The following is a 142309-nucleotide window of genomic DNA, read 5'->3' as shown; positions in this document are numbered from 1 at the left end:
AAGGCCAGAAAATAAAAAAGTTTGATGTTTGGCTCAGTTTTCACAGAGCTAAGGAAACAAAGGTAAATATTAACAGTGATTACAGGCAGGTAGACAGAAATGCCAACGGGAAAGGAAAAAAAAGTCCCAGCCATGGCTCAGGCCAAGTTCTTTCTTTGATGCCTGGCTCCAGTAATACAAGAAGCACCACGGGAGCAATGTCATTCTGCACACACAGCAGCGACCACCTCTGAGCTTACAGCAAGCCACGAAAGAGGCAGGGAAGTGCAAGAGCTGATGCTACAGCAACACCCCGACTTTGTGTCTTAAGGCCACAGGTAGTCACCTGCAGGCTGAACCCCTTGGAATCAGGGAATACTTCCACCATCCTGCTCCACAGGAGGGTACCCCGCTTCCCCATAGAGAGCTCTGTTGGAGGGAGGCAGTGTGCAAACACAGCTATGGGGGTGAAGTCACAGCAGTCTGGAGAGCAGCTCTCCTTCCAAAAACCTTTCTTTTTTTCCCTCAGATGAGCGTTAAGTGGAGCAGTGCACTCCCAACTCAGCAGCCGTTCATTGCTGCCAACTGGGAGTGAATCTCAGTGACTTTGAAAAGAGGAATGGCAAAGGACTTTCAGTGAAATTAAAAATGTAAATGTATTTCTGATGTTGGTTTCAGATTCCCTCCCCCACCGCACTTCCTGAACATTAGTGTGCAAGCCTCTGCCACCAGATTTCCAAGATAGCTTCCTGCAATACGACTGGAGGCATATGCCATCAGCACCTGAATATCACTTTGTTGTTAGGGCCCAGCCATATGTTTCCTATTTAAAAAAATTACTTTATATCACAGGAAGCCACTTTTTCTTGCAACAATAGTGGAGGTTCATGTAACCGTTTCACCCATACAGGGAAAAAGAAGGACTAACCACCAGCAGCTTCACCAAAGTGTAGCCCTTTTTTATTTCCCCACATGCAACAAATCTTACGTTCTGATTAATTTATTCAGTGAAATGGTGCTATTGCAACAGCAGCCAGTGGAAAGGAGAAGGCTTTAGGATGTGAACAAAGTGCTGGGATGGTGGAACGGTTCCTGAGTCCTCCGGCCTCAAAATTAAACTCAGCTTTACACAGGGATGGGAAAACACCCCTCCACCATGAAAATGGAGAGAGAGTCGACTGCCTGACACACAACCTCTAACATTCCCTGACACTGAGTGCCCAAAGTTCTATTAAAAATAGCTCCTAACGCTGCACAAAACCACAACATGGAGCAGGCAGAAGGGCAGGCAGACGGGACTGTGCCAAAATGGTATTTTTTATTTGAAAATGAAAGTCTCTTTCAAATGTTATCCTCAGTGACTGATTACTTTTCCCCCTGAAGAGCATCCCGACTGACAGCCCAGTGCTGCCCTGTGGGACAGGGGCCAAGTATCTCCCACAGAAGGAGAGAGAACCAGCATTGGAATTACAGTCCATGAAACACCCCAGCGTCCTCATTTTGGAACATACATCATTTAGGTTTTCAGCTGCAATATTTTGTGTTTCATTTCTAGCAGGAACAAAATAAACGTCTTCCTTAGAAGCTTTTCTGGAAAAACTCCACATCCCTTTCCCCTGTGGCAGCAGAAGCACAGCCCTGTGGTTACTGCTCTCTGACACTGAGGCAGAACTTTGCTGTGCCTCAGACTGAAAGAGAAGGTGTAAAAAGTTGTGAGGAAAAATGAAGACAACGGGGAAAGCTTCCTGGAGATGGAGGGTTCAATATTCCCATCTTTTCAAGGTATTCCAATAGTGACGGGTGTAGCTTCACAAAGAGGAAGGGATCAGAGTCACAAACTCTGCTGTGTGAGAAGCAAACCTGTTGCTCAATTAGAGCTGGGAGTTGTCAGAGCATCCCCAGGCTGACACAGCCGAGTGCCGGCGGTGGTTCGTCATCAAACTGAGGCTGTCAAAACACAGAGCTGAATTGGAGTTGAAACTCACAGGATATTTTGGGGGGGAGGGGGGACGAAAATACGTGACAAACTCTGCCTTGTTCTGAATGTAAGCGCTGCAGGTTTTATACCCCAGCCTAAATGTCTTCCTGAGCAACAGAGTGCTGCTCAGAGGATAAAAGTCAGACACACGTGGTCTGCAATCCCACCCCGCACCTCTGAATCCCCACAGGTTTGGAGCAGACGCAGGACAGCCTCCCAGCAGAGCTCTGGCCGAGCTCCTCTCAAGATATTTTGATGTTTCCACTCCCAGCTGAAACCACACAACTCCCAAACGTGTGAAAATCAGCAAAACAAACAGAGAGGGTTAAAAGCACTCGCAGTCATCTGCCAAGTGGATGTTTTGTATGAGGGTTCTGGTCGGCGCTGGGTGTGCACGAGCGGCTCGAGCTGCCATCTGCATGGGAGATGGTAATGGGATGTGATGGGAGCGCAGCCACCGCACGCGAGGAGCCTCTCCTGCACCACTGCTATTGTCCCCCAGCCTCTGGGAGCTCTGCCTGCATCTGGCAGAGAAGTTGATCAACTTGGGGTAGCTAATCAGGCTGCTGCAATTTCCGGCCCTTTCTTTCCCAGATTCCTCAGATCAAAGTTCAAGTCCCAGAATTATTATTCCCCGAATGCTTAATGAGCTCCAACCGAGGGACACCAAAGGCAAAGCTAAAACATTGACCGTGCACTTCACTGAGTTTGGCCAATGCAGCTAAAAACAAGAAGGTGGGATCCATAGCATGCAAAATCACAACGTGCACGTTTGTATTTTAATCCAATTAAGATTCCTACGTGTGAGCAAAGCGCTTCAGACGCTTTGTAAAGAGACGCCTGCTTTCCCCACATTAAAATCGTGCAAAGGTGGAATTGGCCCCATTGTCAATCATCTGCAAAGAACTCTTTGGGGAGAACAGCAGAGCCCCACAAGCACAAAAGCTTCCTTGAAGACTAAAGTTCAGGATGTTGAAATGCAAAAGTCAGCTTTTGCCAGCAGGCACAGTTTCTGAAGCCAGATGATTCCACCTCAGATTAAGTTATTGAAGATCTTTACATGCAGAAACATTTCTTTGTTCTGGCAAACACTCCTCGCGTTTTCTATTCACAAACGTGACCCCTAGGAAAGCCAGCCAAGATTCCTTCGTGTTATCAGGTCAGAATGTTCAGGGCCCAATTATTTTAATAGTTATTAAAAATAAAAAAGAAAAAGCCCTGACAATGGCTCAGTACACCAGTGAGAACAGTATTCAGGGACTTAACAAGTCACTCTAACATCTGGCATGCTCTTTCGAGAAGACTAAACACATGGAGAGCCTTGCTGCAAAAGTCAATGGAAAGGAATGATAATTGCTCATTAGAATGCCTCCTCCACAGGTTATTTTTAACTTCCTCTACTCTTTCTAATCATGGTGCATGCATCAGATGATGCTGAAAAGGGTCAGTGCATAGGTTTCTCTTCTCCAAAAACACTCTTCCAGCAAAGCCTTTTCACAAGGCTGGGATTCTCAAGGCATGCTGATGGCACCTGTTTTGTTATTATGCTGCAGGCAGGGGCCCAAAGCAAATGCTCCCTGAGAGCTGTGCCTTGCTCAGCAACCAACCCATACTGCAGGGCAAAGAGACTGAGCCTAAAAACCAGGGGCTTTCTTCTGGTCTATGAAGAAGGCAATCCTTCTCCTTTCCCTCAGCCTTAAGAATACCACGCATGGGAAGAATGAGAGATACCCAACCAAATGTACTGGAAGATATTAGACAGGGAGAACAAGGACAGAGCCTGATGTCAGCAAAGCAATAAAGCTGAAGCCACTAAGTGTCACATGAAACAGAACAGCTATTCATCTGCTTCTGAAGGAAGAAGAGTCCACAGTAGTTTCACCTCACTTTTCACCTCCAGACTGAGATCTGGAGGTTCCTCACATTCACCAAATCACAGATCACCAAAGAACATCACGAGTGTGCAGAGAAGACAGCAAGCTGGCAAGTGCTGCACAGCATCCCTGAGAAGTCGGACTGCATTACCCAGCAGGGCAGGGATGCCTTCATAGCCCCAGCTGCACATCCTCTGCCTTTCAGGCAGTGCAATGCTAAGGCGGCCCAGCTCAGCCCTGGATAAATGGGTTCAGATCTTTTCGCTGAACCCATCACCGTAGCATCTGGGCCTTTGTAAGTGACACAAAAACTATTTGCATGGGTCACCCCACTTCCTCTCAGCACAGTTACATAAAACTGCTTTTTTTTTTTTTTTTTCCTTAATGGGGTTCAGCGGAGCATTAGGTAAGAGGGGAGATTCTTTGTGGCACAACATCAAAGACTGCACACAAGGAATCTCGTTCTGAAGCCTCTCACCAGGAAAAGCCAAACGAATGAAAAGCTCCCATCAGCCAGACAGCAGACAGCAAAGGCAGCGGACCTAGAGGCACAGGGAAAGCCTAAATCCAATAGTTTGCAGCCAAGACTCAGGAGGCTGTGTTCTTATTTAAAGCTTTTTTAAAACAGCATCAAGCTGTTTGAAGAGGAACCGAAGGACGTGCTCAAAACGGGGCTGTAATTTGTTTGTTTATCTGTCTGTTTTTAATAAAGGAACCGCAGAGCCTACTGGAGAATGAGTTTCACTTCTGTCACTGTCCCAGCCATTCTCTTTAAAGCAGTGAGACCACATCAATAGCAGCCAGAGCTCCCCAGGAATGGGCCCTGGAGTGTGGCTGTGAGCCCTGAGCCCCTGGGGAGGCAGCGGCCGGAGCTGCTGGAATGCAAATCCCCATCAGCAGCCAGACACGACCCCGTGCAGGCAGCCCTCCTGCACCAACCTGCCCAGACCACCCTGGAAGGATACTCTGCAGGCTGAGGAGCTGCTAGCAGGCGCAGGGGACTTTTCAGCCCCAGTAAGCGGAGTGGAGCTGTGATGAGCAGGCACCGGTGTGCAGCCAGGCTGCTGGCACCCCTGCCCAGCTGGCACCTCCACCCAACTGGCTGCATGGGGAAAGCCTGCAGCTCCCAAGGTGGTTCTGACCAACCATCCCATCAGGGTGCCAGCACCCAGCTCTGCACTGCTCCCATCCGGCAGCTCTTCTTCCCCGCTGGCTCAAAATCTCCTTCCAGGAACAAATTCCTCATTAGCACAGGGCTTCGCGGAACGCAGAGGTAAAGCGGGCAGCAAAGCATGCAGAAGTGCCCACGACGAATTAACCCTTCTCTCTGGGTCAAGTTTTCCTCCAAGGCCGTGCCGCCTTCTTGCAGCCATTTGCACAGTGCAACACTGACCTCGTGTGGCTGCTGCTCCTCAGGCACGACCCGAGCTGAGCAGGAGCATCTCCTGCCCTCACCGAGCGACTATTTGGGTTTCCTGGGCAAAAGGGGCTGAAAAACCCCACGCTGTGCGCAGCCCTCTGCTTTGGCTTTGCGTTCTGCGTGCGGGAGGATGGAGGAAAGCCTGTACAGCTCCTGGCATCAGTCCCACACCAAAACCTACCTTCAGGAGATAAAGCTGGTCCTCCACAGAGACGCAGTCATGTCTTTCCCAAAACAAGCTTTGCATTGTCCAGCACTCATCTATAAATGGATGGAATCCACTCAGAGTTTAGTGGGAAAAAATGAAATGGAAACGGCACCTTGTGTCAGAGGGGGTGTAAGGAAGCAGGGATGTCCAGTCATTCCCACTGGTACCACTCCTCTAAGCAGCAGAGTAGGAAGACAGCATTTGGATTTTTTTTGTGGCTGTCACAGTTTGCAAGAGCTGAAACAACTTCCATTCTGCGTTTACCCTTCCTGCAAACCTGTGCTCTTTCTCCACAGGCAATCTGAAAATCCCCTCTGGGGTCAAACGCTGACTGGCCACGAATTTTCACCCTAAAATCACACTGACCGGCTGTGAAGCTCAGAACTCCCAGAAGCAATCAAGCAGCAAACTGGAATGATTTAAAAGATGACCATGGTAGAGACTCCCAGAACTCAAATCCTACTCAAAAACCATTGGGTGATGCAGCCTCGGCCACCTGTCAGGTACTGCCCTGAATGCTCAGCACCCCTGGGAGCCACACTCACCCCAAGAAGCACAGTGTGACTGTGCACAGAATCTCCTGTCTCCAGATATCACAAAAAGCCTTTTGGTCCTGCTGTTCCTATTCAAACATTTGAGGATTCTCTCTTAAAAAAAAAAGCCTGGCATTAGAAGACTTAATACTGAATGGTAGCAACTCATCACCTGTAAAGACAAACAGTTGTGCCTGAGATGCCAATGGGAAACCAGCAGGGGCTGTGCTTCAGAGAGCAAAGTTAAAGCTGTTTGATTGCTTTAGGTAACCCCAAAACCTGATGGGGTACTGCAGATCAGAGTCGGAGCTGGGCAGAGGTACACTTGGCTGACAGTGGTGGCTTGCCATAGCAAAAGGCCACTTCTGCTGTGCCAGTGAGAAGCAAGAGGAACCAAGGGCTGCTGCCCTTGCCAGAAGCTGTTAATCAGATGGTTTTTTGCCCCTGCACAAAACAGTGGCTCCTGCTGAGCTGAGAATTACAAACCTACATTTCCACTCCCTGCCCGTCCCCAGCCTGCCCCTTATTTTGAACACGAGGTTTTAAATGATGCATAACCCTTCTGGGCCTTCTGCCTGGGCACAGAAACTTTCCCACACCGGGGGAATTCAAAACTAGGTTAAACATGCGTGTCACTCCAGAAAGTTCCTTAAAGCAGATGCAAGAGACTTTTTTGGTTACTTCTCATTAAAGCTCGGTGCCAAGATGCCCTGCGAAGGCTGGAGGTGTGAGATTGCAGCTGAAACGCAGTGGCAATGGTGGGCCATCCTCCTCCATGTGTTTCATGGGCTGGGTCCCCACCAGCTGTCAGCCCTTCCAGAATATGAAGCCACTGAAGTCATGTAGGACATTAAACTGGCAATCCCTGAATGCTGGATCCTTCACTGAGCTCAATGTAGGTCCATCACCCCAGAAAAAAGCAATGGCAATACCAACATCCAGATATGAAGCAACCCAAAGCACGAAAGATCATGTTGCCACATGGGGCATCTGCTCTGCCAACTCCACGTCATTTAAAGGCAAGGTAGAAGCACTCAGATTCTTCCTGAAAGCCCTCTTCCCAACACACGGTATACATGTCATCGATACACAATTAACTGCATGTGTGCAGTGACGGAGACATTGGCAGAAGAAATGTACATCTAAAGGAAAAGAAAAGCAAAGAGACATGCCGTGACATGTTATCATTAGGGAGTCATAATTTCCTTCCTGTAGTCATACAACAGCTGTCACTAACATCTTGAACACAGACCATGTATTAAAATACCATAGCAAATGCCTTTTCAGGCAAAAGAAAGAGAGGGCATGTTAACTGGGTGAATAGCAGGAAGAATATTTTGACAGCTTGAATGCATTAACCTCCCTGTAGAACGCCCACAACTTTTGCTAGAACTTCACTTGGTAGACATCTTTGGTGTGCTGGGTGAGCAGACTGGGACTCGACAGCTCCAGAGGCCCCAGGGCTGCTGTTGGGAGGCAGGGAACATGCATGGCCCTTGGGCACCTTTGGGAGCATCAGTCCAGCTCCATGCTCCCAGCTGGACGCTTCAAGCTGGGATGCACAAGGACCAAAGTGGAGGCCTGAGACTGCCCGAGTGTCCTAGCATGTGGATAGAGGGAATGGTGCCACAGGCTGACCTTGGATATGAGGACATCTCCTGCAGCCTTGCCTTCAGAAGCAAGGAAGGCATTCCCTCGCCTCCCAGATAGCAGCTGTATCCAACACAGAAGTCCCACCAAAGATGCTACAGTTGGTGTTTCAAAACAGAAGGAACTCAACTTAAGCAATTGGATTTGTGGTGGTTTCTGTCTCATTCCCGCACCTTCTTAGCAAGCTGCACATCACCAGCTTCACCAGAAATCCATCTTATCTTAGCAGTAACATCATTCAACACATTTTAAGAGCACATTTTCCTCACACAGATGAGGTCTCCAAATGTTAAGGGACGTGTTGGAGGTTTGCCATCAGTGTTTTCTCCAAGGCACTGGTTATTAAAGCCTTCAGAGCAGCTTTTGCAGGAACGTTAGTCCTCCTTACAAGGCAGACTGCAACAATTCATCAATCTCGGGCAAAAGATAATTAATCAACACCCAGAGCCATTTCTGCAAATATAAAGCCTAGATGGAACCAACCAAAGTAAGAAAAATAAAAATAATTAAAAAAAAAAAAAAAGCCATGACAGAGCTGTTGGCACTTGCCAACTCCTCTTGATTAAACTTATTTTCACCTCCAGGTGCACACACAGGATGAGTTTTGTTAATTAAACCTGTCAGTCAACTCATTATGCATTCAATTAAAAAGCCCAATGCCTTGATTTTATGCAGCTGGCGGCTGTGTGGTGACAGACTCACAGGCCTGTGTTGTTAGAGTGCATAAGTTCGAATGGGAAAGGGAGAAGAGAAGCTCCAAAATATGGCTAAGTGCGATATTTGCTAATTGGGCATCCTCGTGGTGTTTATTCTCTTTTATTTTTCTCTGAGGCTGTTACGGATGGGCTGTTTATCAGACACAAAGCCTGGTTGTGCTCAGCAAAACTCAATGCAGAAAGTGGAAGAGCGCGTTCATCTCATTTGGAAACCCAGATAGATGCTCAGAATATTCATGATAGATGCTGGCAAGGTTAAGAGACGACGAGAGTGGCACCTAGATGCCATGGTGATGAATGCTGTGTGAATAGATTAGACAGAGGCCCTGAAGCTTTTATAAAATGGTGGGGTTTTAATTTAGATGAAAGATAGCCTTTCTTCTTAAGGCATCACGCTGAGCCGCGGGTGTGGATGCCGGCCCTGGCTCTGCCTCACGCTCCTTGCACGACCTTGAATCAATCCCAGAGGTCTGCCCTTTCAAGGTGCCTACAGACGGATCTTCCATAAGCAGCCCTCACCCCTCTGCTCCTCATCCCTCCGCTCACAACCAAAGGCTCTCACTGCTCTCCAGCTATCTGCATTCACCTCCCGGAGAACACGCGATATTGCTTGTTATGTACTGCAAGCAAACCTGTTACGATGGATCTTCCCAGATGGAATGAAAGCCTCTAACGTTTGTGACAGAAGAATTTGAGGCTGTGTGCAACACTTCTGCAGTTGCCTCACACTGACATTTGTAAGTCTGCTTCACGCTGGCCACAAATATGAGAAATGACCCACAACAGAGGTGACCCATCTGTTGTGCTCTGCAGCAGAGAATTCATTTCCTTTCCAGTTTCTGTTGTTTCCTTCAAGTCTGTGGGCTTTCAGCAGAGCTTCTTGCACAGACAAGAGGCGGTCAGTTTGCTTGTGTTACATGCATCCAAAAAGTGGGATATCTGGCTTGTGTTCCCAGACAGAAGCCAGGAGATTATTTCTGCTCATGTACACCACCTAAGCTGGCTCCTGGGGGGACATGGGATTTCTGAAGCACCAGCATCCAAGGAGAGCTAAAGACAAGGTGCAGGCACGTGGAGATCCTGCTCTCAGGCTGCCTGCCATTTTCAGCCCAAGGAAGAGTTTTCTACACAGGTCAGGGAATTTCAGCCAGGTTGGTTTCACCCTCTGTCTCAGAGCATGCTCCAGTTCTTGTGATAATCTGGGAAATTTAATTAGGGTGTACATCATCAATGCCCAGAGAGGTGGTGGGTGCCCCATCCTTGGAGACATTGAGGGTCAGGCAGGACGGGGCTCTGAGCACCTGATGGAGCTTTGGGTGTCCCTGTTCATTGCAAGGGGTGGGACCAGATGGCCCTTAAGGGTCCTTTCCAACCCAAACCATTCTGTGATTCTGTAACAGGCTTCAGGACACCTGTAATACAACTGCTTTCCTCTGCTGGTTTTTTTGTGCAGTGCTTTATGGCCATGGCTTTCCATGCCTTCACTGCAGCTCTGCAGCTTGTTACTGGATATTCTGCAACCGAAGGGGAATGAACCAGATGTTCCATGGAGCCCTCTGACTGCACCTCAGTCCTTGAGTTGACTGTGAATGTGAGGAACTGAACTTTGACCAGAGAGGTCCCGCGAGTCTTGTATGTTTTATCAGACTATGAAACTGAGAGGGCTTTGTTATTACTATTGTGAGCTGCTTTGCTATCTGGTTTCATGCTCCCTGCAACTGCTGGAAGCAACGGCTCAGATTCACAAGGATGTCTCAGGATACAAAGATGCACCAAATACTTGGCGAATCCCCACAGATATCTGTAGTGACTTAAATCCCATTGTCCACCAACATATGAGAATTGGTCTGAATCCAGAATGACTTTCCCTGGCTCCAGCTCGATGCAAATCAACTCTCAAGCCTCTGTTCCCTTGCTGGATTTTGCTGTTAGCATCTGTGTCCCTCGCAAAACTAGCAAGCAATTAGTGGTTGGCAGTCGCTATTGCAGCTGGCCTGAATTTTTTATTTCAACTTTCATTGAGATACAGTAGCTTGTGAGAAGGAAAAACAAATTGTGAAGGTTGTTGGGTCAGCGTGGACCATAGTCTCAGAGAGACACTGAAGCCTATCTAGCCAAATACCTTTGGGATTGAGCCTCCTATTTGGAAAATGTCATGCTTGGGTTCGAATCTCTTGTCTGACTCAGACTGGAACCTTCCAGATGGCAGATGAGAGTCTTCCCTGTCAGGTCAGCAGCTGCTCTGCCCAAGGAGTCTCATTTCCCTACAAAGCTTTTCTAAAAATCACGGCTCAGCCTCACACCTGGATGGAAGAAAGTGATAAAACTCCAGCTTTTTTAAGCAACCTGTCATTCTTGACTTCCAGCCAACCCTGGATGTTTATTATCTTCTCCGGTAGATGATGGTTTGCAATTCCACCCACATGTGAACAGTTTATAAACACATCCTAAAAACACAGCAAGCCAGCAGCTGCTGCTTAAGCAATACAGTATCAAAATTCCAGTGCAGGAAGGTAGCTGGGTTGGTATGGAGGCTATTTGGAGTATCTCTTATCAAAGAGTTGCTGCCCTTGACTGGACTTACAGTATTGCCAGAATGATTTGCTTGGTCCCTTCCCAAAAACAAAATGCTCTTGCCAGCTCAAAGAAAATCCAGAATTAATATAAAATAAAAAATAACAGGCCAAGAGAAGCTGGAAGGCCTTTTTCCATCCCATCAGTGTAATTACTGCTGTCTTCTAATCACATTCATTTGCAGGATAAAATAGAAAAAGAAAATTACTGGTCTACAACTAATTGCTTTCTTCCTCTGACCTAGAAAATAATAATAATAGTTTGCATTGCTACAGCTCCTTCTATCTGGAGTTCTCACAGCACTGTAAGTCGTTTGTTAATCGCTGCTCTCACACTCCTGCAAGTTCAGTAACCAAAGTACAGTTCCTTTGACATGCCTAGAGATGCACCCACCCCACATGGGACATTCAGGTAAGGAAGAAATCTGACAGAGTCCCTCTCACCATCCACACTCTCAAATGGAAACAGCCCCACTGAGTGCAGCAGCACAGCAGAGGTTTGTCCCCTGTCCACACTGGAGAATCTGCACAGTCCATGTCCAGTATTGCAAGGCTGCTTTGCAAGGGTCCTTGTAAAACACAGCTCATCCTGCCTTTGCTGTCTGCTCTATGACCAGAAAGATGTTTGCAGCACATGTTTTGTGTCACTGCTGCAATGAACGGCCTGCACTCTGGTTCCACACTCAGTGTGTTACATGCCCAAGAAGGCAGCCTTTAGGGAGCTGAAAACTGAGGAAAGGATCAGAAAAGGGAAGAGCAGGACGTGGCCAGGGCCTGCGTGTAAATTCTTCTCATCCTCTAAAGACCTAATACTGTTATTTCAGTTCCTTGCTCCTTTAGGTAATGATTGAAAATGCCATCCTTACTGTGGGTCATTGTCAGCAAATTACTGCTTCCTAAAGATGAGGAGGCAATGACTTAAGAAGCAAGGGAAGATTATCATAACCAGAACAAATTCTGAGTTACTGCACTTTGTAATGCTAAGCCCTCATTTCTCTAGCTCCTTCCTTCTTCTATCACCCTCCTGGTGAATCACATCCAATACTTAACCAGATTTAAAGCATGCCTGAAAGCAGACAATCTGTTTTAGCATATTAGAGTAAATCAAATAATAATTGTTCCCTTCTTACCACGCTGACTTTGTATCCAAGAATTACAACAATGTTTTACAGGTATTACATTAAGACTCAGTCTCTGTGAGGTAGGAATATTCCCACTTGGTGGAATCAGGAGACAAAGGGCGAAGGACAAACACTGCCTGCACTGCTGGGTAGGAAACGTGCCCCATCTGCAAAGTGCTGCCGGTGTCAGCTGAACCAGGAGCTTCAGTTCAGCTCTCAGAAGATCTCCAGGCCTTGCAGTTCATGTTACCTTAACACATTTTTGGAAGCAAAGTTGTGCCTCTGTTGGCTGTCTCTATGGCAGTCCCACCCTCAGCTGTTCAGCTTCAAGTCAGACAGTTCGTAGCACAAACTGAGCTCTGGCCCAGCAGCTAAATGCATTAACAGCATTTCTTGCAAGAAATATCCTTCTCCCTCAAGAGGTCTGAGAATGATTCTCCCTCCTGGCAGATGGCACATCCTGGCACCGCTGCAGCTTGGCTCTGCCAGAGGTTTTCTGGAGCTCAGGACCATTGTGAGCCTCACAGAGAAGTTTGGCAGCAGTCAGCGACACTGAAAGATGGGAAAGAGCCTCCAAGTCTTGGGTGTCAGTTCTGTAATGGTGATGGGAAAAACAAAACAAAACAAAAGGATTTGGAGATCAGATGGGAGATTGCAGACGTTATATTCACTTCCAGCATCACTAAGGAAGCCGGGTTAACTTTGTGCCAGCACTTTAATACGAGTAGTGCTCATAAACAGCCAGGAGGCAAACTTCAAACCGGGCATTGGGAACTGCGTTAGGTGAGCAGGACTCTGGAATTAAACTATTAGCACGGAATCCAGACTCAATACACCGTGTACCCACTAGATGGGGCAAAAAGCTCTGTTCTGCCTCCAACAAACAGATCTCTGCAGGCTCTGCTTTCCCTGCTGCACTTCACTGGCCGCTGCGACCAGGGAGAATGGCAGGGCAAGCGCTTGGGTGCTAACCCAGGACAGAAAGGACAGGACAAACCTGATTTATAACTTCTCTAGAAGTCATATTTCTCCCTCTTCGGTATCAGGACTATGTCTGAAGTTCACCTTCCACAGGACGAGCACCAAATCCTAACCAGAGTGATTTCAGGTACACCAGCATCAGCAAAGTGCCAAAGCCAGCCACGTCCTCCTGCTTTCACACTGCTAAGATGCAGGAATTGACACCCAGTGATGTTAGCAAACCAGACACTGGGGAGGCCAAAAGCACAGAATCCAAAGTCCATTAAAAATGAATAAGAGTTATGGGAAAGCTTCCACCGATCTGCCATGTGCTATTCAGAAAGCCAATGAAGGTTCCCTGCACGCTGGGAGGGTCTCCTCCAAGATCTCTCCTGGAAAGGCTTGCAGGATGAAGTCCAGGAATAAGGCACCTCGCAGGCTCACAGCTGAAATGCCAGCTGCTCTCACACTGCAGCTGCAGCCCAGCAGTTTGCTCAGCACCCACAGGCACACTCCATCCTTATCTCTCCACCTGGCAAGTCCTGCAACAACCTGAGCAGCCATCAGCAACACAACGATGTCAGCGTCTGCTGCAAGCACCCACCAGCAGCCCTGATGGCCAGTCTCCTCTCCAAAGGAAATGCCATCGGCCTACACCCAGAGCTAACAGCTCATCAATGACACTTTCCCACCACCTCAGAAGGCCTCCTTTCATCTTTGTGCTTTAATTTACAAGAAATAAAACTGCACTTGACAAATCTGCAGGAGTAAAAGAAAAGAAAAAGAAAAAAACAACAACAAAGCAAAGTACAGCAAAACAAACCTCAGTTTGCACTACTGCATTCTTCCACCCCAAAGCCAGGATGATCTGATTCACCAAAGCCATCGCTGTGTCCCTGTGGCTGCTTGCACAGAACAGCCCCAGCCTGCAGGGAGCGACTGCCCACTCCTGGCTACATCTGAGCAGGGCCTGTGCTGCAGCTCATGCATCACAGCCTTCACCTCGCTCAGTGCCCTCACATCATGTCTGAGGACCTCATCTCCTGTTGGCCTGCAGAAGCTTGGTTCATGTTTTTTCACACCTGTTTTGTAACGAATAATTTTGTAATGAACTACCAGGTGTTCACGGAGGGGAACGGATGGAAACGAGGCATCGGAGGCTGCATTGCAATCAGCCACTCATCTCTACCTGACCTGCTGGAAACTTCCTCTTCAGCCTTGCTTCACATCAATAGCACAGTGCACACCAAGCAGCACCGAGCCATTGTGAGAACCTCTGAGCTGCTTCCTATGGGAACAACAGAAAGCGAGTCCACCTGTAAATGCTCCAGCAGAACTTTTGGCCAGCAGGTAACTGTATCTCCCCATGGAGACAAATAAACTTCAGCAGAGCAACTCTCAGCAGAGTGATGATACAATTAGGAGATATTTCTGTACAGTATTCAGTGCTGGAAGTCTCCTTCAGCATAGTAACATCAGGGAAGCTGATGGTAACTCCTATGTGTGCCTTCCCTATGGTGTCAGATCCAGAGCTGAGGAGGAAGGCATACAATCTGCCTGTGTGTGTTATGAGGATGCCTCATCTTGTGCTCCCCATCTGCTGCAACTGTGTGTTTCAGTTGTTGGGTTTTTCGGATTTGTCAAAAGAGTATTCAAATATTGTGCAGAATGCAGTGAAATCATTCAGAAATAAAGCAGAAATAAAGCATATGTGCCACCCTTTCAAAATATCTCTACGGGCATATTGGCAGGGCTGAGGTGAACCTCTGAGCTAAGACTGGGAAAAAAAGCATCAGTCCCACTGACACCAAGCATCTCTGCCCTTCTCGTCCATCCTGGTGAGAAATAGTTTGCTGTATTCGCTGTGGTTTTGGGGTTTTTGCTGCCACGTGACTGTTCTTTAAAGCAAAAAGTTAGAAAAACCCGCTGGAACACAACTGCTGATGGAAAACCTCATCACTTCCACCTCTTGCCTGCAATAAGCAGGGGGGACGCAAGCACACTTCAGCCTGAAAGCTCCAGGACCAAACTCTGGCTCTGCAGTATTGCCTATGGGCTGCTCAGCTCCCCAGGGCAAAAGGACAGGTGGATCTCTGCCTCCTGGAGGAATCAGCTCTCACGTGGACACTGATTTCAGAAGAAAGACAAAATGTCTCTGTCTCGGGCAACTTCTCTTCCTGTGGCCTCAGCCATATGGTATGCAAGCTGGTCAGCATCCTATTGCTGTACTCAGAGGATGAAAATAGGGCTCCTGCCTTGAGAAAAAAAATGAACACCAGAGGGAAGTGCAGCACCAAAATGCAGCCTGCTATGAGCAACGCTCAGCTCAAAGGCCTGTGCTGTAAAAGAGGATCTTCCCACGGCTGTGCCTTTTCCCCTTCCCCTTGCACAGATGCCCAGACCCATGGAAGGTCTCACTGCCTTTCTGCGGCTTCAAGGCTGTTTTTTCAGTGGACACGAGGCACCTGGGCAGCCACAGCCTCCAACAACTTCAGCAAATGCTCCCGTTGAGGCCCTCAGTTAAATGCAATTGGGCCACGCAGTTTTTCAGAAGTACAGTTGTAATTATCCATACCTTTCCTTGCCTAAATGCAAGGAATAATCTAATATCTCTTGTCAGGATGCCCATAAAGGGGCAAAAGAATTGGAATCAGCATCCAGTAGCTTAGGATCCCAGCAGGATTAATAGAGATAAGCTCTTAGAGTGTGCTTTGAACAACACTCCTCCTTCTTTGTGATGGTAGAGAATGATCCAGAACCCTCTGGTTAAACAAAACTTTGTAATTTTGGGGTCATTTTTTGATTGTAAAGAGGATTTCTGCACCAGCAGCCATCCTCAGTGCCTGGGGTGGGAGCCACTCACAGCCAGGGATCCTGATGGGAAGTAGGAAGCTCAAAGCCTACGTCCAGACTTCGTGTTGGTTAAAATGAGATGTATACAGTGGAGAAATGTTCCCTGGAGTCAAACAGAATGAGAAACAGATGGGAAATTATTTGCAAACAGGAACTCTTTTCTTCCCTTGTTTGCCTGCTTTGTTTTGTTTATCCCCCAAAATCCTAACAAGAAACACAAGTAGGATAACACCGCTACTTCCCACCAGCAGGGCTGGAGGAACAAGCGCACAGAGCCCCGACAGGGCAGCACGTTCCTCCTGGTGTGATGTGGAGGAAGGCATCGGGCTCCTGACTGCAAGGAGTTCCACACAGAGCCATGCAGGGCATAATGCGATGTACAGAGAATAGCCCCTGTCTTTTAACCAGTCCCTAATGAAGATTTAAATATGAAAGCAGTTGCAAACGCTTGCAGCCAAAGCAAGATGTTGGATTACGTTCCCTCACATTGAAATTACACCTTCAAGACCCTCTCAAAGCACAGAAACGTGTCAATAGTGGACATACACAAACATGTACAACAATCTTCTTCTGCCATACAAACACATGCGCTATTAAGGGGCGGTTTGCCAGATAAAATTCTTACCAGAGGCATTAAAAACTGCCCTCATCTGTTCCTTAGCATTTCTGAGCACTGCATTACAAACACCTTCTTCAAATTCTCCTTATTTCCACCATCCCTGCTTTATCACCCTCTTTTTCCCATTTCAAGGACCTTCATGGAATCTGATCAGCCGTTTTCATGTTTGCTTGTATGCACTTCCATCCTCCACTCAAAGACCATTGCAATGCCCAAAGAGAGGAAGGCTAAGACCAAAAATAAGAAAAAAAATGAGAAAAGAAACTGTAATGATCCATAGAGTCACTCCTCCACCTCTTTTGGATTATTGCTATCCATGAGACAAACCAAACCACCAACTTTGTATCTTTTCCAGTAATTAGAATTAGGAAGATTTCAAGTGATCATAAGCACTCCCTTCCTTTCCTTGCCAATATCAAATCAAACAAACACGTTTTTTTTTGCTCGAAGTAATCTGACAAAATCCCCTTTAATTACACAGGAATGCAGCTAAGCAAATCACGACCAAATTAATAATTACACCAAAGGAAGAGTCAAACAGAAAGGCCTTTTCAGAAACGCTGCAGATTCTGTACAACCTCCAGCACGTCGGCATACTTTACTGTGTGTGGGAGTTGGGGAAATCCCAGCAGCTTTCTATTGTATCTCCTTATTTCTTGGCTTATACCCAAGCAAGTAAATAATCACCACAATAAACTACATTCATACAAGTGTAGCAGAAACAGACATGAAATCCAACGGATAAGATAGTTCAAGATGTTTCTTGGACGTGGGCAAGTGAGAAGCTCAGAGCTCATCAGTGTTTTGTTTGCTCAACATCTCTTCTACTAACGGAGGCCAGGATTGCACAGGGCAGACCACGAGCTGACCATGATGCCCAGTGGGTTTTGTACCACTATGGCAGTGTATTGGTGGCTTTAGGTCCCTCTGAAATCCCACCTGTGTTAATGCAGAGCTCCTGAGAGCTTCTTGCACAGCACCACATACATCACTTCCCCATCTGCAAGTCATCAGGGGGAATTGAAAGGAAGATTTGCTGCACGCAGCCATTTGCTCAACCTATGGAAGAACTCAATGGGTAAACTTTGAATTTGCAAGGCCTCAGCTGCTCACTGCCCATCCAGCAGTGCAACCCATGGAAGTCCATCATGCCAAAGGAAGCTGCTGTCCCCCCCTGCACCCCCAGCACCATCACTGCACAGGACCATAGAGGCAGGGGGAGGCTGGGCACACACCCAGCCTGGGGGCCCTTCCTCATGCTGAACCCCCTGTTGCATTCTAACTACAAATAGCTCCACGTGTTTCAAAATACACGCTATTGTATCTTCCTTATGAGTGAGAACAGGGCTGGGAAGTGGGGCTCCATGTCACCCCTGCCCTCTGCCCTCCAGTTGAGCATCCCAAGAACGCCTTGCCTCTTGGCTTCACCGCACAGTCCAGCTTGACTCCGCAACTCCATGCACAAAAGAAGGGATTATGGTGAAACCCAAGTGGATTTTATTTGTAATGAGGAAAATACACCCCAAACTTGATGAAAATCCAAGCTGGAAAAGCCAATTCTCCATTCCCTGTGGGCAGCTTGGCTCCTGCAGGCCAAAGGCCCAGCTGCTCTCTGCTGAAGCCAGCAGTGCTGGGACCCCCCAGGGCCCAACGCATCCCCACACCTCCACCCCCACCCATTCCCTGTGCAGATGGATGCTTAGCAAAGCGAGGGGACCACCCCTGTGGGACAGAGCTGAAGCTACGAGCAGCTCCATTAGTGGAGGCAGAACACCTGGGGAAAGGTGTTTTAAGCTTTAAGACTGATCTGCTCTCAGGAATGTGGCCCTCTGGGACACAAAGCCCAGCAGTCACCAGCGCTGCCGCAGAGCAACTGTGAACTGCAGAGGAAATGGGCTGAAGTTTGCTGCAGCGTCTCAACTCGGTCAGAAATCTGACTAATAATTTTGCCTCAGTTTTCATGCTGTTTTGAATCAAGGGTAAGGCAGCTGTTCACTTTTCTCAGTGATAAATCACTGTTTCTCGACATTTGGGAACGCCAGAGACAAAATAAGAGGGGAAAAAGTGCTTGGGGCAGACTCAATTTTTAATTATTTAATGCTTTCAGATGCTCGGCCCCAAAAGCTGACACAGATAACACAGGGGGTGCCAAAGCAAGATAAGGGGGGAGGCTGTCACCCTCCTGCAGCTGCAGATGGGCCATGGGGACAATCCGTGTGTGTGAAACGACTTCAGCATGCAAATAACTGCCAGAGCAGGCTGAAGGCTGGGGAGCGGTGATCTTGCTGCGCCCTGCTCTGTGCAGCTTTTACTCGGTGTTTCTCTTCTCCAGGGACAGGCAGGGGGGAGGCACAGCCATTCCTTGCTGCTTCTCCCTTCTGCCCCAGTGCAGCTGGGAGATGTCGGCAGCTCAGCCCTGGGTCAGGGCTCTCTGATGGCATTGAGCTCCTGGGAGGGAAGCTGAGAAGGAAAGCAAAGCCTCTGCTCTGCTTCCTGCTGTTGTGCTGTTTATTTCAGAGTATTCCCGTTGTTGGGGAATGGACCCTTTGCTGTGTGCTCACAAGGAGGCTGCATCAGGCTGGAGAGACAGCGAAATTTGGCTCAGATTCCTTAGGGCCTGATCGCCTCCTATGGAAGCACACAGCAGCACTCCCACTCACTGTCCATCGTGGTATTCCTACACCCCCTCCAATTAATGCTGTGTTGTCTTTTTTTTCCCAGCATTGAAGGAAGTGATGTAAAACATCCCCCAAGAATGCATCTTCCTGGAGTTGGAGGGAACATGTGTGAGTTTCACAGAGGAACTCCTAAAGCAGAGCCCAGGCAGCAGCACCCACAAGGTGGGACAATGATGATCAGCACCGAGTTCTGCACACACATGGAGAGCTGTGTTTGTGCCAGGTGAAAGACAAGAGAAAGGCCTCACATGAAAACCTGACAGCATCTTAACATGAAGTGTGTATCCCCAGTTTGCTCAACACACAATTTCTTTACCTGTACCCATTTTTTCATTCATTTGGGGACTGAAACACAATTTTCCGGGTGTTTTGCTTTTTCTGTTTGCTTTCCTTTCGTTTTTCTTTCCCCTTTCCTATTTGATCATTGAAACACTTTCACTTTCAGCTTTCAATCACACACACACACACAAAAGTATTATTTCAAGGAACGCATTCTAATGCAAAAAGCCTCACCTTGATCCAATGCAGAGGCACTCACCGAAGTTGCAAAGACCTGAGGCTGTTTCAGCAGGCCTGAAAAGCCATTCCAATCAGCTATGCAGCCACTTGAACCGACGGCTTATGAATTTCAACACTGTATTATGTGATTTCTTAATTGATTGGATGAATCTGGAGCAGCCAGAGGGAAGGGATTCTCATCTGGGCAAAGTCCCTGGAAGCCACATCCATAACAAACTGCATTTTTATTGTTACTTCCTGACTGAGTAATACAGACAGAGCAAAAAAGCACGCAGAAATGAGGCACATCGAGTTAAGCCAAAACACAGCAACGCTCTCCTCCCTCATAGGTTCTGCTGGTGTGAATTCCTGGATATTGATTGGATTCTGGAAGGTTCTGGGGAGGTGTGAAGGCTGGGTCGGTACCTCACCTCTGCAGGAAAGAGGGTGTTTCACCAATGCCTCATTGATGCTACAAACCAGCTGTGATAGGGATAGGACTGTCACTGCCAACACTGCTTCCTTTCCCAGCATAAACTGTTGCACTTTATAGAACAGCATCTTCACTGTTTTTATTTATGTGCAGGGCTCCGCTCTCACATCGCTCCCTGCGTTCCTGGGTGCCCAGCAGGGTGGACCCGGCTGCCTTCAGATGAGGAACTGGGGCAGGAGGGGATGTGGGAGAAAGGCAAAGGAGAGGTGAGAGGAAGGAGAGAAAGAGGATAACTCTTGACCGGAGGTGCAAAGTCCTCCAGGGGGGAACTCCGAGGCCACATACTGCATGTAATGGCCCGGAGAGGGCTGCAAAGGTTGCAGAAACCGAGGATGGAGGTGAAAAAATCGGAGCGCAACTCTGCTGCCTCTCACTAGACCCGCTTCAAAGCTCCGTGTTCCCGCAGTTCACCCAGCGGCACCGAGCCCTGGAGCCACACAGCACCACAGCCCCAGAGTTCCATCCTCCCCCCTCCGCCGCCTCTCCTGCGCGCTCAGGGCAGCATCGCGCAGAGCTCTTTCCTCCGGGAAAATAAATAAATAAGCAAACAAAAATAACAGCGCGCACCTTCCCCGCTTTCCACAAGGCTGCGTGCGCTCTTCCAGCAGAAAGAGAACCCCCCCTCCGTCCCCCCCCCCCCCCCCCCCCTCCTCTCCTCTCCTCTCCCATCCCCGAGCGGAGCCCGCGGCGCCGGGCGGCGGCTTTAAGAGCGGGGGCGGGCTGCGCGGGGCCGCGGCGCGGGCGTTCGGCTCCCGGAGCTTCGGAGCGGCCGCCGGGCGCGCACGTGTGGCCCCGGGGCCGCGGAGCAGCGCGGAGCGGAGGCGCGGAGGAGGGCGCAGCCCCTCGGCTCTGCCCCGGCCGCGGCCCCTGGCGGGGCGCTGCGGTGTGCATGGCCCTGCGCGGCCGGCGATGGCTGCGTGATGGCCCAGCGCGGGCAGCCCGCACCGCACGCCATGGCTGCCAAAGAGGAGCTGTACAGCAAAGTCATCCCCCGGCGGAACCGGCAGCACCGCGCGGGGACCATCAAACACGGCTCGTCTCTGGAAATCCTGCTGTCAATGGGCTTCCCCAAAGCTCGGGCGTAAGTCTCCGCGCGGCCCCTTCCTCCCCCCCACCCCCTTTTCGTTTTTCCCCGCCGCGGTGATGTGCGCTCGGAGCCGGGCTGGGGGCTGCGCCGCTCTCCGGGCCGCCCGGGCGGGGATGCTGCGGCCGAGCGGAGCCGTGGGGCCGCTGCGGGTCCCGGGCGCAGGTGGGCTCCGCTGGGGGCAGAGCCGCTGGAAGCTCGGGGTCACCGCGGAGCGATGCTTCGGTTCCCCCTGGCTGAAAGCGGAGCCCGTTCCTGCGCTCTGAGCGCTGCCTGAGCGCTGGCGTTACACACAAGAAAGGAAAGAGAAGATGTCAGTAGTGCGAAGCGGTAGGGTTTTCTCGTCTAATTTAGCGATGCCCCGCTCTAATTTTCCTGCTCGTGCTTTGAATGAATGAGGCGGCACCTAATGATAGCTTAATGATTCTCCCGGTTTAAATAGAGTGACTCCTAAAGTGGGACTGTGCGTTAGGATGGAAACGAGTCCTGGGGGGATTTGGACGTTTCCTTGATCTGCTTAAGTTTCCCTGTTGTTGTTGATGCCAGTCAGAACTCGTTGGTTTTTTCAGACATCCCTGTGCGGTTTTTGTCCATAAATACAGAGATGCACACATGCAGTCCTAAGGACAAATGTCAGGCTGCTGTGAACCGGCTGGCACAGCCATCAAGTCCCGTGTGCTTTCCATTGTCCTACTTACTCTCCTTATGCCTGTCAGTGATCTGTAGTCATGTACAGAAACCAACGTACAGCACTTACAGACAATGCCTGCAAATGAAGATAGTACAAAACCGGTGACTTCATGCTCTGCGCTTGTTGGAAAAAACAGATGTGCAGCTTCCAGAGTAGCTGGAGAGAGAAGCAGGTTGAGTGTGAATGAAAGTGGCTGTTACCTGTGCAACAGTGCCGTCAAAGCTGGCAGGCAGCCCTGCTTGCACCTCGCCATGTGCTGAGGAGCTGTGCTGTGGTTTATATTCCTGCCTAAGAAAACTCCAACGTTTGATAAAAACGAAACCAGAGCTTCACGTGTATAGGATAGAAAAGTTTAAACACGGAATGCAAAGCAGAGAGAGGGGCGAAATATCCCCTGCTGCAAGGAATGCTCACTGGAAATGCCACCAGGCAGCAGGGTAAACCGTCTGGATACGAAATCCAGGATACTGTGCTGTAACCCTGCTGGACAACGTGTCTGTCTGTTGGAACGGGTCTGCTTTCCCCATCGGAAGGAGCTCGTAGTGCCCTGTTCCAGCCTGCTGGAAATCCTGCAAATAGTTCATCTCTGAAGTTCACATAAGTAGCAAAACAGAAATAACAGCAGACAACTAGGCTCTGCCACCGAGGGTGTGCTCAGAAGCGTGAGACGGGCAGTGAGGCAGCAGGACCTGCCCCAAAGGGCTCTGCTGCCTTCTAACTCCTGCCACATTGCTGTGCTGTGTAAATGAAGGAGATTGGCAAGTTGCTGAAGAGGCAAAACACCATCCCCCCCAGAGTCACTGTGGCACAACAGCCTTAGCAGAGAGCCCCGGTGAGTCTTGGCCCAAAGTTCTCCCAGCCATTCTGCATCTCAAAGCCAGGGTAACGGCAGGCAGTGGGAGCCAGGTGAAGCGGGGCTGCAGCTCTGTGCTGGGCAGAAGGCAGGCTGACACTGCAAAGGGGCGACCATCTGCTCCAAAGCCTTGTGACAGCAGAGCTCCGAGCTGTCAGACTCGTCTGCCAGGCGTGATGCTGAGGGCCATCGCTGCTGGCACCTCCCTGGGCTGCATGGCACAGCTGGGCCAGGGGAGGTGCCTGGAGATGGCATGAGTGCTGCTTTCAGGTGACACCTGGTACTGAAAGCATGCTGAGACACTGCCCAGCACCCACAGTGCCTAACCTTTAGTTTCCAATTCCAGCAATTTCAGGTAATTCCTACCACAGGTCAGAATGAGACCCCGAGGTTTCTCTTCTCTGTTGGTCTCTTTTCCTCTTTCCCAGCAACAGCCGCAGTTCAGCTGAGCTGCTGTGAGCTGTGTGCAGTGCTGTGAAAACTGGGGACATCACCTCTGGATGGCAGTTGCTGAAACCACAGCACTATGCCAGCGTTTCGGGCTGTTACTGTGAGAAGTATTTGTTGGGCTTTTCCTCTGAGCACAGGTTCATTATTTTTTTATTTTGTAATTAGCCCATTGCATTACGTACTGTCTAGTCACAAAGGAGACTGTCCTGATCCCAAATAGTTTCTGACTTAAACCAGGAAGGAGGGCAGAGGCGATGCTATCATCGCCATTTTGCAATTTGGGCACTCAGACAAACATTCTACCCAAGGTCACACACCATCCAAGCAGATCCTCAGCGTCTCAAGACCCTCAATGCAACAACATCTTCCTTTAGAAAGAGATTTCATACATTTCCCAACAGTCCTGTGATGTTGCACTCATTTGTTATGGGTCTGCTGCCAGTGCTCGCACCCACAGACCTGGCCTGGCATCCCATTGCTGCATGTTAGTCCTCTTATACGTGCTGATAGCCTTCCTGAGAGCAAGCACAAGGGAAGCACTACGTAGTTTACAGGCCATTGAAACCACAGGGGAACGACCAAAACTATCACACATGTATGCATAATTAAAAAAAAAAATCTATTGCATATTTCATATCTCTGTATAATGCTGAGTATGGGAAAATCTAAGAGGTGGATGGCCGCTTCTGCAGGCTGAAATCCTCTGTCCTGCACAGCACAGAGATCAGTGCTGCCAGGAGCTGGGAGCTCGGCCGTAGTTGTGGCAGTTTCGTGTCACAGCTGAAGCTCCTCCAAGCCATCCTCAGGAACAGAAAGTCAGAAATGTAATATGAGGAGAAATCCTGCCTTCTGCATCTTAGTGCGTCGTGTATATATAAACATGTAACATTTAGAATGTTACTTGTGGTTCTGAATTCAAGCCACAACCCCACGTGCTGTTTCAGAAGAGAACTGGATGTGGAGAAATGGAGATAAGTGTCAGGCCCCTGTCATTACTCAAGCTAGGTAAATCACCATCCACAAACAGAACGCTGAAATTGCAGCCCTCGTGCTGTTTTGGTTGCCAGGCTGTGTGATAAGCGTAAGAGATAAGTGACACAAGTGACAACACTTTGCAGAACTGAGCTGATGCTCCTTCCCATCATCTCAGCCCGAAGCACCGCAGCCATCCCTGCGGACAGGCTGCCCATAGCTGCGGCTCACAGCACAGTGGGCAGATCTGAGGCGCTGGGCATGACTGCAAACACTTCTCGCTCACAAAGCTCACACAGCCAGGAATGTGACAGAGCTACCAGGGAACCAATTTCACCACTTCCCTCTGTTACATATTTCCTTCCTCCTCCCTCTCACAGAACATCACCTGGGTGTAACTCCACACCCACATGCATGAGAGGCATCAGCTCACCGAGCTGCACCGCATCTTCTTGAGACCCGAGCAGAACAGAGCCAGTCTGATTTACTTCCCAGTAACTACAAGAATTTAGGGGTATCAATTTCATTATTCTCAAAGAAAAGAAGTTCAAGTCCAGTTTACAAACGCTAATATCTTCTCCTGTGTTTTGAAAATGTTTTCTCTGCTGCTCAAACATGTTTTGCCTAGTAACAGGCTTAGCAACATAGCAGTATTGCAGCACGGAAAGGCTGTGAAATCCCTCGCTCCTCCAGGGTTTGTGCTGGATTTGGGAAAATACTGCACACGCAAACAAGTGCTGCAGATAATCTTTGGATTTTGAAGTGGTTTCTGTTCCTTCTGTTCCTTCAGGGTGTTATTCTGCAAATACTCTTGGCTGAAATTCATCTTACTACAAAGGGCCAGCCCAAAACACTGGCATCACACAGGCCCCAGTTAAGCCCAACCTTGGCATTTTCATGATTCATAGTGACCTGTGTTGGCCCGGGAGATGGAGGGGAACTCCATCTCACATGAAGAAATGGACACAGAAACACACTGCTATGAAGGCTGCACTAAAAGTGCATTTCCAAGCTTGTTAACAGCGCTGGAAGAAATCTTCAGCTTCCAAACAGAAGATTTGGGCATTGTTGCCCCAGGGGCTGAGGAAGAAGCTTTCTCCAATGCCCTCTGTGCTCATCTTTCACAGGGCAGTGGCTTTGGGTTGAGCCACTGGGCCACACACCATTGAATCGCAAGGCTTCTATTTGTAGTGCTGCAGATCAGCCATCAGAGCAGTGGAAATGCTTCACAGGCAGCATTTGTGAACTCTGTACCACGTACAGTGGAAGACTGCTCAGAGGAGACCTCCTTTCCTTGCTGCCACCCTCCTGCTCTTTGTGCTTGCTGAAATCTTCCAGAGGAGCTGGGAACCCACAGCTCTGCCCACGCCAGGGTTTAACGGATGAGATTCTGCACTGTAACTTGAGCAACAGTTTGAGCAATTAAGTGCTCTCGTTGTGTATCGCAGTTCTTTGGGTCAGCACTGAGGTCTCTGAACAATCGTACATCTGTGCTGGAAGGGGTCCAACAGGTCTGCAGCACACCGAGGACAGGAATGGAGTTAGCAGCTGCCAGGAAGGTGTGCTGGAGGAGAGTTCGAGCACACGCGTTTGGGACCAGGTCCTGTGGCTGCTCTACATATGGATTTTTTTCATTGGCTTTATTGTAGATTTCTGCTGTGGGACTGAGAGAATATTTCTGCAGAGTTTGGGCTGCTATGCACTCCATGTGTTTGGTGCAGGGAGATCTCCATCAGATTGCTCATTTCTTTAAAGATATTAAGTGATAAAACATAGAGGACTCCTGATGTTTGCTGTTCCTCTGGAAGCTGAGTTAAGCTGGAAACCATAGTGAGACTGGCACTTGCACCTCAGTCTGCACAGTTTCTGTCTATTAGCTTAACCAGAAGGCTTGGGTATCTGGTCTCAATATAACATCTATTTCCATGACATTGTATAAAGTTTTCATATGGAGAGAGATCTTCTCTTACCAGTGGCTGAAGAAGTCATTTCACAATCAGGTCTCAATCTAAAAAGGTACTGGCAGCAGCAGTGCTCCACAGCACCTCAGTCATTTGGGATCCATGACTGCCATTAATCATATCTGACAGCTGGGAGAGCAGAACAGTCAGATATTCAGGGCTGATATCATCAAAGAAATGCTCCTGCCACAACACTAAGAGCTGCTCAGGAGCAGAGCATCCCTGGACACAGACTGCTCATGATGCAGCCAAGGTCAGCACAGCACTGCAGTGCCTGCTGCATCAACACTCACTGCACAGAAGGCAAACTTGCATGCGTTCAAGAGGAGAAACAAGAACTCTACAGTGCCTTCAGCCACACATCTAAGTAGCATCACTGTATGCATTGAGTTCCTGGTTCCATGGCAGGTCAGCCTGGGGACAGCTATCCCCATGTTCTGTGCTTCTCCAGGTTGCCTAACTTCAGACAGAGTTGTTAGAAACCTTCCTGGGCCCCGAGTACATCCTTGGTTTTGGTATTAAAATACAAAACACTTTGCATGTTGACATGGCTCTGTGATGACACCGCATCCCAGACCCAGCCCTGCCCAAGAGAGGACAGGAGCTGCAGATCCCCAGGTCATGGACAGGGCACAGAGTCACCTTCAGCTCACAGAATCAAAACCCATTGCGTTAATAACTCCATCCTTAGATGCAGTTCCCTTTCAAGCTGCATATCAGCTGCAGGGTGACATAAAGATATTGCTGTTACCTTTTCCCTTTCTGTCCCTTTCTCTCCCACTCTCACACTCAATGTCACTGTCAGGAGACCACACAAACTTACTGCTGAGATTCTCAAGACAGAAGCTCGCTAGAGAAACTCGCGATTTCAGACACCCAACACGAGGGATTTGAATGAAGCCCTGCTTGCATAAAATGCTGATTATTCCTCCCCTGGGAGGCACGGTGACAGTGGCAGGTTGGGCTGTTCTTGCAGAACTCTGCAGTACTTCCTGATAAAGCCGTGTGGAAGTTTACCCTTCCATTTCTCCTGGTGTTTGCAATGTGAGAGCCATGCTCCATTGGCACAGCCAGCTGCTGCACAGACACACTGACAGACATCAGGGAAATTCCATCCTCTGAGAGGTTTTGAGCAAAAGTTTCAAAACCAAAATTGAATGCTTCTGAATGCTGCTAACCCTGCTGGATTCTCTGAGGCTTGTGTTTTCAAGGCACCTCTGATGGTAAACCGGCCTCCCAGTTCCTGTGTGTGCTTGCAAATGTTGCCCTAGGTTTAACTGGTGCTCATAGTGGATGCACAGCGTGTGTTCTGTGACTGCAACAAGAATAGAGACATCCGTGTGTGTGTCTGTAATGCACCAGCCTAATTATCCTCAACAAGCAGAGTCATCAAAAGAGCTGTAGTTCAGCAGCTGACAGCGTTTTGGATTCCATCACCAAGACTCTCTGCAGGCTTTGTGCATTACAATGGGGTGCACCATGGTGCTTGTGTTTTACTCACCACTGTATAAACAGACCTGAAAAGAATAGGCCTTGGCTTCCCTGGGCATTATTTTGTCCCTGCCATCTCCTGCACAAAGGCTGAATTTAGAGAGAGGTGTAAACTGGAAGGGAAAAAAAAGGAACTGCAAGAAATAATAGGATAGGTTGGGGGAATTGCTGAAAGCAACAGAACCACTGACAAGCTCCAAAAACAGTATTTAGATGTTTTGTACCTCTTCTGTTTGCTCATGAGACACAGGTGCTGCTCTGCCCATGCATTTCTCCCGTATTTCTCCTGAAGCCTTGATATGTCCCAGCTGCAAAAGGCACTTTTTAAGGTCTCCCCCCATGACTCATGGTAAGCAGCCAAGTGATGCTCACCCTCACACCCGGAGCCATTGCTCCTCCGCTCCCCAGGAAGCTTCAGCCTTTTCCCTAAAAATTCCCAAAGGAACCAAGATGAGCACAGTCAGCAGAGCTGGGCGCAGAGATGTGGCAGCATCCAGCCGGGACCTGAGAACTTTCTGGTTCAAATAGAAAGAAAGCAATTGCACACTGGAGCTATGAGAGGAGATGTTGCCAGAGAGGAGCATGGGGAGAGGAAGAGGAGAGCACCATCCTCACCTCCTGCTGCCAGGCACTCGCCTCAGCATGGCCCCCAGTTCTGTTACTCCTGGTTGTTACCCCTGGTTACAGCGAGTTAGACTGATGGGCGACATTCACAGCTGTGTAAGAATGCCAGTGCTGTGAACAGCTGCTCTGAAACAAGCATCGTTCCTACTCTACAGACAGCAGAATTGAAAACGAGACCATATAGCCTGAAGCCAGAGAAGGCACCTTAATGAATGCTTGCCATCCACTCAAGACAAAGGGTGCTCCAGAACTGCAGACTAAATGGTGTCAATGATGTCCCGCTCCCTTGTTCCACTACGATATTGAATTTATTCGTTGCAATCGATATTTCTTTCTGAGAGCAGCTGCCAACTCTTAGCAAGTGTCAAATCACAATGCATTACCCACGGATAAGTTGCAGTCAGTTCTCCCAGGCGCAGTTCAAAGAAATCTCAAACTAAACAAGAATTGGATCAGGTTCATATTTACTCTGGTCCACAGACAACACAAGCAAGCCTTGGGATAAATGTGATTACAGCTGCACCTTATGAGACACATTTATATTCCCTTCATAGCCTCTTCAACCCCCCACAGAGGAGCTGCGTCATAAATGCATTCACATTCTAAAGGGCAAAGCCTTCCAGTAGCATCAGTCAGCCCAGCAGCATTGACTTTGTTGGAGCAATGCTTACATACCAACTGAGGGTTGCACCCAGCCATAACCTGACTTCCATTCCTACAAAAGCTTCCTTTAGGGAGACACTGCCTTAACACCTTTCAGATGGAGCCTGTGTGCAAGTAAGAATCACTGTCAAGGCCTCTGGGAGAAAAACAGAAATTTTGGGTTCCCTTCACTTCTATATTGGGGCTACAGGGGTAGGCTGGGCCACAGAGCTCCATCACACAGACTGAGCTGAAGTGGCACAGGAGAGCTAATGGCATTCAAAGTCTCACTTTGGTTTGATAAAGGCAGTGCCATTACACAAAAGGAAAATCAAACACACACACATACACACACATACTATTTTCTTTCTTCTCCCTGAAGTAAAATGTTCTGCTTGCCAAGGGAAATGTCAGCACTTATACAAATTCTCCATCTCGTCATCCAGCGTCCCACACAGGTCCATCAGATGCCACTTCGGATACAGGAACTCACCTCCCATGGAGACCCTCTTTGTGGTCAGTGTCTCTTTCTGACTCCCACCACTTCCTGCCCCAAAGCTGCTGATGCTCATCTGAAGCACCTTTTACAGAATGCAGCCTCAGAATACAGAAGTGAGAAGAGGGGCACTAAAAATGAGTTCAGTAATAGCCATGAAATGTTGTGATACCGTAGGTTGAGTGTAAGTAATGGCAAGGGAAGAATTCTTGTAGCATGCTGCTTTATCTTTCACTTACTTGTAACCCATTAGTTTGGAGTGTCGGGGATATGCAGTCAGTTTATTTGTGGAATATCTTTCTAATGACAAAAGCATTCGAAGCAGTTGAGCAATTTAGTTGACATTATGCAAATGGCATTGAGTGTTGTGACTAGATAATTGTTCCTTTGCTTCAAGGTACGCGTCAAAGCAGAGACAAGTTTTCAGTTGGAATAAAAACTCCCGAAAAATACTTCTTTTTCACTCCTTTGCTATCGTTATTGATGGTCTGGGTGAGAAGTGGTGAATTCCAGGAGCATCCAGGCAGCCCTGGGCACATTTGTTACTGCTGCTGGAGGAGGGTTGGGGGTTTTAATTGTTATCACCCAGTGCATGGCTGGCTCAGGGGCTTTGCAGCCATTCTGATTTTGAGTGCTGTGACACAGGGCAGATTTGTGCAGCCATTCCTTCGCTGCTGTTGTTAAGGTAGCTAAATGCCATTCCACCTTACAAGTGCTCAGTTGGGCTATCCGGATTGGCGTCTCCCTGATTTCATTTCCTCTTGGTATTTTAATGCGTATGCGTGCATCCCGTTAGTTCTGAGATGTGCAGTGCCGTGATTTGGCTCTAGCTGCTGTGCCCAGTCCTGCCCCAGAAGGGCTCAACCATCACTGCCTGCTGGGGCTCAGCAGTTCTCTCAGCACCATCTCAGCACGTCTGTGCAGCACCTGCCTGCTGCAGCTCAAATTAGCCCCTCATACCTGTGGTTCTACCGCATCCATGCAGAGCTTAATAGAAAGAAGAGGCTCACACTGTACCCACTCAGGTTAACCTTTCTTTTTGCTTTTCTAAGCACGCAGAGGCAAGGGGATCTCACATCTAAACGAGGAGCTTTCTTTCAAGATGTAGATTGCATTGTAGGACATAAGAAGCAATAATCAAAGGAAGTTCTTCGTTCTCATTATCAGTTCTCACCGTCTCACTTCTCACAGTAGAGTACTTCTGTGTGTGACGCACAGCCCCTCTCAATTCCCTTCATTAGAGACCGAAGCCGGTTTGCCTCTCATCATTGCAGACTTTGCACAGCCTCCAATCACTTCCCCAACTCAGCGTGGATTCTGCCTTTACTTTGCAACAAGTCATTTTCCAACCTGGCGAAAGGCACGGCTCCTTTCCCTCAAAAATCAATTGCTGTCAAAGCTCTCCTTTGTCCTGCCTCATTCAGAGAGTATTGACTTGAAGAGGAATCATTCCCTTGGATTCAGTAGACTTTGAATTGGATTGTAAGCATCGATTTTCCTCCCTCACTCATGTGCTGCTGATATCCAAGTAATCTATAAACCAGCTTCAGCCAGGAAATGTGATCAGCCTGCCAGAGTGTGCCAGGTCAGAACTCCAGGCTGAGACATGTCAGTGTTGGCAATGGTGGGTGACAGTTTGTGCTGATGGCTGAATGGGTTCTGTTAAGACATGCAGAGGACACTGGCTTCCCATTCAAGAAAGCCCTAAGCAGATGATTACACCCCATTGGTCCTAATAGATGGGATGGACAGAGGTACAGAAAGGTTTTGCTCTCTCTGCAGGCTAAGCAGAGCGGTCAGCCTGTCAGAGCAATATTTTCCCCTGCTTTGTGTCTGCTTAAAATGGCTGCATGAAGGAAATGACAGTGGGAAATCCAACCCTCTGGTTTTCAGAAAGCAATGAGCTGTACCAATTCTGCTTATACTCTTCAGACAGTACCCCAGCAACTAGAAGCTTTGCCAGAGAAGGGTTCTGAGTCACGCTGAGCACTCACCTCTATGCCATTTTTGCCCCCTGAGCTTCCCATGCCAGCTAGCATTTCTGCAGAGGTTTGTCTCTGTGAGCAGACAGACGTGGCCATGGCGACCTCTCTCCCTGCAAAGGTCACTTTAATTAGTGCAAACGTGCAGCGAGACTTTCCTCCCACTGCCCTACCTTAGGTGAAAAGAAATGTTGAAATACGGAATTTTAATGTCTTCCTCTCCCCTGCTATGTATGATGCATTCAAAGGTGAGGAATAATAACTTCCCTTCCCAAAAGTCTGCAAGATTTAAACCTGTTATGACTTTCTCTAAGTCCTATTCTTATGGTGTCTCACCAAGACCAGGGCACCCCTCCTTTTACCATTTCCATAACCTTCACAGGCCTTACTGGGAGCACAAAGCATCCAGGAGACAGAGGCCCCTTGCTCCACCCAAACGCTGCTCTGCCTTCCCTGGGGCACTGTTCTGTTTCCTGTACCAGAGGTATTTCTGAATCTGGGAAACAAAGGAAAGGGCTTCTTCCATTTCTGTAACCCTACTGCAGCTCTCCAGGTTACACATCTTAGCCCAACTGCAGACCTACTAAAGACCCCCTAGAATTTTAGGGCTAATAGTAAGAATATATGGCAAGAAATATGCCTACTTACACACACACCTACTATATAAGTATATACACACCTATGCACACATTTATGTATGCATACACAAGCATGCACTCCTACAATGTATACAGTGAACAACACAGGATATGTACACTTGACATTGTGCAGCAATATGTGGTCAACGCGTGGTTTTCTTTCTCCTTTTTTTTTTCTTTTTCTTTCCTTTCCCCTATAACACAAACCAAACCATCAGAATTAGCAGCAGAAGCCAGGAGAGCTTGTTGGTTCACAGAGGAACCTGTAGGATGGCCTGAGCCTTACAGCAGCTGAGCTGCATGTTGCTGCAGGACTAGCGGGCGAGTCCAGCTGCTGCACGTGCAAACCTGTCCCATGACAGCTTCTCTGAGTGGGTATGTCCTCCTGGACACAGCCACAGCAAGGCGATGCCTGGCAAATAACGTCTTGTGTTTGCACAGTGTCTTACATTTGTTACACTCATGCTTTGCAAATTGTGGCCTGGATTAAGAGCGAGCTGTTGTGGGCATGAAAGCTCACAAAGCTGAGCAAATCATCCTCAGTCCCTTATGGAGAAGAACAGAGCTTTGGGAAAGTGGTGTGCACACACGGCCCTGCAAGGCCCGTTTCTGTGGTTTCACTTAAAAGATGCACACCACTGCGTGGCTGAACATGTACAGGATGTGAGCCAGTGGTTTCAGGAAATGAATGGGCTTAATTCTGATCGCATTTGCACAGTGATAAATGAGCAGTCCCAGGCCCTGCAGCCAGCAGGGCTCTGCCACCGTTATCACCCTGTGCTCAGCGACCAGCCCTGGCCTGCTATGATACGAATGGGATGCCAGAAGTCATTCTTCCACACTGCAAGAAGTAACAGCTTGCCCTTCCTTTAATGCACGCACATAAATAAAAGCATCAGGCTTGCACAGCCCATTAAATGAAATGTTTCTCTGGCTTAATATGCCACTAAAAAGCTCTTCCTCTTCTTTTCCTACTCTGTGCCAAGCAGTGACTCGGAGATTCAGTGAGCCAAACTTTGCATTTGGCCCCTGATGCTTGATGGCCATCACCAAGCCAATCCTAATTCATATTTCATCTTCTTAAACTATTTACACTTTGGCCTCCACCACTCCACAACACGTTGTCCTAAAAGTACCTCAGTTTGTTTGCTTATTTTTTCAAGCACAAATAGCCTTACAATCATAGAGTCATAAAGGTTGGAAAAGACTTCTCAGATCATCTTGTCGAACCGTTCACCTACCATCAATACTGCCCACTGAATCTTGTTCCTTAGTGCCACATCCACGGATTTCTTGAACACCTCCAGGAATGGTGACTGCACCACTTCCCTGGGCAGCCTGTGCTCTTGACTTCAAAGCTCAGGTCTTGGGTTCCCTACATAAACATCTCAAGCAACTCCAGAGAGTGCCTCAGGTTCCTAAGCTTTTATTTTAGGCATATCCCCAGTTATGTGAGAAGCATCCTGAGTTTAGAAACACAGTTCAGCAGAGAGGACTTTGAATTTTGAAAGGCTAATGTCTGCTCACCCAAAAAGACACCTAAGCCACAAAGGTGGGTCTATTTAAAAGACTGACAGATCGTGGAAACAGCACAGGCTTGGCACACTCTTAGTTGTTTTAAACACTTTTGGCAAAGCTTTAGCTATTACTTTTAGCTCAGGTTTTGACAAAATAGGAGGTACAGAGTCAGATATGTTTTGATCATAGCCTTAATGGATGTTAACAATTCCATAGCTGATGTGCTTGCCGTAACCCCACCAAATCCTACAGCAAGGCCACTAGCAGGTTTGGAGAGGTCTCAAAGGCAGTGCCACAAAGCCACATAAAAATCAATGGGAGCACAGTTATGACTTGTAATCAAATCACAGCTAATACAGTATGGATGAGCCTGGTCTTATTGATTTTTTGAAGGAAATTGAGAGACCCTGAGGATGTAAGTTACCGCAAGAGTCCAGACAAATGGACATTGGTGGCTATTAAAGCTGTGTTTTCTTGTACTGGGAAGCAAAAAAGCATCCCATGGAAGTGGTCAGTTAAAAGCCCAGAAATCTGTGAGCAAGACCAGGAGTGAGCCATTAGCAAGCCAAGCAGCCATGTGTTTCTTCACTGAGCAGCTCTGGGATGAACAGAGTTATAAACCCGTTCATGTAAGGGTGTGATATAAGCAGATCCTGGCACCTAATTTCATTGATTCACAGCTGAGTTTATTGTTAGGGGGATGACTGAGCTTCGGGGAAAGCCACGCAGGAATTGCTGGAAGCAAAGACTGAGCAAGAAACTGGAAGGACCTCAGAATCTGCCCCAAAGTTAACGCAATCTGCATTTGGAACACGAGCCAAATTGTGCAATCGCCAGGATCGTTGCCATTAAATTTCCTTAGACCTGTGTACAAAGGTCACGGCCTCTCCATTGTAAAAGTGACTGCCTGTAATAAGCAGCTTTTGATGGCAGAAGAAGGTGTCACTGTATTCACTGTGACAGTGGGAAACTCCTTATTTCTCCTAATTTATGGCTTTCTTCTATCCATTCAGCCCAGGCACCCTGTACCAGGGATTGCTGTAAAAGCCATGCTCAAGCAAAGCCCCCTGTCTCCAGAACCTCACTTGAACTGCAAGAGGGCTTTCCTTCCATCTGCAAGAAAAAGTTGACCCTGGGCAGAATGTGTAGGAGAGGCCGAAAGGCTGGGGGCCACCAGGACAAGGACTCCCAGATGAGTTTGGGCGGAAGCACTTGGACAGTGAAGACTGAAAGCTGCCCATATAGTATGAATGAATCTCTATTCTACAACCGAATGCAGGCCAGATGCTGCGATTAAAGCTGGAACTTCTCCCTGTGGCCCTGGGAAGGCAGAAGATGATCTAAACATGGGTCAGGTCAAAGCTCAGCAGTATTTGGAAGCTGCTTCGCTGTGATCTCCGGTGATTTTCCTCTTAGCAGCAAAAAAAACCTTCAGTTTTGGAGGTAAGCTCAAAATCCTGTGAGCACCCAGTTTTGGACAGTCTGTAACCACCACCTCCTCCACTGCAAGCCACCCAACCTTTCCTTTGATGCCAGGGACCACGTGTACTCCACTCTCCCGTTTTCTGTTTAAGCTGCACATGTCAGGGCAGGGCTTGCACCTCATCCTTTGAACAAACAGCTCCAGGCTTGAAGGAAGTCACAGCATCTCTCAGCCTGCATATCTCAGCATGCCTGAAGTGCTCTGCAGGACAGCACTCCAGGTTCAGCTCTGCAACTAACAATGCTTGAGAAGGGAGAAAGTATAGTAAACAAGGCAGGGCTATCACCATTTGTTCAGTAAGAGCTTCTTTGAGATGTAGGTGGTTTGGTCTTTTTTTTATTATTCTTTTCAGTCAAACCGTAGTTTCTTGGCTGTTGGGCTGTGCCGTGTTAGAGTGAGAATTGATGGTTTGTTCCTGTGGAAATAGATGGAGCATTGGAAGAAACAGCACCCTATTAGTTATAGGCAGATTTAACACCTCTGCAAAGCTACCATCTGCCACCAAGGAAGGGAAATTAAAGCAAGATGCTTGAGATGCAGACGGCTGCCAGGGTTTGGCAACATCCTTGCTTTCTGCTCTCCCACTAAGCAGTGATTTGCTCTAGGAAAGCATCAGGGGGGAAAAGAAATCCAACGAGTGGTCCAGGTATTGTGCCATTAAAAGAGCATTTCTTTAGCTCCTTGAAAAGGAGTAGATGTTGGGTTTGTTTGGGGGTTTGTGTTTATCATCGGTAATTGTCAGCCTTGGGGTTATAATTAGCTTTTCTGTACCATGTATTTAAGCAGGGGAAAACTGTGCTTTAAAGATCATGAGCTTTCCTCTGTTAAGAAAATGGTCGTGCCACATGCTGCCTGCTCTTTGCTGAGTCTTCCAGGGCTCAGATGAATGCAGAGCTAGCAGAACCGCTCGTCTCACCCCATCAATGGAACAGGAAGTGGTTCTCCAATATTTTCCTAGCCAACTCAGCAAGGCAGGGCTCATGAAGCATCCCACAGTGCCCAGACCAAAGGGCCAGGGGGGAATTAAGTCCGTGTGGGAATACCCACGATAGACAGAGTATTTTCTCGGCCTACAAACAAGAGCAGCACTTATTCTTGCATAATAGTCTTAATCTAAGTGTGGAGCTTAAGCAAACAGGTCAGGACTTGGTTTCACAGCTCTCCTGCACAGTGAGAGGCCTTTGCAAGGTGAAAAAGGCTGAGAACCCATAAACTCATCCAGTAGTTTTCTCGCTCTGATAAGATGCAAATTAATCTCCACAAATGTACTGTTTTGCTGATATGCCTAATGCATGACATCAGAATTTCCTGCAAGCATCTGGACCAAAGCGATCGCTATCAAGGTGATGCTCTTTACAGAAAGGACAGGCAATGCCAGAGACATGAACTATTTACCATTATTTTTAAAGTTGAGAACATGACTCAGTCGGATGTTTTCATCTCTAATGAGCTTGGATAATGTTTTCATCTCTAATGAGTTTAGATAACTCCAACATGAAGTGTTACTGCAGATGCTTCACTTCATTTTCTTTCCTTTATAAGTGATGCCCCCCATCACCCTGCCCCTGCCACATTCCTGCTTGTATTTTTGCCCCTTGAGCCCCTGAAATATTATTACCTATGGGAAGACATCGCAGACTAATTGCACAGAAAGACTGCACAGACTAATTGTGAAGATGATTCGAAAAACAAAATGCAGCAAACAAAAGGAGTGAATGGGAGCTGAGAAAGATTTTTTGCTTCTAATGTTCAGCAAGCAGGATGGGAGGATTCCCTTTTTCCTTGTTCTCCTACTGAATCTGATGTGTTCTAAGTTCATCTACTAACCCTGCTCAGGCCGTGCCTTTCTCTCCATTAATGAGGGCAGTGACTGCCTGAGATGGCAGTGCAAAGCTTAATCTGACATTCCTAGAGAAGAGCAACATTTACCTCCGAATTATGGAAAAACCCAACATCTTCCTAAGTGGAGCACTCTCCCTTTAAGTCATTAAATATGTAACTGCAATATAGGCACAAATAAATTATTTAAAGTTATTTCTAGTTGTGTGTGGGAGGTGGGTGGGAGTTGAAGTTGATAGTTGGTGGTTAGAGCAGCCTTTAGCCTTTACATTTCTCCCTGGTTTCACACAAGCACTTTCATTTTCCTTTTTAATTCCTGTGTCGGATACAGACTTTGATCAAACTTCTGGGGGGTTGCAAGAGTTTCTTCTGACTGGAGGGTTTTCTCAGGCCCACCCTGAGAAAGGCCTTTGTTCTGCTGAAGGATGTACAGCAGATAGCTACTCATAAAGCATGGAAACTGAGTAAAAAGCTGCCGTGAATGAATGGAAGGAATCAAACCTTGGCTGGCTGAGTGACAAATACGGAGCTCGTGGTCACACCTGGCAAAACAGTTGGTGTGTAGGACTGGCAGCCCTGTGCTGTACCGGGCAGTGGATGTGCTCCCATGCTGTGGCTGCCAAAGCTCTGTGCTCCATCTCTGAGGTCCCTGGCTTCCATCCATGTGAAAAATGTCCTTCCCTAAGCAGTCAGAAGGGAATGCAATTAAGGTTGCCTCGTGCGGTTCATAAAAGCTAATGCATGAAAATAAGCAAAGACAAATTGCAGCAGAATATTAGGCAGAGCATTGCTAATTGTAAGGTCCGCTGGCCTCGTTCCTTGAGCCTCTGAATGCTGAGCTGAAGGAAGCATAGGAGACTGGAGTGCTGGGAACAGTTGTGCGCTGCCTGGGAGATGGGCAGGATGAGTAATATGGAAACGCCTTTTCTACAAGATAATGCACTTTTTCAGTTCTTCTCAAGAAATCCAGGCACAGTTTCTGGCATTTTATTTATGAACCTGTGCTCATGAGAAATGAAAACCTTGTTTTTGTTGTTTTTGCAGAGCCATTTTCTCTCTCCTCTCTGGCATGTCTCCTTAGCACAGACAGGATGTTAGCACGAGCTTTATCAATGCAGAATGAAATATCTCCTGTTCCTAAACTCCCAGTCACTGCTGAAATTGTTCTCCGATTCTTGCTAACACATTTGGCTCTTCTCTTTGGTTTGTTTTCAGCTTGGCTGTGACTTCATCTTGAATTACAAAAATACCACATGCACACACTGAAAAAAAACACACTACTGTTCTCAATGTTTCCTGCCATGAAGAGCCAGCTACTCTGCCTGCTCCGGCCTTCCTTCCAGTCAGACCGTGTAGGCTTGCATGGCTTCTGCAGTTTAATTCCATGAGGGAAGCCAACACCTCCAGTCTTTCACTGCTAAGATCATCCACTGGATTCTTATTAGAGGGAACAACGTGGCTCTGATCCTGGGTGGGCTCCAGAAAAGTCTTTCTTTTTGTCTATTACCTCCATACCTGTTTTGCAATCTACTGAATGGGAACATCCCATCTGTCACCCAGCCACTGAAAAGCAGCACGGCTTTTTGTGAGAGCACAAATGGGGGAATGAGCCTATCTGCCAGAAACCAACCAGTGATTGTAACTGTTTCAGGGTTCATTCACTTCTAAACAGGGAATGTGATGTGAATATGAATATACATGTCCATTTTTACTCTGTATCTCATATCTTCCAAGACAGCTGCAGGGGGCTGGGGGTAGCAGGACAGATACTAGCATTATTCTGGAGGAGTGTGTGAGCATATCTCACACACTTGTGTACCAGGAAAAGATCATGAGACGGTGGCTAAATAAGTCTTTGTGTAATTTTTATGTATGATTTTCCACTATGAGTCACCACAGTTTTCATGTTATCTAACACTGAGAGTCCCGAGCTGATACTACGTTCTTAGAGGGAGAACCCGGCTCCCGAGGCTGCGTGCTCTGCTTGGAAGAGGTGCTCTCATGCTGAAGGAGTTAATGGTTTGCTAGAAAAACTGTCATCAGACAATTGTGTTACAAAGAGCGGCAGTTACCAAAATACATTTTCGCCTGCAGCATGCAAGAACAATACAGCTATTGTATTGTAAGCACAGAACTTGGCACAAAGACAAGCATGAAAGCGAATCGTGTTTTGTTTGTTGCGGAAGTGATGGAATCCATTGAAAGGTTATTGTTTGACTTCTTTTGAAGCAAATTCCATCCCCTTCGTGCAGAGTGTTTGCAGAGGGGGTTGTTCAGTAGCGCTGTTACCTTTGGTCCACCAGGTCTGCAGGTCACTAAGCTGCACCCAAGTGACCCTTCAGAACCACCCCAACAGCCCACCGCTTCTATCAGAGAGAACAAAAAGGGTTGGAAGAAGTTCCTCACTAGAGAGTAGCTCAGAATTTTCTATTTTCATCAGAAAAGCCACCCCCTAAAAATAAATCCTGGTTTGAAAGCAGAATAATTTCAGCAGTTTTCAACAGTGACACATTTTGTTTGCAAACGTGTAGTTCTTAGAGGAAAGAAAGAGAAAGAAGGAAAAGTTGGCTTTCAGGCCATATAGGATGCTTCAACCTCATGGACGCAGACAAGGTGTGAAGCTCTGAATTCATTCAAGCCGCACTGATTTGGGATAAGAGAGGAGGAAAATGCTGGGGATTTTAAAGACCTCCAAATGATAGAGGGTTATCCAAAAGTCTCCCTGTTAATGCATGCACAGGATGGAGGGATAATGATAATTAGCCACCTCCCCACCATCAGCCACCACCCATTTCTCATTCGTGGGAGGAACTGCCACAGATTGAGGGGGAGAAGAATTGGAATTTCTGACCCCATTTCATTTCCATCCCACACCTCTTCCAACAGAGGACTGCAGAAATTAAGGTTTAAGAAGAGAAGATCAGGAGACAGTGGGATTTAAAAAGTGCACCACTAAAACTTAAAAATGCATTTTTCCTTCCTGGTCTGTAGTATTTTAGGATAGCATATGTATTGGCACTCTGTATTCTGACGAAACTCATTGATTCTGAAATAATCACTCGACATTAGGAGCCGTGCCATTAAAGAAAAAAGAAACGCGAAATGAAATTAGAGGAGTGAGGAACTCCAGTGTTATGAATATGGAATAGCTCTTACATTTTCTCTAAGGTTATTATGCCCTCAGCACTTTGCTGATTTTTTAAAGTGCATCATTTCATTTGAGTCACTTCCCCTACAAATTACGTGCTTAAAAACCTGCTGATGTTGCCTCCGACATTAAGAAAAACATCCCACTTTAGATTTATTTGCCACCCCCCACCATATCCCTGTTTTACCTCTATATATACTGTAAGGCAAAGGGGATTTTTCAATTTTTTGTAATGAGGAGCAGCACAGAGCAGCTCAGTTACCTACAGGTGTCATCCACAATGCAGAGCTGCCTTAACGCTTCAGTCCTTCTTGTTGTTTTTCAACATACAGCTTGTTTTTCTACCATTTTAATTAACTTTACAACTGGTATTACTAATTTTAAGCCAAGTTTATACCAATAGTGTGGTATTTTATCCAAAATGCCCACGCATTTAATTAGAAATATTAAAGCCAGAGGCATTCAGGCTTAGGTTCGTTAAGTGAAGCAGCAGCACCCATAGAAAGCAAAACAAAAAGCAACAAAATAGGGTCCTCACAAACAGATTTTAACAGCGCATTCGAAAGTTGAGGCTATTTGTTGCCTTTCCTACCAAAAATGGTAAAATTCTTGGAAACTGATGGTGATTTTGTGATGTGGGTGGTGTGCAGGAATTCATCTGTACCAGCCAATTATCAAACGACAGAGGTTCTGTCTTCACCTGTACTGCTATGCTGAAACATAGGGGTGGATGATGGGCTACTATGAGAGGCAGAGAATGGGCACAGAAAGCCAGGTGCCTCAGGTGCCAGCAGGCAATGCCTGAGTGCCCCAGCCTGGGCCAGTAGCCTCAACTCTTCCTCCAGGCAATGGGGACAAACAGTCACTTCTACAGCATGAGCCGTTTGACCCATTTTAAATGCCTGCCCTCGGGTACCCACACAGTGAATTGGTGTATTTCAAAGGAAAGATTTGTTCACTTCACTGAAACTACCCACCAAATGAGCAATTGGTGCCAGTGTTGTTTGTTTTCCAGAGCAAAACCCTTCAACCTTTGCTCGAAGCTAAAGTTCACCCTTCTGCTTCTCCTGTCTCAGCTGCCTTTTCAGCTGTCTGCATTTACTGCCACAAAGAAACAGATTCAATGGGAAATGCAGCCAGGAGAAGAGAAGATGAAGAAATCTATGTGCAAAGCAGTGGAGAACCACCCAGAAACAAACAGCACCGATTCTCCTTCCATGCTGTGTTAGTTTCCCACTAACTGCTGGCACTCCAACCATCAGCCGGGTTCTGCTCCCACTCCAGACTGGCTGTGAATTCAGCACAGCTCTGGGGACTGCTGCCAGGATAACTGAGAGCAGCACATCCTCTCCAGCTCCCTTTGCACTGCGCTGAAAGCATGGAGCTCTTGCTGGGGAAGTGACAAAGCCCTGCGCTCACATCTTTTGCCATCCTCTGCTCACAGGGTAGACTGGACAAAAAGAAATTATTTGGAAGTGTTGAGCACAGAACAGTAGCAATAGGGAAAGAAGTCAGGGAGCAAAGACAGCCATGCTGCAGTACTATCAGAATATGTGATTGTAGTGGGAAGAGATACAACGGCAATCAGTGACAAAAAGAAGAATGAAAAGAGTGAGAGCAAGTGGCAGGGTTGCTAAATGCTGATCAGTGCTTTAAGGCGGCCTTTGATTTTTTTTAATTAATTATGCATTCCCTCATACTTTGTACTGCCGTTGATTTAATTGGACTCCTTATTTTTAGACAAGTACAGCACGAGGAAGATAGGATACAGCTTTCAGAAGCTCAGCTCTAGCCTCATTCTGCCTCATTCGATACCACTGGGAGCCAAATTAGGCTAACGCTGAGCTCTTCTGAAAGCCTCGTGCTCCTGATGCAGTTTAGCACATCACACAGGATGGAGTAACCTCCATGCAGCTCCAGCCATGCAGGAGTCCATGCAGAACTGGGCTCAGCATCCCCAAATATCCCAAAACCGTAACGTAGGAAAGAATAAGTTTAGAGGAGCAGGGAAAGGTACTGAAGTCTGTCTGCTACTGAAGAATTTGCCCAGATACTCGCTTCAGCCTCACCACATGCAAATGGTTTTGTGTAAGGGCTGAGGGAGGCAGGGGTGGTGAGCAGGAGTGGTGAGCAGGAGCAGGCCAGCTCAAGGAATAAGGAAGGGCTGAGGCCAGGCTGGTGTCACCTCACCTGCCTGCACGCGTGGAGCAGCAGCTGCCAGCACTGGGAGCACAGGATGCTGCAGATCTGCAGCACTGAAATAAGTTGGTGATTTTCTCTACGCCTCAGTTCCTCCAGTCATGAGATCCCCAGACACATATGTCTTGTCAAAACACATTCTGCTCTTTCGGCTTCCCCGGGATAATCACTTCTGCTAAACTTTCCCAGTATGTCTACAGTTGTAGCCATATAAAAGTGCTTCTGTTGAGAATAGTTTATCCACTTTCAAATCTCAACTGTTGTACAACAGTTTTCAGACCAAAGTCCTGCCTGCTCCCATGGACCCATGGCTCAGAAGTGCAGAGCATGCATTTGATCCCTGATGTCTGTGAGCATCCAGCTCCAGCAGCGCCAGGACTCCCAAGGCCACACTTTGTGCACGTCTGCCTGATGGCCGATGACTGCAGCATTTCCTAGGGCTTGCTTCTGAGAGGATCTTCTGATGTCTAAGGCCCTGTCACATACATACAGCACAGAACACATCGCCCTATTGGCCTGATGGAAAGATTGAAATATTATTGCCACATTCGTTGCACTTACAAAGAAAAACACACTTTCAAGACATCAAGCACACACAGAATAGATAAGATGGAGCTCAGTTGTAGAAGGTTTGCATCACGAATAATTTTAGAAAAACACCCCCACATCAGTTCTGATACTCCATTGCGGGGGAGATCTACGCTACGGAAAGGAGATGATGCCAACGTGTTTGTGTCTGTCTGCTCAGCAATACCTGCCTGAAAAGATCAATCTGGATAGCAAGGTCTTCAAGGCAAGCCTCCGAGACTCGGCCTCCCACACAGCCCTGGCACTGGGACGAGGTGTGCCTGCACATGGGAGAGGCTGCTGGTGAAGCGCTGAGGCGAGGTGCCAGCCAGCTCTGGTGAATGAATGGCAAAGGAAAAACAGTGAGGAAAACCACGTCGGCCTCAGACAGCACATCTTGTCTGAAAACCTTTATGGTCAAAAGTCTTTGCTAAAGGAAGCACCAAATCTCCCAGCGTTTAGACACCTGAGCAATCCCAGAAAGTCAGTAGTCATGTTGCCCCATCACAAAACCAGAGGCAGAGGAAGGGCTGGGTGACACCTCACATGTGCAGCAATGTAAAACAGCACGGAGCACTTTGTGATGACAAACAGCCACATCAGAGCACAAACCAGTGAAGTTACTCCCCTACAAACAGAAGAGCTGAACACTAAAGAGACCAGTGCATCCCAATACCTGCTGGATTTGGGAGCCCTTCACTGCAGGCAGGGAACTGATCAAGGAGAATGCCGTGGTGGGAGGAGGCAGTGGGGCTGTGCAGTGCTGGGGGACGCAGCTCTGGGCAGGTGTTGAGTTTTGCTTTTTGGAGGAGCAAGTTGGGGTATGTATGTTAAATACAGTACTGCTCCAGCAAATGCACTTGCTGGCATCACATCTTTAGGTCTCAGTGTACTGAAAAGAGTTCCTTCTATTTTGGCAAATACTTTGACTAAAATCCTTAGAAATTCTGCTGGAAGAACAGACCCAAAGGCTTGATTTGCAATAACCTTTCAGCAAACGCTTTGCAGAAGAGCAGCTGGCGTCTGCTTATATCTCACTGAAGTGTGTAAGTACCTGCTTGAAGTTAATATATGCATAATTACTCTTTGGTGTAGGGATGATTACAAAATCCAGGTATCATCAAGGTCTTCCTGTTTTCTTTCTTTGTAATCCACTTATTTATTCAGCAAGAATATGATCAGATAGAGGAATAGAGTTAGAGCTGGCAGGCCATATAAAATCAATCAGTTTGCAGGGAAATGCTCCCTCTGTGAGATAAAGTTTTCTCATTACATTCTCAGATCCTTCTTTATCTCGGCATTTCTCAGTTTATCACAATTCTTCATTTCCTGTTCCCTTTCAGAGTTCAAATATATATATATACATATATCTCTATGTGTCTTCACGTGGCTTTTTTTTTTTAACCCTTCCACAGCTAACATTCAAACCTTTCAGAGCCTTTTGGCCAGACCTTACATACAAATGCCAGATAATTTAATCTGAAATTTGGGACTTCCCACAACGACTGATTTTGTAACAGGAAAATAATTATACCAGGCATTTTTATGCTATCTGAAGTTGGTCAAGTGGGATAAGGCAGATATTAACACAGCTATGCTTCTTTCCAGTTTGGATAGCCAACTTACTTTAGCGTGCAGGACTCCCAGAAGTAGCTACATTTGCCTAAATTTATTCCTCTTGCAACAAGAATAGGCAAACTAAAGGTGAAACCATTTAGAAATCTCCATCAAAGCATTTGTTACAGCTTCGTTTATCTACACTTTTCCTAATGCCACAGTCTGCAAGGTTATATTAGAGAGTTCACCAAAACTGGCAAAGACTCACAGTAGCTGAGGGCTAAAGAATGATGAGACCAAATACTGATGCACTGAAATTCAGACCTGGGCTTGCTAACTAGCTATGTTTTCTAATGGAAACTTTGACATGAGCTTTAGTTACTGGTTTAACCACACACTTCATAGATCTCTGAGACACAAGACCAAGACCTGTACGTGATGTCTCACCCAACGACCAGTACCATGGTGCTCCCAGCCCCCAGCACTGTCTGGGGCTGTTTCAGCCCTGAGTCAGTGTCAGGTCTGCCTCGCTGCCTGCTCCATTCACCCTCCTGTCCGCCGTGTCCTACAGCACTTCAGGCATCTTGCCCACCTTCTCCGTAGCAATGGTGGACAACTTGGACCTACCTAGATGGTAAGAAACAGTATGCAAAGAAGATTTACATAAAAAATTGTGAAATAGTTGTATTGCTGAAAACAACTGAGGCTGAAAATAATTCCTGAACAGAGCTGTCTAGAGCAAGAGGCTATTTTGAGAGCCTCTTCTTGCCTCTAACCCAACTATCTCAACACTCCACCCTTCTTCCTTCCACCTTCCTTAATTTCTTAGACTTCCTTCTAGTTGCTTTCTGTGAGTCTATTTTAGGTGTGAGATTATGGTTAGCTTCTCCCTGGGCATCTACTTCTCATTTTCTGTCTCTGGGCTTTGCCTTTTCAGCAAAGTTGTGAGTCTAAGGTCCCTCACAGATAAACAGACATTGCCTAGAAAGAACAGAAAATACCTACTGCAGAAGGCAGTAAGGTGGTGGAGTGAGCTTTTCCAAATGCAAAGCCTACATACACAGCCAAACTTGCTAAGTCCAGCTGTCAAACATGAGTGTCTGAACTCATCCATCTCAGGCAGACAGGTATGCACACCGACCACAAAATATCACTGCTTTGCTATTAACCGTCGCCTTTTCTTTTGGTAGAAAATAATTCCATCTCACACAGTGACCAATGTTATACTCCAGACAAGCCCACAAAACCTCACTGTGGAGCTCACAGATGGATTTTGTTGTATATTCAATTCCATCCACCAATGTGGAGAGGGTTTGACACAGACTGGATTTGGCCACACGGGCCTCATCCTTGATGTCTGACATTATAATGACAGTTCCATCGTTGTCAACTCAGAGCAAGTTCAGAAAATTGTTCATTCTCCCTCTGAGGAAGCTTCATCACAAGATCCAAACTGCATTGCTCAAAGCCTTGCTTTCAGCCTTCAGCCACATCGTGTTGACGTTGGTGTATGTTACCTCCACCCCTTTCCCTCTGTGGGGCTGGGAAATCTCTCCTTAGCTCCGGGCTGTGCTCTCTGCACACACCCAGCCAACGCTGCCCTAACTGGGGGCTACAGCCACCTCCTGGGAGCAGCACATCCACACCTCCCAGCACTGCACTGGGGATCCATCCCCCAAAGCGCAGCGCTTGGCGGCTGGCAGGGCAGTTCCTGGTAGACCCGGTGTCACCGACTTCACAGAACAGCAGCTTTCTGGCAAATTGTGCAACTGCACCACCCCCAAACTTCCTGTTTTGAAACCCCAAGAAGCTGGAAAATGTTAACACCGGCACTTTAAAGTGCTAGTTGCGGCATTTTTTTTTTTCTTCTTCTTCTTCCTAAAGATCTACACAACACCAGCAAATTCTACACGGAGAGGAGGAGAGCGGGGACAGGGGCAGGAAGGCTGTGTGCCACCACCAGCCTCTGACAGCCCTCTGTTCATTGCTGTGCTGTCACCAAGCAGGAGGCGATGTGGCAGATGGTGGGGCAGGTGCTGGTGGACACAGCATCCCAGCTCCATCCATCCCACCCTGGGAAACCCACTTGGATGGGAATAGGAGGCCCCAGCAATGATAGAACCAGGAGACAGGAAACAAGAGAAATGGCAAATCTCTGTTTCTCTGCAGCTCACTTCTATATAGGAAGAGCAGTAGTGAGAAGGAAGAAAGCATTGTGCTTGTCTTGAACAACGCAAGGGAACTTCTTTCTTTCCAATCAGCATGACAACTGCTTCCCTTTCTGGTTGTCCAGAATCCCTTATCCAGCTATCTGAAATTCTAGATGATATATCTCAGCATTCTTAAACCACTAACTTGGCTCCTGGCTAGCTAGAAATGTATGAAAGCCACTGGGATGAAAGTTCCTGCCCTCCTGTGCTGCACAGAGTATTGAATAATGACATTTAAGTCATCCTGCAGCACTCTGGCTGGTATTAAATGAGGTGTTTGAATGGGACAGGCCTCTGCTGAAAGGCCTTCAGTTATCAACTATTTCATTTGAATTGATTTGTATGATCTGCATTTGATTGTTTTGCACATCCTCAGAATTCTGCAGCCCTTTACCAGCCGCAGTCATTATCCCTATCACCTTTCCCAGCTCTCACTCTGCAGCAAAACGCTGAACCTTTGTGAATCATCCAGCTGAGCTGCTGCCAGCTCTCATGACTTTGTTACAGAACACGGGGATGGCGTTTTCTTAAACATCCAGCTGCAGGACTTGTGTTATTTTCAGAGACTGCCAGGCTCTGTTTCAGCAGCAGTACATCCCTACATGTGCTTGTACCCACACCCCATCTCTCCATCACACAAGGACCCAATGGAGAGGCTGTGGCAGTGAGCACTGGGCTTCCAACATCTGAGCCCATGCCCCACGTAAAAGCTGTGCTATGATTGTTTGAAAGAAAATAATATCCTGTTTCCTTTTTAAACTGTATACCTCTTTTAAAATGTTAAATGGCTGCTACATTCCTTTCTTTATCCCGGACACTTTTTACAGAGTCTGTACTTCCCTCTTCTTCTGCTTTAACAAGCTGGCTAAGCTGAGGATTAAGGGAATGACTTAGCACACATGTGCTACGGGAGGGGAAAAAAACGCCTTCAAAATCTTATATAACATAAAAACCCAACACCCAAAGCAGACACACACACCCAGGCCCTCATTCTTTGCACTTAAAAGTAATGGTCATCATGGTGCAGCCAGGCTGCAGCTTGCCAGCTGGACCATCCTCTGAAAAACGAACATTTAAGTGATGGAAACTAGGACTACATAGCAGTGCTTTTCCCGACCTTCCTTTTGGTGGTGCTTCCCATTGCTCTCTCTTTCCTATAACCAAACTCAGTGTTGGCCAGCTGGGAGCAAGCAGCCACTGCTCCAGAAGGAATAGGAAGAGAACCAGTGAGCCCTGTCATGCTGTCAGGTACCTTCTGTAAATATTTATGTGACCTACAGGATACAGCACAGTTTGATGTCTTGCAGTCTCAGCAGCCACCGTGCAGCACTGCAGCTCCTGTCAAAGCTCCCATCTTTCAGACAGGACCGGGTTCTCTGCCTGGCTGTGATCTGCTTACAGCACTGCTGACCTCACTTGGGGTGTTGTGCTGAACCGCGTGTTTGCAGTGTGCAGCTCGGGGAGGACGTGGCTTCAAGGAGAGCAACTCTGTCAGACACAGCGAGGGCTTTATGTCCTCTGTCATGTGCAGAAAGCAGCAGAAGGAAAAGCTGAGGTAGTGCCTGAAGGACTGAAGGGTAGAAAAAATAACTCTTGCCACACACTTGTTATGTTAGAGTGATTTCTTCCTTCCAAAAACACTCGGGTTTTTCTTTTTTCCTTACAAACTGCAGAAAGGGAACCTACCCGCCCCCTCCCCATAAACAGGAACATGATCCCTAGTGATATCTTCCTGTCCCATCCCTATTTATAACTGTAAGGTCACTCGAATGAGAACAGAAACGGTATCATATGATTTTTGGTGACCAACTGAATGAAATATTGAGAATTCTGAGGAATGCATTTGAATAACCCATGAGACAAAACGTTTGGAAAGAACACCTCGACGTGGCTGGTTTTGTTTGTAGGACAGCAAAGCAAATCTTCAGACAAGCAGTCAATTATTTGGAATTTGGCTGTTTTCCCCTACAACAAATCATCAAGTAATTAAATGGACAGAAGTTTTGCTTGCAACGTTGTTCTTCAATGGGCAATTGTTTATTGAAAGTCCAAAATAGCCACATTTCTACTACTGTGCTGTTAACAGTACAAACAGTTGATGCAAACTGAAAAAACTAAGGGATCTGCAAATGTCACTGAAGGGGCAGCTTGGAAACAAAGACAGAAAAGCTGGGAATTTCATTGTTTGCAAAGAATTTATATTTGTTTCCCTTTAATTAGTGCTGTAACAGAGGATACAGATTCAGGTAGGCTGATGGGCGCTAAGTGCTGGCCTTACAGCCTGTTCTGCACTGACAGCCGTGCTCCAAGCAGCAGCTGCAGCCCCATCCTGCAAATACCCAGTGTCCTCCCATCGAGCCAGCATTTTATTTGTTATTCCTTTACCATCTACCAACACAGACTGAAAAATGTCAGGGTTGAAACAGCTACACGCACCTGTTTGAAGACTTGGTTGTATAAATGCCTATTCTATGTGCAAAAATAAGACTGGCTATTTTATAACCTAACAAAAACATTCTGTGGGGCAGCATTCCTCTTTCAAACTCTTTTAGCATAAATTACGATCCATAATTCCTATCTTATCATGTCAGGCCGCTTCAAACTGAACCTAATGATGAAGAGAGCCAAGTTCTTCCATCATATTTAATGCAGTTTCCAGCAAATCTTTATTTACACAGCTAAATATTTTATGGGCCAAAGATTCGGGGCTACTTTTAATGATGAATTCATCCCTCCGAGGGGTTTTGTTCATGGATAAGAAGTTTGTCTAGGTTTGAGGTACACGATGAAAGGGAAGATTTAGTCATTCCCTTTCTTTTACAGGCTGCCTCCGTCCTTCCATTGCTCATTCACAAATCCCTGGTGCCTCTGTAGGCAGACAGCTCGTAGGTGGATCTGAGGTAGAGGCTGCTGCTGGCGTTTGTGAGCAGTGTACAGGGCCGGCTCCTTCCTACAAACCAAAGGGTCAGCTGTGCCTATGGCAGGGTGAGGATCTCTGCTTACTGTAGCAAAAGGAGAGCCAACAGGAATGGGGAAATTCAGCCCCGGGCAGCAGCCAGAGAGGCCAACTCCTTATGAATTAGACATGGCTGCTGGAGATGGCTGCTCTGCACCCAAGGGCTCAGCCCTACTGCATGACTCAGCCCCTGCATGGGGATCCCCGCTCACTGCCTGCCCCCAGCACTGTGTGCACCCCCAGCACGGCCTTGCGTCCGCTGCTCTCTGCCCTCTGCATCTCAACTGTAGGGAGAAAATGGAACCCGTGCATTTAAATGCCTCTTAATAGTTCACCCAGTCCCTCTGTCCCCCTCTTGTGCAATTTGCATTAACTTTGCTGCTCGTTAGCCTGTGTGCGAGGCACCGCTGGCAGCAATGCCACCCTCCTTTTTGAAATTGGACTGGAATAAGAAAGCTGAGCAATTACAAAGGATTTCTGTGGTGCTACTGAGACCAAAGGCTCTCTTTATGGTTAATGCATCATTCCCCATTACAGCCATTTCCTCTGAAGTAAATGGGATTTTGCCATTATACTTTATGTTTATTGATATATATTTCCTAGCTGAATTGACATTACTCCATTGCTCTTTTTTTTCCTACCCTGAAATTGCAGGAAGCCAAAAATCCTTCAACAATAATGAGTTAAATTCTGTTGTGTGCAGAGCTCTGCACTCTCCCATTAAGTGGGCTGGGATTAAAATGGGCACCACTTACACATTAATATGCATTCCAGAGTAGATACCGTATATGACTCAGGCTAAGGGACCGATTGTTTAGCTGGGACTCTTCCTAACAGTACCTCAGTGCCATTCAACCAGAGGGAAACTTTCCTTACAACTTGACACTGAAGAGTGAGGTTGAACAATAAAAATACCTGATTCTTTGTAGTAGCTAAAATCCCTGCAGCGCTCTTGGAAGGTGCTGCTGTTGGCATCCCCCCTCTGCACACCTGCAGTTGGATGTAGCATCTCCCTTCCTTTCTCTTCTATTTGCTGTCTGGTGCTACTGTGCATTGCTGATTGAGCATCCTGTACTTCGTCTCCAGAGGCAGCAGCAGCTGAGATATGGAGGACTGAGCGGCTACTAATGCTGCACAAGGCTTCTCACCCTTTCTGAACCCAGCTGCAGTGTTGACATGACCAGAAATGGTCACAGTGTGATGGCAGTTGGATGAACTCTGAAAAACAAGTTATTTTCTGGCTTTTTTCTTTTCTCGTGTCACAACACCACTTCTTATCCCTAGCTGCAGTGCTGCAGCCAGCACTTGCCACCCAGCATGGGTAAATCTGAGCACCTAAGCCACAGCTAGTCACCTAGTTAAACGACCTGATTTTTTCTCAGGATCTGAGTTTTGTCTTCCAGCAGCTGGGAAAATCAGGCCAATTCTCAAAGTGGCCAAGCATAGCTGGGATGGGTTCTGAGCACTCAGCTTCTTAGAAGTGGATCCTAGCAGGGTCTCAGAGCAGGAGCAGCCAGAGGAAGGGTCCTCTCCAGGTCCTGACTATAAAAAATGCCACTTGGGAGAGATTCAGTGCCTGCCCTAACCAGGAGCTATCAGTCATCGGCAGCATTCCTAGCAGTAAATTAAAAAGAACATTTCTCAGCTTCAGGTCCCATGATAAAAATATACCTTGCCTTTTGTTTGCTTTATGCAGTATTTCCTCCTTGCGCAGAAAATTAATTTGAAAAGGGAGTTTATTGTCCCCGTGGATGAGGTAGGCACCTTCTGAAATTGCTCATGAACAAAAGTGTGTGGGGCCCAGCCTTGTGCTTCTGACACCCTTTGGGGTCCTGGGAGTACAGAGGCAGTGAGGAGGGAGCCGCAGTCAAACCCAACAGAGCTCCATTGTGCAGCTTTCCAAGGCAACATCAATTCATGAAGCCAACAAGTTAACAAGGGTGGGTGGCAGAGCCGTCTGCCCTGCTAGATTCCTTCAGAGATCTGCTCTGGGGGCTGGAGAGAGTAAATAGGGAGAGCAGCTTGTCTGCCTGCACTCTGCAGCAGGAGAAACTGCTCATCTCCAAGCCAGAGCTTTTCTGGGAGGGCATTCTGAATTCACTGCCTCGGACACAGCACAGATAGACGCGTTCCCTAGCAAAGGTTAGGGAGCTGAATTTAGTAGGAAAGAGCCTCTGCAAGAGGAGGAGGTCAAACAAGCAAAGCAACACAACAGAAATGTTGGATAGAACCGCAGTGAGGAAAACCCACAGGCGGTCAGCAGAGGCAGCTGGCCTCCCTTACAGCTCTGCAGCCTGTGCAGAGGGAGAGCTTTCTGCAGAACTACTGCAAGCAAAGCAGTGGCTGCTGTGCAAAATGCATCTGTGCCAGCCTAGGCAAAGGTCAGCCAGGCAGAACAGAACCAACCGCGATGCTGGCCCATCCTTGCAGACGCAGGTGCTGGGACTAGCGGATCTCAGATGAGCGCTGGCAGATAAGGGCAGCAGAGCACTTCAGGAGGAAGTATTTTCATAATCACACATTTGCAACACAGCCCTTTTTTGCAGCATTATCTTTCTGCCTTCCTCTTACTCTCAAAATGAACAAAAATACGTATATTCAAGGGGTGGGGAAGCCAGTGGCAGAGCTGAAACACAGCTGAGTCAACAACACGCGTCTGTGACCGAGTGGGTGACATTTCACATCGCTGCATGGTTATCAGAGCACCCGCAAAAGTCATCACTGCAGACAGAAAGGGCAATGGGTAAGGAGATGAATGTCTTATGTGGCCCTATGGGCACAAGCTGCTATGCTGGAGGGTCCCCACTGCCCTAATCCTAGAGCCATGGATCATGACCCTCTTCCCTCACCTGGACCATTTCCTACAGCCAGCCCTCCTGCAGCACATAACGTAGGGTGTTTGGTGCCCTGATCCTGTCCCTTTGGTCAGACACATTCCCTCTGGCTTCACGACGTCAGCAAGCTTTCTGAATTATCATTAAACTGTAACATACCATTTTTAGTAGGTTACTGCTTGAGGCCAGCCACTGTAAGCTGGAAGTTTTTCTGTCCTCAGCCAGATTTTGTCATTAATAGCTCTGAGACACCCCATCTGTTTCTGGCACTGCCATCTATGGGATCCCTCCTCTTCCCCTGTCTTTGGAGCGGGCTGCCTTTGACCCCACTGCCAACGCTGTGTGCTCCTCAGCCCTTCCTCCTCCCACACCATTTTGCACAAGTGCGTGCCGAGGGATTATCTGTTGTGAATTAGATTAAACCAACATCCCCTTCAGTCTGACCTCCTTCCTACCACATCTGTAGCTCTTAAGAGCAACGCTGCCCTTTTTCCTTTAAGCAGGAAGCTTTGAAATGAATTCAAGGTGCGTTGGCCTCCTGACACTCAGCTGAGGTCTGATTTCTGCCCCCAAACTCTAACGTTTCTATCCTTTTCTGCCTCCTTCACTCATATTTTTTTCTTAAATATTTTTTTTTTTAATGCCTTCTGGATTCTGGGTGGATTCCTCACTTTGGCAGTCAAAGCATTACAAAGCTGAGCTGATCCACAGCTGCATTTCAGTGCTGAGCACTTGGAAACACTACAGGGATAAAAAGGCAGCACCACACGGGTTTGTTCTGCAACCCAAAAACTCACTTACCAGAAGACTTCGGCCTTGTTAGCTGGAGTGCAAAGGGATATACAGGCACCCCGAAGGGAAATAAACAAAAGAAGAGCACATTCACGTAGCAAGGGACGAAGGGAGCTAGTAAATTTTGCCAGGTTATTCTAACCGGGAAAATCTCAGGTTTGTGCCCCCTGGTGGCGACTGCATCTCTCCTGTCCTCAGCACTGCTGCAATGCCTGCACGTCAGGGCTGAGCCTCACCCACGGTCACATCAGCAGAAAGCAGTCCTAGGACCAAGATAAGTAATTGCACGACGAGAGTGCAACACAGGACGCCCATGATTTGCATGCTTGATGTGCGGCTGCAATTACTTTTAATTATCCTCAGCTTCACTCCCAAAGTTTGACTCCTAGTTTTTCCTGTGTGTATGCACAACATGTAACCCTACTTAGAGGGAATTCAGGCAGAACTCAGGTCGCAGTTAATGTGGGGCTAACGGTGTCTATCTTGCCAGAAAGCAGATATGACTTTATCCATATATCACCAGCACTGAAATGCTCTCTTTGTTTTGCTTTCCCTTCAGACAAAAAGCACTGGCATCGACAGGTGGAAGAAGCGTCCAAGCAGCATGCGACTGGTTGGTATGAAGTAATACATGTTAAACAGAAAAGAGTACAAGAAATGAGCAGCTTTAGTGGCTAAGATTTTAGCCATTAGAAAGCAGAATGTTACTGCAGATGTTTTGATGGGAACACGGCCTGAAACACAGTTGCAATTAGAGAGCCAGTGTTTGAGGGCTGTAAATAAACAATGGAGAAAAAAGCCTTGTCTGAGAGTTGGTGATCTCCAGCAATAGCGAAAAAGGGGGAAAGAAAGGAACCGGTCCTCCCTGCACCACAGTGCCCAAAGGGAAAACTGAGAGCTGCCTTCTCAGAGATGCTGAGCCATTTTCAGTGCTTTCCCCACCACGTTATGCACACCGAATGTCAGAAAGACAGAGGCAGTGAGTGAGGTTACATCGTCACTCTCAGTCTGAAACTAAAATCCAATTTTCTGTATTACTTAGTAGTGGTAAGGGGCTGCAAGAGAGATGGCGCAGCCCTCAGCCTGACCCCCAAGAGTTGATTTTTTTCTATGAAGGGAGATGGAAACAGAGCAAGGACAGGGGAAACTGATTTTGCTGAAGAAAACACCTTTCTATGCCAATCTAACCCTCCTTTCTCCCTCTCAGGCTGTTCTCCCATGTGGGTGATCCATTCCTGGATGACACCCTGCCTCGGGAGTACGTCCTCTACCTGCGCCCCACCGGCCCCCTGGCTCAGAAGCTCTCTGAGTTCTGGCAGCAATCAAAGCAGATCTGCGGGAAGAACAAAGCTCACAACATTTTCCCACATATCACCCTGTGCCAGTTCTTTATGGTAAACCAGAGCTCCTCTTTCTGCCGCCTTTATGTATGCATGCATGAGCAGCCCCTGTCAGGCTCAGGCTGGAGATGCTGCACACTTCATTCAGTTGCTGCAGAAGGGAATTCAGGGGTTATGACAAGAAGTGCCTGGGCTTGGTGAGGAGGTAATTGGGTTTTAAACGAGCTGTTTTCAGGGAAGAGCAGCAGACCAAATTCACGTAATCACAAATGATTGTTGGCATGAGAAGAGCGTGTGCGGGGGGATGAGGCTCAGGAGGTTATTTGGGGATAGCTGATCCCACTTTGAGGACAAGGGATGGGCAGAGGGCTTCTGAAGATGCCTGTTTCTGTGACCCCCTGCTTTTTTCTCACTGTGTGCCAGCAGAGGCAGACCATTCATACATACAGCACCATTCACGCTCACCCACTTGAGCCTCTCTTTCTCTACCAAGTGCACAGCAGAGCTGAGTGCAGGCACAGGGATCAGCTCTCCACCTGAGCAGTGCTTGTCCTGTTTCCTTTGGCAGTGCGAGGACAGCAAGGTCGATGCTCTCACTGAAGCCCTGCAGGCCACCGTGATGCGCTGGAAATGCAAATTCCCTGCCCCTCTGCCCTTGGAGCTCTACACGTCCTCCAACTTCATCGGGCTTTTTGTCAAGGAGGAAAGTGCTGAGGTGCTCAAGAAGTTTGCTGCAGACTTTGCTGCAGAGGCTGCCTCCAAAGCAGGTGGGTGACACTACATCATATGAAACCCCACGCTTCTCCCATAGTGGCCATTTCAGAGGTCATCTTCTGCATTAACCTGGCAGTCTTCCATGAGCAGGCAAAGGGATAGCACCCAATTAATATAAAGTATGAACAGGAATTTAAATGCCAGGGCTGCCCATAGGGGAGCAGTGATACCTGTGAGCTGAACCAAGGGTGGTCTGAGAGCAGCACCCCTCTGGGAGCCTTGTTTGTCAGCAGGTTTTCACTTTAAAGATCACCTCACACTTAGTGTCGAGCGCTGCTCCTGAAAGGGAAGTTGACATTTGGCGGTTCTTTAACCTTTCAGACAGACTGCAGCCTGCAGGGCTGAGCATTTCCTGCTCCACTCGCCGCCACAAAACCTTCCTCAGCCTCAGAAGGGCTGCTGTGCACTTCTGAGATGCACATGGGGCTCTGACAGAAGAGCCAGAGTGCCCTGACAACCTTAAAGGAGCCTTTCCACCAGCCCTGCTCAGTGCCAGCCAACCTGCAGCCCAGCCCAACCCATCAGTTCTTTCTTAGGGGCAGCCAGTTGCTGCACTGCGGGGTGCAGCCTGGTCAGTTTATCACACTGAAGTCTGTGGGGCTTCTTTGGAGTCGCAGAGCACGTTGTCTCTCACTGATCCAAAACCAAAAAAAAAGATGGATGAACTTGCAAAGCTACTCCTGGCTGGCATTTACAGCCAAGTCTATGAATAGCTGCAATTCTGACTGAATAATCAGTCAAATTTAATTGCAATTTTCAGTTGAATAAGCAAAAGTAAATTACATGCAAACAATGCATCCTATGATTTCCACATCCACTGGGAGAGTCCCAGTTTTTCACATACTTCCACCTTTCTGCTTCCCTGAATCTCTTCCTGATTTAGATTCTATTTTTGCAGGATCACTTTGAATCATTATTTTACCTATTTCTGCTTTCACAATTTGGGAACACCTTTCCCTCAGTGAGCGAGCTAATAATCCAACTAAAGTACATGAAAAAGATGTAATCAATTTACATGAATATGGATATCCATGGATACATGGATTTGTAATTTCTACCATAAGAGAGAGGAGGGACAGTGAAAATAATGCTGTTTCACTTGCTTATTTAGGGGAGATCCTCAGCTCCCATTGACAGAAAGGCTGCTCCTCACTGGGGAAGTCTCTTTCAGCAGAAGGCCTGTGTGTGTGGCATTACAGCAGTTGTTATCACACCATCCAGAAGAGCCCCTTTTCTGAATTCAAATGACTTCTGGCAGTTTGGCAAGGATGTTTGGTCTACCACCCTGGTGTGACTAAGAACTGAATCAGACCACAAATCCCATGGCTCGATCCGAGGCACAGCACACACAGGGAGCCCACGTCTGACTTACCCAAAGCCCTTTCAGAAACTCACCTCCAATATCTTCTGCTTAGGCTATCTTAAAAAGCTGCACTACCACCTCCTGCTCGTGGCCCACAGCCGCTCTCCCACCTCAGAAAAGCTGCTAATCTCAACAGCCCTGTCTTGCTAACTGACATCTTCCTGCTGCAGATGTGCACGTGGAGCCCCACAAGAAGCAGCTCCACGTGACGCTGGCCTATCACTTCCACACCAGCCACCTGCCCACGCTGGAGAAGCTGGCACAGAACATCGATGTCAAGCTGGGCTGTGACTGGGTGGCTGCCATATTCTCCCGAGACATACGCTTTGTTAACCACGAGGTACGTGCTGTAGAGTTTGTTTCAGTCCAAAAAGAAATGGTTATCATTCTCCAACACAATATATGGAAAAAAAAAATTATGTATTTCTGTTCTGCAAATTGGGACCTTGGGTACAGAGAAAACAGACAGGAGATTGGTCTCGTCTCCTGTGTGCTTCCCCAAGTCAGATGTCTAAGTCTGAGCCAGCTACTTGAGGCTCCCTTTGCAGTCAGTGCAGTGAAACAGACACGTCCAGGAAGAGCACCATCCTCCTTCCCTATGTGAAGAGCCAACTCGGCCTTTAGAAGCTGCAAGCAGTCAATGTTATCACCAATCACAAAGGGAGCTGCTGCTGAAAACCAGCTCACATCTGTGCCTATCTAACTGAAGGCAGCCATGTGCCAGAGCTTTGGCCTTGTGCTATCAGGTGACAGTGACTAGCTGACTCCCTTTGAAGATACCACAGATATCTAGGAGGATTAATGAGCAAATGGGCTGACGCCATCAGAGCTGATGATCCTGGCTTTTATTTGCATGATACCACTGAAGGAATCAGACTTGCCAGGGCCAGCAGCTTGCCTGTTCTCCCCTTCAGTGAGGACTGCCACAGCCATTCCTAAGGAAAGTCACTGGTAGACATTCAACACATGTGGATTCCTCATGCTCCAGAGCAGAACAGATCACAGAATTATAGTTACAGATCTTTACCACACTTTTTTTTATTTTATCTTGCTCACATTGGAAAGCACAAAAAATAGCAGGTGGTCACAGCTCAGTATTACTCATCACCTATTAGCACACAGTTCTGAGAGCAGGATGTCACAGATTCAGATCTGTTGTCAGCTCCAGCTCTGTTTCTGCCTTGACTTCAAAAGCAATAGCAGTGAGAACTGCTCTTGTAGGTCAAGCACAAGTGGTTACACTGGCAATGGCCACTGAGCACAGAACTGCTGTGAACTGCAGCTCACAAGAAGAGTGCTGTTCCATTTCAACCAAAAGTTTACATTTAAGCATGCAGTCATGTCTTTGCCCTCACTAAAAAACATCCCCTCCTGGTTGTCAAAGACATGACTGAAATCAGAGAGAAGAAAAGCTTTCCAGCAGTCTAGGAGTGGGAAACAGTAGGAATTCCCTCAAGGTAACGCTTCCCTGGATAAAGCACAGAGGTGCATGATAAGGAGAGCTGCTTACACCATGAAAAGGCTAAAGGTCTGGGTGGAACTGCCCCTGCCCCACTCTACTAGAAGTTCCATTAACAACCCTTTCATTCATTTGTGCTTCTGTTTCTTCCTCAGACTCTACAAGTGATCTATCCTTACACTCCCCAGAACGATGATGAACTCGAACTGGTTCCTGGGGACTTTATTTTCATGTCCCCAGTGGAACAAACCAGTACAAGTGAGGGCTGGATTTATGGCATTTCCCTTGCAACTGGCTGTTCTGGGCTGCTGCCTGAAAATTACATCACGAAGGCGGATGAATGTGGGACCTGGGTGTTCCATGGGTACGTAAAGCTGCTCAGTCTAATTCTAGTCACTGCAAAAAGGGAGCTCAGCAGCTGAGATTTCACCTGGGTAAGTGAATAGTCTCACTTCACTTCCTCAGGGCTGCTGAGAAGGTGGCTTTGGGGGAAACATTCTGGCACACCGAGCCCCATCTGGTAAGCAAAGGAAGCGCAGGTGCTGGCGCCATGCATGGGATTAGAGAATGATGTGATTTATTCAGCTAGGATGTTACAGCAACTGTTACTCATAGGATGGCTGCTGCTGGTTGATAGAGCTGGAGCAGATGGCCACTGCACAGCCACTGCAGTGAAGGCATCTCTGTGGCGGGACCTGGGTCACAAAGCTTTGAATTTGTGCATTAATTTGGGAAGTGAGATCTGTTGTGTATGATTCCATGGGGAAAAGGTCTGGATCAGCAAGATTTCTTCAGACACTTTGCAAGACATTCAGAGCAGTTATCACCTGCCTGCCATTTGCTTCAGTGAGAATCAAGACCTTGACTTTTGAACAAGGTTATAATTTATGCCTCTTGATTTTGATAGGAATTAGATAAACCTAGTAAAAACCTACTGTTGGACAGGTGGGTCTGGGCAAATCCCTCAGGGATGTCTGCATCCCTAAGCACCCAAACACCTTTGGCACAATAGGAGCATAGAAAGTAGCTTCTCTGTAAGAGCACAAGATAACAAGGAGAGCAGAAAGACACATTCCTGCCTGCTGTCTGTCCAACAATCCCAGGCAGGTGCAGAGGCTTAGGTATGGTCACACAGCAGATTACAGAGGGAGAGGATGGAGATACAGAATGAGATGCAGTTGATACCTCAAATTTCAGTGGGCAAACATGGTTTGTGGGGAGAGTGTCAGAGCAGAAAGGGAGCACGTGACACCCCTGTCAGCACAGGACAAGCACTGACCTCACTCAGCATTTAGTAGAAATCAATCCAACATCTCATCAAGCCAAGCAAAATGCAGGAAACAAAAGAGGAAAAAAAACACAGCTTTTTTTTCTTTGTTCGTGACTTTTCAAGCTTAACACACACGTCATGGTGAGCGACAGATGGAGAGCAGACACAGGGCAAATGTAGCTTCCAGGCTCACTTCCAGATGTGATGGCAGTGACCATTCTGTGCTTCTGTAAACCAGTCCTGGCTTCATCCTGAGTCCTCCCCAACCCAGAAGACCTTCAGGCAGGGATAAGCACAACAAGAGATCATTCATCCCTTCTGTCACAACCATCCATTCTTTTTCTGCCTGCCCTGTGAAAAACGGTCACCACTTATAAAGGGCTTCCACTCATATGTGAGCCAAACAGAACAGTCCTATCTATCCCACATCTGTTGCCAAACTTCAACTCATCTTCCATTATAAGCAAAGAAAAACCCTCCAGTAGCCAGGGCTTAGCAAAATTACAATCAAGGCACATGGACAAAGTCAGTCAGCGAGTCTGACTCAAGTCAGGACTTAATCCAGGGCCTCCCATTTGCAATCCAGCAAAAATTGTCTTTTCTTCCCCCAAAAGTTCCCATCCAAAATGGTTCACATCCACAAATACTGCAGCAGCCTGTTCTGCACTCTGCTTTTTTTCTTACAGTACCTGGAAGGATTTTGAGGCCAAGAGAGACAAGCATGGGGAGCAATTATTATTGCAGCTAAAAGGAAAGCCAAACATTTTCTAACTCCAGCACTGCTTTGTCTCCAGGCAAGCAAGGAAAGGCAAGCAAAGAAAGGAAATGCCCCTTCCCTGATTACTGCTAAAGATTATAAATCATGAACCAGAGCATGCAATATGAAGCATTTATCAAAAACATTATTATATACCCGGAAACAATCTCATTTTACACAACAGCTTCCCACAGGGAATATTGGGTTACAGAATGTCATTTGGTCAAAACAATATAGCAAGCCAAACACAACCAAAGCCCAACTGCCATCCAGGTCAACACGTTCACCATTAGATCCTCTCGGTAAGATGAGAATGGAGCACAGATAACTTTATTTCATAGGCATGAAAGAAAGCATGGCACTACTCACCGGGATCGCAGAGCTGCCACATGGAGGAGGTGGGACCAGTGCCCAGAGCTGGGAGTGGGGCTGCTGGTGGTGAGCAGTGCTTTGTGCTGCCTCTGTGTACACAGCCACGTCCTGCTTTATTCCTGCAGAGGAAGAAAGAAAAAACAGCCATTGAGTTTTCCCTCCTAGTCACAAGAGACTGCATTCTTCAAGTGAAAATCATGCATTATTGAGACCATTGCTAAAATACAGCTCATTCCTGCCTGCAGCACCATAGCAATACCATGCAACAGATATGGCAAGGAAAATGCTATTCTGAGACACTTGAGCAAATCCTTAATACAGCAACATAAGGTTGCTTGTGTCTGCAGATTAACTGGTTTTGGAACATTTCTCCTGAAAAAGATTTCCCTGTTGCACTACACAAGCAATGCAGAAGCTGAATTCTGGCCTCTGCAGGACACAGTTTTAGGGCTAATATCTAAACTGTGCCTCTAGAGCTCAGCCCAGCACGCAAACTTCCATAGACAAACACAAAACAAAAAGGCATCCCTGCCCTATGAGAAGGTTGTGCCTCAGCTGCAGACCAACTGGCTGCCATCACTAAGAGACGAATCTGATGAACCGTTTCTTAGGGCAGAACAGGCTTTGCTTTCAGAATGGGGCAGAATGTCCATGAAACCAGACTGTGTCTTGAGAGACTTCAGGTCTGAATCCTTTCCCTGTCTCCTAAAACAGGAACGGCATTGCTTCTATTCTGCAGACCCCAAAGATTTGCCATGCATCTAAAGTGCATTTCTCTGCCAGCTGTGGCACATTGTGGCATGATTGGACCTGCTAGGGTCTGGTAGGGGGAACTTTTGTCTCTGATTGGTGCTATAAGCTGGAAAATAATTACAGACAAATTGTTCCAGCATCCCATACAACCCTATCTAAATCCTAAACCTACGTAAACCCTTCTTGCCATTCCTGCAGGAAGGGTGATGGTGTTAAGAATTTCATGTTATCTAGCAGTAGTTTCAGGCCCAGCACTAGCTATGTGGTTATGCAAAAAGAACAGCTGTTTTTTTTTTTCCCAGAATTGTAAGAGGAAAGCTTCAAAAAGCAAAATACATGAGCCAGAAATGCTCATTTGGGAAGCCTGATGTTTGTTCTTGTTTGCTCTAAATCTTATGATCTGAAAGTCAAGGACACTTCATGACTGCTCTGCTGCTAGTTCTGCATCCTGCAAGTGAAAAATAACCTTCCTGAAATGAGCTCAACACTCCTTTAGGCTGAAACTGGCTGCATTTGTAGCAATGTTAGGAGATCTGTTCTGACTGAGCCTGGGAGGGCACCTGGCCACAGCTATGTTAGAAACAAAATGTTGTGTAGAAACAAAGTGTTGGTGGTTTTTCTTACCCCTTGTGGCACCAAGGTAGAAATCTTCTGGTAGCAGCACAACCTACTGGTGAGCTGAAGCTGCTTGGAATGAATCTGAACTATAAATCCCATCTGTGTAGTGCATGTATACATCTATACCTTAAAGCCTCCCCAGTGGGGTATTTTCTACACCACCTTGTGTGCCTGTGAATTAGGGGGCTGCCAAGTCAAAAGGAGAAATACTTCACCCTCAGCACACAGAGCCCCAAGGAAGTGGGAAACCCAGCAAAGGTACAAAAATTGGCTTGCCTCACAGAAGCCACAAAAACCAGGCATTCAGTGCCACAGGTCTCTTGCATATACATTTAATGGCATACAGCAGGGAAAAAAAAAACGTGCCATCTTTGCATCTGTGCACCCAGCACCATCCAAAAGCTAAAACTTGTGACGATTCCCTGCACTGTTTTTCCATTACCAGCAAAGCTAGAAATAGTCACCTCCTCCACCCCCAAATGGATATCAGCACTATAGATATTACATAGCAGGCTATTTTGGCTCCCTGAGAGAGGCCAAAGCTATTCCTTGCCCCTTTAATAAGCCTGAGAAATCAGGCTTGGCACAAGTAGAAGGGGGAGGAAAAAGAGCCCTAATTTTTCAAGCTATTTGTGCCTCAGTGGGTTTTTTTTTCCACTGTTTTCTTCCCATTCTGCAACAATATCTGGTTACTTTCCCTGGAGATCCTTCTCACCCTGATAGCAGTGAGTGACAAAGCAGAGGAGTCCTTTCCTACAATGAGCACTAATGGCATTGTGTCATGATGGAGACCTTCCCTCCATCACCTCCATTCTTCAAGGGGTTCCTGGCCAGGATGACATCGCCTCCGGAACACAGCAATGTCACCAGGAGCGAGGAAGGCAAAGCACCTCCCCTGTGCCATCTAGAAGACAGTAGATGCTATTGTCTGCTTCAGTCTCTGTGTGCCAAGAGGAGGAACCACAAGGCTTTGGGAAAAGCTTCCAAACAATGACCTATGCTTAGAAGATGACTAAGCTGAAATAGTGTCAGTGGTTTCTGTTTTCCAGCAGTGGAAAGGAGACATGGCTGAAGGCAGGGGGGTGGCTCTCCTCCAGGCACAGTGAGATAGGATGCCTTTGCCTCATCACCACTTGCAGTGAATCCAAGCATCTATTTATAGAGAGTACAGCATCCATGGCCTTTCAGCAAGGGCTTAGGGAGAAAATTAGTCTCAGAAATGGTGCAGCAGTTCCTCGGGAAGAGGAGTAGTGAAGCAAACCCTCAGTATTCTCCTGGCTGGTGCTCCTGAAAGACTGCAATGTGGGCGAAGCAGTAAGAGGCTGAGAGCTGCAACACTGCACTAAAGACCAAGATGGGCCTACCTAAGAACTTAAGCTCCTTCTCACCCTGAGATGTTCACATTTCTGGGCTAGTGAGGATATATCCATGTGCAGCTGGTTGTGCCTGTGCTATGGGCTGACCGCTGAGCACAGGGATGAATGCCTGCCTGTGCTCCCTGCTCAGGGCTTGGCACACACAGATGCACTGCAGAGCTGCTGGATCAGAGCTGCCCTTATCCTGCCAGCTGGAAGCACAGTCTGAGCATCTCCCTGCAATACATCATATGGATATACAGGAGGGTTAGACAGGATTTCTCACCCCAGCACCTGGTCAAATTTCTCACAGCTTATCCACCAAATCTCCTCCTACATTTAACTGGTTTTCAAGGTCTGCCTGGTACCTCAACTCATCCTTGCACCCCACTCCCACCAGATAAGGGGCCAATATCAGTACCAACAGTGTAGCACTTTTTACATCTTCAAACTGGCACAAGACAGACTGAATTTGCAGATTGGTTCTTTACAAAAATGCAGATGACCTACTTTTGTTCCACTGGTAGGAGCATGGGTGTTATTTTAACAGCAGTGAGAAGCTCCTCTGAGATTTTATCCTATCTAGGTGCTCATCAGGAAGCAACTTCTGATGTTTTTAAGGCACTGAAAAGTGCAAGCAAAGGCAACCATTTCTGTCAAAGCAAATGACCACGTGCATTAAATGACAACCTTTTAATGACTAAGCAAGTGCAGCCCATTCAATGTAAGCGAATGAGCAGAGAGTCACTGCAGGTTCTGTAATTGCCTGTCAGTTTGCTCCCCTGGGTCTTGGTCACAGGCTTTGAATGTCTGGGCATGAGAGCTGTACTCAGAGGGAGCATCAGCAGATAAGCATGAGGGAGAATGGGATCTATTATGTCCCTCTGGCCGCGTTTCACAGGAAGAAGCACTGGTGAGAATAAATTCCCACTGTAGATGGGAAATGGAACAGACAGCACTGAAAAATGTGGATGCAACCACCCAGACTGAACACGTCACTTCCCTACAAGGCAGTACAAATGTTTTGTGCACAGGAACCATGAGAAGTGCCCAGGATGACAGGCAAGGCTGTGCTCCAGCTTTCCACTGTACCCCTTAAGCAGCAAAGCACTGATGCTCTCCTTGCTCCTCCCAGTCAAAAGGAGAGATGCAGTCAGCTGTAACCAGCAATTCTGTGTGCTGACTCTCCATCCTACAGCTTGCTTCTTGCCAGTAGCAAAAGGGACATTCCAGTTCTATTTAATATGGGTAATGGTCCAGAGAGCAATCCACTACACTGGTAAACAAACTAGTATGTGTATTTCCCATTTGTAGCACAGCCACTGACCAGCCCAAATACCAAGCACTATACAAATATAACTAGCAGCAGCTCACACCACTAAGACAAGAGAAATTTCTCTGTAGCAGTTAGCTTCCAAACTGGTCCACAAAGCCGTGGTGAGTAACATGCAGCAGGTCCCCAGATGGGGTTGATGCTGGCCCTGTGGCTGTGAGAAATGTCCTGGCATTTTCCATGAGAACATTAAAGGTCTGACGGCCTCACAGACCAACGCCTGCACACTGCTGTTCAGTGAAACTGTTCCTAAGGAAACAAGAAGCCCATCAAGACAAGGTTCATCTCTTCATGTGTGTACATTACCTAGCAAGGTGCTCTCTAGGCAGATCTAAAATACAAGTAATAAAGTAATAATGTGAACTACAGTAATTATCATCTGTTCCTGCAGACAGCGGCCCAAGGGCATGAAGCCTGAAGCACTCCCAAAGCCAACACCTTTCTGTTTCTGGCAGGTCCTACTCAATCCTGAACACCACGTCTTCCCCCTCCCTTCAAGCATTCACCGACGGAGCTCTGGAAAGAAGACAGCAGGAAGACCAAGGGCCTGGGGACACAGGGCCACTCACCATCATCTGCCAAAATGTGCAGGTAGGTGCCCTCACACACACAGATCACACACACCTTCAACATCAAATTTCCAGCAGCTGTTTATTTCCCCAGCTCTTATCCTCTGGTCCCGTTTCACTGCCTGTGCTAGAAGTTTCCACTTGCAATTCTCTACAACTTCAGAGAGCTTCCTGTACCTGCATGAGGCTAAAAGCAAGAGCTGGCCGGCCCTGGGTGCCATTAGCAAATCAGATCTCAGAAAAAAACTGCACTTTCATAAAGGCCAAACATGCTGTCATTTTTTCTTTCAGCCACTGAGAATAAGCAGCCAGCCAGGGCCTCAGAAGCGCTGCCTCTTCGTCTGCAGGCATGGGGAGAGAATGGATGTTGTTTTTGGGAAGTACTGGTTGTCGCAGTGTTTTGATGCCAAAGGTGAGTGGGCTCCTTTGGGTCCCTCAGGCTCTGGGTTTAGGTGAAGGAAGGACAGTAACAGCTGCCCAGAGCAAAGCTGAGATGGAAACTCTGGTTTCCAAAGCAGTGCTTTGACATTGTGACAGGACTGCACCGGAGGCAGCAACAAAAACCAAGGAGTAAATACTGCACTTGTTAATGTTTAGAAAAGTACTGCAAGAACAAATTCTATTAAAGTAGTGTCACCTAAAGAGCATTTTCATTTGGAAGTGATGCTGATAGTCAATGTCCAATGCAAACACCTGTTAAAACTTTGTATATTTGTTCTTGGTCCTAAATGTAAAAGGGTACATTTTGAGTGCCTTTCAGGGTGCAAACTAGAGATGGCAACCCAGTAATATGACTGTAGGCAAACTATGATCTGCCACGAGTCCCCGATATATTTCTTTGTGTGCATACACTTAAGACAGAGACTACAGCTACAGACCATAATCTCAGGCATTGTCAGCTTTAGAGCTGTTTGGAAATTTATCAAAAAAAATATTTTTCTATTTGAAGGGATGATTTTACAGCTACCTTCTTTCCAAGTCACATTTGAAGAGCTCTGATATTTTTACGCCCCGTAGAAGTGTACAAGTTGGTGTTTCAGTCTTTGTGGGATGAAAATCACTTTCTTTTTGGCAACCCTAAAGATAACTTGAAAGCATTAGGAACATTCCTTGCAGATTTTGAATGAATACAGCTTAATTTTGTCAGGTTCTTGTTAGTTTTACATAGGAAACACTGCTTGGCAGCCAGGTCTGGGCAGTGCCTGCAAGGTGCAGACATTATAGCGCAGGAGGGAGGAAATAGGCACAATGCTTTCTGTCTCTCTGACCTAATAACTCCAGCAAGTGCTCCTGACCTCTCCCTTGCAGGCAGGTACGTGCGCAGTAACCTGAATATGCCTCACAGCTTACCTCAGAGGAGCGGCGGGTTCAGGGACTATGAAAAAGATGCGCCCATCACTGTGCTTGGCTGTACGCAGGCGAGGCTCGTTGGTGAGTTGCCCCTGGCAGGCCTGAGTTTGCCCAGGAAGCTTTGCTATCTCCCTCCCACGCACTCAGACACAGAAAGAGAAAGCACAAAGCAGAAAGAATGAATCAGGGGCCCCAAACTAACACCATTTCGGTGCTTCAGGAACCTTCCTGAAGTCTCTTACTGGCAAGCCCCTTCTTGCCTCATTCAGGTGCTGCAGCTGAATGAAAGGCAAAGCAAAAACCCCAGGCTGTGGTATAACATGAGCCATGAGCAGTGCATTTAGTACTGCCCTGTAAGTGTGCTGCACTGGAAGATGGTGTTATTACCAATGTCACTGAGAAATGCAGCAATGAATGCAGACTGTGGTCTTGCCTTGATTTTGACAATCTTAAAATGTGATCTGCAGTTCACCACACCGATGTACTTTCAGCAGCCTATCTGGGTTTACGTTTGCGTGGCAAAAACACACTCCAAATTACTCCCAGTGTTCACCCATCCTCATCGCTGACTCCTCATCCTGTGAGTTTGTGTACAGAAAGATGATTATTCAGTAATCAAGGAGCAAATATTAAGCCCGGTGACCAGGGGAGCCCGATTCCCTAAAGGACAGAGAACAGCACTTTGCATTTTCTCCAATTCACATCCTTCAGAGCACTTCACGTTGGTCACATACAAAGTAGGGCAGCTAAAATTATACTTGCTTTCTAAACAAAAATAAATCACCGCACGGCAGCGGGACGCACGCTCTCCACGCCACATGGCATCAGGGTTTGCAATATGCACATAACAGAAGGCAAATCTGGGAGCAATCGCAGCTCACTTGGCTGCCATCATTAAATGATCCCAGCACACAAGTGTGTACGTGACCAGGCACCATCCAGCTGCCTGTGCTGCTGCAGCACCGACCTGACCTTGGTGCTTGCTGGAGCCCTAATTCCTCCCACAACTGAGCAAATGAGCAGCAGCCCCATGGCAGAAGGCTGCTACACATGCAGCTCTTTCTAAATTAGCCCACTTCTCCCAAGAGATTTAGAGATTGCTTTGACATGGTTACAGCCATCATTAAACACATGAAGTCAAGGTTAATAACCCCTTCTTACTCCCACCTTTGTGCCCTGCCTCTTCAAATGGAACAAAAACATGACTCTCGTAGCACAGGTCTGTGCGATGCTCAGAGCCCTGTTCTCATTTGGTTCCCTTAGGCTTCGTGAGAATATTAATAACCCTAAGAGTGGAGCTGATTCTTATCTCATTTTCAGTGATCTTCCACCTGTGTAATGAAATGGTAATTTATACTAGCAAAGAATCGAGCCAATTGAATTAAGTTGGGTTTGAATTAAGTTGAATCATTCTGATTTATGACTTTTAAATGAAATTAAATGAAATTCAAGCTCCCTCTACAGTTTTTCCCTCAGTGCACTATTCACTTTTTGGCTAAGTACAAGAGAAAAAGAAATAGAGCAAAAGCTGCTGTGCTTTTTTTGCATACTGGTTAAGTACGTAGAGGCACATGGCACAACAAACGCAGAAAAATGTCCCAGTTCCACAGCTGTGCACGCAGTAATAATAAAATATGATGGGTACATTCATTTCCTGAGACACAAGCAGTGCAGCTGGGAAGCTCCTGCAGCTCCTAGCTGGGTGGCACATACCTACATGCTGCTGTTGCTGCTACCATGCCATTTGTCAGTTTTTATTCACGGGCTTTACAATCTGCTTGCAGGAGAAGCCTTGCTAGAAACTAACACCATTGTAGACTACATCTACAGCTCCCCATCCCTTCGGTGCGTACAGACAGCACACAATATCCTGAAAGGTAAGAACCTATTGAGCAGGAAAGGCTGCATTCCTCTGGCTTTCTGGGAGAAACATTGCCAACCAGATAAAAGGCAACGTGGCATGGGAAAGCCAAACAAATGGTAGTTTAGGGTGAGGATTATTTCTGTGGGAGTGTACTTTGCAGCAGAGCAACACCACCTGGAAGGAGCCCTCTTCTTTCTGCAGGGTGGGATGAGTGTACAGCAAGGGGGGTGCAAGCCCCGCAGCCAGCACAGGTCTGGGGTGGGTTTTGTCCCCACGCAGAAGCCAGGAATGTGTTTGGGGCGCATCCAGCTCAGCTCTGTGCTGCCATGGTGCTTCTGCAGTCGCTGCCACGGGAAGAGGAAAGCATTGCAGAAACTAGGAAGGGAAACAGCAACGAGGCATGAGACCTCCTGGTATTGAAAACAGTTGAAAAACAGCTCCAAAATGCAGGCACGCCTAAGTTCAGAATATTGCATGTAATTGCTGGCCAGCAGTTTACATGCCTTTGTACATCACATGCCAAGTATGTAGATCAACTACTTCCCTCTTTTCAGAATCACTATTAATCAACTGACTACTTAGTGTCAAAAGAAAACCCACTATTTAGAATCAAACCTAAGCATTAGAGCCACAGAGTCTTGCTGCTCTCCTCCACAGCCACTTTCAATGATACAGAGCTTCTTTTCTGCCTTTTCCAGGTATGCAACAAGAGAACAACCTGAAAATTCGGATAGAGCCAGGCTTGTTTGAATGGACCAAGTGGGTCTCGGGGAACACACTACCTGCTTGGATACCCCCCATGGATTTAGCTGCAGCTACTCTAAGTGTTGATACAACCTACAGGTAGCACCAAGGGGGGTGGGGAGCATGGGTTGCTTTTTGGGTTTGTTTTCAAAGAGGGACACTGCTGCATTTCTAAACTTAAGCATGGCTGGCAGTGACCAGAAAACCCTCAAAGTCTGTTTGTTTTGATTAATTTCCTAAAATGTAGGAGCTAAGGCTCAGGCAGAGCCATGCAGCCCTACCTTTGGAGTATGGGGGAAACAGCAGAAGTAGTTTTGCTGGCTCAGTTCACTGATGGACTGAATAGCATCACAGCTTCAGCAATGCCTGCCCTGCCCTTTCCCAGGGAAAATTGCTTGTCTGTCTATCCTGATAAGCATGATGATGGATCTTAACTGTGAATTTCATATCATCCTGGGGAGCATGTGCACATCTGTCAGTAATTCAGGGTCTCCTGCATCATCAGCATTCAGAGGTCTGCCACCAAGAAGTTTGAACACAAAACAGTTATCGCTTCTCAGCAGTTATATCTCAAATATTTTTAGTGCAAAATTCTGCACGTTCCTGACTTGAGTCTTCTCAGTTTTCAACCCCAAAAGTGATTGCTGAAAGTAAACAAAATAACCATCTGCTTGAAAACACATTTGAATGGCAAATAGATAAACACCACTGATCTTTCCCCGACATTCATGCTGCTCAGTCCTGGTACCACATCCCCAGCTCCTGCCCACATAGCTCTGCCACCACGGTGCCCTCCAGCCCAACACACAAATGCTTTTTACTCCAAACTGCACAGAGAAAGGCTAAATAAAACCTAGCAAAAAAAAAAATCGTAATGCAGCAAAGAATAGACGAGATCATCCGTTTGGGCTTCCTACTCTCAAATTTAGGATTCTTTTATATGAGCTGGGCTCACAGAGCTCCCACAAAGAAGGAAACTCCCCAGAGGCCACAGGGCTCCAGCCTTCCACCGCACCTCACTACCTGCATCGCTGGAGCTTGGCACACTACTTTAGCATGAGCCTGATAATGGGCTGAGCAACCTCAGATCGAAACAAAACCTTCATAGCAGAGCATGCACACGCAGGAGTTCCACCTAAATGGGCTTGGTGACAAACACGTTGTTTCTGGGTTTTTGTGGTTATGATATCACCAGAACTGCTGGTGTTTCCCGGAGTCCCAGCGCACTCAACTGTGTAAGGATGTTCAAGTGAAATAAGCAGCTGGAACTGCAAAAAGCAACAGAAAGAAAACAAGAACAAAAATAAAACAGAAACACCCTGATATTTTTCATTCCTAATTATACCATAAAGTCACCAGTGTTGTGTCTTTTTGGTCTGCAGCTAGAACTAAAACACGTCTGGCTATCTAAATAGAGGACCCTACACTGTATTTATCCCTGGGAGGGTAGCAAATGGCTCCCATATAGCAGAACAGCTGGACCACAGGAATCTCAGCTACAGAACACACCTGCCTTCCAAAAAGACAATGACAAATGCTCTCAGCATGAGAGAAGAGCCTGTTCTTGTGTGGGACTGGGAGATGCCCCCTGGTCCACCTCCCATCACCGCAGTAATTCCTGCAGGCAGAGCAGGTCACTGGATGAAGGAACAGCTAGCTCCCTTCCTAGAGTAACAGCATGAAAATCCATCACAGCAGTCCTCACACTGAGCTCTGGGTCCCCAGGGGATTGGAAGAGTTAAAAGAACATATACTTTCAGATGAATCATAAGCAGCACTTCTAACGCTTCTTCTAATTTACCATACTTGTTTTGCTCACAGACCTCATATTCCTGTCAGCAAGTTAGTGGTTTCTGAATCTTATGATACATACATAAGTAGAAGCTACCAAGTAACGAAAGAAATCATCAGTGAATGTAAAGGCAAAGGTAAGTGCTCCACTCTCAACCTTTTATTTTTGTGTTTGCCCACAAGCCTTGGCAGCACTGTGTGATACTGGTTGTCAAGGGTCTTGGAAATGGAAGCCTGAAGTAATTGGTGGAAATCCATCCAAGTGCTTTAATCAGAATTAAGTTTCAGTTAGAAGAAAAGCATGTGCAAGACAGCTGGAATCTCACCAGACATTTCAAAATGAAACAGCACTGAGCTAACTGATCCCAAAAACTGAGACGTGCTCTATGTTGATAAACCCTGTCTTTCCCTGCATGCACCAATTTAACGTGCTGTCATACAGTGAACAGGACCCACTCTGAACATTTCTAATGGTCAGCTCCACCTCAGGCACTGTCCCTAGAGCTGGGGACACTCTCACACCTCAGCCTGCATTTCTCACTGTTTCAGGAAACAACATCCTGATAGTGGCACACGCGTCCTCCCTGGAGGCTTGTACCTGCCAGCTCCAAGGGCTCTCGCCACAGAACTCCAAGGACTTTGTACAGATGGTCCGAAAGGTAATTAGCAGCAAGGGGTAAAGTTCGCTGGCTTTAAAAAAAGAGAGATTTGCAACCTGCTTAGCCAGGCAGAGGACACTTTGTTCCTCTCACCTGATCATTCAGCCCATTCCTGAGTTTCCTGCTTCAGAAGTCAGGAGGGTAAAGCAGATTGGTTAAAGAGGCTTTATCTGAGGTGACATTTCTGTAACAGAGCAGGCGGATCAGATGCTCACCTACAGCTGGGCACAAAGTGCAGCTGTTCTAAGCCTGCACAGCTCAATCCCTGCTTACTGCTTTCATTTCCTTCTCTCTTCATGCAGATTCCATACTTGGGTTTTTGTTCATGTGAAGAACTAGGAGATACAGGTGTCTGGCAGCTTACAGATCCCCCCATCCTCCCTCTCACACACGGACCAACTGGAGGCTTTAACTGGAGAGAAACCTTACTACAAGAATAAGCAAAGCTACACGAGCAAGGAAAACCCACGGCCTTTCCAAGCGTTGGAGAATGTCTCTTTTTTCTTGTGTTTATTGACAGTGGAAAAATAGTCATAGCGTTACGTGGATTACACAAACAGCTGTTCTAGCATATCTCACACGGCCAGAGTCATGCCAAAATTCTCATGTACAAACGAGGCAAACACAAAAGGGAGCGATTGGGGTGAAAATATTAAAATATAAGTTGAAATTCTTGCTCCGCAGGGAGGCTGTTCAGTCAGTAGCTCAGGTAGATTTCTCCACCATGAATGGAGCTCTGATCACACCAGTAACTTCCACTGCCTCCCGCACCACACCAGTAACAGCTAGCTCTGTGTGAAAGCCCAGCATTCAGGAGGGGCTTTTTCATTGCTATTTTCTGCAGAGCAGTAGCAGGCTTGCTCAGGACCACGTGCTCACTCCTCACTCACAGCCCCCAGGTTCTTGGCACCTTTCAGAGGGCACTCCACCACCAGCAGGGAACAAGAGGTCAGCACTGACTCACAGGCAGCACCAGATGCTCCTCTCCTCTGGTCCAGCCCTCTGCTGGGTGCTGTGCTGGGCACATTGCTGATGCAAAGGCTGTGGGATGCTGATCTGCATCAGGAGAAGTGCTAAGTTTCACAGCACTTACTGATGAAGATGGCACATCTGAAGAGGGCATTGTGGTGAACAAAGACCAGGCACTGTTTCTTTTAAGAAGAGATGGAATAAACCTTTTCCAATCAAATATGGAAGATTTATGAAGTGGCTTTGTTCCCCTCTTTATTTAGAGGATTGAAATCCACTCTTGTGCACAGACCTAGCATGAAGCATTTGTGTCTTTGTCATTTAGAAGACCCTGAAAAAGAGGTTCTGCCTTTACTGAGATTTTTGTGCTGGTCGTTACACAGCAGTGGCTTTCTGCCAGCCCTGGTGAAGCTCTGCACTAAGCAGCTTTCTGCAGAGAGTAACAAACTCAAAACAACACTGAAATTCAGCCTTTGCTGCCTGCTCTCCTTCCAAGTGCCATCTGTCATTAAGACAAAGCAGAGCTGAAAAATCAGGGCACTGAAATTCAGGAGCAGTATGCTTTGTTCTACATGCCAGTAAGGGAAAAGTTAGCTTTTGGGAGAAGGGAAGGGCTTCCATCTGGACCTACAGCTTTTGAAATCCCAGGAAGTTCTGCAGCAAACAGAGCTGCCTTCCTCATAGTGCAGCAGCCTTGTCCTGCAAGATGTCAACACCAGCTACTTCAGAAGAGAATGCTACAACACCCCACAGAGGAGAGTTTATAATGCTAATTGACCTAAAGAAAGCTGCTCGGAAGCTAATCAGCTAGGTCTTCAGAATGCTCCTACAGATGTTTGTGTAGCTTACTTTGAGAAGGTACAGAAAACATGCTTACATGGGACAAAAGAAGACTTGAGCACACTCCTTCCTTGGTGTAGATAAAAATAACAGCAGGCCTAAATTACCCAAAAAGGTGATTGCTACAATCTAGTCAAAGAAAAAAAGATTTGCTTACCTGTCCCAAAGATCACAGCTTGCCAAATGCTCCAAAAGAGGGAATCCCCAGGTAGAGACCCTTCCCTTAGGGCATCTAGCCCTTAAATGAGGCTTAGGGAGGGTAGAACCAGGCTTCTGGTCTCACAGGTGAATTGCTTTCACTTGTGTTCACAGGGCTGGCTACATTTGAACCATTATTCAGAGTATGTCCATAAAATACAATCATATTTACCAGAAAAGAGACTGGCATCCTAGGGTACCCCTCTTCTACCCAGTTTTCCCTCTATAGAAAGCACTAATATCCTTATTTAAAACATTTGCACAGAAGTTTATAGAGGCCAACTTTAACAAAGGCTTATAGTTCATAATAAGATCAGAGCTTGATTTGGGGCAAGTTTCTTTGGGGCAGGAGTAGTGTCACCTTGCATTGGATAAGATGTAGCTGCACTTTCAGCAGTCAGAACAAACAAGAAGTGGTAAATTGCAACAACACCTTGTTTCTAAAGCAGGTAAAACGCTCTGCAGCTGTGGTGTAACGGATGTTAAGGGGCTGAACTCAGCTTTGTCTCCACTTTAACGAGCTGATCCTGAGCTGGCCAGGGCAAACACAGCAGATGCTGTACAGATGTTGACTCAGCAGAGAGCTCATCCTGTGCAATATGTACATTGTCACAATGCATATCAGTATCTATTATTTATACATTTATGACTGTAATACACGGTTGGCCATTCATAAGTGCATTACAATACCAGGGATGTATACTGAAAAGTCAGGGAAATAACAAACAAGATGACAGAAAAGAACTGCTTCTCCGCAGTTATACGGCTGTCACTTTAGTTTTTAACTATAATTTAAACTCTTCTGGGCTGTGTACAGACGTTTTGAAGAGCGTTTCTGGCTTGTTTTCCTCCAAGCTTACTCACTGCAAATTTGCAAAGAGTTTATTTAAAACTGAAGAGGCGACAATCACACGACAGCTGATTTGGTTACTGATGAGCGTGTGATTCTCCGGATGGCGTTTGGTCAGCAAGGCGTGATGCAAAGCAGTGCAGGCTGCTGAAGTCCTACTGCAGAGTTTATTCAGACAGAAGCGTGGAACAGAGAGGGAACAAAAACCTGAATGCACAATTTGAATAGCGTACTAGCTGATCTTTGCATATAGTAAGTAATGCAAAACAAAAGTGTTCTGTTTGAGAAGGTAAAATATGTTAAAATACTCTCTTCTTAAAAAACTATATTTTTGGATGCTTGGGAAAGTATTTTGACAATTGCAGTCTTATCTCGCATTAGATTTTTCAGGTGTCAAGAATGTCAGGAAGAAAATCTTCCTTCCTTCCAGCATTTTGATTTCTTGTAGGGGCTTTGTGTTAAATAATGTCATGTTGATGAGGCTTATTGGGAGAAGAAAGAAAAAAAAAAAGATGTTCATTTTCCATTTTTAATTAATGTTAAGAATACAGAACAGTTGCTGCTTCACTTTCACTCCATTGCTGCTCATTAATGTGTATTTAATGTCGCTTCAGTGTTCTGTCACAGAAGAACGTTAGGCTTGAGCTACCAAAAGCAGGTGCAAGTCTTCTCCTTGCCATCCCTGGGAGCTGCATCAGATCCCAGGAGTTTAATTAGGGTATAGAAGGCAGGCAGCAGTTTCCAGATTTCTCCCACTCTTCCCAATTAAGGAATGAAACTGGCAACCTGCCAAGAACATGGCTCTTTCAGTGTTTCCATAAAGCATAATCCAAGGGTTGTGCTAGAAAAATACAAGAATCAAAGCACAGAATCAAGCTGTAGCGTAGCAGTTGCTGATGGGATGGCACTAGGGGGGGAAAACTGGTGTGTTTCACCAAGTGAGGAATTGAGCAAGGCTTTGCACAGGGCCTGTATCCCTGGACAAGATGTTTCCCTGTGCTGAGGAGGCTGGGAACCCACTGCAGTGTGCCCCTACCTGCTGCCTTGAGCTCTGCATTTCTCATTCAATGCAGGTGCCAGGTCTCAAGTTCCATGAATTTTCCCTGCGTTTAGTGCAGTGGTAGCTAAAAGGAGAGGTTCTCAGCAAGTGTGAATTGATGCCCTGTACTCCCATCAACAGAGCTTTGCCTACTCATGCAAACTGAGGGTGTAGGTGATGCCATCAGACAGAAGCATCCTCCCTTTTTGCTCGCTCAGTTTCAGAAAGATCAGCTGATGGCAGGAGCCTTCTCCCCTCTGTTGGTAGCTGCTGGTATCAGCTTTATTAGGCAAGTGATAATTAACATCACCAGAGAAGCAGTTGTTTAAAGATTTCTGTGGGAATTATTCTTCCCAAAAGCAACACGGGCAGTAATTCTGCAAAACAGAGAGGAGAGAAGAGCTGCTAGAAGGCTGCTGCCCAGCGCTTAAACAGAGGGGAAATTATTTGGACTTAAAATACAGACGTGAAATGATGGTGGTAGCAAACACACTTAAAATGGTGAATGAATGAAAAAAGAACACAGCAGTTCCTGTGATCAGTTGCATAGGCTCCAAATTGCCACTTAGCTCTCACCACTTCCCCAGATACACATGGGGAATAATGGTGACCCATCCACACGACACAACAAAACACAGCCATCTCCTTTCTGTTCCTTCCCATTAGAATGTATTTTCTGAAGTTTCTCTGTGGACAGTTCTTAAAACTTGATGTTATCAGTGGATACATTTTTTTTTTTTTCCATTTTAAACCTATTGTACCATTCTGTTTATTATGTTTTCTAGTGTGAGCAGATCGTATTTATTTGAGAAAAATGTTTGCTGTTTAAAAAACCAATAATTGTATTGCCAAAAATAGCTGTAATTACCTGTGACATCTGTATTTTTTTATTTTGGGGGGGGGTGGGGGGGAGAAGGGTTGGTTGGTTGTTTTTAATCTCAAGTGCTAACAACTGTTAAAACAACCATTGCATTTTAATTTGCTTATTTCATTAAATGGATTTCTCTGAAGTCAAACAAAAGCAGCTCGTAGGTGATTTAATAAAGATGTGCTCCCGCACCTTGCCCTTCCTATTTAAGCGTTGCTCTGCTGAAACATGGAAGAGAAAGGGGAACGTGAGCTCTTTCCCCCTCCCTTCACTGTAGATGAAGTTTGTTTATCTGACAGCAGATGGCACAAAACCCTCTCAAGTCTTTTCCTGCTGCACGGGGACCGGGTTTTCCCTCCGGGTAGGAGGCAGATGGCTCAGTGTCGTCTCTACTGCTCCGTGGCTTTTCCCCTCAAAGTTTCTTCACTGTCATATTTGGATGCATGGCATTGGAAACACGACTTTTAAACAAAGGCTATGTCTACCTCTATAATACACTTTTGGGAGCTCTTAATCCAGCAGTGTTATCAGCCACTCAGACTTTTCATTCAAATCAACTAATTGCTTTGAGTTTTATGGCATACAGCTCTGTTTTCTCATGGAACTGATCATGTCAAGGTTAAAGCCACAGCTTTTATCAAGCGTATGCCAACAGAGCAACGCTTCCACACACCTGAAAATTTAATGGAAGTAGGTTCTAATAAATTAAAAATGAAATGCATGATGTATTTCTAATTAACCATTTTGTCCAGCTCGCTCAAACCCATGTCCTGCAAACACATAATGATTTTATACCACGTTTCATATCTTATTAAAGCCAGCTCACTTTGACAGTATTTACCATTTGCAAAAGCGTTGGGCAGCTGCAGAAAGCTGCCAAAGGAAGACGTGCTGAAACCTTGCTGGAAGGCAGCACACACGAGTCCTTCACAGAAAGGAGCTCTGCCTGCAGCAGGCTTGGGTGAATCTCATGCTCTTCCTTCACATCACACACTTAGGAGACAAAGAGAGCTCTGCTATGCCCCAGCTTGCCTGAGAAGGAACAAGGGGACTTGGGAAACCCACTGCTCCTCTGGATGCCCTCAATGCATTCAGCCCTGCCCCACGCCTCTGCTCAGCAGTGATCCGTGTGTCCTGCTGGCACTTCACTGATGCTCTTTGCTCCTCATGGAGCCACAAACCACACAGCAAATGACCTTGCTTGTTTGTCAGCATTCCTGCAAGCAGAGCAAGACTGTTTTTCCAGAGATTCAAACTGAGTTCTCAAGCAACCCTGTGATGGTTGCACTACAGCAGTACCCACCAAAGATGCTCTGCCTTGCTGGGGGCCTGCCCATCCACTGGAGTTAAACCTTGCACAGTGTCCCTACAGGATAGCTGCAGCAAGTTAACCCAGGCCAGTGCTTCTTTCAATCTTCACCCTAAGCCATAGCTCCACCCCTCTCCCCTGCATGGGTGCTGATGAGATGGAGCTGAATGGTGCAGGGTGAGGTGCCCCCACTCCTGTCACCCACCGGTTTCACTTAGGGACCCATGAGGTCACTGGTTTCTCAGCAGTCATCAGCACATAGGAAACATGAAAAAGGAACTGCAGAAAAAAAGGAGAGGAGGCAGAGATCCCGGCAGAGATGAAGTCATGGTAAATCTGCTCCCACTATGCTGAAAAGGGACCCGACAGGGAGAGGAAGTCTGCAGATAGTCCACGCCACCACCGCAACATGACTTTCACCACTGTGCTGCATGTCGCAGCTCTGCTCCTGCTGCAAGGTAAGCAATGCACTTCTACCTTTCTTTCTTCTTAAGGGACTCAGCCTGGAGAACTCCATCTGCAGAGCCATATGTAGAGCACTGCACACAACACAGCTTTGCTGCTGTTGTTTTCATACTGACAGCGTTGTGTTGTCACCCAGCTTCCAAAGCTGTGGAGCAGACAGGGTGCTGAGTTCCAGTTCATTCCTAAACCCAGGATCAGTGAGACCAACTCATCTCCCAGAAGCTGGCAGCATGCTCAGGATAGGAAATTGAAGGAGTCTCCCTTAAACATGAGCAGCAGATTACAGCTTACTTTCCATGGCTTGGATATTTGTACATGCACTTGCTCACATATTTTTGTAAAAAGAGGCTAATATAATAAGTCAGAGTAATTTAGAAAGCACTCACAAAGTACTCTGAAAAGGAATAGCACTTTAAATGCTCAGCCTCTTCACTCTAACTCAAGGATGCATCTTATCCCTACCTTTCTCATCTCTTTCATACATGGGAGAGTGCATGAGGTTCACATTTGATCATGTCAAATATGGAAAGATTTCAAGATTTCAGTGAGGAAAGAGACAAAACAGCTTTCTACAGCTCAGGATTCTCTGAATGACAGCTCTGGTGCTCACCTAATAGTCTCTCCCTTCTTAAATGCTAAAGCAGAAACTGTAGCAGTGCTATTGCTGATACTACAGTAACAATCTCACACACAAAGACATTATTACAGAGGCCACATCCAGTCTGTCTAAACAGCAACAAAGCATTTTTTAAACACAGCACACTCGGGATATTTTATTACCATTGATTGTGGTTAACAGAACTTGAGCCTTGAGAATCTGCCAGTCACACTCCAGCTGAAATAGTTCTTGCTATGCCCTTTCAGCTTGCTGCAAACCAGCAGCACCCTCTTTCTGGGTGCACAGCCCCTCTTCCCCAGCACTTCCAGAGCCTGCTGTACGACAGCTTTGCACCCGCTGAGCCCCGCTCGCTGCTCTCAGCTGTCTGTCGCAGCACCTCAAGAAGCTCAGACTCCCATTCATACATTGGCAACCACAGGTCAGAAATAACTGGTTGAACAGGATGTCTCTATAGGCGACAGTGTTAAAGATAACTGAAATGACTGAGTTAGTGTTCATCTGCAACAGTGCATGTATTTTCTGCTGGCTAAAATAACAGCAGAGGCATGTACCATTGCACTCTGATTCACTGTGCAATTTCTAGCAAGAAACTGCCGGCCTGTCTTGCTAAGGTGGATGGATGCATTGCCACACCTGATGGCAGACATTTTTCCAGGTACTCAAGACAATTAGGATCCACATGGAATAAAAACCTGGCTTTTGGATCTGGCACAGGAGCATCCCCTGCCCCGCAGTGATTGCACTGCAGAGAGCATAGTGGCTTGAAGACATGCAAACTGCCCCATAAGGGGAGAGAAATTTGACGTGGGAGCCATGGTCTGCATGAAGCCATTGTCTCAAATGGAAATTACATGCATGCTCCATTCTGGGGGTTGCTCATTTCTTCTTTAAATAAGAGCAAGCAACCTCCCCCATTTTTTCTTGCTCTCTAACCTCAAAAGGTGTAACTTGAAAGACCCCACATTGCTGCTAGCAACAGGAAAGAGCCACTACGCAGCCACTGTGCAAAATATAGAAAAGCACTGTGGAAAACCACACACGAGGCCCTTTGTGCTCCTTTACCAGCACGCTGCTGGTGACACAGGCCTTCACAAATGGAACCCCTGCAAGGCCATCTCCCTTTTGCAAACTCTCACAGCTTGCACGTACCCTGCAAAACAACCTGAGAAACTGCTTTCAGCATCCAAGATCAGGTCCAATAAGAATGCCCTAAAATGGCTTCGTAGTTGTTACATTTTAAAATGTTTTTAAGAAAATGAAAAGCTTTCCTGAAGCCCAGGAGGATTCATTTCCCCAGACCACAGTGCTCATGTGTGCAGTAGGAACTCACAGCAGACAGCTACCTGACAAATAAGATTAAAACAGGAATGAAAAATAAAACCATCTTACTGCCTATTTTCTTAACTCTGACCAGGGCACCGATCTCAGCCATTTCTCCAGGGCATGCTATCTCTGGAGAAAGCAATTCATTCCAGGTCACCAAATGTTTTCAAAGTGTATTATGTATCTGTGAATAAGCTGAGAAAAACACATTCCAGAGCTCCTCTCTAAAATGAACTGGGAGGAGTGAGTGAAATTTCATTTCAGTAACACATGCCAGACCAGGTTTGTGCATCCTGCCTTCAAAGCAGCTGCAGCATTACCTTTCCTGCAGAAAAAAAAGCCTCATTCTCAGAGCTGTCAACCATTCACAGCTCCCACTCAGTTCACCCACTTGCCAATTAGGTTCAACAGCTCCAGAAAAGAATAAGGAATGCAAAAACTGATTCATATGGGGAGCACACATGCATTAAGGGGAGTGCTATCAATTCTTCATTGACTCATGTGGAATAGCATGTAGCGACTACATCTGGCTCTGCTGGCAGACAGAGGCAACAGACTGCTGGTACAGGTCCTACCTAGTGATTGTGGTGACCTATCTGAGGATTGTGAATTAATTCAATCAGTACTATCGTGCAGACAAGTTTCCTCACCTTTACGCTCTTGAGAAAAGGAAAGCTGACTTATTGCTTCATGTAAAACATGGACACCTTACTTCACATCACATTATAATGGGTCTTCTTCTCCCCCTTCTCTGTGGCAGGGGATTTTCCAGGAGCTGGCAGTGAAACCATAACCCTACAGGAAGGAGAGGACCTGAACCTCCGCTGTACCCTCAGCGGTGACAGCAGAGCCATCAGGCAGTGGCTAAACCCCCGTGGGTTTACCATTTTCCTTGACAATCGTTGGGGTAAGTGTGAAACCCCAGTGCAGAAGTTTCCATGCAGAGCAGAAGGGTCAGCCAGCAGTGGGTTTTCCAGCCCCGGCACAGAGCAGCTCTGACTCACCCAGCCGCTGCTGGGGGTGGTTTGACATCCAGCCCCTTTCTGGCAGACACCAATGAAATGGAAACCCCCCCACAAGAGTGGTCTGGCAGCAGAGCTTTTAGCGACGAACCGCGTTCACCACCAGCACCAACAGATTAGCACAACACCCACTGCTGCCTCAGACAGACAGGAGCAGACCTGCCTGAAAGCTCTGGGCACTCTTCTTCTCATCAACAGTGCTGCATTTAGTGTATCAAGGGGAAATGTTTAGAAAATAAGCAATGGTTTCTAGCACGTGTTGACAGAGCCAGAAATACTACTGCTGGCTTCCCTTCCATTCCCTATCTCTCACCTTTCTCTGCTTGAAGTTTTGCTGAGCTGACACAGCAATTTATTAAGGTCAGGGAAGGAACAGATCTGTGAGTACCTATAGCATTAGAGTGTAGCTCAAGCAGACAAAACAGTATCTGTCTTAAACCTGATGATTCTGCCCATAGCATCAACATCCTTGACCATCCCTCAGCAAGATGCATGATACAACATCCACAAAGATAGGAGTTTGCAAAGAATTTGCAAAGTCCTCTTACAATACCAAACAAAATAGTCCTTCTTTAAAGCGGAACCAAGTTATGCATGGACATTTTCAGTTTTTATTCAGAATCACCACTGTGAACTTTTGTCCCACTGGTTCCCCAAAACCCACTTTGTGAAGCAGTTTCTTCCGCTCTCGTTGTCTACAATCCTTACATTTTATATTTCATCACTACCATGAATTACAGCACAACTGTGATATTCTCCCAGCTCTGTATTTTCAAAAGACCTCACCTAAACCATTAAACATAAAGATAGTTTTTGAGATCTTTTTATGTCTAATGACTGATTCCCATCCCCAGTTTCAGTATCCCACATGACTTGCTGGCTTGTCCCCAAGACTTCCACAGGAGGAACAAAGCAAAGGCAAGAAAACGTAGACAGAAAAATGGGACTGCACAGCAGAGCGCAGTCGTCTCATAGACAGTTTCATCTAGCTAATTAAGTAAGGATAGAGCAAGAGAAACAGCCAATTAATAAACCATTAATGAAGAAGTATAGGCTGACCGTGATGTTCATTTACACACCATAACATACACCCAAAGAGGGGAAGTGATTTTTTCAAAGCCAGAGTAAGTCTTGAGAAATAGGGAATGAGGAAGGGAAAGTTCGTCACGCATCTTTGCTCTTTGTTCTTTATTCATGAGCCATATTGTTCTGACTATATATTGTGTCCTCACCCCAATGTTTGCTTGTGTTTATCTGTCTGAAGATTTCAAGACCCCAGTTACCATAAGACCTGACAACGCAGGACTAAGACTCCCTGGCTGTGCAATGGCTAGGAGGCAGCTCTAAAGGATGGAGAGCGGTTCACCTTTCACTTGCCAAAATGAACATCACAATAGGTTTTAAAAGTGAAATATACATATATATATATTTATGCTGTTTTCCCTATTGGCAGGGCTTGTACCCTTCACCTTCATCATTTAACTGCTGTCTCTGTGCTAGTGCAGCACCAGCTAGGAACACTTCACGCTAGAACTGCTCAGTTATGTCAAATGCTGAGAAGCAAACAAACAAAAAAATGCAGTAGACAAATCCAATCTCACTCATCACTGCTTTGATTATCCTTGTATGTGCCACCACACATAACATGCTGAGTTTTATTTTCCTTACAGCCTTAAAAGATCCGAGGTACAAACTTACCCGTTATTCAGAGGATGAACTGTCTGTCAGACTCTCTAACGTAACGGTGCATGATGAAGGCATATATAAATGCTTCTACTACAGCACACCGTTCAAAAGCAAGATGACAACTGTTGAGGTGTTAGGTGAGTTCTCTTCCTGCTCTATTCTACAGGAATGGAATAACAAAGCCAGCTCCTCAACTCCAGGATTGCCTTTTTGCATACAATTGTACAGTACACAGTCCCAGTCTCAGCTCAGCCCTCCCAAATAACACTGCATGTGCAGCTGCTCATAAAACCAAATAATACTTACTGCAACTGATTCTAAACCTTCCTCCTGCAGCTGCTCCTTCTAAGCCTGTACTGCATGTATCCCGAGACGCAGAAGGAAGCATTACATTATCTTGCTATACCCAAGGGTGTAAACCACAGCCCCAGGTTACCTGGCTGTTGGATAATGGAATACAGCTTCCCGGTAAGTGCTAAGGCAATATAACAATTTCTATTTATCAGCCTTATTTATTAGTCTTACTTATCCAAGTGTTCACATTTAAAAGTACTGAAGGGGGAAATATCACCAGATGAGACTCCTGCTCATCCTCTTCATTTTATACAACTCAGGCCTTGGTGGTACAGGTTAGGAGGAAAGTCAGCACCAAATAGTGGGGTCTGTGCAGGGGAGAAGGCTCACCTGATGTGCTTGTATTCAGTGCAAGAATGGCAGAACTTGGCACCAAAATCCACTGAGAATCCAGAGTGAAATTCCACTGACATGAAATGAAACCAAAACTCCGAAGGCACAATTTGCAAAGCCCAAACACAAAGTCAGATAATAAAACCATTATAACTGCTTCCATTTTGTGACTGGTACAGGCTTTCCTCAGCTGTGCTGAGCAGCTCACACCCACATCAGCTGCTCTTTTCTCATTAACCTGTTCAGAGGCAGGTAAGTCACTAGCAGAAGCAAAAAACAGAGCTCAAAAAACACACAGCTCACAACCCCCTGCAACAGCTACAGACCTGCACACATCTAGGTGAACACAGATGAGAGTAGTGGATAATAGGTAGCTCAATTTAACTTGTGTACAATAGAAACAGCTGCTTTGAAGGCTGTGATCCAATAGCTACTACTTTATTAGCTGTAACTGTTGCACACTGGAGAGGAAATGCACCTCACTAACCAACCTGTGAGGAAAACACCCCTAGGTACAAATGTATTTTCTTTTGCATGTTAACAAACTCATTTGTATTTTCTATCATTAAGCAATATTTTCATAGTTTAGCATAAAAGATTTTCCCCACAGAACAGAGTTCAAATTAGAAACAGAAAAGCCTGCTGGCCTGAATAAAGCTAGAAATCAAGACTAGAGAGAGGGGAAAAAAAAAGAAAGAAAAGCTGTTGAAATCTAGAACCTATAACAGCCCAACACACCACACAGACACCAGATAACCTCCACAACATACACAGCCAACTAAGCATCTTTCCATTTAGTTCAATAAAAGCCTACACTTACCTTCATGTCCTACTTGCATCTTGAGACTTGTAACACAAACACCAGTAAGACATTAGGACCTATCAGACCAATGAGAACTACCTGGCCTTCAGCCTCATGTCCTGCAAGCAGCTGGGAAATTAAACATCAAAGAGCTATACTGTGTTTGTTTGATCGGTTTAACTTAGAGGTGGTTTCAGATGAAGGGATATTTGCATGAAGAAGTGCTGATTCACCATCCAGCTTGTTTGTGGCTGATGCAAATTCATGTTTGAATGGAAAAATAACTCTTCTAATTCGGGGTGTCTCAAGCTTTCTGCATGTGCTTTTCCCTTTTTGCAGGTGACTGTCTTTGAGCAGAAACTCTTTTCTCCCCACACCCAACTCCATCCTGTGCTCAGCTTGAATCACTCACTGCAAATATTTATACTAATCAGAAAATAGCTAATAAATTTTAATTACTGGCAGCACCTCAGTTCCACCAGGGCACAGCAGGGGCAAACCAGCTGTAATTACTGAGCTGTTGCTGACAATTAAAGATTATTTCCTTTCTAGCAAAAACACTCTGAAATCCTTCTGAATTCTCATCTGACCCTATGGGGGACAGAAAAGAGGGCTGAGAAATACCAGTCATTGTGTCCATGTGATACAACAAATTATCCATAGAGGCTAATTTGGAAAGAAAGAATTTCTTTCATTTAAGAAATAAAGAAGTTACCACAGTACAGATAAAGAGAAAGCATTAGGCTTTTTGTCCAGAGAACCTCTATCATAGAAGCAGACAGTCAACATTATTGTACCACTGTGGGCATTTAAGGTAAACATCTGAAAAAAAAAGTCCACCAGAGCAATTCAAACTTGTCTCTGTGTCACATGAAATACATCTTTATCATCCCATACAATATAAATGAGTAGAAGTCAGTACACCTGGAGGACTGAGATCTACGCCAGACATGTCACATAGCTCTCTTTAATTCATTATGCCATGGTGATTTATCTTTGTGTTTCATCTCTCCCAACAGAGGGAGGGTCTTTTTTAGACCTCAACCATGCTGCAAACCTTATGCATATTATGCATATGGTCCTTATGCATCAGGTCCACAGCCACAAGTAGGTGATTTATTCTGTCCAGTAACGGCATGAAGTGCTGCTGGGTGTTGGGACATCCCACTGCAGTCCTACAGACTGCATGAGCCCAGCAGCAGGGGAATTTCCCCACAGAATAACCACTTGTGCATAGTAATCATGCACTATTTTAACAGAGTGAAGTAATGCAGATTGTGCCTGGAAGGTTTTTCATTAAATTGCTCTTGACTAGAAAGCACTTCAATGTTGTTTTTTTACACGGCTGTGTAGGTGACACCAGGCACAAGTTAGAAGCCAACGGGAAGAAATGGACCACAACCAGCACCCTCACAGTCCTGGCATATGGGCCCAACTCAACAGCCAGCTGCCTCGTTCACCACAAAGCACTGGGAGGAGGGAAGCTGACAGCGCCTTTCCAGTTTGAGGACGTTGCGAGGACAGGTGCTACAGCACTCTTTGCACAGTAATTATTGCATTTGAGCACTCAGGTAGAGAAAGTCATGCAAAACTGAAACACGTGGTTTACCACCTCGTGTGTGGAATTTGTTTTGCCTACTGGGGCAAAAGTGGAGCTCCAAACTAAGGTTTTATGTGAGTTATTTTTCTTTTTCTACATACCTAAAAACCCACTGTTGTTTTTCAGTGACAAACACAACCCCTGACTCAACTACACTAGAGGTGGATACGTATGTCTCTGAATATGTGCAGCCTACAGGTAGGCACCAACTGCTTGGCCTTTTTTTTACACCGATCAGATAACCATAAGATCTATCACAAAGAAATACTGTGCAGTGTCTCTGTGTAGAGGTTGGACTGCAAAAGTTGCTGTTAGCACTGAGGAATATTTTGCACAGCATTAAGAACTTTGGTTTTTTCCCCAGTGACCACAGCAGAGTCAGATCTGAACAGCAATACAGACTTCCCTCCAACCTACCCACAACATAATGGTATGAGTTTTACTTTCATTTTTTACACATTTTATGGTGTTAAATATATTCAGAAGGCAGGGGAACCAAAGGTGGAAAGGAAGGACTATAAATCTAACCACAGCTCAAGATAGGGGACTCAAGCAGCCCAGAACACAAAGAATACCGCAGCAGGTTTCATTTCCATGGACTGGGCTCAGTGGCAAAGCGTGACTTCTGATTTTTATCATGTGTTTGAGGGGTTTTCCTCCAGGATCTGAAAAACCAACTATCCCTTCTGCAGTACCAGAGAATCCATTTAGCATTATTTAGCAGCACAGCATCAACGACAGTCCAGTAAAACCTCCAACCAGCTCTCACATTTACTTGTAAGTTTAGACTTAGCTGCACTCATTTATCAAACCAAGGCAGAAACACTAGAAAACAGCACTATAAGCCATCTTACACACAAACATATGACTCAGAAAAGCAGCATTTCTTGCTTGTGAGGGAAGCCCTCCATTTCACAGCCGTAAAAGCAGGCGAGCTCTCTCCCATCAGATGCAGCACAATTACATTCCCGTTGGCAGCAGACAGATTGCCTCTCCTGGAGTGTCAGAAAGGCATGGTGAGAGCTGAGATTTCTCTGCATGGTTGCACTAGGTGGCACTGTGCAACAAAGATTATCAGTGCATACAGACGGCTGAAAACTGAAGCTATTCTAAAGGAGAACTGTTTCTAAGAGAACGAAGAGCTGCACCACAGAAGTTGCTCGACACAAATCCTCCAAAGCAGCACCCACATCAGCTTAGTGTTACAGAGCAAGCAGTGAAAAGTCAACTGTTTTAGAAAGAACTCTTTGTATTTGTTTAAAAGTGCTATGTCAGTGGTTACAAACTTCACAGTCTAGCTGCATCCTGTTGATAAACAATTCTGAGTAGTAAGAGGGAGCATGAATCTTACAGCACAGTGTGCTTATGTACCTGGTAAGGAAGGAAATGAATGTAAAGCTCTGGCAGACACAGCACGCGTTACCATTTCAGTTCCACAAATCAAAGTTAATCATACCAAAAGATATTGCCTACACGTGTAAGGAAGTCAGAACCCACCTCTCGTGTTTCTGCAGGGCCCGGAGCAACGACATCAGCTGCAGCAGGAGAGCTGTCTGGTACCTCTGCTCACCACATCCCTAACGGTACGTTACATCACAGCACAGATGCTGTGCTCATGTCCCCAGGGCAGCCATTCTCTCACGCTGGGTGATCATACTTCTGAAAGCTATAAAGACAGCAAAAGTTAATCTTAGATAGGAATACAAGAAAATATCTGCTTTAAGGAAAAATTAGCTGCCTATTCTTGTATTTGCAATCAGGCAAAGCAAAGTAAGGGAGAGGAAAAGTTCAAAAAAATAATGAAGTCAAAGCTCATCTTTCTTTTAATTTGTCTGTAAATGAGAATTATTGAGTAAGATACTCTGAGGATTTTCTGTTCATAAAGCTTATGTAGTATTTATATTAAAAAGAAATACTGTGTTAAGGAAGTGAGCATGGAGTTTTTGAGTTAAGAGCTCCAGAAGTCTCTTTCTGCTACATTATCAGGTGTTCTGGACTTCAAACCTGTTGGAAAAACACAGGATTTTCAAGCATCCCTTAGCCCTTCTTAGAAATACCATTCTCCTTTTCATCTGTCCAGGCACTGAAACAGCACTCAATGCCACAGTCACAGAGCAACTTTTCAGGACAGAAGCCTCCTTCCCAAGTAAAAACGTAACTCTGATTTCCAACAGCACCTCTGGTAAGAACTCCTAAATACTCTTCAGAGACAGCTTCCAAACATGCAGCAAGCTTCCTAACACCCAGCTGATTCTTCCTGACCTCCAAAGCTAGCATCAGTACGCTAAAGTAATACTGATTCCAGTCCTGGGGACAAACCACAGAAATGCAACCATTTTTACCATCTAGCAAAAAGCCGAATGTTACCATTTGTTGTGCTAGGGCTAAGTCTGCTGACTTCAATTAGTTTTTCATACAACTAGAAAAACAACTGAGCTTGTGTCTTAAAACTGAGCCCAACAAGGCGTATTCTGCTCTCCCACCATGCTGATCCAGCCTGGTCCAGGATACATCATTCTTGTTTTAATAACTAGAAACTCTCAAGAAGCAACAACCCAAGCATACATGTGCCTCTTTTACAGAGCAAGATGTGAAATCTGAAGGCATGAGTAAGAAGGAGAAGGATTTCCTGCTGCCACTCCTGGTGGCAGTTCTCATTGTCGTGCTGCTCATCATTGTAGTGCTTTTTACATGGAAGCTGAAGAAAGCTCATGGAGTTTGGAAGAGAGGTGAGTGATGGCACTGTTTGAGTAACTGCTTTATTTCAGAGGGGCTGAACAGCTGAGATAAGACACAGCTCCCCTGTCTTAAACAGCTGTCTACAGACAGTAGCTGTGACTTGTTGCAAACAGCTGCTGAGGATTCCCCTGTAATCAATGGCCTCACATCAAGCTTCACCCTACATGACTCAACTATATTTTCTTTTCTTAAGCACATCCCTCGTGACTGACCAGAATTACTGCATCTTCATTTTCTGCCCTCAAAAGACCAGGATTTTTATATTCAAGGAAGAGAGTGAGGAAGAGTCATGGGAAAATCTTAATCATATTTGATTTTTGCACAGAAAATGATACTTCAGACCAGACTTTGGAGAGTTATAAATCCAGATCTAACGAAGAAAGCCCAGGCCATGAGAAGAGCAGACAAGGTAAAAAGTTTCAAACCAACATAAGTTGATCTCTACCAGATAAAGTGTTGCTGCTGACCACTGCAGAAGCAGATTGCTGCCCACCTTACTGCACAGAGACACTTCCAAATTGCACACTGTGAACTGGAATATTGCAAAATTAAGCCTTTCCTATCCTGAGGCCTACTACATAGCTTGCAGCTTCAGCAAGGGTGACACAGAGCTGTACAAAATTCAAATCATTGCCTTTTTATTGAATAGTTTTGACTAGATAATCCCAGTGGTTTTATCTAAATTTAATGTGATGGAATGCTGTTCAAAACATCATCAGTGGTACTTAATTCAACTATTGTTAAACAGTCCTGAATATCCTGGGTTTTTCATCATTCTATAACACTATCATTAATATATATTTCATGCAGGTGCTTCCCCCTTTATAAAATCAGTAATAAATATGTGTTTGTCTTTCAGTTGTCAATCAGAAGTCCAACGTGCAGTATGTAACAGAAGGATATGTGGAAGCAACACAGAAGAATCCAAGCGAGAAAAACACTACAATACCTGAGGAACAGTTTGCATGTGGAAAAGAAACAGATGTATAGCAAAGGGATCCTCCTGGCAAGCCTATAAAATGTACAGAAACACCACTGTTTTCTGGCATTTATGTTTCAGCATTCACAAATCAGTATGATTTCAGGGAGCAGACATACAAACAGTTGCCTGAAATCCCAAAGGCAATTTGGATTGTTTTCGTCTGAAGGTTGGTAGATAGGGACAGTGCTCCTACATATCTGTTCATACATATGAAGACCGACTTAGCTCAGTCCTCAAAGGATTTAATTCACAGCTGGACTATGTGATTTTAATGATCTTTTCCAACCTTTATGATTTCATGATAATCAATCACTGCCAGAAATACAGGTCCTCAATCCACCCTAATTGCTATTAAGGTCCTGGCAAAGAAAACTGCAATTAGTCCCAAGGGACACAGGATATGCAGACAGTCAGCACCACTTCTGCCACCTCCCCTGTAAGCACAGGACTGACCAGGAAACTTTGAGTGATGGAAACCAATCGGTACTTCTAACATCTCATTCTGACAACCAAACCTGGGCACCCAGCTGTATTTACCCAAATATCCTGATGCCAGAGGCGTTTAAAAACAACATGGCTGTCTTCTATGGAAATCTTGAGGTGACAAAGGAGAAGAGGAACCACACAGTGGGACTCTGCAACCCAGGGGTGAATGCACTTGCCTGTGGTGGGAAAGGTGTGAGAAGCAGCAGGACGTTCCCTCTGCAGACCAACACAGTGATGTCAGCAGGAGCTCTTCTTCTGCAGGAGCCTCGTGCTGTGGTTCTGTAAGGCACAACCAGGCTCCTGAAATAAAGGGAATGTTCTACAGGACAAAGCCGTGTTTATTCTTCTCATTAAGGATGGTCATTCCTCGCCAGACTTTATTCTGCAAACTGGTCTTGGATATCGAATTAAGTAAATGCCCTTGAAGCGACTGCTAGAAATATTTCATTTTTATGTGCAAAAAATGAAAACATTACTTCATTTCAGGAGGCTGTGGATGCCCCATCCCTGCAGGCATTCAAGGCCAGGCTGGATGTGGATCTGGGCAGCCTGGTCTGCTGGTTGGTGACCCTGCACATAGCAGGGGGTTGGAATTAAATGATCATTGTGGTCCTTTTCAACCCAGGCCATTCTATGATTCTGTAATTTTGGACCTGGGGAGGGGAAGCATTTTGTATACAAACACAGATCTACCTGGCAGCTCACTGTGCAGAGCCCAGGCCAGGAACAAGCACCAACATCAAATGTTTGCTTTGCACGTATGAAACGTCCTGAAAAAACTGCAATCTGTGCACAGGGAGGAAGCACAGCCCGCCCTTCGGCTGCGCCCCTCAGCGCCCCTCAGCGCCCCGCGTTCCCGCGCCCGCGCGCTGCAATCGAATCCCGCGCTGCCACATCGCTCTTCGATAACGTCCGCGGTACCGTTTCACCTCAGCAGGGCGGCAACCGTCGTTCTAATAAACCAACCTGATTTTACCACAGCCTACCTGTCGGCTTTTCAAGTGTTTTTATTTCACCGCAGGGAACGATCTGAATTCTCGCTCCCCCAGCCTGAGGTCCGCACCCCGGGCACGCTCATTTCATTTCCCGCGCTGCCCAACCCCCCCGCCCAGCACTTGGTAGCTGCCGCGTCGCGTCCTCCGCCGTAACCATGGCGACGGCGCGGCCCAGCCCACTGCGACCGCGGGGGGGGCAGCGTGGAGACGGGCTGCTCTCATCCCACCCTTAACTCCGGTATCCGGTCTAAGGTTGCAGATGATTTAGGAAGGCTTTAATGCAATCATAATGGAAGGAAATTAACCAGAAGAGTTCGTGTGCTTTTCACTGCATTGCGCCAGCCTAAGGAGTTGGGTAAAGGGAGCACGCACCGCTTCTTGTACCGCTCTGCAGCTGTCAGATGGCTCTTTGCCTTTGTTTTGCTTTGTTTTAGCTCTGCTTTCTTTTCCATGATCTGTTTCGTGCATGATTAGCTTTGTTACCAGTAATACATCACTCTAAGGCAAATTTCATTACAAAGTCACGCATTCCTTGGTATTAACCGCTTAAAGGAGCACCCGTGCCATGGGTGAGGATAAACGTTTTAACTGTAGATCACTGCCACAACTCCTAACCAACACAAACATCTTCACCGACTGTATGGCCTCTTTGGTTCACTTTCCTGTTTTCCAAACACAGGGTTGGTGCAAACCATCAGTGTCCAGCACAGCATGAATGCCTCCAATACGGAATACGTTACAGTTTCCTCTCCATACACTTTCCACGTGAGTAACGAATGCTTCCCTCAGAGTGAGCTCACGCAACCAAGCTTTCATCCTGCAAGTTGGAAAAGGCCACCTGCAAGTGAAGGGAGCATTGGCTCAGAGCTGCGTGACTGTCAGGACTCCGACTGTGAAAGCCTTGTTCTGGAAAGGCAGTATCAGTTAGAACTCCAGCAACGGATTCGTGCTAATGACGAGCTGGTAGGACTGAGTGCTGGGCAGCTGGAGAATGACAGCTTAGAGGAAGAAGATAGCTTGGAGAAGGTGATTTCAGAGGAGCAAGAAGGAGCTAAGTATGTCACAGTGCAGTATACACACAGAGTACGAAAGAAAGAGAGCGATGGAAGGTAAGGCATAGGTTTTCAGTAGATGAGCATGGTTGTTCTAACCCCTTAAAGCCTCAGGATACACACTGCCTCTTCAAAACCAACTTAGATCACCAAAGTGCTATTATGGACACCCAAGGACCAAGTAATATGCACAACTACTGTTGTGTCTTATCCACATTCATAATCATTATACCCATTTCTCAGCTGTCGATCACGTTGGCTAAAACACCAGTGCAGGAGGTTAAGATGGAGAGAAAACATCCCTCACAGACTGCATACAGATGTTCATACTACAAGCCCTTTCATTTCTGTCTAAAACAGGCAAGCAGGAAGGTAGGAAGTGGCAAATGGTTTGTGTGGCATTTTTGAGAACATGGGTGAGAGGATTGGGGAGAAAGAAAAGAAAACACAGCTAAAACACATCCTCCTTTCATTTCCTGCAAAAAAATCCATGCTGAGCAAACTAGGTCACTGTCTGTAAGAAAACGTAAAGGAAAAAGCTGATAGGTTGATAAAACAGTTTTGTTCTTAAAACTGCATAAATCTAAAATTAAGTGTTACCATCATTAAACATTCTTTAGGAAAGCATTAACTTGCTACATAAATAAAATCAAATTTGCTGTCTTATGCATGAAAGGTTTAACACTGTAAATTGGGAATAATTCTCGAGTTTATGGGGATTAAATTAAACCTGAAGTAATAATAATGTGCAGTTTCAATTTAATTGTCTACTTAAAATAAAGTGGCAAACAAATGAAGACTAAATGATTAATAGCATGCTTTTATTCACGTCCTCAACAGGCAAAATGGCCAGTTACTGAACATTTTATTGTGAGTGCAAATGATGTTAATTGTACTAGAAACATGCTCTAATTTTTAGTAATTTTTTTGACTGAATACTATGCTGAATGTGGGGCTCTTCATTAAATGGAAATTTGATTTTATTTTGTTTGAACTTAGCCTAGCAAGTACTCAAATACAGTCCATTAACCAGAGCAAATATCACAGCATATGCATATGAACCCCCCTCTCTACATCCATTACTAACCTCGGAATTTGAAGAGGAAATGCTGCATCTGTTGTCTACGTACCACACTTTTGTTGATGAGTACAGAGTCCATCTAACCTTTATATCAAGTTGGGGGGAGGAATAAAAGGTGCACTTCTTGTCTGCAGATGATTAGAGATGAAGGAGCTCTTCACACTCATTTTGTTCCCGTGCGGTGACCTGGCCTGCATAATCCTGTTGAGCTGCTGTGCACACATTTCAGCACAATAGAACTCTCTAGCATTATACTCTGCTATTTGAATCATTACAATTATACCAAATAGTTCTATATTCATTTCAAAATATAGCCACCTATTTTTGTTTACCTGCAGTGTATGGCAACTACAAATAATAATAATTTCACTGGTGTAAATCATTTCCAGTATACAGGATACCATCATGCTTACCTGAAATGAAAAGCACTGCTAGAGAAAAAGATTTTTTTATTACTTAGAAGCCTCTTGAAATATTGATGTATACTTAACCAGTTAAGAAAGAAGGAATGAATGATTTGTGGGAGTGTTAATATGATTGGCTATGCTGCAGTTAAGAGAATTCAGCTTAGGCAGTCATTATTGGTTCTGCTGAGATTTGAGAGTGGAATCTTGGCAGGTACATCATTTTTGTTTTTCAAAGCAGTCTCTGTTTTGTAGGTGACATCATCTGCATGGAAACAATAAGATGCAGTTGTTTTATCTTTTAGCTGATGCTGCTAGTGCTTATAATATCCGTGCCAGATTTAGGATCAAGGTTGTTTGCCACTGTGATCTGAATGTTAGGCCGATTAATCATTCACTGATAATGGAAATTAAAGATGAAAAGGAGGTCCTGCCTAAATTTTATACTCAAACATGTTTTATAAAACTGTCCTGGTCCTGGTCCCACAGTTGGCCCCACTGCGTGCACTGAACTAGAGTGGTTGGTTGTGTTTGTAGAACACTTGCAGGCTCAAATTGTACACTGAGAAATGTAGAATGTATGCAATTTATACATGGATAATTTTATATTTCTGTTTTAAATAGGGAACAGCAGCCTGCAGACAAATATTTCAGCCTAAAGTACAATCCTAACTGGAAGAACACAAAAGAAGCCGTGGAATTTTCTGAAGTAGAAAAAACACACCACGTTGCTGAAGGAGGCAGTGTGGACCTTCCCCAAGATTCCTTTTACCTCCATTCCAGTGTCTCCTCAGGAGAAAAGAATCAACACGAGGCAAAGTTTCAGGAGTCATTCTCTGAGTTTGGTACAGAATTACTGAGCTTTCATGAGCCAAATGCCTTCGTCTCCAGTGAACCTTTTAGGTTACATACCAGAGGGAATGAATCTTCAGATGGCTATTATTTCAAAGATAGCCTTAGTACATACAGCAGTGCTTTTTCTCTTCGGATTCCAGAAGATCGACCTCAAAGAGCAAAAAAAGACTTTGTGGAAAAAAACAAGCGGACTTTAGGATTGCGTACAGACAAGAACAAATCCTATCTTCAGTTACATGGCAAAAAGCAAGAAGTTATTCAAGAGCAGGTAGGTAACTTTAGCAAGTTCTAACTGCTATAAACCAAAGTCTGCTGTTGAAATAGAGTATGTATATGGTCGTACAGGTTTGCATGAGGCTATCATGCAACTTAGAACTTAACAATTTCCTATGAGAATCTGATTCACCTAGTGGTGCTACATATATTCCTGGCCATGAAGCATCTGCCTCGTCAGGAGGCAACCTTTCAACATTCCTGAAAGAAATGCTGTCTTCTTTCTCATAGATTCTACATCATACCTTATTTTTAGGAGCATCTGATTTTCCTCAGCTTGGCTGACATGAATTTGGTAATACACTGCTTTCAAGGGCTTAGCACTGTTATTTAGTGTCACACATTTAGGAGTATCCAGAAAAGATGTGAATTTGAGTGGTCAGGCAACCCATTACCCTACTTGCTTTCTCACCCAGACCAAACCTGCTATTTGGAATCAATCAGTAAGCACTTGTAATATGTTGTAATTGGGTTGCAAGGGCTTGGCCTTCTTATGATTGACTGTGAAATGTCAAACACTGCATTAAGGATTAAGTGGAAATGTAATAACAGTTCCTAATGAACAATTATACAAGAGTGTGTTGCTTTTACTTGCTGCACATTATGCATAATGACAATATGGAAGTCACTGAATCACTCTATGAGTTACAGGGCAGAAAATCATTCACTTGCAAAACTAGAAACTTATGATACAGGTTTTTTTTGTGGCTAATGAGTGGTTGACACAACACTAGAGGGCATCTGCCGACTGTATTACAATGAAAGCAGCAGTGGACACGCTCTTTTCTCTCAGAGCTGTTAAAAGCACTTGTTTTTTTCAGTTATAATTTACTTGATGGTAAAAATAATTAGCATAGATGGCTGCTAATTAAAGTTGCATTGATATGATTATGTTTACTATATAGGGGATTCTTAAAATGATTCATATGTAAGTATTGGAGCCAGGGATCAGGACTTTGTAGCATAGATGCTTTCTGAAGGATTTGTAGTAGGAAAAAACAACAACAGCAACAAACCCAGCACTGCTAAAATCTGGACTGTATGCCAAAATGACCTTGCTGAGGTAGCCATCAGCCTACAACATTGGTAAGCATTTTCCATTTCTTACCTTCCTGTTGCAATAATCTCACTTAGCCTAACTTTCCTGTGTATTTTTTAATTATAACATCTGTATATTCATTGATTAAACACACAGGAAGGAATACTTACCTTTCTTGTTCTTAATCAGGACATCCATTCCTTCATCTTGTTGGAGGAGTGCATGAAGGCCTGGTAGGAGCATTTTGTTGCTGGTCCGTTGTCTCAAGGCTCGTGATTCTCAACTCAGCAATTAAGTCTTCTCAATTAGGCCAGCCACCTCACCTGGAAAACTATTAGAAATGCAAAACCAGCATTTTTATTCTCTGCAAAGAGAAGCCAACAAACCATGTGCAGCCTTCTGGAAACGCGGAACACATTCTGAGTGCAGTTTTATCCTATACTGGATTATTTTGAGCTTTTAAGGTCTTTGAAGGTTTTTTACTGGTGTAACTGCTGTTAGGTATCAGGCACTGTGGAAATGATGGTTGTGGACACTTGAAATAAGTGCATTGCATACAAGTTTATTCAGTTGATGTAGTTTCATGTAAAATACTTGCAGCCTTGTTCTTGCAGAATTTACCGATGTTACCTCTGTGCATACAGACAGCAGGCTGTATGTACCAACACATACTATAAATGTCTGTTGATCCGTACATTTCCTAATTTATATAGCATTTTATAAAGCATCAAGTTCTTCGCAGTGTTGCCTGATGATAAATTTCAGGGAGGGAGAGAAAGAGAGAGAGAGAGAGAGAGAGGGAGGCAGACAGAGAGAAGTAGCAGCCAAATCTAGCTCAGCTGTACTCAATATGAGTTGCTTTCCTACCTACAAGCCCCTTACTTCAAAGCAAGGAACATAATGTACAATTTTTTAATGGCTCTAGACCAAGGCACTCAGACTCTCTGTGCACTGCGCCTTACCTCAGTGTAAACACCTAATCAAGATTGCCTGCGCTACAACAATAGCAGCCAAATGCAATTCGAGAACCACAAGCCTTTGAAGTCCTCACTGCAAAGGCCGGTTTTCTAGTCTGGGATAATGACATGCCATGATTGCTGTCTTTGTTGTATCTTTTCAGTAGAGAAGCAATTATGGGCCTCAATTTAACAGAATAGGCATTACACAGCTTATGATGCTCAAAATGCAATTTCATTTGATCATTTTCTCAATTTGATTGGTATTAATAGAATAGTTCACAAAAAATGCTGGCAGAGGTTATGTCCTGTTCCTCTTTCAAAGAGATAATGTAGAAGTATGCTTTACCTGCCCAGTAAACCATCAATACAGTGAGGCAGTCGGTTCCACCAAAAACCTCTTGCTGACTGCCAAGCTGCATCTATCCCCGGTTCAGGAGACCTATGTGGTGACTTTCAATTTGTTAACTTATCTAGTGACAGCTAAAAGAATCTGCATAGACATTTGGGGCAGCAAGTTCACCTGAAAGCTCAGCAATAGACCCTGCCTGCCTTTTTCTAGTTCTCCCAGTGTCTCAACTCCTAAAATGCAATTTTCTTTCCCTCTCTTCTCTCCAAAAGTATAGGAATACTCCCTGCTATCATACAACTGTTAATGGTGTATTTTTTTCCCCTTCCTTTTGTTTGTTTTTTTTCAGCCTTTCATTTTCTTGTTATCTATTATATAACACCTAACTTTACTATTTGAGCTTCACTACGAGCCAAATTGTTTCTCATCCACCTCCAAAACTTTTAGACCCTTTATTCTGACTAGGCTATGTTAGCATGTGGCCTTAAACATTCTATTTCTTTTAGGTTGCAGATATTGAAACTATTGATGAGGAGCCAGTTCAGAGTGCCTTGCCATACCCAAACATGAAAATGCACCCCGAAGACAAATGGTACCTGAATTCACAGCGGCTCAAGGTTCCTTTTTGATAGAACACAATAATTGTATTTGAATTCAGAAATGTATTTGCCAAAACGTGCAAGTTTGACTGTTTCAAGCTGTAAGCTCATCACTTTGAGAGTACAAATTAATTACACTAAATTCTTAGGTGTAATCTGCACATCGTGACAAGGATGTTGCTTACTCTGCATATTGCTGTATTTCCTCGGTTGGGAGGATTCTGAGCTAGAACTCAACTGCTGTTGCATTATTTGTCCCATAAACACCCAGCAAACATCAAGGGGTGGCCATAAAGAGTAAAATTACAAGTAGAAGCTGCAGTAACCTACTGCATGCACAGAAGCATATAGATCTATTTCACACTGGCCTTTCAAACCAATATGGCAGGATAGCCTTTGGAGCAGTGAAGAGACCAGGTTGTCATCACCGGTGGGAAAAAAACCAAGGATTTCAGAACCAGAAATTCAGACTAACTGGAATTATTGTTAACAAACCTAGTGAATGTCCTTGCATTAAATTTGAAGTAGTTCAGCAGACTGTTCAAATTCCTCGCTGTTCACCTAAGAGTTGAAGCTGAATTTTTATAAAGAGCAAACACGATTTTATGCTGCTGTTTGTATTAAGAGACGTGCTTTAAATTTGAAGTTTCAGAATGAGAGGCATTTCACGGAGCTCCTCATTCCATTTAAATGGGAAAACATTGGCCTGGTCTCATTTTGGCAGTAGCTCATGCTTTCCACCGTTGGCACAGTAAGGCAGAGCGCTAATCATTGCAGCAGAGGTCGAATTAACAAATCATCATCTTGGCACCAGGAGTCAGGATTCCCCAGTGCTAAAGCTTTCACCAAAACATGCTTCTCTGTATGTGGATTTAATACCTACCATTAAGTAGTTATTCTGAGTGCATATGTTATGCAGTAGTTGCAAGTGTTGCTAACAAAAGAACCCTAGAGAGACAGGAGGATGAAATGGAGGATTGTAGTGCTGACAAAGATTAAATGGACTGAGAATGGATTTGTGTATTACCTGGAAGGAAAGCCATGCCTTTCCTCAAAATGGGCAACACGGGATGCTGTAATTGGAAAGCAGTGAATAAACCCCAGTTTTAAAGAGTGTTGGTTTAGCTGAATACAGTAGTCCTGGTGTGCTTACATTCTCAATTTTTTTCTTATCATTTAGATAATGTTTTTCAAGACACAAGGCAGGGAGGAGTGCTTGGTTTAGAAGTGAAATCATTTAAATCATTGACATAAGTTTGTTTCTGCTGTGGATCAATCTAACAGGGTGTATATAGCCATCTTTATGAAATTTGGTGCAATTTACTTTAAAAGACAAGAACTGATTTGATTTCTGAAACGTTTTCCCCCGGAGGCTGACAGTGAGCTACCTCTTGTCTACAGGGTTCAAAATAGTAGTCTGTCTATTTAAGAGCACCTGGTTTTGCACCTCCTTCAGATAAAGTTCTCTCACTCAGTATTCACCAGAGCATCGTTTCTCAGATATGTTCTGCATCTGTAAGAACCCTTTTTTTTTTAGTGCTCTGCTTCAGAACTTGTCTCAGCCCACTAAGCAGTGCTTTAAAGTGGCATTATGCATCATCCCTCAGCACCTGAATGACATTTATTGTGCTGTTCACAGTAGAGGTGCATACTTCTTTTAAATTTTGGATGAAGTCTGGCCAGCCCATCACCTGTTATAGCCACAAGCATAATGACTGAGTCAGGATTACATAATTATACCCAGGTCTCTTTAAGGGTCCTTCCATCAGGATGCGTTTCCTTAATCCAAAGCGTTACAAATACCACAAAGTGAAACTGTTGTCCTACCATTCCGGACCTTAGGAAACAGATGTTTTCCCTTTAACATGTCACCTTATGCTAAAAGTTCATTTTCAACATTAACTTTCGCCCAGGTGTTCATTCAGCCCTACACAACATTGCTGTAACTCCTTTCAGGTTGAGACTGTGGGCATTGTAACAGGCAAATTATCTGTGCACTTGCATGTTGTCAATCATAATAAACATATAAAAGAGCAAGCACTGAAATGAACTCCACTTTTGATAACTTGTTTTAGGATCACCAGAACAAGTGGTCCCAAAGAAACAAAGTAAAGTCCAACCAGAATCTCGAGGGAAGGGCTTGTTCAAGGAGTGATAACCATCAGCAGGCAGGAAGACCAGCAAAACCAAAGTCTTGGCACTACAGGCAACACCAGATGTCAGAATTTCAGACTGCTCCTCTGCAGGCAGTGGAACAATACAACAGCAATGCACTGCAGAAGTGCCCAAATCCTTCTGTTGGCCCTGACACCAATACAGCAGCAAATTCAGATACTTGCTTAATTAATTTCTCAGCATGTACTAGCAAGAACAACAAGAATTGCCAGCATGACCGTCCAAAAGGACTTGCACATGGCCAGCAACATTTATATAACCATGCCACTGTGCCATTTTTCCCAAGAAATGGCAGTGCCAGTGCTCAAGCACATCCAAATCAAAAGAAGAGTTCATCTACTTTTAATGCTAACTATCAAGAAATGGCAAAGGATCAAGTATTGCTTCAGGATTGCAAAAGACAAATTTATGCCACCAGTAGTTTATGGTAAGTATGTGTGCTGAAACTACGTCCTGATAACACTTGGATAAAGAAAATTGTTTGTTTGTTTTTTTAAGGTCCAAAAGATTAAATTCTTTGGTTCAAACCTACCTCTATAGATTACTACTAACTTAAGATTCATTCTAACTGTTGATTCTCTATAGGTATGAAGTTCTAGACTTCATGCTCTCTTACACACAGAATTTTCCACAGTTGAATGTTTTTCCCTAAATGCTAGGGAGGGAAGTTTGAAAAGCAGATGGCAAAGAATACTGTGCATAAACTCAAGTCTAGCACTACCTGCATAGAGTTATATCAAAACTTGCCCTGTGGAGTCATTCTAGCACCAATTCTGGCCTGTCACACAAGTTCTGAAAGTTGTCCCTATTTGCCATCGTGAATAGACAGACACATTTTGGCTGATTTTTAAGAGTTTGCTGATTGCTGTAGGAGTTAATCATTTTTGTGCACAAGTTCTGGAAACAAAGACTGGACAGTGTTGACATGGTAAAGGGCTTGAAAACCTAAAATCAGCAATGTAGAATTTCAGACAGACAAAACATTAATTATTTCAATACTCAGCAGGCATGATCCAAAGCCCTCTAAAGGCAGTTTTTGTTGACTTAAGCTAGCTTTAAGGCTGAACATTTCCCCATCTGATTTTTTTCTCTTCACGTGACTCAGTTTCTATGAACTTGGATGCAAGCAAAGTCAGTCACTGTGAGATTCCCACATGTCCATTTTCTTGTTCCCATTAGCTTCTGTGAGCAAGGATCATTCTTCGTACAGATGACTTATTATACTATTTGCTGTATACAAATAATGTTTTTTTCTTTTTTTGAGGCCTTCCCAAGCTTCTGTTCACAGTTCACCAGCAGCCTTTTGTACAGCCTTCCAGCTACCACAAACCATGGAGCGACAGCACCAAGAAATGTCTTGTTTGAGAGAAGCTGATGACTTGCACTTGTTCAGCCCACTTCCACCTCTAATACCCCTCATAGAAAGTGATTCAGAAGTAGATCCAGAGAGAGGTGAAGGAAATCAAGTGAAAATAAGTCGAAGCAACTCTGAAGGCTATCTCATGCAAATAGAAAAGCAAAAACAGCATAAAGTCTGCAAGAAGGTAAGCAAATAGATGTAGAGAACTGTACATTTCTACTTTCTCCTCTGATTAATATTTTATTTTTCTTGGTAATCCAAAGATCTTCTCTAAAAATAAGAAAGGGAAGGAGAAATGAGAACTTTTTCATTCTTACAGAGAGAAAGCACATGAATGTACAACGGCTTGCTTAGAGCATTAAAAATAAAGGTAGAAGGGATAAAGATAGAAGGAATAAAAGTAGGAACAGACACTGAAGATGAAGACATTTACTGGTGTTTTTTCTGACCAAATCATGTTAATCTAGAGAGCGAGGTAGTTCACCACCTCTCCCTCCATTACTTTGAGACTTGATTATCTCTAAGAACACACAGAACAGTGTTTGTCCTTTTGGGTAACCAGTGATAAAATGATTTAGAATAAAGCTGTTTGTATAAAGCAGCAGGTAGCCAGGCTTCAGATCTGAACAAACCATTATCCTGGTCATGCTCATTTGCTATCCAACACAAATCTCTTGGTTTCCAAGGGAATCAAACTGAACAAGACCAAACTTAGAGGATTTGTAAGGCTAACAGCATAAACATTATTACAGGTCTGCTGACAATCCCACTGTGGTCCTTATTAAAACCTGCTTCCTTTTGTTTTTCCTGCGTGTTCAGATTTCATACTGTAACCAGTTACACAGATGCAGTGGAGCAGCATAGGGGTATCCCTGTGCATCCATGACAAATTAAATGTTTAAGAAGTTAGTTCCACATTTCAAGGCAGACAAACTAAGCTGGAGTAATTACTCATGTGCTTCATCTAGCAGGCAATTCATGTATTGATGCTTGAATGCCTCTAAGAAGAATTAGTTGGACTACAATCAGAACTGAAGAGCAGATTTCCTTCCCTTTCTGATCCCCTGAGTTCAAAACATTGTTTTGGTCCTGTATTTTCAGTAGCTTTCTCACACTTTGTGTGTGAGGAATGCCACAAGAATACAACTCTGTCTCACAGAGCTTTTTACAATAAACAAATGCAGTCGTACTCATTGCATGCACATTTTGGCTTTGAAAATACAGTGCTCACTCACCTCTAAATGATTAGCTCTTCACAGCACCTCAAGCGAAAGGTTGGCATACCACAGAAGAGAAGGAACAGCTGATACAAACATCACATCGAATAGAAGTTTAAGTGCTTAGGTTTAGTTTCTTTGCAGTTGAATTTAACTTGAACGTGTGCACATTTTTTTCACATGCTGAAGTTTCTTACTCTTTCTGCATTGCTGTATGACTGACCATCATGAGTTCTCCCTGACAATTTCTTAACATACATTCAATCTTAAAAAAATTAACCAAGCCTTCTCAAAAGAGAGCTTGAAAAATTCTCTATAGTAAAGTCTCAAAGGGTTCAAATGGCATCACTTGTCTTCCCTGTGCATTTGTAGAACTTCCTGTGCTACAAGACATATATTTTTTAACAGCCAGGCAAGAATTTTACGTTGCAGTTTGAGAACAAGGAAAGGTTACTATAATAGATGCCTAATTTTTTTTTGCCACCAAAGTCAGGCATTTTTATCTGCTTCTCTTATAAAAGTTTCTTTGCAATTTCATTCTGTTAACTGTCAGATGGGTCACTTTCACCCATTTAAAGCTCACAAAATGTCATTTTTGACTGAGAAAGCATTGCTTTGTAATTTGGATGATTGGTAATTATCCACCCAGATTCAAAGGAAATGCAGAATAATTTGATTTCCACAGTTACCTCAATTGTTTTGGTCACTTAGAATTCTTGAAATGAGACATGGCAGAGATAACACTGAGACTGCAAGTTGAATCTTGCTCTTGAGTTTGGTGTCCACTACAAGACTGGTTTCAATTATGCTTTATATCAATGGAACAATGTGTATATATATAAAGGAAGATCTGTCACTGAGGTGTGTTTTGCAGCCATATAGCTCAAAAGCCTGTATCAATCTCGATGTAAAGCTTGGAGGCCTTGGACCTGACTATGAAGCAATCAAGGAAAAAGTAAGTGGCCCCCATCTTAACACTGCTTTTCAGATGAGCAAAGTGAACTTTGGCAGGGGAGAACGACAGAGAAGTTTTCACTGAGAAACAGTTTGAGTTTGTCTTTGTGTGCGTGACTCTAAGTCTAGCTTAAGATCATAAGGAGAGATATCAAATAGAAGGAAAGATAACTGTAACGTGGGTCCTTTCAGCCCTCTGAAACAGACATTAGTTCAACAGGAGTAGCTGGACATCGTATACTCACGTGGCTGAGCTGCACTGACATTCCCAATGTAATAGATAGTGTTTCCTAACCTTGAAATGGAACTCAAAGAAGATATAAGTAGTGCAAACATGAGAAGAAAACAGCTGAGTGAACTTGATTTACTGTTAAGCTAGTGCCAGGCATTATTACCCTGTTGAAATGAAAACAGGGTTTGGTGCAAATGTCAGTTGGTATCATTTGACCTGTTTTCCTGTGCTAGCAGCTATGTATCTGAAGAGCTGCAAGCTCTATCCTCCATGCTTTGAGGCTATTAATCTGATAACAGTTGCTTTATTTGACCTTCTCTAGAGAAAGCTTGTAGGACAGCAGGAAGCAAGTATGATAACATGATCATCCTTCTGGGGTCATTTCCTACGATTTCCTCAGCCTTCCCATAAATGAGAGAGATTAGAGATCCCAGATTGGAATGGACTGAGCCTGGGACACAGTGTGTCCTTAACAGCTCCATAACGCTTGTGGAGCCTGGTGTGCTGATGTGGTATTATTGCAATGAAAGGAAATCATTGACATTGGCTGATAACTGGGGCAAGGTAGAACACAATGCTGAATTTGAGCACAATGAATTGCTGGGAACATAAAGAGACAGAGTATCAGTTAAGTAAATGAATGTCATTCAGGGCCTCAAAAGCCAATCGAGGTTTTGAAAGTCTCTGCAAAAGCTGAAGATATTAGCAGAACCATTTTAGAACAGAACTGATGCAATGAAGCATTTAGACTAAAGATGTTGCATTTCAGTTGAGCTCTATCCTCAATATTGTCCAAGAAAAAGCTCTTAAAAGTGAAGAATGACTGAAAAACTCATCAGGGTTTCCTGTTGTGTTCTGCTGAGGGATGATCAATACCTCAGCCAGCTTAAATAGCAACAGGGATACAAACAGAAGACTCCCGTGGAAAAAGGTATTTCACTGATGGCTCCATGTTTATCATACACTTTGTTTCTTTTGTCAGAAAGAGAAGTTAAAGCAACAAAAGGAATATGCACAGCGAATTAAGGTGCACAACATGAAAAACATTGCTTTGGTTCAGAGGTTACCTACGAAGCCCCAGGTCATATCTTCAGTATCAAGACAGAAGGTAAGGGCAGAATTCTTGTCAAATGTTCACAGGGAATGATTCTGGACTTTACACGCAGAAAAAGAAAGGCAGGCATGAAAAATGAAGGAGAGCAAGACCCCTACAGGAACACTATCCAGCACGGCACACTCTTAACTTCACATCAGTGGTAGAGGCCATGCTACTGCAGAGTGCACTCTCCTGACGGACCACAGATATCCACTTATTAGTCTATTATCCACCTGCCTGTCAGTCTCAATCACAACTCTTTGCACTTCAGTTGCATAGCTACAGTAATTGGCCTCATTTTTCAAGCCCATACAACATTACTTTAGCCTTCACTGTCCTCCAGAAGTAACCTAAATGAGCAACAGCTAACTGTGTGACAATAGCATACACAAACAAACAAAGGGAGTCCCTTCTCCCTCTTGCAGAAAGTAATAAAGCTGTGAAAATAGTGTGTATTCTATCAGATCAGTCTGCAGCAGCTCCCCAGTAGGGGCTGAAAACAGAGCAGATATTTCTCTGAGGTGATGAATGACAACTGTCACATAGAAAGAAGTTTTTCATTTTACTATCAGTTGAATTCTTCAGTTCCATGCATTCATTTTCAGACCATGTAAACCACAAAGAGGTGAAACTGCACGCTCTGCACATCAAAAGGGCTTTGGATTCCTTCAGAAGACTTTATTCCAACACTTCTTTCATCATTTGTGGCCTTTCAGTACATCGGTTTCTTAACATTTGTCATTTGAACGCTCAGTTTCTGTCCTTGGCACATTAACCCATGGGACACCCTGCAATGTATGGCTGAGAACAAGAGCTTAATGAGATTAGAAGTGATGTTCAGCAACTGGACTAGTGCTGCTTTACGTTTTTAATGGAAAACCAGTATGTTTCTTTATGTAAGATAGCCTCCAGTGGTAAATGTCAGGAAGCAAATCGTGTGGTGCATTATTTTGCCTATAGCAGAGGCTTCTTGCAGTTGCTGCTGAGGCAACTGATGCGGAACACTGCCAAAAATAAAAGATCAGGAATTAGGGGAACTTCTAATTTGACTCAACAAAGAAACAACCACATTTTCTTGAAGTGTTGGACAGCTTTTCTCTTAATCACACTTTCCCACAATCTTCATGTTTTTAGGCACTGGAATATGCAAAGAAGATTCCTAAACCGAAGCCTTTCACAGCAAGGCAATCAGATGAAGAGGTGAAAGAGGAAAGAGCTCTGCTATCAACTTTAAAAAGAGACAGTTTACCTCCAGTTACACCTTTGGAAACTTTACAGAGCAGACACGAGAAGGAGAAGCAAGTTGTAGCTGCTTTCAGAACCCTTCATATCTTATAATTATCTCAAAATGATAGGGATATCTGCAAGGCAAAAATATTGGACCTGTTTAATTATGAGCTATAACATTCACACACTGATTTGCCATTCCATTCAAATATAAATTGCTTGAAGTTTCCTCAGTTTAAAGTTTTAGAATCAGTTCTACTAAATATTGAACAAGTAAATGGTAACATAGGTAGCATTTTAAGTGTGCTCATCTGTTTTCTGTTTTTTTCCCTTGCTGAGATGGTTTTCTGAATTATGCTTGGACTCGAAGGCCTTCTCCAACCTGAGCAATTCTGTGATTCGACTTTGCAGGCAGAAGTTTGTGTTGTACATCATCTTTGGGGGAAACTTGGCAGAAGAAGCACCTTGAATATGGGAAATGCAGGTCAGGTTGAAGGGAATGTTTTGCATATCCAAGTCCAGCTGTGGACATTTGCCTTACAGCTTGTGGGACAGGACTGTCCTCTGCCCCAGCCTACTTCCTTCTCTCCTTTGGGATCTTCAGCACTTGGCCCCCCCTCGATGGCACCTGCGTGCTGAGGTACAATCCACCCAGCTAGGCTGCTTGGTTCCATGCATTCCCTACTTCTCTACTTTCATTTTTTAACTAAATAGTAACACTTGGAAGCATTTCTGGTTAGAGAACCTCAATGTGTTGTTTCTGCTTAAAAGTGATAATCCCCCCCTTAATACAAACCTCGAGTACCTATTTTAATGAAACCTTCAGATGAATATCAAAGAGCTATTTACCCGTATCTAATATTTTAATTAGATTATATTCTCAATTTAACCCATTAAACCCCCTTTGATGATCTCCATGTTTAGTGTTTAGCCCCAGATGCTGGAGGTAATGAATATTGGACCTTTGGTTTAATGAGAACTTCTGCCTTTCCAGCCTGACTCCCTTTGTATCCCCCTTTTTTTATTTTCTGAGCTATAGAATTCAGTTAATTGAAGAAGTCTCTTACCACCACACATTAAGGAACCTAAATTAGCATCCCTTTTCTGATTAGAAAATGCAAGCAGACATTTTCTCTTTGATCTGAGGATTGAGTTGAAGTAGGCAACAGCTCCCTGAAAATGAGCTGATGGCCTTATTATTCGGCTGACATGCAGATGCGTCCATGTGGTGCAAAATGCTTAATGTCTTAATTGATCACCTTCCTCCCTGTCTGTCATCTCACTACCTCTTAGAGCTCCCATAAATTAGGATGACCTTTGTGGGTAGGTGGTGTGGGTTTTGGTTTTGTTTTCTTAAATAAAACAACAAACTTCGAAGAAATATTTAAATACTAAACCTGTTCATATTTATATGATGCTGCTTTTTGGGGGGGATATATATACATATGTATATATATATACACGTGTACACATATGTATATATTTTTTAAAGTCTGATCATGATCATCTCACAAACCGTTTGGAAAGCACTGTATTTTTTTCCCCCAGGAAAAGACATTATTTGCAGCATACGTGCAAAGAAAATCTTTTGATCTACCTCAATACTAATGCAAATTCTTCCTGCACCTAACAGATATGGTGGCACAAAAAGAGACCATACAAGTAAATGATGAGCATCCATCTGCTTAAAAGCAAAGGCCAAAACTTAATGTCTTTCAAATTAGGAAGGCGAGGAATTTAAATAAGAAATAGGCTTTGAATTTTGCATTAAGTATTCAGAGAGAGATTTAGTTGGAGTAGAACCTGCCTGCTGTAGCCCCATGGCTGCAGCACAGCTATTTGCAAAGCCTGGTGTTGTTCACCACGAGCACAGGCTGCCTTTACAGGGGCAGAAATATATTTGTGTTCACCATACAGTGGAAATTCTCAACATTCACTTGGCAGGCCTCTTCTACTTGCCACCATCCCTTAATGTTTTAGATTGGGAAAGTGTAGAAAACAATTATTTGACTCCACCTCAAGTCAAGAAGGCAAACTGGGTAGTTGTGACATGTGGAATCATTCAAAGCTTTCGTGATATCAATACCAAATGAGAGACCCCTGGGTAGCATCACCTGTCAGCCTTCTGAAAACAAAAGTCTGTTCTCTGAAACACATCACTCCGAGATGGAGGTTGCAATAAAAGGCAATTCTGGATTCCCTTGTTCCCCCTCTTTGAAATATGGGAGGCCCTGCAAGGGCTCAGGGGAGCTCCAGGCTTTACAAGGAGGCTGGGAGGTGCACAAGAAGAGGCAGGGGTGTGAAGAAAGGACTGGTTTTGGTGGCTGCCCCCATGGTGGGAGGAACAGCTCTAGAAGCACAAAGTCACAGTGATGGGTGAACACAGGGAAACTCCTCTGGTGACAGCTGGCAAGGGTGAGGTAAAGCAGCCTGCCTTACACAAGAGCCTGCTTTGAGCAGAAGTGATGCTGAGCCAAAAACCTGGATAGAGGAGGTGCTAAAGAAGCATCCAGCAGCTCAGCAAGAGCTTCATGTAATGGGGCAGCTGCGGGTAACACCATGGAGCTGCTCTGTGTGTCACTAGGAGCAATTCAGGGCTTGTTGCAGCAGCGACAGCAAAGCCACTGTGCTGCACAACGGTGGGGAACATGGAGTCTTCAGGAGAGCTGGGTGAACTGTCTCAGCAAAAGCCAAACAAAGGGGAGCACAGAATTTGGACAGCCTGCATTTGCTCCTGGAAACATCTATCAGAGAATTAAAACCAACTTCTGCCTTGAAAGACCCTGCAGTTCTTGCTGAGCTCACCCTTCCCTCTCTTAATCGTACTCTCTATATCCACCTGCCTTTCCCACCAGGTGTGACACATTGCTACTGCTGCAGCAACACGGAGCACATCGACAGCTGTTGTCACCCCACAGCAGTTGCAGCAGTGGAGCTACAGGTGCTTCATCTAAGCTTATTATGGTACAGAAACGAGACAAATCCAAGACAGAAATAAGCCACCTCTAAGCTGAGTAAGACCATCCCAGCAGGAACCTGCAGTTAATTAGGGTGATGCTGTTTGTTACCGCGATCGGAGAGGAGGAGCAAACTCGCCATCAGCTCAGGAGGCTGCAACGCTTTGTGCTCGCAGTGCTGTGGTCAGCATCCTGCTCACACCCCCCCCCCCCCCCCCCAGCCCTCTTCTGGACCACCTGCAGAAGCTTCGTGTTGCCAATGGAAAGAAATCACTCTGCACATTGCCCAGCAGAGAGAAGGAAGGAGGGGAGGTTGTAAAAAGGAATTCACACTGCTCTCACTGTGCCTGGGTCGCTCGCTGGGTGCTGCCACAGGTTTTGATACACTGAGTGACTGAGACCACCTGTGCTGCAGAGCAAGATTTGGTAAATAATTCTCCATCCAGCCCACATACCTGATTATGTGCGTGATCAGAACACGGACTGAAAAAACCTGGCTTGGGAAAGCTTCCCTTAGAAGTTACAAGCAGCAGAGGGAGAAATGTTGAACATAAAACAAACGTTAATGGGGAGATTTTATAGATCAATCTACATTGTGTTTAATGACAACAACCACAAGCATTAAGCACTTTAGTGTAAATTAGATTAACAGGGAACAATTTCATTTAAGAAACAAACACACAGAAGAATCCTGCCTTAAAAATCAAGACAGCAGTCAATATCTTGCAATACAGGAGAACCACCAAGATCGATTATTTCCTGCAAGCTTTTCCACCCGGCATTTCCCAAGCAAGGATGTAATGTGTGAAAGAAAAAAAGAAAGAAAAAAAGCCACTTCCAAACAGCCTCCTTCCACCCTTGGGGGGGCACAAAGGCATGGCAGGGCAAAACCCGCAGTGCTCACTGAATAGGACAGGAGCACAACCTCGTTTCACTGATCCTGGGAGCAAACCTCAGCAATAGGAACACACGGCGGCTCCGCAGCGCTGCCTTCTTCCCAGGACCGCCTCCCCTCCCCGAGCGCACCGTGACCTCTTCCCAAACTCTCACCCACGCCGTTCAGACGCCGCATCCCATCGCAGTGCTGCAGCCAGTCTGCAAGGAGCCGCTTCGCTCTGACCCTTTCCTTCCTCTGCCTCGATCTCAGCCCGTTTTTGTACCCAAACGCCCCATTATCTGCAGGTCTCGGTGCGCACCGCGCAGCATCCCGCACGGGACGGCGATTTCCCCAGCCGGTTCGTGTTTTGTATGGATTTGCGGCTGAGGTTATTAGCAAGGAGCGGCTTTGGTTTTAAACGCGATTTGATTTCAAGGCGCGGTTATAACGTTAGTTATAGCGGGGAAGAAAGAGGAGGGTTCGAGACGAGGACGTTTTCATTTCATCAGCCTGAGCACGTTGAGAAACGCGCGCCCCGACCCTGCAAAGGAGATAAGCACCAACTTTGGGGCGCTGGGTGCACTGCACGGCAGCCCATCGCACACCCGGACCGCGCTGGGGCTGACAGCGGTTCTCCCAGCACCCACTGCAGTGCCTTGCGACGGGGCGGTGCGAATACCCAAAGGACAAAGCTGCCTTCGCCTGTGCGTGCCCAGAAACTCCCTCTGCCTTTTTAATTTGCGTTCTTGCCCCATCCGAATATTTTTATATGCCTTTCCCATGGCTGTCAGCGTCTTCATTGAGCAGCAACAGCAGCGAACGAACAGTTCTTTGCACCACGAACCGCACGCAAATGTACAGAAACAGGTTTTTTTCTCTCTCTTTTTTTTCCATTCAGATGCAATTTTGGAGGATTCCTTTCACGCCTCTCATCCTAAATTCTTTCCCACTAAACTGAAGGTGTTTCCATCGCTCACCTCCAAGCATTTGATGGATAAACACATCCGAATCCGAATCTTTAAGGGCTGCGGGGGGAAAGCGCTCAGGTGGAGCTGCTGCATTCTTTGAAGTGTGATGGAGATGCGTGGCACCGCAGTGCATTTACAGATAGATAAAAACAGCCATCTGAATTATTTCTAAATACAAGGCAAAAGACACCTAGCTATTATCCATCCCGAAAGCTGAGTGTTATTTTCCCCCCTCCTTTATTATTTTACATGGAAAAACCACCAAGGGAAATCCACGGGAAGGAAGGAAGCACGCAGGTGTATCAGCCTCTATTTCATGTATTAACCAGGGTCACAGTTTCCCTGCACAAATCCGCACGGCCTGTGATCCAAAACACCGCAAGAAGTGCCGGCGGCACCAAAAAAAAAGCCCGCATCTCTTTCTCGTTAACAGATTAAAGAGAAAAAAATAAGGAGTAGTGAAGAGAGAACCTCTGCCCCAGGGCTGTGCTGAGGGCAGCCCGGCACACGCGGAGCCCCCACTGTGCCCCGGCGCAACTCATCCGAGGGAAAATAAAAGAATAAATCTTTGGTTACCTGGAAATTAAATCCGTTTCCCCGGCAGAAAGGGAAAGGAGAAACGAGCGCGGATGGCGGCTGCAGCGCGGAGCTCAGAGGCTGTTGCAAGAGGAGAGGAAACGAGAGCGAAAGTCGTGCAGGGGAAGCCTGCAGGTTTCCCTCACCTGGAGCTGCGGAGGAATCGCGGCTGCAAACAGCCGGGGCGATTCTCTCCGTGCAGCCCTGCAGGGCTGGAGTTATTCCTGCTGCTCCCCTTTCCCAGATGGGAATCAGCTGAGCGATGCCCCCCGCCCCATCGGCCGCTCTCAGCACACCCGTTCAGTAACCACACCACGCAGCCACGGAACACCTTTATTGAAAACCGAGGGGACTTCGGGGAACAGAGAAAAGTCCGATGTTTCAAAGGGAAGGGAGAACTTACAGGAAACTGCTCGTTGGTTGGTTTGGTTCTATTTGTTTTTGTTTGGCTCTCCCTCGCTGGATTTCCAAGCAAAGTTCAGGCTTGGGGTGATGCTGGGATGAAGCCAAAGGGGCGAAAGGAACCCGGGGGATTTTATTTCCCTCCGTACCGACACCAAACCTTGGCACCCCGGCAGAACGCGGGCTTGGGGGAGAGCTGTAGGGATGCGCAACGCTGCCCTAAGAGCTCCTAAAGGCGGTGCGGGGCGGCGAGGATATCCCCGTCCTCCAGGATGTCCACCTCGTCCTCGGGGTCCTGCAGCAGGAAGGAGCCGGGGGGGACTTTTCGGGGCTCAGCTGCGGCCGGCTCGGGAAGCTCGGGCTCGGGGGAGCTTTGCTCGCGGTTTTCCTCGTGTTTTGGGTCGTCCTGGCTTTTCCGCAGCTGTTTTTTGTGTTTCATCCGCCGGTTCTGGAACCAGGTTTTCACCTGGAGGAGAAAGAAAAAGAAAAAAAAAAAAAGAAAAGAAAAGAAAAAAATCAAGAAAAATGTAAAAAGAAGAAAAGAAAAATCGGGAAAGAAAAAGGTATAGCAAAGAGGAGGAGGCTGCACGGAGCCCGGCGGCCCCGTACCTGCGTCTCGGAGAGGCTGAGCGCCGTGGCCAACTCCACCCGTTCTGGCGTGGAGAGATAACGCTGGATCTCGAAGCGTTTCTCCAAACCGGAGAGCTGCGAGTCGGAGAAGACGGTGCGGGCTTTGCGACGGCGGCAGTGCTTGCCGGGCAGCTCGGCGTGAGCGTGGTGCGGGAACAGAGCCGGCACCGGCACTCCTGCGGGGACACACGGCGGGGAGCCGGGCTGCGGCCAACCGGAGCCGGGCAGCAGCGGCTCTGCGTGAGCTTTCCCCGTGCCGTTGCCCCCCTGGATATATATGGGTCGTTTTGGTTTTTTTGGGTTTTTGTTTTTTTTTTTTTCGTTTTCGAAATCTTTATTTTTATTTTGTTTTCTTTTTATTTTGCTTTATTTCTATTTTATTCACTTTTTTTTTTTTTTCATCTCTCTGAAAACACCCCATCCGAACCCTCCCCAGCAGGTGCGGTTCAGCCAACCTCAGAAACGGAGCGATCACCCTCAGAGCAATTAAAGCCAACGAAATGCACCCAAGAGACGGGAGAAAAGCCGAGGGAAATGAAGGCAGTGGGAGAGCGGCCACACGAAGAGAAACTTCGGCCTCCCGAGGAGAAACTTTGGAGGAAGCGGCCCTGAGAAGGGTTCGTGGGGACGGACGGGCGCGGAGTCTCCCCCCGCCCCGGGACGGTCCGGCACGGCCCCAGCGCTGCTGATGGACGTGGAAAAGTGAAGCCCGGTCCCATTCCAGAACCGTAATATAAAAAGAGTTCAAAACGAAATAAACGGGCAGAAGGGGAGAGGGAAAGCCTGGGGTCGCTGGGCTCAAAATCTCGGCTGGTTGAGATCTCCGATCCCCTCTGACGAAGCCGAGGGCTCGGCAAGGCAGGGACCCGAAGCCCCAAAACGCAAACCCACACCCTGCACGAGGCTGAGGAGCCTTTCTCCATCTCGGGCTGCACCCGCAAAGCCCCGCACTTACCCGAGGTGGTGAGGAAGTAGGGGTGGTGGTGGTGATGGTGCTCCGGTTTGTGCAGGGCCGGGTGCGGGTGTGGAGCCAGCAGCGTCGGGGCGGGCATCAGGGGGTAGCCATAGTCCAAGAGCGGGACGCGGGAGGCCAAGGAGCCGGCGAAGTGCTCGGCTGGAACCTCCCGCAGGGGCTTGGGCTTGTGCAGCAGGATGTCCTCGATGAAGAAGGAGGTGGGTCGGGGCGCGGGGACCGGGTGAACCGGCGAGGTGAAGTTGAGGTTCATCTCGGAGAGCCCCGCGTCGGATTGCGGGGAACGGAGAGAGCGGGGCTGGGGGCCGGAGGAGAAAGGACGGCCGGCTGTGCGTCCCGGGAGAGGAGATGGAAAGGGAAATAAGAGGAACGATAAATAAGAGCGCTAATAAATAATAATAATAATAAAGCGATATTAACAATAAGAAGGGACATAAAAAAAAACCCGATTCTCCCAGACAGAAGGGAAAACGGGGAGAGCCGGGGGACGCGGAGCTGCGGGATGCGCGGGGCGATGCGCGGCTTTGAGGCGCGGGGCCGGCAGCGCTCCGAGAGCCAATGGCGAAACGGGCGGGCGGGGGCGGCGCGGAGGAAACGCGGAACGGCTCCGCTTCCGAGCACTTTTCCCCCACCCTCATCAGCCCCTTCCCCAGCGCCGGGCCGGGGGCGGCTTCCGAAAGCTTTTGGTTTTGTTCTCCGTTTGTCTTGAAGCGCCAAAACTTAAGGGAAAAAAAAATAATAATAAGAAGAAATGAGTTGCGCTTTCCCGACCTGTGCCCTGCTCCGCTCCTAACCGGTCCCCACGCACACAACGTGTGTTGTTCCACTTGTTACCCCAGCGGGTTTTGTTCCCATCCATTCCCCACTCCGTGTTCTGCCAACATCCAACCCCCCCCCAACCCCCCCTCGGTCTTTCCTCTGTTTGTGTTCCCCCCCACCCCCCCTAATCTGTAACATTCATTTCCCCGGAGTCAATTTGCTAAAATGAGGGTGATACACCACATCATAGCCGAGATAATTTCGCTTCGCATCTCAGAAAATTGCTCTAATTATTGATGTTAAACTCGGGGAAATTAAAAGAAGGCACTTCTCCTTCATCTCCTGATTTTAAGCTCTAATTTGTTGAAATCGAGTTGTCATCACAATTCCAATCACTACCGTTAATAGTAAAAGTGTTCTAATAGAGCCAGAATTCGCACAACCCATGCTATTAGATAATTAAGAAAGATGTTAGAAAGGCAAGTGCTAATCCTTGGGCACACGGACAGCGTTTCCATCTGATCCAGCAGGTAGAACAAATTAATTACCAGAATCAATTAGTCCTAAAAGTACAGTTCTCCAGGAAGTGTAAGCCACGTCTTCCATATGGATGAGCTGGTAAACGGTAAATAGATGAGGGGGGAAAAAAAATCTAAAAAAGAAAAAAACAGAAAAACCTTTAAAAGAATAGAAAAGGCGACCGTCGGGTGACAACGAGGCTGCAGTTCGGAGCGCCCGACTTTTCCAGCTCTGCCGTCTCCGCTCCGCGGCCGCTGGGTGGAAGTGCGAGGATGCGGGGCTGGGCGCAGGGACGGCAGTGCGGGGTGCGGGCGGCCCCCGGCCCCGACCCACTGCTTTTCTTTAAGAAAACAGCGCTTAGAATGCCGTGAAAGCAGTTAAAATTGAGCTGGATCTGATTTAAAGGTCCCTTCTAAACGGAATCGTTCTGTGATTCTGTATGGACGCAGCATTGGTTGGATGCGTTTGGCCAAAGCTCACACGTGGGGCTGCCGGAGGGTCTGCGTGCTGCATGCTGCATCTATAGGTGGGATTTCTGCTTTAAGGTCAGTGCAGGCAGGCAGTGCGTGCACCAACCACATGCACACGTTGTGCTATGTGTGCACAGGAAGGCACAGTGCTCTCATCACACACTTGTGAGATATTTATGCACATTTATATGCATATACACACATATATATAGGTGCCTGCAACAGTGCCGGGAGGGGGCTGAGCTGAAAGCTGAACTCCTCCCACCACGGGGTGGGGAAATAAAATCAAAATTGTGCTGCAGCATCCCTTCCATTGCCCATCCTCACATCAGGCCTGGGTTTCAGCTGGAGAGTTGAAAATGCAACTGGTTGACAAGTTTCTCTGAGGAGCAAATGAGTAAGGAAATACATTATTAGCAGGATGGAAAGGGGCCGCATGGCCAAGTTGGTGCAGGGAGCACAGCCAGGGGTGGGTAAGCTGCTTGCCTGCCCATTTCATAAGCTGGGATTGCTTCTCCACAATGGTTGGGGCTTTGCTCATCAGTGATGTTTGTGTGGATTTATTATTATTTCTAAAGAAGATCTGGAAGATTGAAGTGTGGTACTTGGGCCAGATCGGGTCTCAGATTTCACCTCCCCCTGGGCCTAACTCCAAAACCAAAAGCAGAGGCAGCAATGTCTGACTGTGGGAAACCTCCCCCAGAGAAAGTGACCCCACAGAACGGAACCTCTCTGCACTGCATTCTCAGCCATCTGGGATTTTCACATTAACTCTTCTGTGATTTTCTATGCCAGATGTACGTGCCGGGCACCTCACACCCTCAGCAGCCACTGGTGGCAAGGTGGCCTCTTTGCTCCTGTTTTTTCCCCATTTGGATCCATTTTTACAGTTCCTCACAGCAGGGTTTTCCCAGACCAACACCCCCAGCCCTGGGAGCAGCCCCAGAATCCCACTTAGCCCTGCTTTGCTCACTGCCTGCTTCCCTTTCCATGGGGGTACAGACCAGGGCTGCTTCTCAGTGCTGCATCCTCACATCCCCTCAAGCACCGTGAGGTGTGTGCAGCATCCCAGCCTGCAACCTGAAATAATTCACATCTCCTCCAGAGGCACAGCTCTGCGAGAGCAAATAGCCATGCTGCTGTGGAGCTGGTTTGTTGTTTCTGCAATCAAATAAAACTATTTCTGCAGGGTTAAAGAGTTTCACGCCATTCCAGTGGTGATACACATACTCCCCCCCTCCCACTGCCCAGTACATGTATACAAACACACAAGATTTATTATGTTGCACTCAAGGGCTGTGCCTACACAAATGTCAATTGCCATTATTTGAACTCTTCAGATCATTTGAAGGTGTCGTGGGGAAATTTTGCATAGGAAACATACATTTATTTGACCTAAGGGACCATTGGAAAGGCTGCCGTAGCAGCGCTGATGTTGGCTTTATTTTGGTAAGCTGCATTAGGGATAAATTTGGTGCAGCTTAAAAAAACACACACTTACCTTCCTGCAGCTCTTGAAGAGGCAGAGCAGCTTGGGAGCCCGGCCTTTTCATGACTTTCAAGACAAATCCAATCAAAAAGGAAAGGTTAAATTAAAAACAGGCTCCCTTGATATGCTCAAAACGGGAGCCTGGCTGCAGGGAAGAGGTCTGAAGAGCTCAGTTTGAGCAACTACAGACATAACATGCAGAGAGGGCTTTGAACACAAAGCATGGCTTAATGGAAGGTGTTCCTCCCCATCCTGAGAGCCTCTGCACAGGCCTTGGGACAATGTGGCTGCAGCCACACAGAGCCCACCTTCATCCCAGCCTGCTCTCCTCTGCAGATCTCCAACATCGTGGTGATTTCAGGGTTGCAGCTCTAGGAAAGCAGCACAGGGCTGCTGGTGCAAGGTGACAGTGATGAGAAGCAGCTGAGGCTTCTGTCACCCCCAGTAACTCCCAGAATTGCAGGGACAAGAAGAGAAATGACACCACTCATGGGAAGAAATTGTTTTAGACATTAAATTACAGGTCGTGACTCCCATACGCAGCTCCCAAACCCAAATATTTATGCACGGGCTCAGGGATTCTGTTCCCAAATCCAGAATTTTGCCTTTACTCTGAAAATCTGCCTCATCTGATGGACCTGAATATTTTCTGAATGTAGAGAGCGTCCGTAAAGAGAAGGAAAACATTAATATTGACAGAAGAGATCCGAACACTTTGCCCAAAATTGTAACCCTTACTAAGAGCTGGAATCTGTGCAATCTGTTTAATTATCTCAAACTCGTATGCAACTTCAGCTGCGTATCTGTACTGCTCCAAAATGCAGCAAGACCATTCTTTTCTTTCTTCTTTTTGTTTCTTTCCCCCCCCCCCTTTCTCTTTTCCTTTTATGGGCCAGAAATTGGGAGAGAGGCTTGGACGTTTCCCTGGGACCTGCTCTCAATTAGTGTTCTCTTCATTTGGTTACACAGCAATTCTCCCTCATCGTGTGGCCAACCCACGGGCATCACTTGCTCCCTCGAGACCGAGGTGATTATTTCATCCAGCACCATCTGCACTTTGGGATCTCAGCTAATCCTGTGCTCTCTAAACAATCCATTCTCAACGCTGTTGCTGCTGCTTCGCTGTTGCCTTCAGCACATTCATGCTCATTCGTTCTCTTTCATTCCAGCTGTGTGACAATCATGGGCACAACTCCATGTTTTGATTCACTTTTTTGCACAGAGCCCTCCTTGTTTCTCTCATTTCATGGTGTACAAACTGTGCACTTTCTTGTTTTCACCCTCATCCTTCTTTTCCCTTTCTCCTCCATTCAACCTTTATTTTGCTCCCTTTGTAACATGAAAGAAAAAGGTTCCCACTGTTCTTCGTGGTTTTTTTCCTATGATTATTTGCCATACTGTTTCTGTAGCTCCAAGTTCCTCACAAAAACCTCAAATGTTTTTTCTACTTAAAGCAATTGTTTAAGGACGTCATCCTGAGCCTGACGTCAGACCTGTGTAAGTCAGGAGTAACTGCAAGGAACAGCACATAAAGCGAAATGATGCAAATACTTGAACGCTTTTCAATTCCACTCTTTAATTCCCAACTGCAAAGCGTCTCATTCTGAAGCCTTACAAATAAGAAGCACAAAAATGGTGCACGGTGAGGTCAGAGGGAGCCTGGCACGCATCTCCTGAATCACACACACACCAGAGCCTCATCCAGGAGCTCCTGTGGCACTCATGGAACACATTCCATCCCAACAGCTGGTGGGATAAAAAGACCGGTTGTCTAACTCTTAAAACAATGTTTGATCCATCTTGATCTGCAGATGGCAAATACTTGCATGGAAACAGAGTGAACAAGCAGTTTTCTCTCTTTTCTACATCTCCAGCAAGCATCTCCACTCCTATGTCTTTATATCCTGCCTAGCTCCATGAAAATCTGCATCTGCACGCAGCACCAAGCTTTTGCAGACTTCATTTGCAAGATCCAGCTCTTCTAGGCAGCAGATCTTGCAGATCATTTCGATCAAGTCCCAGCATAATGGCTTTTTTTTCCTGCTGTTCTATTGGTTCATCAGGATAAACAAGATGCAGACAAGCCCCACATCCTACACACACCTCTCACACTGCGTGTGTAACCCACAAACTGTGTAACGGCCACAAACTGATGCTGCCTCAGCAGATCATTTCACTAAAAGAAAAGAAATCGTTTCACTTTGCAAGATAATTAAACCTTTTTCTTTCATGCTTGCTCCAACCAGATTGCAAAACTAGTTGGACCTGGTTTACAAAAAAGATAACCTTTTTGATGTTCAAAGGAAGAGATTGGTTCCATTACTTGCATTAGTCAGAGCTGTCTGTGCTGTGGCCTTCGGAATAAAGGAGAAATCTACTTTAGAGAGATCTGAGTAACACACTTTACTCACCACATTTTTGTATTATATTGCTTCTTGACTGTTTCAGCTTACTCTGTATCTGTGCACTTTATTTTAAGCACTCCAGAAGTGGATGACAGGTCTGGGGGAGAAAAGATAGAATCCAGCCAGCGTCCTGCAAATGCATCTTCAAATAATGCTTTAAAACCGAAAATTACATTTGAAATGGCATTTTCTGTGTTTCCAAGGGTGAAGTATTCCAATGGTGATGGATGGAATAGAACATTGCCTGACGTTAGAAATGCTTTCCATGTTTGTCCATCTTATTTTCAGCTGGAAACACTAAAATGCTCCTGATCACCCGGAATAAGTAGTGATGCAAATGGATGTCTTGTAATACATTACTAAGTGAATAGTTGCATCATTTTCCCACACTTCAAAAATGTGTTCCATTTATTTTGTTTAGCAACATTGGATTCAGTTCAGCTCTTCCTCATTCTGGTATTTTAATATGATTTCCCTCCAAAAGAAAAGAATTGCACATCCCCGTCTGTGTCTCCTCTCTCAGTTTAACACATTGATGTTTTAATAGCCAGGTTCAGTCAGATTAGTTGGACAATTAGCAGTTCTAACAAAGACTTTTCCAAAATGTCTCAAAACCAGGTGGTGGAATGGAGGTGAGTGACATTGCTAGCACTGCATGGGCTCCATTCCCTAACCCAGCACAGCCCTCAGTGCTGACCTCAGGGTCTCCTGAATGCTGGCAGTGTTGGAGCATCCCCCTCCATCAGCCCTCAAAGCATACAGGTACTCCTATAGGAGGAACAGCTGCTTTCTGACAAATGTCACCGGGTCCCAAGATCAGTTTTGCTTCTTGCACATATGCTGAAGAATCCCAAAGGGGGGTTAAAGACATTCCTGATAACACACAGCTTGGATGCCACGAGTTTTTCAAGGTTTTCCTATTTTGCAAAAGAACAAATCCTTAAATAACAGAGTTAGGCCCTTTTTTTTAGAAGAGAAACGTGATGGAAAACTGCACAAACAGAACTGTGCTACGACTGCTTACATCAGGATGCATTAATTTGATTTGTTGTCCATTTAACTTCCACCCATTTGGTGTTTTGAATAACGAGTTATGGGCTCTCCTATGTCTTAAACACACCAGCCACTCTCCAAAGCTAATGTTAGAAATTCTCAGCACAGATGCAAAGTATTCATTCTCCACCAAAATCTGCTTTTGTTTTCTGTTGGTTTGAGGGGGATTCATCAGCCTGCAGCCACCTTGGCCAACCAGTTACCATTTGTTATGATACATGGAAAATTAAACTTTGAAGTCCAACAGGTCAAGAGCCATAAGCTTGAATGGATGAAGACAGCAGCACGATTATGGGAAACAGCATCTCACACAAAACGTCCTCAGAGCTGAGGGGCATTTGGGCAGGTTGGAAGCACGCACGTCTTCCTAACGGGGTCCCAAATAAGAGCTGTGTGTGTGCACTGCTGTGTGTGCATCTCTGTGCATTTCTGTCCAACTGAGATCAGTGCTTGAGTTTCAAAATAAGTACAAAAAGGAGAATTTTCCAGTTTGTATCCTCTGGCAAATGCAATTTCCCTCCCAACACACATTAAATTCATTTAGCCTAGTGCATTTTTAATAGACATTATTCATCTATTACCTTAATGAGCTTGTGGTGAAAGCATATTGCCTCCCAATTTTAACAAAAGCAGTCTAATATTGCTACAGCTTTTTCCCCTTTTGCCTTCTAAGGCAGCAGCACGGAGAGGGGAAGAAAAAAAGCTATAGAAATGGATAAGGTTTTTATTCTGTGTCACAACACTACATTAAGAATAAAACCTTCCACTTAAACACTTAAATGAAAACATCGAGAAACTAATTTACCATTTGTAACCACATGATTTAAGTAGGAGCAGCTTTAATTTTCTTCCCATTTTCCTCATATTCAATGTGAGCCCACATTAGATTTCACTGGCTCAAATCACAACACTTAAAGCCACTTTCATTTTCTTTTTGATTAAATAATTGAAATTCCTGTCACTGCCTGCACTTTACTAGCACACAAATTTTATGTGTAAAGATAAATACTCTTTCTTTCTCCCTTCTCTGCTTGTAGGAGTTTTTTTTTGTGTTTTTTTTTTTCTTCCCAGTTTAATCTTAAAAGCAGGCAAGGTTTACTTTATTGATGGTTCCATAAAATGGATCAGTACTCCATTCACCTATTTCATGGAATTATACCGCTCCCATTAAGTGATTGTTTGGAGAAATTATGGAAAGCCATCTTCTCTAATTTAGCTGCCGTTGTTGTGAGGTTGTTGCCATCCAAGCCGAAAAGGACATGAGGCCGAGGTACCCGTGTGCACATCGCTGATGGCAGAAGCCTTGATTTTTATTGGAGTATTTGTTTCAATTAGGGTAACAAGTTTTATTCATGCCCCCTAATCAGTCAGTAAGGCTTGGAGGGACGTGCGGCGCTGCTGCGCCTGGCTCTGCTGTTGGGCAGACACTTCTTCCCTCTGCTTTTCACCTCCAGCAGTGGTGAAGAGCATCTAGGCCAGCCCTTGATGGGCATTCTGGCCCAGATTTGGGCCATGATAAATCCTGCTGCAGCTTTGGGTGTCGTGGTGTCACCGCTTTGCAGTGTCAGCTCAGGGTTTGGCTCCGAACGCAGCTTAGTGCAGGAGATTCAGTGCACGGTAACAGGTCATTGCTTGGAGGTCAGCAAAGTGATCTTGGAGAGGTTGGAGCCCCTGTTAATTCTCAGTGCCTCCACGTGCAGCCCCACAGTAAGCCTGGGGAAGCAGTGCAGACAGAAAGCAGTTGGAGCTGTGCTGGGCCTCACTGTCAGCCTGCAGCTGTCTGGCATTGGCTCTGCTCACCCACAGCCATTGCAGGGCCATGAGGGATGCTGCTCTGGAGTGAGGACCTGCTGCTGTGATGGCAGACAGGAAACACAGGCACACATCAGTAAGGAACCAGCCTTCCAGGAACAACCTGCTTCTATAACCGATGCACATCGTGTTTCCCAGCAAGAAACTGCCATTCCATTGCTATGAATTCTCTCCTTGTCTGACACTTTTTTCTATCCTGGGTGGTGCTTACAAAGTATAGAGACCTTTACAGCATCACACAGGAGAAACAGCAAGCAGGAGGCATGTGGAGCAGGAAGATTTCTCCCTTTTCTACAGCAGTAAAAATAAGGGCACAGTGCATTGCCTGTTGCTTTGCACCGATATGAAATAACACAGGGCATAGACAGGTATGGCCTGAAATGCAAACAGGCCCTGTGGATGTGTCTGCTGTTACCCAGCACAACACAGGCTTTCAGAGCCACAAACACCAAGAACAAGTGTGTTGTTCTGCTGATATTACACACGGAAAAGTCAAATGAAGTCAAGCCAGTTCGTAGAACTGTTCAGTGCTGGGAGCCAAATTATGCTCCAGCCTTGCAGACAACACTGCATGAAGACAGGTTGGCAGCCAGCTACAGAGCTCATCTCACCACCTCCCTGCCCCTGACAGCTCTGACTGCCACCTGACTTCTTCTGGTTCCCTCTCCCACAGCAAACATGATTTACGGGTGCTCCATAACTTGGCAGCAATGCCAGCCCAATAAGAAGTTTTGCACTAAATGCACCCCTGTTTTCTTAGAAGGAAAAGCCAGGATATTTTTACAACTCCTATGGAAGAGTAATATCTTACTTCTGACCTCACACCCCCCTTAAGAGCCAGTGGCTATTGAGAAAAGATTCAGGAGCTTCCAAGAGCACTCAGGTTTTCAAACTGTACCAGCTGAGCTCATGAACCTGCTGCCTTTCATTACCAACCCTTCCATGCTTGCCACAAATGAAAAAGGAAAATTTTGTTTTTATCTCGATGTCAATCCCTTTCCAAACAACTGGAAGCCTTCCTGATATTCTTGAATATGCATTTTCAAATAAATGTTTAAATATATACATATATATTAAAAATACATATATTTTTTCAAGGGAAATCTGTCACCTGCATTTGCAAGTAAGTTAGGTCCAAAAGTTAGAGGCCTTTCTGTGAACAAGGTCAGCCCCAGCTTTTAATTCTGAAAAGAGGACCGAGAAACAGAAGAAAAACATCTTTGTTATCACCCCTCCTTTTCCCTGCAACTATTCACCCTGGAGGACATTGTTACCATATAATAACTGGCCATGTCAGAATCAATTAGGCAACTCATAATAAAGCAGATGCTGCTATTGTGAAGATGATGCGGTGAAAGTATGGGGATAGGAAGATCCTCAGTGCAGCCCAGGCTAAGCAGATATGATGCTAATTGAATTCTTGTTGGCAATTTTTCACCCCTAAGTGAACAAGAAAGAGAAGAATCTTCGAGTCTCATCTGTTCAGCTTGTGAACAGAAAAATGTTTTCAAGCCAGTAAATGAGCAACCTAATCCACAGAGAAGCTAGCAGGAGGGGCTTCTTTCAAAACAGTACCACCCCAAAACCCTGCTATGTTGAATGTGAGCCGTGACCCTTTACCAACCAGCAGCAGTAGTCAGGGAGCTGGTTATTTTGTTTAAGCAGAAGGAAACTCAGTAACGCTGTGTTTTTTGCTTGGTTAGAGGCTGCAGATCCCACACGAGGGAGCTTTTCACTCTCCCGCCAGCCTGCTGCTCATGCCAGGGCTCTTAAGGCCTTTAGGAGGTTCCAACAGCACCAAGATTTCAAACACAAACAGCAGAAGGACTTAATTGGACCCTGAACACCCAAATTAAAAACCACTGCTTTTTATGCCTGCGTTCTGCTAAACCCACGGCCAGAAACTTGCCAAGTTTCTCTCTTTTTCCTTCAAAACTCCTCAGGGAAGAGGAAAACCCAACTCAGAGCCCCACTGCAGAGATCCTGGAGCCCAGGAGAGGGATGGAGAGCTGCCCAGAGCTTCAGGTGCCAGCTGGCAAGTGGAGCGTTACCAAGCCAGAGGTGAGGGCTCCTCGGTTTTAGTGTGGACTGAAGCCTGTATCGTATGGTTAAATCTGTTGGGTGTTATTATTATTTTTTTTTTTGGCTAACATCCTTGCCTTTTAATGCTCCTGACACAAAAGGAGTGATTTCTCCACCTCACAGTCATCAATGAGCAATTAAGTCTCTTCTAGTAACTCTATGCTGAGGAGGCCTTTTAAATTAAAATATTTTCTGTATGATTTTGTTAGCTGCTAAATGAAGATAGGGAAAAACAGGCTAATTACAGCTACCCTAATTAAGCTCCTACAATAACCCATAATTACACCATATTTATCACCTTTGTGTTGGACTCCTTAACCTGTTGTGGTTTGTAAGCATCATGTCTGCATCGGGGGCTGCAAGCTAATATCTCTCTGGCCCGGCCAGATTTTTCATTGAAAGTGTGGAAACAAACTCTCTGTTTGTGAAACTGCAATTAGGGTAATTTATGAGGCTACCTTATTAACAGCAAAGCCAGGTTAGAGAGTTGGGCTGGGTGTTAGCACACAAAGTGACTCTAAGTGTACTTTAATAAAGAGAAAGTGCAGCATTAACTTCTGAGCAACGCCAACAAAAGGGGTTTGAGGAGGCAGAGCAGAATCATACCCAGGCCTGAGGTTGATGCATTCCTGAAGCAGCCACAGGCAGAGCTCCTCCTGCCTCAGTTTCCCCACCTACCTGGCCTGCTCCAAGGCTGAGGAATTTCCCACAGCACCCCTTCCTCACCCCAGCCCCTGCTGCCTGTGATGAGCCCACATCAACCAACGCAGCCCACCTGGAGGAAAGGAAAAGCTCAGCTTACAGCTGCTCCAGGTCCTCCCTTGCATCCCTTCATCCTTGGGCTGGGCATAAACATGCTGGGTCAAGGAAGGGAGCACCCAAGAGAGCCATAAAGCCATCAGCATCCTCCAAAGGAACTGCAGTGGGGTGAGCTGGACACGGGCACAGCATCTCATCTCACAGCAGGGTTGGTGTCACTTTTCCAACTTTTCCCCTTCTGCTTACAGCCTGCCCTGCCTCAAAGCTCTGTCACCACTGCGGTGGCGTTTGCCCTGCTGCTGACAACGCGATCTTTCAGCTCCTTTTCTTTGACAAGAGAACAGCGAACAGAGAAGCAGCCCTCCTCAAGCAAACACCAGCCCAGAAGAGATGCGGTGTGCGGGGCACAGCCGGGCCGGGCTCCATCTGGCGGCCCCGCAGCGAAAGGTGCAGGGCTGTAGAGCTGGGGCTGCGCTGAGCTCCGGAGTGACTCCGCTTCTCGGGTTGCCCCAAGTGCTGCCCCCAGACAGAGCTGCCTTCTCCTGGGTAAGGCTCCTTTGCTGCCTCAAACTTCCCGGCGAGGTGGGCTGCTATTTCTGCATCCCTTACCCTGACATTTCTCTTTTCCCCCACCGTTTTCTCTTCCTCCTGGGTCATTTCTGTGCTCTTTCAGCCTTATTTATGTTACTAAGCTGTGGAGACTTCAGTAGAAGCCAATCAATGCCACAGTGTTTATGAGTGGTGAAGTTCATCATAAGGAAATGAAACAGCCCCCCATAAGGAAGGGTGTGATCTCTGCACTAAACAACACTGCCTTCGTGGAGATACTCAGGGGAAGAAAAGGAGAAACGTGTTAAATCTTGTCATTTTGCTGTTCTGAAATAAAGGGCAGCCAGCACTGCCCACGAGGCCATTCAGAGCTGATTTATTGCTTGAGACCACCGAGACAAAATCAAGCCATTCCAACCTTTTAAAAGCTTTCTTGCAACAAACTAAAAATATCCATCGCTGACAGATGCAGGCTGTCAATAAGGAACTTAAGAACTCAGTATGAAGAGTGGAAAGAGTGCAAAGTCTTGATAAACATCTCAAATTGGGTCTTACTCAGTGGGAAACGAGTAGTTTGTAGTGGTAATTGTAAAGGGCATTTTACATTGAATCAATTAAATGAAAATCTTTGAAACCCCTTTTAAAAAGAGACCTTTTAAAGTTAACAGGTGATTTTAATTGGAACCATGGGACTCGCATCATGGGAGGTGGGTTGGGTCTTTTTGTTGAGATTCCTTTTTTTTGGATGCATTCAATACAGGAGAAAATCGATCCACTTCCATCAGCATTCGAACTCCTAGAGTCTTGCAAGTTGAACTGTGAAACTAAGCAGGAATTACAGTTTGCTCCTGCTTTGCCAGGGTTTTTCTAGCTATTAAATACACTTCCATCATCACTCCTTAATTGTGAAATATGCAGGAGAGTTTCTCAAGGCTGCATAGCCTTTGGGTAATTATTTTCAGTCAGAATCATTGCCGTTAACTGCTATAGAAGTAGCAAACATTCTTAGAGATAACCCACCTTGAGAGAAGATGTCACACATCCCCGCAGACGATCAAAAGCAGCGACTGCAGCATTTTGCTGATAGACTCCTTTTGGTTCTGCTTCACAACCACAAAGCCTGCCCTGCAGAACTGCTGGCAGCAGCCTCTGAGCCCATAGGAGCAGCAATCTGGGCAAAACCTCCCGAGCAGCAGCACCTCCTGCAATGGCATCTTAAGAGATGGTGAATTCCTCCAGTTCTCTTTGCTCTGCAGTTCACAAGCTTGCGCTCTACCTGCCCTGCAAAACTCTGGGTGCCCCAGAGTGAGGAATTGATCCTTTGGTGGAGTGAGGCAGGCAATCACATCAACCTGTGGGTCCTTCTCACACGTTGTCTGGGAGCTTCAGCCTCAGATTGCCCCTCCCAAAAGTCCAAGGAAATGGCCCATACACCTGATGGGATCAGGGTGAAGCTTTTAGGTGGGGGGGCACTGTGAAAGTGGTTGCATGAAAACTCACATTTAACAAAACCAACCCAGACTCTGTTGGCACTCCCTTTTGCTAGATCTGAGCAGCTACTGCCCGTGAATTTGAGCACATCTGTTGGGGAACCAGCATCACAGGGGCAGAAAGCTGCTCCTGCAGCTGCGGGGCACCAGGCACTGAAAGCTCTGCTCCACTTACAGCTCTGCAGGCCCAGGGACACCAGAAAGGAAGGTGTTGCTCCTTTAGGGAGAGGTGTGAGTCAGAGGAGAGCTGAGACATTAGAATCATAGAATCATAGAATCACCAAGGTTGGAAAAGACCTAAAAGCTCATCCAGTCCAACCGTTCACCTATTCCCAATAGCTCCCACTAAACCATGTCCCTCAACACAACATCCAGCCTTTCCTTGAACACCCCCAGGGTCGGTGATTCCACCACCTCCCTGGGCATCCATTCCAGTGCCTGACCACCCTTTCTGAAAAGCAGTACTTCCTCATGTCCAGCCTGAATCTCCCCTGCCGTAGCTTGAAACCATTCCCTCTGCTCCTATCACTAATGACACAAGAGAAGAGGCCGACCCCCAGCTCACTACAGCCTCCCTTCAGGAAGTTATAGAGAGCAATGAGGTCTCCCCTGAGCCTCCTCTTCTCCAGGCTGAACATTCCCAGCTCCTTCAGCCTCTCCTCATATGGCACAGAGAACACATGGATGGGCAGAGCAAATGCAGCTTGGGATGATTTATTGGGCTCTTGGGAAGGAAAATGGTGTCTCCTAAAGCAACCCTGGAGCTACCTGCCAGTGTTACCTCTAACAAGAAGAGAGCAGTCCCTAAATGAAGCCTTCTGACTGTGGCAATCAGCCTGGCTGATGGGGCGCCCCAAACTCCTCCCTCCCTCAGCTTGGGATGAAGAAGAGGCAAACAGGGCTGAAGAAATCAGGCATCACCATGACTTCAATTTTCAGAAATACTCAGATCACAGCAAACACGAACCACCTGCCCATACCAAAACAACACCTCCTGCCTGTTTGTCCCCAAATAAACTCGTATGGCGGCAAATGGGGAAACCGAGGCAGGGCCAGCAAACAGCTTCATGGTGGGGAGAAGCCAACCAGCCTCCCCCAGCATCTCACATCCCTACTTCCTCTGTGGAATTGCTGTGCTGCTGCCTGGTGCTGTGTGATTACTGTGCTGGGTGTGAAGTTACAGAGTAGGGACCCAATCGCCAGCTCGGCCGCGGTGCTGCTCCAGTCCTATCTGCAGGGGTGAGCGTTCTGCATTTTCCTTCATGCCTGCAACAATCTCAACAAATAGGCTTTTAAATTAAGCAGTGATTTGGAATATAAGTGAGTGCATTTAAGCTGCTAAGAGACGGAAAGATCCTAATGGCTGAAATATTTGTCATATCACAAATAAACTGGCTGTATCGGGAGCTACTAATATAACTAATTTTTACCAAATCCTTCACTGCTCTGTGATAGAAAATGAGGTCAGCATAGGTTGAGGCAACACAAAATGAGCAGCTGCCAGAAGGCAGCGCAGAATACTGATAAAGGACTCTGCAGGAACTGTATCTCCTGCCTGCAGAAAAAAGGAATCGGTTTGTTCAAATTAAGGTATAGCTTTTCCAGAGGTTTTAATGACAAGGTGCCAACGAACACAGGCTCTCAATGGATCTGGAATACAAATGCATACCAAGACATTGCCTCCATGCTTCCCTGTCCCCATAGAGCAGCTTTCCCTCAGCTTTTCCATGCTTTAACCATAAGGGTATTTGGGTGTGAGAGCACAGGGTGCGCCCAGAGCAGTGGTGGCATCTCTGGGAGTTTTACAGCTCTTGTGGTTCCTGCAGAGCTTTTGGAGCAACCAAACCTCCTCCAGAACTGCCTGTTCTTATGGTGCCCTGCAGCCCTACAGCAGTAACACAGCAACCTGAGCCACTTCCAATTCCCTTCAGCACAGACAACTGAGGATATCGCTGCCAGGAATGGACTGTGTTTGCCCCATCATGATGTTAAGGTTGCCTCAAGTGCTTGGGACCAAGTAGGATGCAGCCACATTTCAGGTACGTGAGGAAAACAACATCATTGCACTCACTCTCATTAAAAGAATCAGGAGTGCTTTGGAAGGAGAACATTCTCCTTCTGTTACAAACAGGAACTTTGAATAACAGGAGGATTTTGGTTCCCAGAATCTGCACAAACCTCAAATGAGTGTGCAAAAAAGAAAAAACAGGTAAGTCCATTCAAGCAAAGGGGGAAACTGAGGCACAATTCATCCCCTATTAAGTAGGAGACTGAGGCCCTGTCCGAACAGCACGACTCTACCACGACACAGCCAGCTCAGAGAGGGGCCTGGGCTGCCCGGCTGTGATTTGGGGTGATGCTCCAGGCTTGCTCACTGCAGCCCCACACTCAGCCCCATCTGCCTGGACCGTGCAGCAGCCACTGAGTGCAGCTCTCCTGGGATCGATGGCCGAGAGCCTCGGCAGGGCGATGGGGACCACTTGGGAGCATCAGACAATTTAAGAGAAATAAGATCAACATGGATTAACAATAAAACTTAAAGCACGCGGCACTTGCTAAATGGAACGGCAGAAGGGTTCATATTTGATAACCATTAAATGGTTTAATGAAATAATTATAACTCAAACTCCTGAGCCCAGCCACAATCGATACCTATGAGCTCTAAGCAACAGCATGACCCAAGTTCTGCCATTTTCACAGTGCTCCCCAGCAGGCAGAGCGTGCGACTATAAATGCGATTGACGGTAAAGTTGCATTAAAACACCCCCATCAAGGGCAGTAATAGATTAAAGGCTACAGAGGCACTGCAGTTGGCTGGTCAATACGCTTTATTTTCTGCATCACCCCCAATTTTGCCACCCTCCTGCATACTATTAGTGTGAGTCGATTTGCTGTCAATGGCCAGCCTTGGCAAGAGATACATTAATGCAGGCTCACAAAAGAAGTGCGCATGGCATTATCACTTCACTCGCTTTCAAATTACAGCCTAATGCTGTCTCCAGGCAGCTTGTGACACGTTAACACTATGTGCGATTTGTTGGGACCGGGCTAAATATTTCATGTCTGAAGATTTCATCTGAGATTTGATGACAGAAATAAACTACTGCCCGGTGGGAAATCATTCCGAATAATAGAATTAGGTGCTGTTGGAAAGTCAACAGGAAAGGGATGGTGATGGTGAGGTGGGATGGTGGAGGAAGAGCAGAGAAAGTGCATGGGGAGGAGCAAAGCTGCCAGCAGGGCTGCCGAGTACCCATTTCTTTCTAATTAAAGGCAGTGTTATTAATATATCCAGCGAAGGGGCAGAGATTACCCATCAGATTTGCCTGTACCTTGATTCAGATCTCAGGCTGGGTGCTGTGCAGTTGCTTTCAAGAGTTAAAATCCCCACACATAGAAGATTTTTCAGTGGAAAAACAGTAGTGCCCTCCTTGCTTGTTCTACAAAGCAGCCACAGCCCTGCATCTCAGAAAACAAACCCCTACACAAACACCTAAGCACTTTGACAAGGAGCAGAGATTTAATTTGCCCCAAGGAATGAATGCAGAAGGCCCTCAGCAGCGTCCAAGCAGCTTTCAGAGCACAGCAGCCCAAATCTGGAGTAAACTCCTGCCCTGTGCAGGGGATTCCTTCTCCTCAGCAGAATCACATTCAGCCCCCACTGCTGCAGTACCAAGCAAAAAACTTCCCTCAGTCCATTTACTGTAATGTTTGTTATGCTTTCTAAGGCCTCCAACACTGGTTAGTGCTAAGAGTCAGTTTAGTTGCGTTTTACTGCACTGGCAAGTCTCTTTCTAAAGCATTTGAGAACCCTGCATACCTGTAGGAGAGCTCTTTCCTCAGCATTTCAGTTCCAGGCAGACAGACTTAGCACTGCTCCAGCAGCACTGCGGTGCTAAAGGCACAACAAATGGCCATTCCTTTACAGCATTAAAGCAAAGTGTGCTGAAAGGTGCTCTGGTGATTGCAGAGAGCACTCAGAGCCCCAAGTTTGATACAGACCATCATGGGTGTAATGCAACCTCACAGCATTAGGAGACAACAGTTCCTTCAGACTTTCCAGGGAGATGAGACCCAGCATTTCCTGAGCCCCCCCTGAGCAAAGCAGGAATTAATTTTGCCTTTTCCAATGAGGCAGCAATCACAGGAGGTGGCTTACGTGGCACAGACCTTAAGGCAGGGGAATAACTGCTCTGATCTTACCAGGAGAAATCACTGTGTTGTAGAGCACAGGAGCTGAGGGGCACACATCCAGCTGTTGCCATAGGAGCTCTGCTGCCAGACTTTCTAGATAGGCAAGCTGGAATGTGAGCATGGGATCTGCCTTCCACAGAGCCCTGCAGTGACCAACAGATGCTCCGGCTGCCTCTGCTCTCACCTACAGCAACAGATTTTCCTCACTGATACAGCAAATAAAGGTGTCACTTCTGAAGAAGCACAAATTCTCACAAAATGCAGAAATTAAAGCTGCCTAGCTCACTGCTTTCCTTCCCTCAGCTCCCACACCTGAGGCAGCAGCCCTGCAGGAGCTGCACCTGGGAGGGCTTCAAACCCATCCCTCAGTATTCACCTAAGAAACCCTGTACAGAAAAGGGAAAAAACAGCCTTTATTGCCCTGTGTGGCGTTTCCTTCGTTTATCCATACGTTAACCTAAAAACAGTTCCCCTATCTTGCAGACAAAAAAAATCTTTGGGCAGCTTTGTTTTTAAGCTTGTTATTGTGAGTGCAAAAAGTTCTTAGGTTGGCCTCTCTTTGTGTTAATGCAGTCTGCCCATACTTTGGTCCAAGTGTTGGTGTGACCCCAAGTTTCACCCACAGCCCTTTTTCTCTCCCTGCCTCGTGTCTCCTGTGTGCATCTACCTGTGGTTACGTGTCATTGGTGTGAGTGTTCCCCAAGCAGACAACATTGCTCGTTGTAAATCCCTGCTCTGATCGTAAAGCAGTGCTGGTTTTACTCATCCACCATTTGCAAAGATAAAACTTTCCCCAGGCCGATTTCATTTAGCCTCTGTTACAGAAATGAAAGCATTGCACGCTTTTAATAGGACATGAATGCCTTAAAAAGATGCTGCTGAGACCTCTTAAATAAAAACACTTCTGGGGGGATTTGGTTTGAAATCCTGGAAAATGAGTGATTGTCAGAGATTACACAGGCAGAGAGTGGCCCCTGGTGGCAGGAGCTCAGCAGGACACTGGGGGTCGGCAGGCTGCAGTCTCCCCCACAGCTGATTCGTGTTGGGACCCCTAACAGGGCTATCAGCCTCCTTCACAGCCTTTTCCTATCAGAAACCCTAATTCGAATCTAATGTGTGTGTAAGTGCAGGATTTAAACACCTGCTGAGATGCCCTGTGAAGACTTGCACCCTTTAGAAATGCCTTCTGCTGCTCTTCTCATAGTTTCAGCAGCTCTGAAAATCCACCTGGCCATAGAGCACGCCCTACAGAGGCAGAGTGGGAATGTGAAGCTGTCAGCCCTTCGTTTTCCCCCCTTTGGTTAAGCACTGCTGTAGGAGCTCAGCCTTTTCCCCGTACTGAGAAAGAAGTTGACCAGGGAAGAAAGGAAAATGCTGTCACTCAAGAACCAGGTTAAAAAACGATCAGTTCTAATGGGTGCAGCCCCAAACTCTGCAGTTCTAATAGAAGGGTGCATAGCAGTCTGTAACTAAGTACCATATTTTCCTATCACAGCGCCTGTGCATCACCCTTCCCCACTGATGTGACTCGTAGGCAGCACAAAGCCACCTCCCAGCTCAGCAATGACTTCTCTGGATGATAAACAATCCCTGATAATTCACCTTTCCCCAGGGAGCACAGGGCACAGAACCCTAGAGCTGGTAAATGCTTACTTTTCCCTCCATATTTAAAAACATGTTTGCTACTGTGGGTTTACCATAGCTAGCTCTAAGAGCAGTTCATTCTGAAGCTCATGCAGTTTCAGAAGTTATCTGCAATCACTAAGCAAATCCTAACACAAAGTCAAGCAATCACTGAATGACTGGGTTGGAAGGGACCTTAAAGCCCACCCAGTTTCAAACCTCATGCCACGGGCTGGGTGCCCCACACCTCAACACCTCCAGGATGGGGCACTGCAGCTCTCTGGGCAGCACTGCCAGGGCCTCGCCACCTTCTGAGTAAGAATTTCCACCTAACATCTAACCTAAACCTCACCTCTTCTAGTTTAAACACTTCACCCTTGTTCTATCGCTATCGGATGAGTAAAGCCAGCCTATTTCCTGCTTTCCCTCGAGCACTGGAAGGCTGTCACAAGCCTCAGAGCCTCCCCTAAGCCTAACAAGCACAGCTCCCTCATTTCCCCTTCATGTCGGGGCTCCACACCTCTGCTTCTCTTTGTGGCCCTTCTCTACATCTGCTCCGTGCCTGTCTCACGCTGGGGGACCAAGGCTGGAGGTAACCCAAGGCCAGGTTAGATCAGGCTTTGTGCAATTTGACCTTCTGGTTGGCAGTCCCACCCAGCCTGACTCAGGCTCCCTGTCCCAGCAAACACCACCTCCATGGGGACCCCGTGTCACTGCCTTGTATCTTGCAATGATAAAACCACACCTCCCTCAAATCCAGACTAATTTCTTGTTCAAAACCACCCCCTCTCCTCCATTCACAACAGACCCTGCCAAAGTCTGCTCCTTTCTCATAGTCCCCCTTCAGATACTGAAAAGTTGCCATCAGGCATTAATGATTAACTGCATGAAGATATTCAAGCTTTGCTTTAAAAACAATACTGAGGGATCCTAGAGCCTTTGAAGCTGGAAGTTTAGCTTATGCTTACTTGTAAAGATGCTCTCACATGCCTAATCACCAACTTAGCACCTTTGCTAATTACTAACTTGTAATTTACAGTTTACTGCACAACCTTCAGAAAGCTGGCTGCTTACATTTGGCCTTTGCTGTTGGAGCCAGAGAAGGCTTTCACTCAGTTATCATAAAGTGACCCAAAGAACAGAATTCTATGCAGTGTTTTGACACCTCCGTCCTTACATACAAAGAATCCAACAGAGAAACATTGTGATGCCCATTAAATAGTTTTTATTCTTTAAGACATGAATTGCATTTCCACTTGTTTACAGTACTGTAAAGTGCAATGGTATTCACCTCCCCTCCTGTGCACATGTTCAAGTATCTAAAATGCCCAGAAAATTAATTTTATTTTTATTTATTTATTTTTTTCTTTACAGCAGCTCAGTTATGGAGTTTTAATCTGGCAATATACCCAGATGTGCCTACAGGTTTGGGTCCTTCAATCTAACCCCCAGGCAGGGGTCCTCCAACACTAACTGCTAGTGGAATGCATTTCCCAGCATCTTTAATCCACCTCCTCGATGGTTGGTCCAGAAGAAGCTCCACCAGAGGGAGGAGCTCCACCACCAGGGAAGCCCCCAGGCATTCCTCCAGGCATCCCACCTGCGCTCTGGTACAGCTTGGTGATGATGGGGTTGCACACCTTCTCCAGCTCTTTCTGCTGGTGCTCGAACTCTTCCTTCTCGGCAGTCTGAAAGAGACAGAGAGTTCAGCATCTGCTGTTGCCACAAGTGGACAGATACAGCCTGAACACTGCAAGCTAAACAAAGCCATCTAGTGCCAGTCAGCCTCAGGAACAAGGCTGCCCAACACAACCAGAGTTAGACCTGAACTAGACTTGCATGAAAACAAAAATCCTTCTACTTTGCCCAATAAAGCCAGCCTACCCATGAAGCAGTACAGAAGATGAGATTTTTCTGCTCACTAGTCTCAATTAGGAGAGGAGAAAGCTCTGTGCTCACTGTGGTCGCTCAGACATCCAAGGAAGGTACTTGGACCAACACAAGTCTTTCGACTTCTGGTGGAAACTACGAATGGCTTAGGAATCACTTTCATCACTGCAACCAGTAACAATCCCTCCTAACAAGCTGGCTTTCAACTTGGAAGAAGTGCTGGAAACCAACACTGACCAAACACAGAGTGCACCATACCTGATTCTTGTCCAGCCAGTTGATGATTTCATTGCATTTGTCCAGGATTTTCTGTTTGTCCTCATCAGAAATCTTGCCCTGGAGCTTCTCATCTTCAACAGTAGCTTTCATGTTGAATGCATAGGACTCCAGGGAGTTCTTAGAAGACACTTTGTCACGCTGCTTCTCATCTTCTGCCTTGTATTTCTCTGCTTCCTGAACCATCCGCTCAATGTCTTCCTTGCTCAGCCGGCCTGCAGAACACAGAACATTTCATGTTACAACTTCCTAGTCAACCATTTTTAGTGGAGCATTACTAACCTGCTATATATGTACAGAATTCCTCATTTATCTAGACTAACTTAGATACGAATGCAAGACTCATGATTTTCAAGTGCTTTTATCTCAAATGACTTCACAGGCTTTGATAAGCTGAAGGATTACTTCACTAAAAGCCAAGGCTCACATCCATATACCAGAGGACATATATCATTACCTAGTCTCAGTACAAAACCAAATTGGACACTTCAGTTTCCTTAAGCGACCTTGCCCAGAGTTCCACCCTCAGAACCACATGATTATTTACCTTTGTCGTTTGTTATCGTGATCTTGTTCTCCTTGCCAGTGCTCTTATCCACAGCAGACACATTCAGGATGCCATTGGCATCAATATCAAAGGTTACTTCAATCTGAGGTACACCTCTGGGAGCAGGGGGAATGCCAGTCAGCTCAAACTTGCCCAGCAAGTTGTTGTCCTTAGTCATAGCACGTTCTCCTTCATACACCTACAGTACAAGCAGGAACAAATGCATCAGCCTCGACTATGCACAGTTATCACAGACCACCATTAGACTGAAGCGCTTTGGTCGCTCAGACATCCAAGGAAGGTACTTGGACCAACACACGTCTTTCGACTTCTGGTGGAAACTACGAATGGCTTAGGAATCACTTTCATCACTGCAACCAGATACTCATTAGTGGTAACTAATTGCAAGACCTCTTGCGTAAAATTTACGTCAGGTATCAGCCATTGGCAGATTGTACAATGCATATTGTGAAATGCCCCGTCAGATCATCTGAGCACTGCACACCTACCTGAATCAGCACACCAGGCTGGTTATCAGAGTAAGTAGTGAACGTCTGAGTCTGCTTGGTGGGAATGGTGGTATTGCGCTTGATCAGGACCGTCATGACACCTCCAGCAGTCTCAATACCCAGAGACAGAGGAGTCACATCCAACAGTAGCAGATCCTGGACGTTTTCAGACTTGTCTCCAGACAGAATTGCAGCTTGAACAGCTGTGGAAGAAGAACAGAACATTAAGAACCTTGTACCAGAGGGACCATGTGCTACAGCTGGCCTCACAGCTCGCTCAGACATCCAAGGAAGGTTTTGGCCATCATCAGTAGACTTCTGGTGGAAACTACGAATGGCTTTGGAATCTGATTCATCATTGCAAGTCCAAGTTTCATTGCTTTCAAAAGCAGTACCAACCCAGGTGGGAGAAACCAGACCTGCACTGCTTTGAAACCAGTTCAGACAGCACCCTGCTCGCTGAGAAACCCACCCTAATACAGAGAACACATTGTGTCAGCTGTAATTACCTGCACCATAAGCCACGGCTTCATCAGGATTGATGCTCTTGTTCAACTCTTTGCCGTTGAAGAAGTCTTGAAGCAGTTTCTGAATCTTTGGGATGCGAGTAGAGCCCCCAACCAGCACGATGTCATGGATCTGTGACTTGTCCAGCTTGGCATCCCGCAGGGCCTTCTCCACAGGATCCAGGGTGCCACGGAACAGGTCAGCATTCAGCTCCTCGAAACGAGCTCTGGTGATGGATGTGTAGAAGTCAATACCCTCATAGAGAGAATCGATTTCAATACTGGCTTGTGTGCTTGATGACAGGGTACGCTTTGCACGTTCACACGCAGTACGAAGGCGACGAACTGCTCTCTTGTTCTCACTGATGTCTTTCTTGTGCTTGCGCTTGAATTCAGCAATGAAGTGGTTGACCATACGGTTGTCAAAATCTTCTCCACCCAAGTGAGTGTCACCTGCAGTGGATTTCACCTCAAAGATGCCATCTTCAATAGTCAGAATTGACACATCAAAGGTGCCACCTCCAAGGTCAAAAATAAGAACGTTCCTTTCAGCACCAACCTGGAAAATAAAAACCAACACACATTGATTTCCATAACACAATTCCATTGTTAAGATTAACCTGGCAGGTTTACTAGTTCCACATCAGGTAACTGTCACTCCATAACATACCTTCTTATCCAGACCATAGGCTATAGCAGCAGCTGTTGGCTCGTTGATAATTCGCAGTACATTGAGCCCTGCAATGGTTCCAGCATCTTTTGTGGCCTGGCGCTGGGAGTCATTAAAATAGGCCGGTACAGTGACTACAGCATTAGTTACAGTCTGCAAAAAAGCAAGGAAAAGGATTGAGCTGTGCATATCTGAAGTTAATGGCCTACAGCTATTTATTACACTTGGCTAAAGACCCAGATCATACCTTCCCAAGATATGCTTCTGCAATTTCCTTCATTTTGGTTAGGACCATGGAAGAAATTTCTTCTGGGTAGAAGCTCTTCGTCTCTCCTTTGTATTCCACCTGGACTTTCGGCCTGCCAGCATCATTAACCACAGTGAAAGGCCAGTGCTTCATATCAGACTGGACAACAGAATCATCAAATCTACGTCCAATCAACCGTTTTGCATCTGCAAAAATAGTTCATCGTGCAAGATTGTATTAATCCCAACATAAAAACATCTCTTCTAAAAATACTGTACAAAAGCCTCAAATGTTGTGTTTTATCTGATATTACCAAAACTGCCAAAGCCTCAGAACAGGCATTCTGAGATCTCATCTCCGGGAGATGCATGTGCTTTGTCAATATTTTCTCATAGCAAACACAGCAACTGATAAGCAGTAGCTGAGTAGCCAAGGCCACTGAACATAGTGCCAAAAACAGTGTGGTGAGAAAGCACACAGTACCCAAATATTCAGAATAACCTTGGCTAATTAGCTCAGTTTCAGAAGTGAGAATAAAATACAAAGCTTTTATTTCGAAAGAAAAGCACTAATCCAACTACAATTTAGAAAACACAGCCACAGCTAACACTGTCACAACCTTAATTCCCTGCACGTACTAATTATTACGTAAGCCCTGCAGCCTTCTTACCAAAGACTGTGTTGGTGGGATTCATTGCAACTTGGTTCTTGGCAGCATCGCCAATCAACCTCTCTGTATCTGTAAAAGCGACGTAGCTTGGTGTGGTCCTGTTACCCTGGTCATTGGCAATGATTTCCACCTTCCCATGTTGGAATACACCAACACAGGAATAGGTGGTTCCGAGATCGATACCAACAGCTGGTCCCTTCGACATCTTGTCTGGAGGAAAAAAAAAAAAATAAAAAATCGAAGCATGAATTCAGTTGCTCATTGCTTTTAGTGTAAGAAACTAAAACCATGGAGTCCCTCCGAAAAATAAAGGGATGTGTATCTCGCTGCTATGCTCCACTTCGCCGCTAGTCGCTCCCTAGCGCACAGGCCCAACGCAGGCAGCCCCAGGTTCTGCGCGGGCGCCATGCGGCTCAGCGCACGTGGCCATGGACTCCATTTCCCAGCATGCCCCGTGGCGGTCACGTGGTCGTAGCGGCCATCTTGGCCGCGGGGCAACGGACCCACCGCCTCTCGTGGGCTGAGCTTGGCAGCCGCGGGACCTGGCAGAGCCCCAGCCTCCTTCGAAACACCACAAAGTACAAGCACGGTCCCCTGCCCCACAGCTCTGCAGAATCGGTCTCCCTCTCTCCCCCCCCACGGTGCAGTTCTCTGATCCCCTGCCATTCCCCCAGGCAGAAAGCAGTGGAGCGGAGAGCAGCCGCCACTAAACGCAACGGACAAAAACGAGAAGCCAGATGAACGGAACTCTGAAGAACCGTTAACCCCAAGCAGACGCTGAAAGCAGCCACCAGTGCGGTAACAGCTCTCCCCTTTCAACTCCCCAAACCACTCTCAACTCCCCAAACCCCTCTCTCCTCCTTCCCCACCGTCTCTGTCCATGGGCTCCCTGAATTACCCTCCCCCCCCCCTCCCAGGAGGCCCCACTACCTGAGCGGCGCGGGCAGCGGCAGACGCGCACAAAGACTACTGCTGGTAGAGTGCTGCTGAATGAGAGCGGTCGGCTCCCGCCCCGGCGTCTTTATATATCCCTTCAGAACCTTCCAGAAGCGCCCGCCCCTTCTCTCGTCTCCAGCCAATCCGTTCGCTCCTTCCTCAGCCCTTCCAGCCAATGGCAGGCTACCGGAACACGCACCGTCAGTGGCGTAGCGGAAAGGGGGCGTGGCCGCCGGCCGGCCGGTATTCTCGAACCTTCATGCGCTTTCCCCTTCGTCCCCCCCTCAACCGCTCGGCTCGGCCCCCACCCGCAACGGAAGAGGGCGGAGCTTCCTGCGGGCGGCAGCCAACGAGAGCCTCTTAACGGCAGCATGCGGATGACGACAACGCCTAGCGTGGGCTGGTGGAGCGGGAGGGGGCAGAGCGAGCGGGCGGGGGAGCAAGTGGCAGCCAATGGCTGCAAAGTACCGCTGGATCGTTTGCATATTTTGCGCGCGAGGGCAGGAGCCTTGCAGTGCGGGCGTCCAATGGGATCGCAGAGCCGGCAGCTCGTTTGCAGGGCGCGCGGCTTGCTGCGTGTGGAGGGGAAGGCAAAATGGCGGCGGCAGGCTGTGGGGGGGGGGGGTCGCGGTCCCGAGCACAGAAGGCGGAGTTTGGGGGAAAACAGCCTCAAGCCTGTGCAGTGCCGTGCTGGGCTTTATTCTGGGTGAACGTAATGAGCCCGCGGGCTGCAAATCCACGGAGTACACCTGAGATCCTGCAGGGAAAGGGGGGGAAGGAGCGCAGCACTCGGCCGTGCCGTCAGCTTGTAGCTGGGGATGGATTTAGGAGCACAAAGGCTGTGCTTGTAAAGATAAGGGGCACGAATCGCCCTCCCCATGTTGAGCAGGGCTGCGATGCAACAGCCGCTCCACCAGATTGCTGCTGAGCTCCTCTGCCGGCTCGCAGGTGCTGCATGGGCAGCTCTGTAGTTTTCGTTTTTTCTAAAGCACGAGCAGAACGTCAGTAGGACCTAAGAATAGCCCTGCTGGCACTTGGGAATTAAACAACGGCATTCCTATACGCAACCGTGCTTTGCACAATGGGTGCACGGCAGGGGAAGGCAGCCCGGAGCAGCAGTGAGTCAGTGCAGGGAGGAGAGCTCCGGCCAATGAGTCACTGCGTTAGAAATTAAAGGCTGTTAGCAGCCTGAAATAGCCCACAGTACAGTGCAGAAACCAAGGCCCTGCAGTCTGGATGCACTGGAACAGGTTGCCCAAGGAGATTGTGGATGCCCCATCCCTGGAGGCATTCAAGGCCAGGCTGGACGTGGCTCTGGGCAGCCTGGGCTGCTGGTTGGTGACCCTGCACACAGCAGAGGGTTGGAACTGGATGAGCATTGTGGCCCTTTTCAATCCAGGCCATTCTATGATTCTATGATGATGTTTTCCCTCCGCAAGTGATGAACCCCAAAGTTGCTTTCTGAAGCCAGTTTGGTTTGTTGCAGCTCGAGAGAAGTGGGCAGTGGGGACTGTCAGAAACTCGCTTCCTACTGGTGATAACGGCAGTTTTTACTTCACGTTTGCACACTCTGAAGTTTGAAAACGATGCATTTCTAATGCAGCCCTTCCTTTTCCCCCCTGTGCAACGGTACAAAGTGATCTTGGTTAAAAATAAAATAAAAATAACCCCAGATTCCTGATACTGAACAAAAGGAGGCAGTCACACAACTCCAGACTGTCATCAGGATTTGGGACGTCATCAACTCAGGAGCAAGCAGCAGAATGGCCGTTCCCCATCGATCAGGGACAGACAGAAGGACACACCTATGAGACCACTGCTGTCACGAGGGTTTAAATACTGCCTAATTATGTTGCAACTTCTACTCCCAGATTGCTGTAGAGAAGATTGCTGATGCTGTGTGATCTCTTTGCAAAATGCCCCCAGGGGAAAGAAGGCTGAAACCACTGGAAGAGAAATGAACCAGAGCCATTATGAGTTAGCCTGAGTTCCACCCACATCCCTGCGACTGGAGATTCCTGTTAGCTGGTTCAAAGTATTTATCTGCAGTCAAGATCTCAGCTGTCTAAATGCTTCTCTTGGTTGTTCAAGGTTTCGTCGCCATCTCATGCGCAGCTCAGAAGATGGAGCTGAAAGGCACAGGGTGGTTCAGCAGCAAGCTGGTGTATGTGGGAGTAGGAGAGCTGGGAGATGTTTATCAGTGCTGTGTCTGCACTGGCAGTATTTACCACATTAGCCTGCAGCACTGATGTCTTCAGCCATAACATCTCAGGTAAAGTACTTGAGTGGAAGTCCAAATTCAGTTCACCCCAACACACCCAAGATTTCACACAATTCATGCCATGTTGCAAAATGTAGACTGAAAAAATCGCCAGGAAAAAACCTGCAGCTTTCCTCCAATTTTTACACAAATATACACATAGTCCTCATTAGCTTAAAAATACTATTTTTACCTCTTATCTTTTTTTTTCCTTTGATTCAACTTGACAGCATGCAGTGTATCTAAGCACAGAAGATGGAGCGTGGATACGGGTTTAGTTGAGCTGTAGCACTTCAGCTGCAGCGCATTTATTTACAAAACAACCAAAAAAAATATGAAATCATTGATTCAAAGGAATCAATAATAAATATTTGCTTTCCTCTGAGTTGTTCAGACACAGTACAAGTACACCAATTATAGCAGGTAGAAGAGATGTAAGCTCAGTTTAGCTGCTTAGACATAAGAAAGCTACATAACATTGTATGCATTTAATCACACTAGTAATAACTGGTATATGACAGTAAATGCTTTAAACACACTATTCTACACAATCAAGTTTGGCTTATGATTCATTTGTTTCTCTTGTGCAACTCCTGATTTTGGAGCCCAAAAAATGTCCCTTTGGAAATGGGATACCTTTCAAATGAACTTTCTTCAGGGAAGAGGCTGTTGGGCACAGGCTGGGGGGAATTCTGCTTGCTGGCACCAAGCAGCCCCCAGGCTGCAATGGAGCACAATTGCTCCATTTGCTAATTGCAGGCCTGGCCAGTGACTCAAACTAACCTCCAGTATTAGGTACTTATGCTGTAACCAGCTCCACTGTTTGGACTGTTATCCTCATTTTGTGTTAATGAGGTACCGGTTGCTTGGGGTGTTTGCTTTGCTGAGAAATTCACTCCTGGTTTACTCTGCATAGAATAGGTGTCAAAGACAATCTGCTGAGGTGACATCACAGTCAGCAAACTTAAAAGCCACAAACTTCACAAGTCCTGGAATGCCTTGGAAGCATGTAGGAGCAGTGCTTGTGCCTTCAGGGCCTACAAAAAAAGGAGCCACAGCTACTGAGCAGCTGCAACCTCCAACCAAATCCACCAGAGCACAGCTGACCCAGGAGCGTGGCTCCGAAATGGTGCCTCTGCAAAATGACCCAGTATGCAGAACTGGTGAAAGTAAAAGCTTATCAAACAGCTGATTCCCTTCTATCAATTGGTGGCTCAAGGCCCCTCCCCACAACAAACAGTATTTTGGACTTCTGAGGGGGGGTTGTGCTGACTGCAGGAGAGAGAGCAAACAGCACATGTGATGGTGATTGCTTTAGGAAGAGAAGTTCTCAGCACAGGGCAAATTTGAAA

At 46.2% G+C, this 142309-nt stretch overlaps 6 protein-coding genes and 3 non-coding genes across 9 annotated transcripts in view; 3 read left to right on the top strand and 6 right to left on the bottom strand.

Moving 5' to 3' along the window:
- The first annotated feature begins 21065 nt into the window (after positions 1-21065).
- Positions 21066-76440, top strand: UBASH3B (ubiquitin associated and SH3 domain containing B). Its single transcript, XM_042882552.1, has 14 exons — positions 21066-21234; positions 53700-53753; positions 54348-54534; positions 55049-55247; positions 56788-56957; positions 58232-58440; positions 64990-65125; positions 65395-65515; positions 66412-66534; positions 68238-68330; positions 69016-69160; positions 70883-70989; positions 71402-71511; positions 71814-76440. The coding sequence occupies exons 1-14, from the start codon at positions 21074-21076 to the stop codon at positions 71949-71951; spliced, it is 1953 nt and encodes a 650-aa protein (XP_042738486.1). The 5' UTR covers positions 21066-21073; the 3' UTR covers positions 71952-76440.
- Positions 76441-77964: 1524 nt separating this feature from the next.
- CRTAM (cytotoxic and regulatory T cell molecule) lies at positions 77965-90464 on the top strand. The gene is made up of 12 exons (XM_042882555.1): positions 77965-78042; positions 80752-80898; positions 82684-82836; positions 83036-83167; positions 85542-85712; positions 85915-85986; positions 86153-86218; positions 87303-87371; positions 87869-87970; positions 88371-88517; positions 88853-88936; positions 89387-90464. The coding sequence occupies exons 1-12, from the start codon at positions 77994-77996 to the stop codon at positions 89515-89517; spliced, it is 1323 nt and encodes a 440-aa protein (XP_042738489.1). The 5' UTR covers positions 77965-77993; the 3' UTR covers positions 89518-90464.
- A 1091-nt stretch (positions 90465-91555) lies between these two features.
- Positions 91556-105994, top strand: JHY (junctional cadherin complex regulator). The gene is given in 9 exon segments (XM_042882562.1): positions 91556-91707; positions 91761-92099; positions 94152-94650; positions 97506-97616; positions 99674-100200; positions 101038-101317; positions 103225-103305; positions 104519-104644; positions 105767-105994. Coding segments are annotated over 9 exon segments (2319 nt in total). The 3' UTR covers positions 105971-105994.
- Positions 105995-111868: 5874 nt separating this feature from the next.
- Positions 111869-113555, bottom strand: BSX (brain specific homeobox). Its single transcript, XM_042882215.1, has 3 exons — positions 113225-113555; positions 112249-112445; positions 111869-112105 (listed from the first exon to the last, which is right to left on the bottom strand). Exons 1-3 carry the CDS (start codon positions 113493-113495, stop codon positions 111869-111871), a joined length of 705 nt encoding a protein of 234 aa, XP_042738149.1. The 5' UTR covers positions 113496-113555.
- Positions 113556-133648: 20093 nt separating this feature from the next.
- HSPA8 (heat shock protein family A (Hsp70) member 8) lies at positions 133649-138794 on the bottom strand. The gene is made up of 9 exons (XM_042882551.1): positions 138692-138794; positions 137762-137971; positions 137092-137297; positions 136845-136997; positions 136178-136733; positions 135669-135871; positions 135160-135358; positions 134595-134827; positions 133649-134134 (listed from the first exon to the last, which is right to left on the bottom strand). The coding sequence occupies exons 2-9, from the start codon at positions 137964-137966 to the stop codon at positions 133949-133951; spliced, it is 1941 nt and encodes a 646-aa protein (XP_042738485.1). The 5' UTR covers positions 137967-137971; positions 138692-138794; the 3' UTR covers positions 133649-133948.
- Positions 134411-134507, bottom strand: LOC122186185. Its single transcript, XR_006181083.1, has one exon. It is a non-coding gene; the product is annotated as a small nucleolar RNA SNORD14 (small nucleolar RNA).
- LOC122186186 lies at positions 135440-135536 on the bottom strand. Its single transcript, XR_006181084.1, has one exon. It is a non-coding gene; the product is annotated as a small nucleolar RNA SNORD14 (small nucleolar RNA).
- On the bottom strand, positions 135942-136032 carry LOC122186184. The gene has a single exon (XR_006181082.1). It is a non-coding gene; the product is annotated as a small nucleolar RNA SNORD14 (small nucleolar RNA).
- Positions 138795-141210: 2416 nt separating the features above from the next.
- Positions 141211-142309, bottom strand: part of LOC122186173 (CXADR like membrane protein) — a 40298-nt gene continuing 39199 nt past the window's right edge. Inside the window, exon 8 of the mRNA XM_042882627.1 lies at positions 141211-142309. This exon is cut by the window's right edge and continues 1779 nt beyond it. The gene's annotated coding sequence lies outside the window, so the exon portion shown is untranslated.

This window comes from Lagopus leucura, unplaced genomic scaffold (genome assembly GCF_019238085.1).
Source record: "Lagopus leucura isolate 7727_CA_CO unplaced genomic scaffold, USGS_WTPT01 Super-Scaffold_100034, whole genome shotgun sequence".
In the NCBI taxonomy this organism is placed as follows: Eukaryota; Metazoa; Chordata; class Aves; order Galliformes; family Phasianidae; genus Lagopus; species Lagopus leucura.
This window is presented reverse-complemented; position numbering and strand designations above follow the sequence as displayed.

Coding starts and splice junctions, on each gene's coding strand:
- UBASH3B (XM_042882552.1), top strand. CDS start 21,074: ATGGCCCAGCGCGGGCAGCCCGCACCGCACGCCATGGCTGCCAAAGAG. Junction 55,248..56,787: donor AGAGGCTGCCTCCAAAGCAG/GTGGGTGACACT, acceptor TTCCTGCTGCAG/ATGTGCACGTGGAGCCCCAC. Junction 56,958..58,231: donor TACGCTTTGTTAACCACGAG/GTACGTGCTGTA, acceptor TTTCTTCCTCAG/ACTCTACAAGTGATCTATCC.
- CRTAM (XM_042882555.1), top strand. CDS start 77,994: ATGACTTTCACCACTGTGCTGCATGTCGCAGCTCTGCTCCTGCTGCAA. Junction 87,971..88,370: donor GATTTCCAACAGCACCTCTG/GTAAGAACTCCT, acceptor CCTCTTTTACAG/AGCAAGATGTGAAATCTGAA. Junction 88,937..89,386: donor CCATGAGAAGAGCAGACAAG/GTAAAAAGTTTC, acceptor TTTGTCTTTCAG/TTGTCAATCAGAAGTCCAAC.
- BSX (XM_042882215.1), bottom strand. CDS start 113,495: ATGAACCTCAACTTCACCTCGCCGGTTCACCCGGTCCCCGCGCCCCGA. Junction 112,446..113,224: donor CTACTTCCTCACCACCTCGG/GTAAGTGCGGGG, acceptor GTGTCCCCGCAG/GAGTGCCGGTGCCGGCTCTG. Junction 112,106..112,248: donor TCAGCCTCTCCGAGACGCAG/GTACGGGGCCGC, acceptor TTTCTCCTCCAG/GTGAAAACCTGGTTCCAGAA.
- HSPA8 (XM_042882551.1), bottom strand. CDS start 137,966: ATGTCGAAGGGACCAGCTGTTGGTATCGATCTCGGAACCACCTATTCC. Junction 136,998..137,091: donor CAGAAGCATATCTTGGGAAG/GTATGATCTGGG, acceptor GCTTTTTTGCAG/ACTGTAACTAATGCTGTAGT. Junction 135,872..136,177: donor AGCCGTGGCTTATGGTGCAG/GTAATTACAGCT, acceptor CTTCTTCCACAG/CTGTTCAAGCTGCAATTCTG.